This window comes from Desmodus rotundus, chromosome 3 (genome assembly GCF_022682495.2).
Source record: "Desmodus rotundus isolate HL8 chromosome 3, HLdesRot8A.1, whole genome shotgun sequence".
Taxonomy (NCBI): domain Eukaryota; kingdom Metazoa; phylum Chordata; class Mammalia; order Chiroptera; family Phyllostomidae; genus Desmodus; species Desmodus rotundus.
In genome coordinates this window covers 1,988,840-2,129,508 of record NC_071389.1, presented here as the reverse complement: position 1 = coordinate 2,129,508, position 140,669 = coordinate 1,988,840, and the positions used below count along the sequence as shown (strand labels likewise).

Sequence of the window (140,669 nt, the reverse complement as noted above, 5' to 3'; positions counted from 1 at the left end):
CTGCCGGGGGTCCTGCAGCACCCATGGGTCCTCTGAGTTTCCTGCTGTCCTCTGTGTTCTACACGCTGCCGGCCGGGTTCTCCCTTCTTGAGCGGCTGAGTCTGAAAATGCTGGCCTTCGTGCCTCTCGGCCTCCAAAACAATACAACCACTTCCTTTCCTGCTCATGTTACAAGACGCTTCCACGGACTCTCCTTTCTCGTAAGACGCAGGCAGGCCGGGCGCGTGAGTGTGGCTGCGTCCTCGCTGACACCTGCGACCGGAAATCCTAGATGCTGTTCCCCAGCGTGTTACTCCCCTGCGCTGCCTCCCAGCTGTCATTGTCGTGAGTACACTGGAGACTGTCAGTCTCAAAGTCACCGTGTGAGCGTGCGTTCCGGCTCCTTCACAGACACGGAGCAAAACAGTAAGTCACACCGGGCACGCAGGGACGACAGCACGTCTTGGCCTCGAATTCTGGGTCTGCCCCTTAGTAGCTGCCTATCCTTGGTCCAGTTCCCTAAACTCTTTTTCTCCCTGTGTTCCTCCGCCCAGAAGATGGGGGTGAAGCGCGTAGGACACGTGCCACACAGTCACTGACGGGTACGCATGCCAGTGTTTCCCCCGTTCTCAGAGTGCGACCTGATGTCTGGTAAGTGTTCGCTGCCATCACCTCCACAAGACTTTATAAATCTTGTACAAACCCTGCCCCCAAATCAGTGTGTGTGGTCACCATGATGACTCAGACCCCGTTTCACTCGCTGGTTGCTAGAGGTGTGGTCACGTCTAGTTTGAGAGGCGCGCGCGCACACACATTCCACGGCATCGTCTCGCTGGTGTTTGTGAGTGTCGAGGACGAGGACATGTTCCACCCGCTCGCTTCCTACTGGGAGGTTGGTGTTTGTGAATTGCCGGCTTCTGTCTTTGGCCCATGTATGTTTTGGGTCCTCTGTCCTACCCACTGGCCGGCATGACGTCACTGATGTCTCACACCGTGATAGGAAGAAGACTTTTCTGCTGGAAGAACATTTCCATCAGACAGTCAAACATCTGGGGGGGCAGCGCGGACACCAGTGTCCCCCAGCAGGTTGCAGGGACCTCTCGGGGGGGGGGGTGCTCTGTGGGCTGCTGGTGGCATTGAGAGCTGTTTGTGGGCAGCATGCTTGGGGAAGTCTGCAGGCAGCCAGGGACTGGGCGCAGGCGCCCCGATTTACATAATCGGACTCCTGCCAGCTCGATAAGCCTCTTTCCACCCTGCGAGTCTCCAGCAGATTGTCTCGCTGAGATGCCAGGCGCTCGGCTGCCAAATGCTCTGAGCTGTTCTTGCGGACGGGAAACGCACCAGGCTGGGGAAGCAGAACCGATATTCAGGGGAGAGCTGTCTTTCTTTTTGACAATGGTGGCAGAGACATGAAGGCAGCAGCTCTTGTCGTTTGCTTGGGGGAACGGGCGAAGCTCAGCCTCGACAATGGATGCAGGCAGGTGTCCCAGACGGGGTGCAGAGGCCCAGCAGAAAGGCAGAAACGCCGCAGCGGTGACAGGTCGCATCTGGCCGGCGCGAGGTAATGACTTTGTGGGTTCTGTTTGCCCAGACGCAGAGTCAGAGGAGGGCCGAGGAGACGGGTAGGTTATTTTACCCTCCGCTGCCGTCTGTGAGGAAAGGAAGGCTGGTATTCCTGTTATTCTGTGTTTTTTCTTAGGTGCAAGTTGCTACTCAGTCTTGTGTAATTAGCAGATCAGAGAGAATGTCACTGCGGGAAACATTTCCCAGCAGTTTGCCTTTGGAGGCCTCTGAAGAGACGATCCCAGAAAAATAACACTTTGGCCAAATGCGCCAGGAGCCCTGCCCCCGACGGCCCCTCCCGGCACGCCTTCGCTTTGCAGACGGGCAGCCGCAGTCCGGAAGGCTTTGCTCAGTCCAGCACTCGCCCCCAACAGTGGGTCTCACATCCCTGCTCACCTGCAGGTGCCCCAGGACGCTCTGAGCCACGGTCCTCGGATCATGGGGGAGCTCCGAACACTGGCCTCTCCTCAACCAGGTCACACAGAAGGAGCTGCTCGGCCACCTGATTTTCCAGGACAAGACCTGCGGTGTGGAGCGTCTCGGCCCTGGGTTCTTTCTAACGCTCACGGACCACCCCAGACCTGAGATTCCGCCACAGCACTTACCGCCCAGGGCTCCTCGAGCGGCGAACAGCTCACGAGTGTGAGCAGGGTGAGCTCAGGGCCAGCAACCGGGAGTCACTGCTTACACCAAACTCTGCCCGCTGAGGCAGAGTAAGCACTCTGCGACCCCGCCACCGGGGGCCATTCCTGTTGCCTGCAACTCCCTGCCCCCCCCGCTGGCCCCTCTGCCCACGGCCTCCGCTCTGGGACCTCCGCCTCTGGTCTCCCTGGTCTCAGCAAGAACCCCATCAGTCCCTGCAGCCAGACCCCCACCTGTGACATCGGACCACGTGCCTCCCCCACCAGGGGCATCGGGTCACCTGGCCCACCATCAGCAGGACTCCCGTCAGGCCCATTTGGAGAGGCGTCACCTCCCCTCTCGGTCATTTTCCATCTGCTGACCCCCAGCACACTCCCCGCTTCTTGGCTCTGAATCCCTGTATTCTCACTATTGTAAGAGCTGAGCTCACCCCCACCGCCCCTCCCCCCTCCACTGCAAAGCCCTCCCCTGTGCCTCTCAGTCTCAGAGCCCCATCGAGGCCCTGAGCCCGGGGCCGGCCCCCTGGCCCCAGCCCCGGGCCGGCCCCCTGGCCCCAGCCCCAGGCCCTGCTCCTGGCTTCTTGTGTGAGCCCTGGGCCCTGCAATGGGCCCTGCGGGGCTGGGGGAAGGCGGGAGAACCCCAGACCCAGTCGCAGCCTTTGGCCCTGAGGATGGGACAGTCCAGCAGTTGCATTCGAGGGGCCTGGCAGAGGCTCGGCCAGCCCAGCACGCGGTGTCACTGCGTTGAGTGTGAGTGAACGAAGGAACGAAGGAGCAAAGGCTGCTTTCTGTCCCCCTCAGTGGCTGACTCACGCCCCACCCCCACCCATCCCACGAGCCGCGAGCGAGGCCTCCGTGGGGGATGCGGAGCGGAGCTCTGGGAACAGTGAGTTAATTTTAGCTCAGTCTAATTACTAATCAGTCATGTAATGAGTGTGGGGACAAAGCCGTTGGCATGGACTTCAGCGACACGTGGATGCGGCTGGCGTAGGACAGGAGGGCTGAGGAGCAGTGGGAGCTGGAGCAGATAGGTGTCCGCCAGGCGTCCTGTTTTAAAGAAGACATTTCTCCTGGCTTAGCCCCAGGGACCCACGCGTCCGGGACCCACGCAGAGAACACTCTGCTTCGTGAGCCGGCTCCACCTTGTCGTGGCTCTGACGCCCGGAACCAGTTCCTGCACCTTCCTGCGTATTGGCTTCTCCCCCGGGAAAGCAGAAGTGACGTCTGCCTCGGTGCTGACGGGGACCCGGGTAGGTAAGGTCGTGGACACCGTCCAGATGGAAGGACTGGCTCTGAGACCCAGCACCTCCACGGGGCTGCTGGCCGCTTGCCCAGCTGGGGGCACGTTTTGAGGTGGAAACCGCCTATTGTCCCAACTTCAACCTGAAAATGACTCTGTGCCAGAGAGGGTGCCGAGCTGCCACATGGCATCACCCAGTGGGGCCAGGTTTCATCTGCAAACAGGGGCCTCTGGGGAGCTTGGCCGATGGGTCCTGCAGAGGGGCCAGCGCCTGGTCCCCGGGGTCACAGGTGCCGGGGGAGGGATGGTGGACGCTGTTTCCTCCTGTGATCACGGACTGAGGGCCTGGATCAGACTCGTAAAGAAATTGGTGAGTCCCCCACACAAGGACCATGGGCCACAGGGTCCATCTGGGTGGCCTTGCAGCTCGGTGCGGCGGCTCAGGGACTGAAGGACACCTTCCTGAGCCCTGCTGGCCTCTAGCTGGGGTCTTAAATCCTCTGTGAAATGGAATCCGCAAAGCTGGGAACGTTTCCGAGAACCGTGCTCGGGAACAAGCTGCAATACGACTCTAATAAAGAGAACAGTCTATAAAACATTATCAGTTCTAATTGATAATTAGATTTTTCGTGTTGCCATACCTAAGGCTAAAAGCTTCAGATATTGTATCTGAATTTCGACTTTGAACATCCAGGGAAGCCCGGCCAGACTCTTCCATTAGAGAGCGGGGAGCGGGGAGGGGAGGGTGATGTTCGCCATTTGCATAACACGCATCGGAGACCAGACTGTGTAGACCGCGCGGGCCGAGGCTTGGGTCCACAGCCCTTACAAACCATTCTCACCCGAGTTTACTCCTTGACTCCCTCTTGCACCATGAGCTGACATGGGCTCAGCACTGTTCCCTGAACATGCGACAGCCACCCCTGACCACTTTGGGAGCCCTGGCCCCAGAGGACCGAGTGAACAGAGCGGGTGCAGCCCAGAGTGAAAGGAGAGGCTACGAAGGAGGGGTGGGTGTGTGTGCACAGGCGGATGTGGGCTGTGCATGGTGTGTGTGTGCGTGTGTGCACACAGGCCGAGGCAGCAGGCGGGATGAGAAACAAACCCTGGGTCTTCAGTGTCTCTGTGTCTGCGGCCCCCGCAGTCTTGGGTCTGAGCTTTAGAGCATCGCCCTTCACAGTGGGATCTTGAACTTGGGGCAGAGCGCCCTCCGGGGACCCAGCCCTATCACCAAGGTGGTCCTGGCGTGGCCCCACGTCTGTGATGAGCAGGCAGAAACCCCTGGGCCAGCTGACGCGGCAGCAGAATGGCGCAGTCCTTAAATTTGCCAAATTGCTACAAATTAGTTGATAATCACTTCTGTTTGCATTTCCAATTATGGAGGAAGTGAAATTCACCTACTAAGCAATTCACCCATTGAGCTTCCCCTGGAGAAGTATTCCCCTCCCCTTCAACAGGAGACCCCCGTTCCCAGGGCCCTGAGGCGCTAGGGGTGCGGCTCCTGGAAGCTGGCCTTCGCTGTGCCCCTGCTGGGCACGTGGCCCTCGAGGTCCTCGTTCAAACACGTGCTTCGTCTTCCTCGCCACGTTGTCACGAGAACTGGAGGAGATAATCTGGGCCAGAGCATGTGCCCCATGCAGACACACCCCGTGAACACGGTGTCCTCTATCTTCCTGGCACCCAGAGCGGGGCGTCTGGCTGCCAGCGGATTCCTCCCCCTCCAGGTCATGGCCATCTCTGCCACCCCTGACAACCACCCTAGTCCACATACAGCTGTCCCAGAGCCACGGGGGTCCCCGCCACCCCTGTGAGGGCCGGAGCTCGGGGCTGGTCTGCCCCGTGCCAGCCTCCTGACCGCCACACGCCCCCCGGCGACTGGTAGCTTCAATAACAGCAACCGCTCCTCTCCCGGTTCCAGAGCCGCGGTCTGAGGTCCCCATGTTACAGGGCTGGTCAAGGCCAGGAGGGAGAACCCGCCCCAGGCCGCCCCCAGCTCCTGGTGGCTGCTGGCCTCCTGGGCATCCCCTGGCTTGTAGACCCCTCAGTCCACCTCTACTTCGTCTTCATGTGGCGTTCTCCCCGTGTGTGTGTCTGCATCCAAATGTCCCCTTTTATAAGGACCCAGTCGTATGGGGTCAGGGTCACCTGACTCCAGGTTGACTTCTTCATCTTAATCAATTATGTTTGCAAAGACCTTATTTTGTATTAAGGTCACATTCTGATGTCCTGGGTGTTAGGACTCCAACATACAAATTTGGAGGGGCACTCAGCTGACCTCCCCACATGACCCAGCTCTCCCATCTGTGTGTTCCAGCCCAGAGAAGGGCCGGGAGAGGGTCAGCGCTGGATGCGAATCTGAGAGCCTCAACCCCCTCCAGTCTCGCCGACTGGCTCCCAAGGGCCGCGCCTCTCCGTTCCCAGACACCAGCTCGCCCGAGTTCTGCCTCAGGGAGTCTATGGGGAGGCTGGGCTGATGGTGCCCAGTGGGGTGGCACTGCGGACGGGTCCCTCCCACCCAGAGGAGCATCAGTGTACAGAGGAAACAGGGCCACGGGACTGCTGGTACCTGCTTCCCCACCTCCGGGGAGGCGGGTCCCCTCCTGGCACCCCTCGAGGTCTCCGTGCCATCAACCCCGAGCCTCACTTTTACCACCTGTCTGTCTGTCTGTCTCCCTCCTGCTCAGTCTCAGCCTCCAGCTACGCTCTCACATTCTGCTCACCCCTCTGTGGACGCGGGACCTCCAAGGCGAGCTTGAGGAGCCCAGGGCATATGGGCGTGCTTCTGGAAGGTTCCTCGCCAGGGCAGCCTCCCCCTGCAGGCAGGCTCCCAATGCTTCTCCACCGATGCCATTCTCTCAGCCGATCCTCCACCCCATCCCCTCACCTTCTCCCCCTTTACTGGCCTCCTCCCCGCAGGGCAGTGACAACCTCCCGTGAGCTGCACCAACCTGGGAATGTCTTCTCTGTCCCCTCAGAATCTGTGTGGGCTGAGGACCCAAGCTCCCGTCCCCGTCTCCCTTTGAGAACAGGAAGTTGGTGAGCACCATGGTGGTCTCAGACGGCTGACCAGGAGAGCACCTCAAGTTAACATGGGGGCCCCTGTCACACTGTCATTCATTAGAGCAGCCCCCGCCCCGTGGTGGCCTTGCAGCAGCCGTGTCCCTGTCACACTGTTAAGGCCAATTGGAGTAAGACCGTGCGCAGCGAGGGCCGCACTGATGGGCACGCAGAGCGGCCCGCTCCGGACCACTGACTCTCCCCTTCTGAGCCTATTGACTGAAAAAAAGGATTCCCTCTAACAAATTAAGAGTTGAAGGTAATTTGTCAAAAGGCCATTACCGGCAGACACATCTACCAGCACCTAATTAATGAGTGGGCGCAGCTCTCACGGGTCCCACATAAACGTTAAAACCCATTTGACCGAGCTCCACGTTTTCTGCTCAGCGTCACTGTCAGGCAGATTTCAAGCGAGACAGGTATTTGCATACAGTGCCAAGCTGGAGTTTCCATAGCAACAGGCTTCCTCAGAAAAGTTGAGGGTGGGCTTCACCCTCACTTTCAGGTCCCAGCCAACACACTGTGGGTGACAGATGCCTGTGAGGTGGCGCTGCATCCCTGTGCCCGTTCAGATGGGACACGGTGAGCCGCCCATCAAAAAAGAACAGGTGTTTTGTAGTTACACCTGGGGACTAAGCAAGACAAGAGAAAAGAGGAGGAGCAGGAGGAGGAGCAGATGGAGGAGCAGGAGGAGGAGCGGGAGGAGGAGCAGATGGAGGAGAAGGAGCAGGAGGAGGAGGAGCAGACAACCTGGGTTGCCTTATCCTGGAAGGGAAGGGGCTGAAGACTTTGACCCAAACCGTGGGCATGGATGCACCATGACCAGGAGGAGGAAACCCATGTGTGGTGGGCTCCCTAAGGTGTGGCAGGGACAAGACCCCCATGACAGGTGCCTGGGGAGGGTCAGACTTGGAACATGGGGTCTCAGGAGCTTCTGCAAGATGCCTGGGCCTGAGCTCGGGCAGAGGAGACGCCTAGGAATGGGGCTCTGAGCCAGGACAAGGAGTGACAAGCGACAATGGAGGCTTCCAGGCTCTACCCCAAAGTCTCTCGGAGTGCGCCCCCAATTCTAGCAGATCCCAAGATGGGGAAAAGACAACCAGAAAAGGCAAATGGCGGTGGTGGGCTTCTCTCCCCTCTTGGTTCTACAGGAGCTGGAAGAGCACGCGTTCAGAGACGGCATCTTTTCATTGCACCCCTGAGTCACGGAGCTCTTCCTGCCTATGACACGGGGCAACGCATCAAGCAAAGCTGGACGCACGTGTAGGAGTAGAATTGTGCACGTGAGAAATAGAGGGGAAGGCATTCCTCCCATGTGCCCTGTGCACAGTTTACGGAAACATACCCACACCCTGTACAGCTTCCGAACCCTCCAGCAAGCCAGCACTTCGGGGCCAGCCTGAAATGGGGCATCGGCCCGTTTTCCACGCGGTGACACGGAGGCCCAGGGAGGCAGAATGACTGTCAAAAGCTTGCCACGCATTGTCAGTGCTGAGTCCCACTCGCCTCTCGAGAGCACCCCAAGACTGGCTCCGAGTACAAAGATCATCGGGAGGTCTTGTAAAATGGGAGAAAAATTCAGGTGCCAGCGTCCTGGGCTCGGGTCCTGGCTGTGCCGTGAGCCAGCTGCACGTGGTGCCCCCACCTCACCTGCGGGAAGTGGGGATGGACCTGGGGTCTGCCCCCGAGGGTTGTGGGAGGTTCAGAAAGGCAGATACAGAGCTATGATATAGAGGTGTGGATGCAGATATAGAAATACGATGTATTGATCTAGACATGTCTATATTTCTGTATCCGCATAGCTCTTTATATCTGTATCATAAAATACAGACATACAAGATACACCTTATAAACACACAGATCTTACGACACAGGTAACACAGGTGTCTCTGTGTGCGTATCTATGTCTCTGTACCTCCGTCTCTATCTGTACGGATCATGGGCTGTGGGGACTGAATGAACTGAATGGGCCCCCAAGTTCATATGTTGAAATCCTAACCCCAACAGGATGGTACAGGGGCAGGGGGTGGCTCTGGGAGGTGATGATGTCACAGGCTGGAGCCCCCATGAGTAGGATGCGCGCCCTCCAAAAGGGACCCCAGAGGGCTGTCTTGCGTCTGCCTCCAAGGGAGAAGACAGAAGGCGGCGGCAGTCTGAAACCTGGAGGAGTGCTGTCCCCAGACCTTGGCCCCCAGCCCCCAGACACGGGAGAAACGCGTGTATGTCACGCAGAAGCCCCGAGACTCTGGTTTCTTGCTGTAGCAGCTGGAACAGACTCACACTCACCCCTCTTCGCTCTCGTGCCCGGAGATGCCTTTTGCTGGCTGAAGGGGAGACTCAGCCTCCTCGGAGCCAGCAGTAATGGCGGCCCGGCGGGCGATGCCCAGGATCACCGCGTTTGTCGCGGTTTTCCCGTCGCTGGTCTGGTGGCAATGTTACAACAGACCCTCCTGAGCCGAGGGAGTGACGAGCCTTCTCGCAGGCGACTGGGTGGCTTTGATTAGGAGGATCGAGCCTGCGTGTGCAGGCAGTGTCGCCAGAACTGCGTCCCTGTTTCCTGCAGTGGCCCAGTCGGCCGGAACTGGGTGTTTATAAACATGTGTGGATGGGGGCATGGGGCGCCCCAACTGCCACCCATCTTCGAAAGCCCACCACGAGCACTGTTTTCTTCCCCACGCCTGTTCGTCTGAAAAGGCATGTGAGGCCCCGTGTCGTGTGGTGAGGCAGGCAGAAAGGCAGAAAGGGCGGAAACGCAGGGCAGTTACTGTGAATTATCGTCTCACGCACACGGTGCTATGAAATATGCAATAGTGAGAACCAGGTGAGCATCTCGTGTACCTGGGCGGCGGTTGGGCCGTCCCAGGAATGACAAAGCCCACGTGAGGAACAGTTATGGAGAGCGCCTTCACCAGGTCCTGTGCTGTTGGCTGGTGGGAGGGCAAGATGACCCTAAGCCCAAGCTCAGACCCGTGCCGGGACCCTACACATGTACCACGTCCCGAGCCCACTGCGCACCAAGCCCCTTCGGTTCCCCATCAACTCAGTGAGGTGGGGGGTCTTTTCCCCGTTTACGGAGGAGGAAACTGAGGCTCAGAGATGAACATAACTTGCCTCCAAGAGTCGCCAGTTATGAGTCTCAGAGCCCGTGCCCTGCCCCCAGCCCCACTCCCACCCCCCATCCTGACCCCGTGTCGTTAGGGTGGCCATGCTCCATGAGTCACTGTCACGCCCCCACTCGGGCAGAGCAGGGAGCTGGCTGCCAGCTTCCTGTTGGGGGAAGGTGTTTCACATCCTGAGCTCCAAAACTCCGAGCTGGCGGGTGGAAGCCCTTATTCTGAACAGATTCCCACTGACAGAGCAGACTGCGTGGAAGCCAAGCACAGCCGATGCTCTTGAGCTAGGAGAGTTCTGAGCGCAAAGCTGTGTTTGTAAGTGGGTCACACGGTGGTGAGTTTGACCTTGCAGTGCCCTCGGCGCAGTTCTAACACACGGACGGGAGCGTCTTCATCTGCCTCTTAACCCGGCGCAAGGGCACGGGGAACGGCGTGAAGCTCAAGCCTCTGAAGCCCTTAGTTACGGTTAACCCGGCTGGCACTCTTCCACAGTGTGCACCACCCGGGAGCATCCACGGGGCACGAAGGAGGGGACACGAGCATTCCCCCGATCACTGTCTCTGGCCTGAGATAGAGTCAGAGGGCATAACTGCAGCAGCTGACATTCGCTGGGCTCCTGCTGTGTGACATAGGCTGCCCCGAGGAGTCAGTGTGTGCAAACCCAGCTGAGCCCCATATCTACCCTACGCAGTAGGTACCACCCCCTTTTACAGATGTAGCTCAGAGAGGCTTAGCAGTCTGCCCGAGGCCACAGAGTAGGGACGTGATCCCAAGAAGTCACTGAGAGCTTGAGTTCTTGACCTTGTACTCTCATGTGTGTCCCCGAGGCCCACTGAAGGACTGGCTGGCAAGACGGCGGGAGCCACAGAAACAGCACTGGGTGCTACGGTTCATCTCCAGGGGACAGGCCGTGGTGCTGGAGCGGGCCCAACCGTCCTGCCGCCACCAGGAGCCCTGGAGCTCCCTGGCTGGAGCGGACGGAGGACGTCGGGCTGAGAGAGAAAATTCCCAAGAGCTTTGTTTGTGTCTTGGTTATAATTCCGCCTTAAGCTAAGTAAGTTCCAAGATTTTTGGCTGCACAAGCCAGTGAATTCCATTTTTGCTTAAAACAGTTTTTATCTAGTTTTGTCACTTGTAATAGAAAGGACCTTAACTGATCCAATATTCTCTCATTTTTCACAACTTTAATGAAATGTGAAATCTAAAGATAAAGTTGTCTTTTCATCAAGAGAGAAGCTGAAAACAAAGAAAAGCAGAACAAGATGTTCAGCATCTTGTGGCCCCCTCCATGCTTACCGCCAGACTGGGCTGCCCTGCCTGCGGCCCAGGACTTGTGCTATGCCTCTGCCTCTGATGTCAGCTTTGGCTCACCCCCAGCTCTCAACTAAGACAGGAAGGGGACCGCGCCTGCTCCCGTTCTCCGCCTTGTTAAAACCTACTTTCTCCCTCGTGACCACAGAATCAGACCTCAGAGAGCATTTACTTTCTACATCTTAAGACGTTAGACTTGGATGCCAGCAGGAGCCTAGACAAGAAAAAAAGTGGGATAAGTGAGAAACGGGCACCGAAAATAAATGCCAAGCTGTGCTCTTTAAGACTGTGGGCATAGTGCTTGAAGACCAGCACTCTCAACTGCACGAGAGAATGAGGTGCTGGGCGGGGAGGGAGCCCTACAGGCAGGGACCGAAGGTCAGCACTGTTTCTCACTGAGCTGCCATTGCTTTTTTATGCTCCTGACCCCATGAGGCTGCCTCCGAACAGTCCCATCCACAGCTGAATGTTTCAATGATGAATGTGTCTCAGAGTTTCCTCCTGGCTGGCAGCACGGACGAGGTGCTCAGCGTATTAAAATTGTTCATCTCCTTTCAGCCTCCACCAAATCACATTTGTTTTAATTCATTGATTTAAATTAGAGATGGTTGCCCTCCAACAAGTCCCAATTTTACAGGGAAGAAGTAATTTGAAAAATTATTTATCTTGATGTCAATTAAGACTAGCTAATTAGACATGACTTCAGTGGTTTGGACTTCCTGAACTCCAGTCACTTGAGCCCAGCGACTGTGTTTACGATTTGGGGAGAGTGCTGAGGAAGAAGAGGAAAGGGGTAGGAACGGTGTGTCCTGAGACCCTCCCTCCCATCCAGGTCTGTCTCTCTGTGACAGGGTCGTTTTGTCCCCTCCTCTGCTCCCTGCTAGTGAGGTGACACAGTCTTACCATGGGGTAATATTAGCAGTCGTGACAGTAAAATAGTATGAAGTAACGGTCACCAGAACCTGTCCTACCTGCTAACTGCACGCCAGGAAGCTCCTGGGCATTTCACACATTGAACCGCATTTGACCAGCACGGCGCATCTGTGCTCTTCCCTGCGGAGGAAACGGGAGCGTGGGTGATGCTGTCACTCAGTCCGAGTCTCATGACCAGCAAGCCACCAGCCAGGATTCCAGCCTGCCCTTGCTTCCTTACATCCGTGCTATTGGTGTCTCCCCCCATGGACCCAGGTTGGAGTTCAAGGCCAACCACAGATGTAGAACCTGGCTCTGGCTCCACACACGAGTCACGTGACCCTGGGTGTCAGCCACTTTGTCTGTGAAACAAGGACAATGGTGTCCGGTGCGCTGGGCTATTGTGAAGCCCAGGGTCGTTAGCAAGGGTCTGGTGTGAGAAAAGTGCTCCACATGTGTGCACGCATGTACACATGAGTGGGACAGAAGCCCGCTCAGGGAGGGGGCTGCCTCGGGCTGCAAAGGTCAGGGGGCACTGCAGACGCAGTTACGGCCCCTGATCTGCTGGTTTCGAGTTGATCAAAAGGGGGATTGTGCTGGGGGGTCTGGTTATGCTGACCCGGAAGCACGAGCACGCAGGGAGACTCGTCACGTGAAGCCGCTTCTCAAGCTGTGGCGCATGGTGGAGCGGGTCTGGTTAACCCCAGAGGGTGTGAGGAGAGGTCGTCCAGGCACGCCACACTCTGCCAGCCGTACGCTTGCCCCCGGCCAGCTGTGTTCAGCCCCCACTTCCCATCAAGTCTGGGCTTGTGTTCTCAGCCGTGTGACACGTAACCACCCTCTGGCTGAACCACATCCGCTGACGATGTCAGGGTTTCCACAGGCAGGAGCCTGGACGCGGGGGTCTGCCAAGACCCCCCAGGGCTCACCCTGAGGGTGTCACAGGGCGGCAGCCATGGGGTCAGCCGGACTGCATCCCTCTGGGGCTCGGGGTCCTCTTCTAAGTTCACAGGCTGCTGACAGAATTCAGCTGCTTGCAGTGTGGGGACTGAGGCCCTTGCTTTCTTGCTGGTGCATGGCCAGGGGCCACTCTCGTGTGCTGGAGGCACCCGCAGTCCCTTGCTGTCGGCTCACACATGGCAGCCGCCTCTGTCAAGGGCAACAGGACAGCATCTCTGGGGCTCTGACTCCCTTTGACTCCTTCCTCCAAGCCACTGACCCTGCTGTCAAAGTCTCACCTGATTAGGGCAGGCCCACCCTCATTGAGCAGGAGGCATTTCTACAAGGTGTGAGACCCAGGGCCCAGGAATCCTGAAGGCCATCTTCAAATCCTCCCTACCACCAAGTCCACCCTCTGGTGAAGGAACGCTGGACATTGATTGGCCATTGCTTGTTAAAGGAGCAACTTTCTGGAGGTGATGTCGGTGCACAGCAATAAAACAGCAGATGCTTGAAGCCACACGGGTCCACTCTCAACAGCATGATTACCGGGGAGGAGGGGGCGGGATCCAGAGACCCCCATGCTTTGGCTGAGGACAGCTCCACACTGCCTTGCTGGGTCTGAGTGTCCACACTCCCTGCCCCCAAGCTTAGCACCTTCTGCGAGTTCACAAAAAGCCTAGGGTCACCCCCTGGGACCCAGCTGGCACCTCCCCTCCCCTGAGGGGAGGCATGAGTGGCCCAGGGCTCTGGCTGCTGATTTAGAAGGGCAGAGCCTGGCGCTGAGCTGGCTCAGGGCCCCGTGGAAGCCCTGCGAGGTCGGGAGGCGCCACCGCCGGGAATGAACGCCCGGCACCCTGGAGGCCGAGTTCAGGAGATAACGGGCTGTTGAGATTGAAAACACTAATGAGCCCCACTCAGCCACCGACCTGGGTAATTTCCACGCACCTTTCTCTGCTGCAGCCTGTTAAGAGAGGCTCTCATTTGTGGGGACGGGCGGGGACGGGCCAGCGGACTGAAGGTGTCCTCCCCTGCCTTCATTAAAAAGACACCTCTCGTTCATTATGGAGGGAATGGGGGCTGATGGGGGGGTTCCTTCCTGCCGCTGGCGATTTTGCTCTCTGTTAAGAATGTGGAAAATATGCAAATGCCCCGCAGAGAACTGGGCACGCTTTTTTTTTCAGGGTCGGATCTGATGAAAATGGATCTTGCGCGACAGTAACTGGCTTTCTGGAGCTCTGGGTCTGTTATTCTCCTGCTGCCAATGACTTGCTGTCCTCGTTGGACCCTGGCTGAGGGACTCGGCCGGTGGAAAGGCTCACGACGACGCGCTGCCTCAACACCAGCGTCTTTATGACATTAGCCCCTTACGGAGCCCACCTCCGCGCCAGGTGGGCCACCCCAGGGCCCGAGTGGGAGGAGGGGGAGGTCTCAGACTCAGTGTCTCCAATTCAGCGGCTTCGCACTCAGTCGAACTAATGCAACTCTGTCCCACGAGCACATGACGGTGGTCAGCTTTCAAATAGGGCTTTCAGAGGGACCTCTTCAACCATCACATGCACACCCGTGCTACATACATGCACATGTACACATGCCGCGGGTACACGCATGCTCAGTCTGAACCACCAGAATCAGGGGCTGAAATTAATAGGCACATCTGGCAGCCACGTGGAAGCCCAGGTTGCAGCTTTTCTAGGAGGGAAGCCAATCGCCCTCCAGCAAGCATCCTCCCCACCTCCTTTCTTTCTGCTCCGCATGCATCAGCCAGAATAGACTCAGTTATGCTGCTGTAACAAGTAGCTCCCAAATCGCAGTGGCTCAACATAGCAGAAGTTGCTCCTTACTCACTGTGGGTCCGTCGCAGGCTGGTGGAAGGCACCTGGTCCCAGTCATCCTTCAGGGGTGCTGCTGACCAGGCTTTGCCCCAGCCCAGCTCCCATGACCCAGAGGCAGATTAGGGGATGTGGTGAAACACCCGTGATAGGGGAGTGTCTACCCATAGTTCCCCCACACTTCTGTGCCCACAGGGCTCGGCCAAAGCCAGTCCCAAGGCCACCCTAACTCGAAGAGACTGGGAACCGTGGGCCTGCCCTACGTGGGAAGAAGACCCAGCAATTCTGGTGCAGAGCTGCACGTCCACGTGAGCCAGCTCAGGCTGAGGTCCCGAAGCCACACAGTGGGCAGCTGGAGCAATGGACTTCATCCGCCCCCCCGTTCTGGAGGCTGGCTGTCCACAACTGGATGCACGGCCTCCACCCCTGCTTTGTCCTCGCGTGGCCTCTCCCCCCTGAACGTGTCTGTGTCCGAGTTTCCCCCTTTCATAAGGACCCCAGTCGTCTTGGGTCTCAGGGCCACCCTGTGGACCTCATCTGAACTTGACTTTCTGCGCAGATCCCATTTCTTCCTCAGGCCACATTCATGGGCACTGGGAGTCAGGACGGCCACATCTTCCAGACAGACAGAATTCACCCGTCACACCCCCTGGCTCTGCTGGCCTTTGGCTGGCGTGCACCGCACCTCCAGGGCCAGACCTGTCCAGATCTTGGGATGGGAGAGACGAAACGACACAGTCAGCTCTGCCCGCACAGAATGGAGTCTGCGGGCCGTGCGTGTAGGACACACATGACGAGAATGCAGCCGGATGAATCTTTACTCAGGACCTTCCCTGAACCTTGTCTGTGACCCACTGGGCGGCACCGCAGAGCGGGTGCTGAGGGGCCACCTTTGGGTCTGATATGTGGCCCATGTCATAGGCAGGTGTGGCCAGAGCCTGGGCCTTCACACCACTGAGACAAGGGACAGGCCATTGAAATGTCCTCTGCTCTCTGAGGGTCCTGGGCGGAAACGGAACCGTGGGACACACAGTGTGTGGACAGTGTGGGGGGTGTCGTACAGAACATACGCACCTGTGGGGACAAAGGGCTCCATCCTCGGGGGAGCGCTCTGTAGGCTGGGACACAGAGAAGGTCTGCTGGAGGACAGACACACGCCTCCGCATGACTCCAGGCATCGGGTAGGGCGCCCCCCGTCTCTGTCACCCAGTCACTTCCTCACTCCACAGTTCCTGTTCGAGTGTCTGCTGGGCTCTGTTCCAGGGGCCGGGTCACAGCAGCGAGCACAGCGCACGGAACTCCCGCCCATGTGAGCCGGGCCGCAAGCAGGGACCGGGCCGCGAGCGGGGGCCGGTTAGTCAGGGCTCCCCGGGAAGCAGAACCAGGGGGCTGTGTGTGCCCTGACCTGTCCCACCCAACGGTAGGTAGATGGATGGCGGAGAGAGAGACAACAGGGGGATGACAGGTGGAGGGGCAGAGGGATTGATAGGCAGGTAGGTGATTGATTGATAGACAGATGATCAATAGGTGACAGGTAGGCAGATATGGGCAGATGGGAGACAGCTGATATATAGACAGATGGATAGATAGACAGAAATAAGAGGCATTTTTTTTTACAGGAACTGGCTCCCGAGACCCCGGAGGCCAGAAGGTCCCTCCAGCGCAGTGAGACCCGGAGAGCATGCGCTTTGCAGCCCCGTGTCCCTGGGAAATCGCTCAACCTTGGGGGGGTGGTGACAAGAATACCCACCTTTGGGTATCTTGAGTGAAATGAGGTGAAGCACATAGCGGGTCCCGTATGGTCTGTCACAAGCAGGACAGGGGGCGGGCGTCCCTTCTCCTCGGGCGTGGTGTCATGGCGTGTTCCCTCACAGCCTGCCAAGGCCCTGGGCTTAGAAGGGTGGGGGTTGCTTTGCAAAGGAGAAGAGGCCCCACATTTCCCTTTGCCCTGGACCCTGCCTCCTCCTCCCCACACCACAGAGCGGGCTTCCTCAGGGCAGGCACGGGCCGCCGGCTCGTCCTGTGTGAGGACGGCCCTGACGAAGGAAGTGCCTGTGCCGCCAGCCCCGTCCCCCGCAGTCCCCAAGGGTAGATTTCTGATGACTGGAGGCCAGAGGCCACTGGCAGGCGCCCAGAGGAAGGGACCGCTCCGTTCTCTTGTTATTGTGCCTCATCGTCGAACGGACTGCTCACCCCTGTGGGGCTGAGCTTCGGGAGTGACGCCCTGGACCCATCGCATCCCCAGGGCAGCCCTGTTGGCTCCCAGGATGACCCCCAGGCTACAGACGGGGAAACTGAGGCTCAGCAGAGCACCCGCAGCCCAAGGTCCAGCAGCTGGCCGCTGGATCTGGGCACAGTCCCCTGGGCTGCAGGGCCCCTTCTCTGCCCTCAAGGCCCAGGTGCCACTTGTCCCCACACTGCAGCAGGCTGGTGATCAAGGAGGCCCGCCTTCACACTTAGTAGGAGGCCTGCTAAGCCTACTGCTCTCGGGTGGTGGCGGGCAGGGTGTTTCCGAGTAACCATAACGGAAAAGTTAGGAGAAGCAGAAGGTTCCAGAGTCCTGAACAATAATAAGAGGGACTCGCAAGAGCAAATTATACCAGACATTCTTTCTTGCTTATTTCTTCCCAATAGGATTTCAAGGAAAAAGCTGATTAGACCTAGCTGGCGCTCTACATTGTAACTCATATGTGTTTGATGGCGTGTCATGGAATTCCTACCGGCAGAACGGTTGAAACTGGCTGGGACTGGAATTTTGTCGCGAAGGTTGAAGGCTGGCTCACCGCCTGTGCACGCAGGGTCCTTGTAAGCAGCAAGGACAGTGTTTGAAGACTGGTGCTCTGGGGCAGCAGAGCTCCAGGGTTCAAGGAACTTCGCTGTCAATAATTAAAATAAATACATTGTTCTACGGGGTAAGAACCCCATAGGCCTGCCCGGGCCTCAGGGGAGGCCAGCCCACGCCCTGATCACCTGCCACGTCCCCTCTGAGAGCTCACCAGGAGGCCCAGCCCAGCTCATAGCGGCCGCTCCTGCCATGTGTTCCGGCCCCTCTAACTTCTCCGCATAACTCATGGCTTTCACGAGAGTCACATCATGGGACGTTTTCGCACAATGCATTGTTAATGACAACGGTTCGGCCCCTGCGCTGTCTGCTCTGTCATCCTCCCTAGCATTCCTCGTCCTGTGGGGGCCGCTGGAATGTGGCTCAGGGGAGCTGAGCTGGGGACGCTCTGGGGATGGTGTGGTGTAGTTCTGCGAATAGGACTTTTCCAGCAGCCTGGAGTAGGAGTAGCTTCTAGAAACCCTCCTGGACCCCCGTGTGCCCGCTGCCCGGGAGCTGTGACCTAAAGGCGCAGGAGTGGGGATAAGGTCGTGATACGAACATGCCTTCCCGTGCCCGCCCTGGAATTCGGTCGGCAGAGGAGACTCATGGTTTGCCACACGCAGAGCCCAAACCTGCGTGCGGGAAGCTCCTCCAAACACGGGTGCCAAGCCATTCACGGGAGGGTGGGTTCCGTGCACCCCCTTGGGAAACAGAGGTGCTCAGGCACGTCCCCTAGGGCCGTGGGTGTGGTGACAAACACACCACGTGGTTTTCTCTGTGAAAATCCCAAAATGGACTTCCCCGGAATCGTGTTTGTGAGACCCAAACCGGCAACCCAGCCGCCATCGGTGACACCCATGGGCCACAGCCCAAGTGCCCCACCGTCCAGGCACCAGCATGAGCCTCGGGGGAGCCCGTGTCTCCTGCCACGACCCAGCCTAGAGTCCCGCACCGAAACCACCTGCTGTCACCAGGGAGACAGATGAGGAGGTAAATACGTCGACGACAAAACACGCAAACTCATCGTGCGGCACCACCCCCGTCACGCGGGATAAGCGATTATAGTGATGCAGCTCAATATAACACAGCAGCGGCCGAAAAACGCATCGATTCCTGATTAATTTTTAAAATTCTTTCAGAATTATGGATCACACCCAAATTTCAAAGTATGAGAGGAAGCAGATCCTCGTGGGGCCGACAACACAATCCAAAAGAAAATACACTGTCAGCCTTTTAAGATTTCAAAAGGCTGGCGGTTCCTATGATTTTTTTCTCATTTTAAATACGGATTCCCTCCAGAATGTAAGTTTGCATATACATATATTTGTGTTTTAAATACGGGAGGGCCCTAAAATCACACGTTTCCTGCCCAGCAGCGTGGATCGGCCTCCGTGGGGAAGATCCCGCAAGTTCCCTGCACCAGAAGCGGCCACAGCTGTGCTCAGCCTGGGCGGTGCTCTCCGCCGCTCTGGCCTGAGTCCCGGGCCGCAGGGGCCAGCAGGGCCCCCCCACCCCCATGCCATGCACACCTGTGGGGGTGTTGCTGTGTGATGTCTTTGAGGACTAGCTCTGGGGGATGCGGCTTCCTGTTAGGATTGGACGTGGGTAGGGTTTGCAGGCAAAGCCTGTGTTCTACTTTGCACACCGGTTCTCTCCAAGTCCTGTGGGCTCCGTCTTTCCCCGGCCCCAGTAGGGACTCTCGTGACAGACATGCGGAGGCCTCACGCTTCCATCCCACGGTCTGTGATCCAGAGCAGTTGACTTTCTCGAGCCCACAGGTCCTGGGTTCCTGAACACTGTGTCTGCTTGGTACGCGGCCTCAGCTCAAGCGCTCCTGGTCATAGCCCTGCACACGCACGCTCTGCCACATCCATGTCCCGGCAGTAGCAGGCACATGCCCACGCGCCCCCAACCCCCGCACAGCCAACAGGCACTCGGCGCGCCCTCTGGGGCTCACGGGGCACCTACCTTTGCAGACCCCCTTTGCCTCCATCGCTCAGGGGCACCCCAAACAGCAACTGTGTTCTCGGGAAGGAGCAGGAAGCGTCCTGCCCAATGGAGTGGCTGCGGGGTCGCCTCTGCCCAGCAGGGGTCACACAGATATTATCTGCTCCTTTGAAGGCCCCTTCCCTCCAGTCCTCAGAGGGGAGAGGCGGCTGTTGTCCAGGAGAAAAGGAAGCAGGAGGAAGGCAGCCTTGTCAGGGCCCTGGGCTGGTTCCTACGTGGTGGTGGGCGGAGCCTGTGTTACCTGGGCTCTTCTGGGCTCTTGAATGACTAGGGGAAACACCTGTGGACAGGTTGTGGGGCTGGGCCCCGTGAGGCTGGGAAAGCCTACCCACCTTTCCACAAGGGTGCAACCCCATCCACTGTGGGAGCACGCGGACTGTCCAGGGGTCAGCTCAAGGTGACAGCCAGCCTGCATGTGGGCCCAGGCCTCTGGTCCTCTGGGGCATGCCTCGGGGTCCCCTGGAGCAGCACCCTGGTCCACACTGCGTGTCAAACACAAAGGGCTTGCCGCTGGCCTCGGGTCAGAGCACACGGGAGGGAAGCGGGGCTGAGCGGCAGGGTCACCTGCCTATTTCCAAAGATATCACTCTGCCTGCTGGGGCCCCGCCTGCAGCTGCAGAACCCTGCTTCCCTGTTTTCAAAGTGATACGTTGTAGCGCTTAAAATACCCCAGACGTCCCTCTGGGCCTTAATAACAGGAGTGGGTCTCGGAGGGTGGCTGCCGCCAGCCGGTGGGGCCTTGTCCGAGGGGGGTTGTTTCCGGCTCAGATGTTATAATAAGCGGTGGCTCCACCCGTGTGGGCGAGACACCCTGTGGCCAAGGCCCCTTCCTGACCCAGGACTCTGCTTCTCATGCCACAGCATGTGACGGGGCCCGATGGGCCTGGGTGGCCACAGAGAGCCCTCGGGCGACTCTGGCCTGAATCCCTAACTGGACTGAGCTGTCCCCTGCGAAGTGCTTAGTGCAGCACTGCCCCGAGGTAGCAGCTCCTGGGCGTTTGTCTACACCAGCGTGCGTAGGGAGAGATGCACCTGCTACGGGACGCGGTGTCCTGGGAATCGGGCTCTTTCACTCGACGTCACGCTGTGAGATTCACCACGGGGGCAGGTGTCGTTTGCTCTTCCTCGTCACTGCTGACGTGTTTCCTTGTAAGAGTGCATCTCAGCTTGTGTCTGTCCAGCGTGGATGGAAGGCGGGCGTGTCTCTGGTTTGGGGCCGTTGTAATCAGAGTCACGTGGACAACCCCGTGCACACGTCCAGGTGTGTTTCTGCGTCAGGGTGTATACCTGGGGGAAATCAGTAGGTCCTGGCACTGTGTGCTGACGCCCAACCGTGTCCCGGCGTAGCTGGAACAACTAACGTGAGTTTGTTTCGTCCTGGATACACCCTCACGCCGACACAGCTAACGCCAGACTCACAGAACCTGCCAGTCACATCGGGCCAAGGGGGATGTTCTTGTAGATTCCACTTGCTTTCCTCTGACGATCAATGACGTGGAGCTTTTCAGGAGTTCATCGCCCATTCGTAGAGCCCCCTTCAGGAGGTGTCTGTCGGTTCAATTGCCCTGTTTGGTGGGGCGATCTGTCTATAAAAACTCTTACTTGGAGACTTTTTTTGAGTCTTGTTTCTGCCTCATCGCCCCAGCATATCAGTTCCCAAAGCCTCCCGGTTCTATCGCAAAATGATTTTTCTCAGCTGTCCTCACGTCCACACCGTCTACGCATCTAACTTCATCCCCAAGTCACCCGAACTCGTCCACCCAAGTGCCAGGGGCGAGCATGCAGATCCAGTCTCCGTGTGTCAGTCCCTGGCGAGAACGCCCACCAACCAGCGTACAGTCTGACTCACGCCAAGCTCCTCACCCGCCTCTCCAGGTGCCCCGTCGTTGCTTCCCGCGTCTTTGTACCCAACTACTTGTCCCTGGAATATCCCTCACGCTCCAAACAAAAACAACTTTGTGGAGGGATAATTGGCAAAGTATAGAAAGTACCCATTTTAAGTGCAGGCTCTGATGAGCCTGGACGAATGTGTGGACATGTGTCACCCCCACCACACAATGTGGCATCTTTTCGTGCTGCAGCATTCCCTCGTAGCCCTTGGCCGGGAACCCCCGCCCCCACCCTGGGCCTCAGGCCCACCCTGATCAGCTTTGTGACGGGTCTTGAATTCCCTGTGCGCTGGGTCCTAGAGTTTGTGCTTTTTATCTTGTTTGCCTCACTTTGCTCACCCACACTTCTGTGTTGCTGGGGAGGAAGGCTTTCCCTCTACCCTTCTAGGGGCTCTTTCAGCTGGTCCGATCATCACATGCACATTAGAGAGAGTAACAAGAGAAAATAACCAAACTTAATTACATACATTCACACGGGAATCCCACATCCACGAGAGGTTCAGAGAGAGACAGAAGGGTACGAGGCTCAGCTTGCAGTGAGGCCCCTGGGGCTTCAGAGCAGAGGATGCTGACGGCAGGACCGCGGGGAGAGCCGATGTTCAGCAATGAGAAGTTTGCTCTGCCCTGGAGATAGGTCCTAAGATGTTATTTCAGGTGATAATGCTTATTGTGGGCAGAGCCCCAATTTTGATTCTTTTTTATTATTATTTTTAAAATTTTTTTATTAATTTTTTTCCAATTTTGATTCTTAAAGGGAGAGGGACAAGTTGCTCCTGAGCCCACAGGGTCTTGCTTGAGCTGCAAACCCTCCACGTGCCAAAGTGGGAGGTACACTCTGGGGAGTCCCACTCTGAACCCCTCAGTGACTGCCGGCACTCGGGTCCTGTGGAGTGCTGGCGAATGTCCCTTTGTGTGGCAATGCCACCGTTTTTCTCCCGGTCACCTGCCGATGGCCACCAGGGTATTTCCCAATCAGGCTGTGATGGCAAAGCTGCCGTGAACGTCTGTGAGTCCCCTTGCGGGTGTTTCCATTTCCCCCGGGTACGTGCCGAGGGGCGGATGGCTGGGTTCTGTGGGACATGCAGGCTCGTCTTCCTGGGAAACTGGCAAGCCGTATTCCTCCGGGCCCAGTTATGGACGGCCTTGTGAGCGTGTTTCGGCTGATCCGCACATCCTCTCTGAATCCTATGGAGTCTTTGCTCACCTGAGAATCACGAGGATTTTCCTTACATTGTATTCCAAACATTTAGACTTCGCGCTTTTACATGGAAGGCTGTGGCCCATCTGAAGGTAGCTGAGTTAGTTTTTCGGTATGATGCGCGGTAAGAGTCAAAGCTGACGGCTTCGCCTCGGGATGCTCAGCGGCTTGAGCCCCAGAAAGGGTGGCCATTGCTCCGTTAAATCACCGGACGCTCTCATGGGAAGTCGACTGGCCACCTAAGTGTGAGCCTGTTTCCTGGGCCTCTGTCCTATTCCCTTGACATGGGTGTCTGTCGTGTGGCTCTGCTATGCTGTCCTGGGTACTGTGGTTTATAGCGAGCACTTGGACCACCCAGGAAGTGGTCAGCCTCCCAGTGGGCTGTGTGTTATGGATTCATGTTTGCGTATGCCCCCCCCATTCATGTGCTGGGACCCTAGCCCAGTGCAATGACAGTCCCGAGGGCGTGGCCTTCGGGGGCAGCGGGGGCGGGGGGGGGCACATTTAGATGAGGCTGTGAATGTGGGTGAGCTTTGTTCCCTTCCTCTCTCTCTCTCTCTCAGTCTCTCTCCTGCCCTCTCCCCAACACCCACACCCCCTGCCTCAGGTGCCCTTAAACTTCCCTGTCCCCAAAACTAGTAAACACATTTCTGTTGTTTAAACAGCCCGAATGGACTAAGATTTTCCTTCTAGGTGTGTTTTTTTTCCCTATCCACGTAAAGTTTAGAATCAATTGTCCATTAAAAAAAACAAAAGATCTCCTGCGTTGCGACCTGGGATGCACGGAATGCAGACATCAGTTTGGGGACGATCAGCATCTCGACGGCGAGTCTCTCCACCTTTAAACAGGCGTTTCTCTCCATCGATGTGGGTTTTCGATTTCTCTTAACAGTGCTGGCGGTGTTTGGTGCACACTCCTTACCTGGATATATGTGTGCACAGGCCCCCAAACATCCACAGATTTTACAGAGCGCGTTAGGTGCCTTAACTATCCTGGATGCAAGCCCCTCACTGTTTCCTCTCTGATGCTCTAAGTGATGTTATTTTTACGTTGCCATTTGTCTGTTGCTATAACACAGTGATAAAATTGATTTTGTACATTGATTTTGTATTCAGAGAACTTGATACATTTAATAATGCTTTGGGAGATTCTTCCCGATATGTTACATCCAGAATCGTGTCATCTGTGAATAGCACAGATTTGCTGCTTTCTGTCCAATTTCTGTGCCTTTTATTTCGTTCTCTGCGTCATTGTTCTGGCTGAGGCCTCAGTAAAACAGTGAATAGACACGGTGAGAACAGATGCCTGTGACTTTTTGGGCTCCCACCTCTGCCACCTCTATGGGGTTTTGGCAAGAAATTCGGACTTGGTTTTGGCTTTGTGGGGTTTTGCTTTCAGGTGCCCTTGACAGCGAGGACTACTTCTGCTCTGCTCACAGTTGTTCACAGGGTGTCCGATGCTTCCCTTCCTCCCCCGGAGGGATAGGGCTTCTCCCTCTAACACTGAACTACGCGACGTTCCAGCTGGCATTGGCCTCTTGTGTGTGCCTGGATTTTATTTGGTGAAATTATATTAAGGATTTTCAGCTCTGTGTTAATGAGGGATATTGGTGTGTTGTATTTTTGTTTGTGGGTTGTGTTTTTATTTTGTTCGGTTTGGTATTAGCTTCTTTGCTTGGTTCCCAGCTCACCGGCGAGCTGGGGAGCGCTCACCGTCCCGGGCGGGTGGAAGAGGTGGTGTCGTTCCTGCGGGATCGCTGCACGTCCGGCGCCGCCCCCTCTGGCGCCGCCCCCTCTGGCGCCGCCCCCTCTGGCACGAGGCGGTCTGGTGCCAGAGTCCCCGTTGCAGAATGTGCTTAGCGTGAGCTGAATCGCTTTAACAGGCAGAGACCCGCCGAAATTTCTTCTTCTCTCGGTTTTAGTCATTTGTATCTGTTACGCAGCGTGTTCAGTTGCTCTCAGTTGGGGAGCTTATTCACAGAAAGTGGTTCCTACTACTCCTCATTGCCCTGTGTTATCTGAAGGACCGGTGCCCCACCTTCCTTTCCATTCTGATCGGATGGCTTGTTTGTTCTTGGTTTCGGTTTTGGTTTCGGTTTTGGTTTTGGTTTTTGGTCGAGCTGGAGTTTATGATTTTTGAGGATGCTTTCAAAGCACCAGTTTTTCATTTTGTTGACTTTTTCTACCGTTTGTTAATATTTCAGCGCCACTTTCCTTTTTACATCCTCATTCTTATTTTTGGTTTAACTTTCTCTTTTTTCCTCAACTCTTAACGTGGGATAATTAGATCGCTGGTCTTACGACTTGTTTCGTTTCTCACGTTAAATTCGAAGACGTAACTCCCCTGTAAGCACCGGCTCAGCTGCGCCACGCCAAGCGTCACATTTTCATCATCATTCAGTTCCAAACCTTCTAAGGTTTTGTGATTTCTTCTTCATATTTTTATTATATTCAGCTCAAAATATTTTCTGTATCTCTTTTAACTTCCTTTTTAAAGAATAATGTTTTTTTTTTCTGTTCTAATGGTTTGGATATAATTCAGATTTTTGTTTTGTATCTTTAATAAATTTTTTGAGATGAGAGCATAGGCCGCATATGATTTCAATATTCCAAATTGATTGAAACTTGTTATATGACCCAGCATATGGCTTAAATTGATTCACATTAAGCATGCACTTATTTAGCATGCTCAATATTCAGCATGTCGTGTGACACAATTTTCTGTGTCAATCGAGCAAAGTGACCGGCAGCACTGTTGAAGTCCACCAGGTGGGGCCGGTGTTTGACCTGAGTGACCAATCAGCACTCAGAGAGGCCACCGACACTGTCACCGGGGAGACGCCCCGTCCTTCAGCCTGCGAGTGTCTGCTTACTGTGTGTGAGGCTGTGTTATCCATTACTTACAGACTTAGACTCGTTATGCTTTCTGGATAAATGTGCATCTTTACATTCACAAACATTCTCTCGCTTGTTCCCGGTCATACTTCTGGTCCTACAACGTACTGTGTCAGAAATTCATGCAGACAGTCAAGCTTCCTTATCATCATTTTTAGTGTGGCGTGTCCTTCCTTTTCCCGTTTAAGCTGCCAGTGCTCACATACACAGTGCTCCTGGCGTCGTGAGCACGTGGGTCTTTGTTTTCTTCTTTCCCTTCATCAGGGACGAGCTACAGCCAGACCATACCGGCCCCTAAAAGGTAACGCAACTTCCCAGAAATTGTGCAGGCTGATGGGGGTCGAGTTGTAGCTTGAAACCGGTCAGGCTGGGAGTCGTGACCTCACACCACTCAGCAACGGACGCAAATTAGGGCCTTTCTGCCTGCGGGCCGCCCCTCGGGAAACCTCTGCCAGGAGGCCACTGGGTTTCTGTCTTCCCATCTGATGGTGTCTGCTTGCATCTGATGTTTTGACAGTTACACTTAATATAATTATCGATACAGTTAACATTAAGTGTGACATCTATTTGCGTCTTTTTTTTTTTTTTTTCCTTCTTCTTTCCCTGTGTCTCCTGCCTTACTTTAGATGGGGACTTTTTTTGCTCTTTTCCTTTATTCCCATCTCTGGCTATACCCCTTTGTCTTAACTTTTAGTGACTGATGCAGGGCCTGCCTGCCACAGGCATTTTGACTGGTCGAAGTCTGACCGGACCTGACGTTGCACCGTGTCATGTAAAACGTGGCGACTTTACTATCACAGACTTCCCTTCCCCCTTCCCTTCCTCGTGTTAACATTCTCACACACACTTCCGGATCTGTTTAAACTCCACACCACACTACAGTGTTTTTGCTTTAAACAGGACGTTGTCTTACTCAAAGTCAAGGTAAAAAGAGCTTGTTTTAAATTTAACCACGTAATTACCGTGTCTGGTGTCCATGGCTTTGTGTTGATCTGAACTACCTTCACTATTACTTCCTTTCAGCCACAAAAACATAACCATTTCTTAGCACGAGTCGGTAGCCGCAAGTCCCCTCCGCTGTGGTTACCTCCACAGCCTTTCATTTCTCCCTTTAGCGGTGCCGTCTTATGGGCTTCTGCGTCGCATTTTTTTGATGAGACATCTATAGTAAGTCTTACCTTCGTTCCCCTGAAGAAGTCTCCTTTTTGTTGTGAATCTTTTAAAGATTTTTCTTTATCGCTGTTTTTTAGGAACACAGTAACAATGTGCCTTAGTGTGATTTTCTGTGTTTATCTTTTAAGAGTCTATTTAGTTTGCAGTGTCTGTGGGTTATAGTTTTATTAAATTGGAAAAGTTTCAGTCAGTATTTTTTCAAGTGTTTTTCTGACCCCGTTCATCTTCTTCTTCTGGGACCCCAATTACACATAAGTTACCCTCCTAGATTTTCGTCCTGCAGGTCACTGAAATTTTGTTTCTTTTCGTTCAGCATTTGTTAAATGTTTGAATTGGATGATTTCTGCTTCTATGTCTTCAACTTCACTTCTTCTTTCTTCTTCAGCATTTAATCTGATACTAAGCTGGTTCAGGGGAATTTTTGATTTCAAACATTTTATTCTTCAACTTTAGAAGTTCCATTTGGAATTTTTGTTTTTTATGTTTCTCATTAGTTTTGGATTTCCCTTTCATATCATTGAGAATGTTCATAGTTGCTCTTCTCAAGATTTTGGCTGTTCACACCATCCTCTCTGTGATTTCTGGGTCTGCTTCTATTAAACGCATTTTCTCCTTGGAATTGGTCGCATTATCCTGTGTCTTCACATGTCTAGTAATTGTTTATTGGATGCTAGACATTTGGGATGTGTCTGCTTTTTGTTGCCCTTTAGAATACATTGAGCTTTGTTCTGGCTACAGTTATTTGTCAATCAGTGTGATCCATTTGAAACGTTTTAAAACAGTTTTACAGGACCAGCCTAGAGGAGCCTTCAGTCTGTGGCAGGGGAGCCCTGCTCGAAGGCTTAACTCTTGGGGTCCATGCTGGGGGTGCCACGGGTGCTGTGCAGGACTCTCCACTCCGGCGGAGAAGAGCTCAGAGCTCCGGAGTGCTGTGCAGATTTCGGGAGCTGTTTGCCTCCCAGCTCCTTGCTCCTTCTTTACCACCCTGCGCGGCGCCACCTGGTGCTGCTTAGCAGTTAGCAACAGACCTCCCCGAGCGCTTCTCTCTTTCCTGCGGGACTCTCCCTCTCCAGGGCTGGGCTCTGCCGGTTGTAACCCCTGTAGCCTCAAGCTCCACTCTCTCTCCACCCCAAGGAGACTGCTGTTGTCTCCTTTGGCTCCTCCCTCTCATGCCACCCATGGAAAGTGCCACCGAGAAAGCAATCGCCCCATTTGTTCTTTCTCTCGCCGACCGCAGTTCCACGTGGCAGTTCCCCTGTGTTTCATATTCTCTGTGCAGGTCCCTGGTTGCTTGTGAGGGGCCTATAGGTCTAGCGCTGTTTACTTCACATTTGTGGAAGCAGAGATCTACCGTTTGGTCGACTTTCGAGCCAGTAAACCCAGCTCAACCTTCCCCTGGGTGTTTGGCCTCTCCTCTCTAATTGCCCCCAGGACATTTCCTCCCTGCCCTTTATCTCGGAGTCACCCTGTTCCAGAGTAAACTCCTTATCTCTCCCTTCAGTTTCCCCCGGGTCCGCAAAGCTCAAAATCTTGGTAATCTTTAAACATTAACGTAATCATCCATCTCCTTTTAAAAAATCAATTCCAATTTCAAGGCATGCCAGTTATTACTCAAAGATCTTTTAAATCTACTCCTTTCTCTCCATGTCTCCTGCAACCTCACTAGGAGAAGCCTCCCCCGGCTCAGTCCTGCCTTTCCGATGAGAGACTGGGGGAGACCGCTGGCAACGGGGTGCACACAAGAATACCTCCGATGAGCAACAGGGCTGTTCACACAGGTCCCATCCATTCCATGCCCTGTGCGCTGGTGTGTAAAGAGCCTTGCCCACCCCCCTGTGCTTGTTCCTCTCATGGCCACTCCCTCCTCCTGGCCAGCCCACTCTTCTTTCCCACCTCACCCCCTCCGCCACCGCCACCCACCTTGTCCCAAACTTCTACTCACCCTCCAGCTCTCACATTAAGTAGCCATTCGTTCAGAGGAGCTTCCACGGATGAGGTTCAGTGGCCTCTCCCCGGGCTTCTTTCCCCACAGGCCCTTCTCCTGCAGCCTGGTTCTGGACCGTCTGCACCTGCACTGGATTCCAAGGGGAGGCTCACGTACCCGGCGCACCGATCGTGTGGCTGCCATCAGCCCGACGTCAGCGCTGAGCTCAGGACCTGGGACTTGCTGGATGCTCGACGAATATCTGTTAAAGAGGTACATGAGTGGCCGAAGAAAGGACTCCCGGTGAAGTTCATGTTGCCTGTTCTCGGTCCCGTGCTGGACACAAAATGGAATCGGAAAGGGATAGCAAGTCAGAGTCGGAAAAGCCCCAGAAGTCACTCGGTCTAGGCTTCCACTCGGAGCAGGTGCACCCTTGCCACTCCCCAGGAAATGGCCGGCCCGTCTGTGTTGAACCTGCTCAGTACGGGGGAACTTCCTCTTTGTCCTGGCAGCCTATGCCGTTTCTGAAATTGCACTAGAACCTTCATCCACATCACTTCCGCCCACCGGCCTTCATTTTCCCCGGGAGCCTGGGTAGGCAGCGTCGCCCGCCACTCCAGTGGGAGCTGCTGAGTGTCTGACCTCCTGCAGCTGCCAGGTCCCCTCGAGGATGATAACAGCTGTCACTGTGTCAGCTGATGTTTGTCGAGTACGCACCTGCTTGTTTGAGTTGAACGGCAACCCCACGAGGTGGTTCATTCTATCAGTACCATTTTGAACGAGGAAACTGAAGCTGGAAGGAGGACCACAGAGGCGGGGAGAAAGAGAGAGAGAGAGAGAGAGAGAGGGAGAGAGAGAGAGAGAGAGAACGGCCCAGGGAGCCTTAGCTGTGTGACTCGTCCAGCTCGGGCTGCAGGCACATGAGTGATGGAACCTCCGAGGACTCCGACCCCAGCCACTGTCTGACTGCCACCAGGTGAGCGACCTGGAGAGAGAACCGCCCAGCTGAGCCCAGTCGACTCAGAGAAGAGTTAGGAATAAAAAACGAAATGCTGTTTTATTTTTGGCCACTAGGTGTCGAGTGGTTTCTTGTGCAGCTATAGACAGTCCAGCTATGACAGTGCACCGTCCTCTCCCTCAGGGGACGTCCTCAAAGACTCGGAGTGACCCCGCACGTGGAAATCGAGCTATGGGCACCATGGTAGTGACAGCTACTGTTTATTTTACAACTTCATAGACCTATGAAAAAGGAGAAAAAGAAGATGGGACCTCCTCTTACTCTGGCCATTCAGGCCGGGGTCAGGGCCGACTGTGGTCCAGGTGTGTAGCAGGTACCTGCTCAGCAGATGCCACCTGTGGCCACTACCTCTGCCTCCAGTCCCGCTGTGACGGACCGCTGCAGATGTGACCCAGTGCTGAGGGACCACGGGGCGAGGCGGGGTGGACGGACCCTGCGCCAGGGCATCCTGGAGGAGGAGAAGTGAGAGCTGAGTTGTACCTTAGAGAGTCTGTCACCTCTTTCCTGGGAGAAGGGCAGTTTAAAATGAGCAAGCAGCTTAACGTGGAACCCAAAGAGGAAGCCACAGTGGGGGACTGCTGCTTTGGCCCGTGCAGAAAGGGGGGTCAGGGACTGAGAAGGCTGGAAGAGCTTATCAGCCAAGGTGCCGAGTGAGGGGCGAGGGGCCTCCCACGGGCAGGACACATCTGAGCTTTGGGGACTCCCCGTTTGACTGCCCCGTGAGCATGGTCTTCCCCGGGTGTCAGAACAAGAGGAACGGCGTCACCACCCTATCTCGAGCTCACAGGGATTTATTTATGAGAGGCTGACAAAAGGGCAACGGCAGGGAATGTACAGCCCTGATTTGGCCATCGTCACCCCCATATTTCCAGAAACTGACATTGTGAGGTCTCCCTCTGGCAGGGGCAGGTGCTCCTTCCACTCCCTCCCTGCTCGGCCCAGGACCCGACTGCAGGCGGATGTGGCAGAGGGCACCTCTGGCCTCAGGGACACAGCAGAGGCCGCCACCTCCCCCCGGACCCCAGCAAAGGCGTCCCGATGCCCCTGTGGCTGGACAGGTGTGCTTTGTGGCGTGTTTAACGTCCTTACGCCCATCGCCAGCCAGAGCCCAAACCTCAAGGAGAGGGAATAAACCCCCTGAGGGTGGTGGGGCTCACCTCGGTCACGTGTCACACCGGGCACAGGTGACAGATGACACCCAGACAACAGCTTTGGGAGCGAGCCGCTGGTCTGTTTCTGAGTCAAGTCCCCCCGGTGGTCTGGAGGCCACCGAGCAGTGAGACCCACCACCAAGGACAAGGAAACGCGTGGCAGGACGAGGGGTATGTTTCACCGGAGGGACACGCCTCCCCGGGTTGTCAGTGTTCCAAGCACTGCTCCTTTCTGGGCCGAAGGTGAGCCCCAGGACGCCCATTCCCTGGGGAGCAGGTGGACCAGACACAAGGCCCTCGCCCAGGACTGTCACAGACCGTGGACACCTTCAAAGGATCTGGGAGGCGTTTGGGACATTGGAGGTTTCTGGGCTGAAATACCTACGGTCGGACTTGGGATGGGTGTGAGAAGAGGCGGGCAGCAGGTGGGCGGACTAGCAGGACAGTGAGGCAAATGGGCCAGGCGGCAGGTGCCCGGCTGGGAAGGATGGAGAGGCGGGAGAGGCAGAGGCAGGTCTGGGTGGGGAATGGTGCTGTGGGCTCCTGGACGGGCCCTGGGGTCAGTTTCCTCTGAAGTCACACTGGGAGACCTTCACGCCACTCGGCCCCACCACACAGGACGAGCAGCCCCCACTGGTGGTTGTGGGCACAGCTCCACTGTGCTGTTCCTCCTGCCGGTCAACCCCTAGGCTGCCGAGGCAGCCAGTGGCCTCTTCCGGCTGACAGGTGTCATGTCTGTTCTCCGACCCCTGGCTCTGGTCTCGTGTCCTCCGGTCCGCTGCTCACACCCTTTTTCACACTCTGCTTCTCTCATGTCCCCCGGCGGGCAACACCTGCTCCACCAGGGACATCTTTCAAAACCAGAACCATTTAGCCTGAGTGTGAGCCCGCTGTCTGGGTGACCCAGTGTGTGACAATGGGGTGTGTTCCCCACAGCTGGTCCACAGAATGAGGGCTAGGGTCAGACCTGCCATCGAGGCCCTGACCTGCAGCTGCACCGAAACCGTGCCCTGGACAAACCCTGGCTCAGCCTGCTCTCCATCAGTTTCCCGGACGCTGCCACCAAGCTGCCTGGACACCTTCCCAGCCGGCTGTGCACACGGAAGCCACGCTTTCCTCCAAGACCCAGCTCTGTCTTCTTTTGGGCTCCCCACAAACCACAGCCTTGGGGGAGATTTCTGCCCTGGTGCTCCAGCAGAAGGGGTGAAGTTCTGGGAGTGCCACAGCTGGGTGGGGCGGAAGGTGAAGCACAGAAGGGGACCCCGCTGGCCCCGGCCTTCCCAGACACACAGAGGCCTTGTGTGACCCGGCAGGGCTTCTCCGGAAAGGCCACGGGGCACACTATGTTTGGAGTGGCGCCCAAGGGGAGGAGAGGAGAACTTACCATCTGGCCATGTCCTTCCTGCCTTCCCCCATCGGCTCCTGTGCGTGTCCAAGTGTAAATACCCCCACCTGGAGGGGCCACCTCTGAGGAAGCCAGGTCCTGGGTCATCAGAGGGGCACCCGGGCACTGCGGGCTGGGAGACACAGGCCGCCAGCTCCCTGCGCGCAGCCCGAGTGGCCACTGACGTCCCTGCAGCTGAGAGCCTGGTGTGTGTGCCCCTGCTCAGCAGGTCTCCCAGAGCCGTGGGGGCAGGAGGTCAGAGGGGGCAGGGGAGAGGGCAGCCTTGCCTGGATGTGGGGGTGAGCATGGCTGTGGCCCTGGCTTGGCTGCTCAACTCAGCTACTGGCTGGGTGACCTCCACCGTGGAGGTGTGGATGGATGCGAGGAAAATCGCTCTTCGGTGGAGCCGGGCCTCCTCCTGGGCAGGGCTGAATCTGGCGTCCAGTGAGTGTGAGCTTAGGCCATCTTGGACTTGGCGTTTCCTGATGCGGTTCCCCTCCCCCACCTCACGGTGCATCTTCCTCCCTGAGCTGGCAAGTCCCCCGGGAAAGGCTGGTTGAAGACTTCGTCTCCCGAGGGCTTTGCCAGCCAGACCCGCTCAGCCACCACCAGCGGGTGGCATTCTGGAGTGCCACTCCCAGTGGGTGGCTGAGCAGGGTGGCGAGTGGGCAGGTACTGGAGGAGGACCCCCTGCATCTGCTGGTCTTGGGAGAGCCCCTCAACCTCTGTCCACCTCAGTGTCCTTGTCTGCTGAGTGGGGATGGCACTGCCACCTGCTTTCTACCATGGCCATGCCTGGTGCTGGGTCTGTGGTTGGGAGGGACCCCGCCTGCCCTGTTGGGAAAGTGTGGGAGGAGGAGCAAGAAGCCCAGGTCTCCCTGGAGGGCTCCTCCGTCTTGCCCTCCTCACCTCCAACAAGCCGGCCCACGGGGCATATTGCACTTTCTTGGTGAATTTTGGGGGCAGGGGAGGAGGAAGGTGAAGCCCAAGTTGGGTTTGAGGCTTCCGCTTCCTCCGTGCTGGCAGTGGGGGAGGTGGTGGGGTGGAGGGAAGGGAGAGCAGGGAACACAGCAGGAAGTGGGCACAGCGGGGCTCCAGGCCCAGGGTGGGCCACATGGCTGAGGCGGGAGCCGCCCTTGGTCTTGGCTCACGCCATGGCTGGCTGGCACTGGCTGCCCCTGTGGTGGTGCCTCCGCCCCCCTCCCTTCCATTTCTACAGAACTGGAGCCCAACCTGAGTCTCCCTCGTGAGCGGTTCACCCACTTACATTGCCAATCAATATTCATGTCCAGGAAAGTTAAAAATAATCACGGAAACTGGGTTAGAGCACAGCTCTCTCAGCCGCCTCTCTGGGGTCCTGGGCTGAAGCCCCGGGGGAGGCTGGGATGCTCCCGGGGCTGGCGGGCCACGGCAGGGCCAGGAGGGTGGGGCCACGGCGGGCGTCCTCGGGTGCATGCTGTGTGCGGTGGCGCGACGCAGCAGGGGAATGTCAGCCATGGGGAGGGCGAGCACACCAGGGAGCCACACCCTTGTTGGGGGCACAGAAGCCTGGCCTTAAAGTCAACAAGCTCTGAAGGAGGCCTGAAACATTGCCACCTCTGACCACCTTTGGGGAGAAAAAGTGGACAGTTAGGGTTTGTAAGTGAAGCATCCACCCCCTGGGAGGACTGTCAGGGACAGGAGGTGGCCTGTGTCCACCCCTGAACTGGTCAGGGGCCAATGGGCAGGGAAGGCTGGGCCTTGAGTCGGACGGGTATCTCCCATATTTCCCAGGCTGGTTCACCTCTGCCCCCGGCCCCGAGTACATGTACCCACATGCACCGACCTTGGGTGACAAGCCTAATGCCTGTCGATGTTCAGAGGAAAAGCCCCAGATGTCGAGCTTCCCTGCCCGTCCACACGCCCCTCCAGCCCCCCATGGGCTGGGGTCTTCCCTGCCTGTCCACATGCCCCTCCAGCCCACCGCGGCTGGGGCTTCAGCGGGGAAGACAGCAGAGGTCCTTGTCACTTCCCCTGCTCTCCCCAGCGTCACATTCCTCAAGCCCATTTCCCGTGTCATCAGTTCCAGAATGAGATGTTCATCTGCTTTTGGAAAGAACATTCTGAACGATTCACACAAGCCTCTTCAGCTCAGAGAAACCCCAGAGGCTGGAATGGAGCTCAGATGTCATTTAGGGGGGGCCCCTCCCCTGGAAGGCCCCCAGGGCTCCCCATTGAAATTCAGCTAGACCTAATCTCATTCTACCCCCTGCCCACGCCACTTGGATTTAAGTGGTAATTCAATCCCAAAGTGAGCAGCATGCCTCAGAGCTTCTCATTGTTTCTCTGCACAGTGTTATCAAACAAGGACCTGGGGAGGGACACTCACACCCCCCCTCGCTCACACCCAGTGCCAGCTGCCCAAGCCCAGCAGGGCCTGGTCTGGGGGGCCAGGTGTCTGCCTCACTCTGGAGCGACCGTGGCATGACTCCTTTTCCCACGGAAGACAGAGCTCAGCCAGACGCCCACGTCAGGGCTTCATCATTATTTTCCCCATGACCCAAAGTGACCTGGGCTAATGTTCGGGTCCCCTGTGGACGTGGGGTGGGCATGAGAGAACGCAGGTCACAGAGTGAGCCACCCTCATGCAGGACTTTACCGGAACGAAGGGAACGCATTCCTGGACCCTGGGGAGCGCTCCGTGCCCAGTGGCTTTGGTGAGGAGTGCGCCACCCAGGCTGCCAGTTTACGGGAGACCAGCCCGCGGTGGCCCATGGGCCTTGGGACGTCTGGGCTGTGTGCGCGGCTCCTTCCGTGTCATTAGCGAGAACGCACTACCCGGTTGTTTTCCAGAAGCTCTTGTTTGTGCAGAAGTGTCTCAGGGGCCACAGCCTGGGTGGTGGGCGCAAACACGGTCAGCAGCGTGTCGGGACACTGGTTCTTCTAGAGCAAGAACAGCAGTGGATGGAGTCCAGGGAGACAGAGCACTGGGCCCAGCGCCTCCAGCCCCACGGAGAGCTCCCCGGGGCCCTCGGAGCAGAGCTGCGAGCCCCACGGCAGGGTGCCCAGACTTGGCTGCACCTCCGGGAAGGGCAGCTTCCAGCATCATCAACCCCCCACCCCCACTCCCCCACTGCCTCCTGCCTCCCTCCTAGAGACACCGTGAGCCTGCACAGCCCCAGCCTCGAAGGCTGGAGATTTTCTGCACGGTGCAGCCCTGGTGTGGACAGCTCTTCCCTTTGTCCACGCAGCCGCCCAATGGGGACACGAGGTGGGTGCGGGAGGGGGTGCCGGAGCTGGACGGGAAGCTCAGGGCTTCGGGGCAGAGGTGAGACAGAATGAAGGGGTCCCAGGAGCAGAAAAGGAAAAGAAGAGGTGCGTGTCTGCACCCACAGCTGCTGTCGGGACACCTGCCCCCAGCCCCCCACTTTTCCCTGGGGTACACACAAAAGAAGGAAAAGAGGGCGGGTTTTAATACTAGTGATGGCATCTCTGATTCCCCGTGTTCTGTGAATCTGTCCTTCACATTTGCATGTTGAAACCCTCACTTCCTGGACCACAGAATGGGACCTTACTTGGAAACAGGGTCGTCGCAGATGTAATAAGTGAAGACGAGGTCGCGCTGGAGCAGGGTGGTCCCCAACCCCATAGGACTGGCGTCCTAATAACCAGGGAGGGACAAATAACTGAAGTTTGGATGCAGACACGCACACAGGAGGATGTCATGTGAGGATCGGAGTGAGGCTGTCACGGGCCAAGGACCCAGCAGGCACCGGAGAGAGGCGGGGGCGGGTCCTGCCCAGAGTCTTCAGACGGAGCGGGGTCCCACGGCACCTTGACCTTGGCTGCTAGCCTCCGGAGCGGGAGACTATAAATGTCTGTCGTTCCAGGCCACCCAGGTTGTGATACTTTATTCCAGCAGCCACGCAAACCAATAACTCAGGGTGAAAAGCAAAAACGGATAAAAAGCCAAACAAGGCAGGGAGCCCACCCTTCCTTCCCTTCCCGGAGCCCCACTGTGCCTGGATGGAGCAGCTGACCTAGGGAATGCTCCGGGGTCAGCCCTGGGAGCCAGCCCGTGGCAGAGCCGGTGTCCTGGGTGGGCAACACCTGGCCTACCTGCAAGCTCCCTCTGCAGAAAGCAGGTCCATTTCAAGGCCCCCAGAATAGGCTTCCTCCCGTGTGGGGCCCCATGGACGCCCCTGCTCGGCCCGGGCACACACTCGTGAGCTATGGGTGCGTCTCCCACCCAGGGTGCGAGCCCCTCAGCAGGGTCTCTGCAGACACTCCATCTGCCCATGAAAGTGCCCCGGGAGTCCCCCAAGCCGTCGGGGACAGTTCTGGTCTCAAGTACGCATTGCAGGGCCGCCCCAGCTAGCGCAGACTCAGTGACGACCAACCCGGGACCCGCCCACAGAGACCTGGAAGTGTTTCCTGAGCTGTGAACCCGGGGAAGCCTTGGCTTGGAGACCACGGAGCCGCGGGGTGTACATGGCAGGCTCTGGGGCCGTGGCACAGAAACACGAACGCCGTGTCCTTCCGGTCGGTCTCGGGCACCCTTGTTTAAAAAATAAGGAAGCGGCAGCTGAAAAATGAAGTCCACTGGAGGCCGCGGCTGCACTCATGGCGATTCTTTTCTCCTTTTTTTCACATTATGCTGTTTTTAACGCCGACATCAGAGTACTAACGATACATAGCAAAGTTAATGTAGGCGCCGCAGTTACAATGTTCTCCAAGTACACAGTTTCGAAGTACAGAATCACCTTTAAAAAACCAAGAATAAAGGTTCAGCTCTGCAGAAATCCCAGCCAGCCCCCACCCCCGCCCCCATATGCTGTGTCACCTGCCTTAATTAGACGTGACCCTGGCGTGCGTGTAGAGAACACACACAGTCAAGCGCGGTAGTTCGACTCTTCGGAGAAGGTCATCTCTACATATGTCCGCACGGACAGCTGTGGGAGAGATTCCGGTCTAACCCCGAAAGAGAGCTCTTCACTCTTCTGCTGAAAAATATCAGGTGCTCCTTGTAAACATGTAAACAGTCAACAGTTGACTGTGTCAGAAAATAATTTAGGGAGATAAGAATATGCCCAGTTTCTCTACGTAGACGTAAGAGAGGAAAAGTAAAACCCAGCTCACAACCGTGAGAACAGGCCCCCCTGCGGCCCTGCTGGCCCTTTACCCACGGGCACCACGCTTCAGGGCCGTGGTCTGGGCGTGTCCGGGGTCCGTGGGTGCACTGGTGGGGGGGCGTGGGGCGGAGGGAGAAGTGGGCTCCTCCAGGCACAGAGTGACAGCTGGTGAGCTCAGTGTGGCTTTACTGCACTAGGAACATCAAGCAGGCAACGTGTCCTTCCACTGCTGAGGTCCGTGGCTCTCGGATAGGGCCCCCCTGTGAAAAATTCAGCCGGTCATTTGGATGCTTATACCGGTCATGCCACCGCAGTGCCCAGATGTGCCCAACGGGCTGTGCTTGGTGGTGGCCAAGCAGCATGCTCCGATGGCCGGCCGCCTTCCCCAGCACATCAGAGAGACAGGCTAACGACCCATGACGAGTGTGGTGGATGACAAGCCGAGCTGGCAAAGATGCATTCAGACGCTAATGGGATTTCTTTGTAATAAAGCACACGTAGCAGCCAGATTCATCAGTGGTGCCAACCACAGGGCCACATGTCCTCACTGGGTCGGCACTTAATGAGCAGTTTCCACTGAATTAAACAATAATTGAAGGGTTGCTGATGTTTCCTTTTTGTTTGGTTATTGGTATTTTCTACATGTTTTTCAGTAAACACTTATTCCCTAAAAAAAGTGGGAAATTACCGAAAGAACCAAATGCACGGCCTTACCCTTCCTCCGAGTCCAGCGTGGCCCTGTGTGGGTCTCACTCGCGTTCAAGGGGACTGCCGCTCACACGTCAGTCCAGAGTTACGCAAACCGAGGCAGCGAGGTCCTTCGAGTCCACGCGAGGCGTCGCCGCTGCTCTGAGTCCCAACTAAAGGGTTTTAACGGAAGGGGAACCGGGTCTGCGCTCTGGCAGCACCACCGTGATTCTCCGGGGAGGGGCAGAGGAGGAAGTGACTCCAATGGACTTGCCAGCAAAAGAGGGGAGGGGGGGTCCTCTGCTTTTTAAGAAAACATTTTCTGAAGCCCCGGACTGGTCACACGTTCCCCTCAAATCACAAGTTTCACTCCCAGATGCTACAAGTCCCCAGGCCTCCCTCTCCCCAGCTGGGTGGGTGCCGGCCTGGGGCTGCGTTCCCACCGAGCTCACAGATCCGCCCAGAGGCTCCGAAATGTTGGCTGAGCCTCACGCCCTTCCGTGTCCTCCTGGGCTGGAAATTCATCTTGCAGGGCGAAATGTGTGGTCAGTTGACCGGCGACCAGCTTTGCTCAGGGCCGTTCACCCTCCAGGTTCAGAGGAGACGACCCGGATGCGAGTGGCAACCCACCGACAGACAGAATGTGCCTGTGGGTCCCGGCGGGTCAGATCCAGGAGCCCGTGGCCTGCGGACCTCTCGCAGCTGATACGTGGGAGCAGCACGAGACTGTTAGAACCTTCGAGGACCCCGCCCTTCAGAATTCACGTGGGCTCATGTTTACGCATGAGACCGTCAAGAAGAAGTTCTCGTGTTGCTTTGACCTTGAATTTGTAGGCAGTCGCAGAAGCTAGTGTCAGGAATCCATATGCATAAGCAAGAGGTCGTCCCAGTGGATGCCCAGCCCCAGAAAGACCTTGGAGGCAGAAGGGGAGGGGTCCTCTCAGGGGCAGCAGCTGCTACACAAAACCTCGTCAGGAACAGTGGTCTTGGCTGGCTGCTACCCCTGCGTGGGTTTCAGCAGCCTAAGACTTCAGCAGACCCCTTCCCTCCTCCTCCACTCAGTCCCCTGAAGGTTGGAAATCAGGTTTGGGTGTCCCCATGGGTCTGGAATTGTCGCTTTTGGCTTGGGATGATTGAAGAGTAGAGAGGGATGGGACAGTTCCCTCGGGACACGGTAGGGGGGGGCGGGAGGTTGGTACAGGGCTGTTGGCCTGTGCAGGGTTCTGAGGAACGACTTGAGGTGGTTACTGGGGGCCCCACCCTGGGCTTGCAGTGGCTCCAAGTCGTGATGGCACGCGAGGGGCCAAGGCACAGAACTTTGGACCGCCCTGTGTTCGTGCTGCCCCTCCTATGGCCGGCGTTCTCCCCAGCCCTCTGGCAGCAATACCTTGCCGAATTCAAGAGGGCCGGCACTTACTGACAGTCCGCCAAACCCCAACACCAGCGACTTTATTGCAGACTTTCAGTAATCCTACCAAAGCCAACCCGGCCACTCAGCTGGGTTTCCGTCCACAGAGGAATGAAGCTATTTGGTGTTGCAAATATTTGGGTATGGATTTATGCCTGAAGACCCAGGTCCCTACAGGATTCCACTTTAAGAGGGAGACCACCTGGGACAAAACTAATTAACTTCGACCAGGGAGATTTTCCCACGATCCGAACCTCTCTGTGGTGGCTCCTGCCGCATGTCTCTCAGCAGATGTTTTACTGGGAGACTGAAGACACTGGCCAGAGCTGAGTCGGCCCCGGGGGTGTCTCAGCCGCTCTCTTGGCTCACAGTCGGGCCCCATCGAATTGATGCTATCCGTGGTACCTGTGTGTTCTGGCTCCCACGCACGCCAAAGAGAGAACAGGGCCATCGACAGACTCCCTGATCCTCCCCCCAGGGCTACTAGCTGTCCAAACTGCCCCTGCCCTCGGTGCCTTCCAACCTGGGAGTCCCAGACGGCCCGGGCAGCCCAGGCGACACCAGGCCTCACACGCGGAGGCTAGTCCCTGGACGACTCAGTCACGGATTCACTCAAAGCTGCCTTCTCCCTTCTCCGCACCGCTGCTCTGGGTGCGTCGTGCAGGGAGCCCATCCAGCGGGGGTGCTGTGGAGCTCTGGGGCGGGGGCGGAGGCTTAGGTGTTTCAGCTGCGGTGGACACGAGATAACCGAGCCAGCCAATCTCTTCACTTGTCCTTACAGTCGGGCGTGGGTGGTAGGTTTGCGAGGGCGGAGTGTGGTCCTGTGGCTGCGGGTGCCGTGTCTGGGAGTCCGTGGGGACGAGCCCCACACTCGCAGCGCTGCCTTCAACAACCTCCACTCCCGCGTCATCTGTCCCCCGGTGCCATGTGCTCACTGCCTTCCCTCTCGCGGCAGCCCTCGGTTTGAGCCCCACCCCCCAGCCAAAGTGAGACCCGATGCGATGCGGGGCACAGGGAGCAGGTCAGGGCTGGCTCGCCCCCTCCAGAGGGGCGGGGTCAAAGGCTGTGACCGGCCGTTTGGCGTAAAGGGAGATTGTGCACGGAGTTAAATTCCTCACCCGGGGACCTGCTGTTCATAGGGCGACCCACTTGAACTCCGGAGATTGGCTGGGGTGTGCCTGCTGGCTGAGATCTTTCTAGAATCATTTGAGGTCAGTGGTTCTCTCTGGTTGGTGGTTGGGGAGATCGCAAATATGATGATCCTCTGCCTATGCCTCAGTTTACCCAATCCTCACATTCAAATGCAAAATGCACACCATGCTCCTCCCCGTTTGGGAGGAAGGGCTGGTGGCACGTTTGACAGCATTGCTCGTTGCTCGTTTGAGACCTGGCTGGAAACCATCCCCCCAATAACGCGGAGGGTCGCTGCCACCCATGTCTTGGCTCGGAGCGGGGGAGGGAGGGAGCCGATAGCAGGAAACACAGCGAGGAGGATCAGAGACCCTCAGGTGGCGAGTGTGGCTCATTTACCTGGGCCGTGCTTTCACGTCGGAAACAGACAGACGACCCAAAATAATGCGGCAGGGCAAGCTGACCGACGGCCACCCCGCTCCCAGAGCACGGGAGTCTCAGCCTGCTTCGGAAGGGCTGCTCACTTATAGGCTCGGGGTGTCGACGATGCACGGGAAGAGTGTGGAGGGTGACTTCTGAGAGGCAGCTGCCTTTGTTACGAGGAAGGAGTGCTCTCCGGGGCGGGGGGCGGGGGGGCTGCATCTCTGTCCTCGAATTCCTTTGTCCTGCTGGAGTCCTGAGTGACCTCAGGGCGACTCGACTGTGGCATGTGCCTGGGGCGGCCCGGGGGCAGAGACAGCACTCCTCCCTAGACCCACAGGCGGACTCTGTGGAAAACCAGGCAGGACTGTGCAATGACCAGGACGCCCCCCCTTTGGCACCAGACCGCACTTAACCCAGGAGGCGGGAGTAAGGCTGTCTTGCTCCCTTCAGCCCCAGGCAAACCCTTGGTAGACAAGAGATGTCCCAACAGGAGATGACAGGAGACCAGGACCTGAAGATGACTCCCCACCCCCCCCCCGCCCTCTCTCCTACCACCGAGCCCTCAGAGAGTTGTTTCGTTTGCTTCTGTGTTGATTGCCGCCTCCCACAGAGCAGGGTCGCCATATCACCAACATGTGGGCATTCATCACGGCTACGGAATGGGCTGTGGATGGATGACCAGCGAGTGACAGGGACCCAGAGTTGTGGCTCTTCTACCCGCACACGAGTGACGTGTTCTCACAGGACTCACGCGGTGGAACGAGGCTGGCTCCAGAATGTCCACAGAACTCCAGGGTCTCAGCATCTTTTCCCATCATGACTTGTGGGCTGATGGTGGAAATCGGGAAAAGACAGCCCCGGGGACGCTGAGACTCGCGAATGAAGGAGGGAGACGGTGTTGAAATGCGGACACCGCACAGGTCTACAGTGATGCGGCTGCGTCCTGGAGGCCGGGGGAAGGCCTGGCCCAGCCCGGCTGTGCAAGGGTGAAGGTCCCGGCCTGAGCCTCAGCCCTGGCTGCTCCTCTCAGCTTCCTGGAGACGGGTCAGCCCAGCTTCCTGAGCGACAGAGGAGAGCAGACTGTGTGGGGCGAGAAGCAAAAACAATGGAATGTCGCCGTGGGCCGCTGAAGCAAGTAGAGACAGGAGGAGGCAAAAGGGTCAGATCTCTCACTGTGCGACCACGTGGGAGTGGCATCCAGGCTCGGAGTCCCGGAGGCCAAGCTGGGAGGAAGGCCCACGGGGCGAGGACCTGTGGCGAGAGGGTGGTAGAGCTGTGAGGAGGAGGTGGAGGGCCCGGAAACCACGAGATCACTGCCTGGTTGCAGCTGTGTTCCCGCTGGCTGGATCCAGACAGCTGGCGAGGGTGCCGAGTCCAGGTGTCTAGGCTGAAAGTGCTCGTGAAGGACCCAGAGGACTATCTGGGAGCCCCCCACCCGAAACTTGGGATTGGGAAGGACCAGAGGCATGTGGAAGAAAACAGCTTCCTAAGTGGCCTCTCCTTTCCATGCAAGGAAGACACTAATGGTGAATCGTCACAACCCCGGCCATCCCACAGGGGCCCTGCCCTCCCCCCACGGGGTGTGAGCAAGGGATGGTGGAAGAGCGGCTGGTGGGCACTCAGCTGGCATCGGGCCCAGGGGGAGGGGTCGGGAAGCTGGCCTGCCTGCCCCAAACCTTTCCCTGAGGCCTTCGGAATTTGTAAACAACAGTGATTACACCCATTACGACAGCCAAGTAAGAACGACCTCAAGTTCCTGAAGATGAGACAGGATTGAGCCTAGATGTGGACTTGACCTCCTGGTACAGAATTCCCAAAGCCAAGCCCAGGCGTTCAGAAAGCTTTGGGGGTCCCCGGGTGGGCTGGGAACGCTACCCGGGGGCCCGAGATGGGGAGGCTTCAGAGTCGCTGCCGGAGGGGACAGAGCTGGACAAAAATGGGGGGATCTCACCAAACCACACCGCCCTTCCTTCGGGTGCCTTCCTGAGGGGAGAAGGCAGCTAAAGCGAGTGGAAGGGCAGGGCGCTGGACGCGGGGACTGGGACACGCGGGGACATGCTATGGGACTCTCAACTCCAGAGAGCCGGGCAGAGGGGACCTGACGACCCAGGGCGTTGCCTGGGGCCGAGGAAGCTCAGGTTCCTCAGGCCCTGAAGCGGGTTTGGGAACAGATTTGGGCTTGTGACTCAGCACCTGGTTTCAGATTTCCCAAGCTTTCGTTTTATAGACTTCACTGCGGTGGGCCGTGGTGTGTGAGCCTGCTCCCTTCACTTACTCTCCCCTTGTCCAGAGGTGACGTTTCCAGATGTTTCCAGGAAACCATTAAAAGAATGAAACATCTCTACCTGCACGCCCTCGATCACCGTGCATTGAAATGGTAGCCTTCCCCCAACTGACCGGTTCTGACAGACGTCATACAGAACGGGCCTTCCCAGTGGGGAGTGTGCCGGCGTGGCGTGGCGTGGCGTGGCATGGCGTGGCCGCTGCTTGCTTGTTTGTGTGTCCCAGGCCGTGCCCTGAGCATGGGCCTGAGGGGCTGTGTGTGGGGTGGGGGGTCGGGGGGCTGTTATCTTAGGCTGGCCCCTACAGTGTGTGGGCAGGGGGATGGTGGAAGAGCTTCTCTCCATGGCTCGGTGTCAATGGCACTCCAGAAAGAGTTCAGGCATCCAGAGAGTGAGTGGCCCGCGGCCTGGAGTTGGAGGTGAGTGGTGGATACTGAACGGAGGCACCTTCGGAATCCCGGGTTCCCGCTGTCGAGGGACAAGGGTCCCCAAGCTGCCACCTCCTTCCCGCCTGGGCTCCCTGCAGCTCAGGGCCAAAGAGCAGAGCGGCGGGCTCCACGGCCTGGGGATGCAGCCGGCCCTGGCCTCGTGCTCGCGCCAAGCCGGGCTCACCTGGGTCAGGGAGGCCTGGTGCTGACTTCCAAAAAGAGCTTTGTGAGGGCTGGCCCTCCGGGGGGTCCCAGAAGCCTGCAGACCACCCGGTCAGTGACGGACATTTGTGTTATCTCCACATGTGCCAAAGCTTCCGGGAAAACGGGAAAACCAAAAGCAGAAAAACAAAACAAAAGCAAACCGACTTTCCAACTTCGTGAGCCACGCCACGAGGACAGAGCTTGGCCCCGTGGGCCACACACATTCCTTTCCCTCCGTGGGCATCGCTCGCCCTCCCCATTTCAAGAGCTGCAAACACAAACTTTTCTAGCACATTCCAAGGTGTTTCAGAGGGAGACTGAGCCCAGCCAAGAAGTGGGTGCAGGGTTAGCCGTCTGCCCGACCTTTCACCTTTGCACTGGATTGGTCCGAGAGCCCCACCAGTGAGATCGCTGTTGCAGGAGGGCCGTTTATAGGAGACCAGCCAAGCACAGGGGACCTGGGGCCCCAGAGGGGGGCATGTTCTCTGACAAGGCCGAGGCCCTCAGGTGGCGCCCCCATCTCACACGGTGGCCCCTCCGGCAACACGTTTATAAGGGGGGCTCATAGGGGGGTCGCCCACCTGGGGGAGGGCAGTGTTTCAAATGCACTGTGTGTGGGTGGGATTTTCAGGAATGAGGCTGCAGCCTACAGTGCCGTCTCCACGGGGAAGCTCCCCAGGGGAGTTGTGGGGGCAAGACCCAGACTCTGGCCAGCGGGAACCCACAGGAGACACTGTGTTTGCCACAGTCTCCCCGAGACTCAAAGTCACCCTTGGGCTCAAGAAAAAGCAGGAGACCTCTGTCCACAGATGCGTGGGAAAGGAGCGCAGGCCACACCCAGGGGGCCGCCCGGCTGGGCTCGCACACCAGCTTTTCGTTTCCAGACCCCCGGGGACCTCGTCCGTCGGTTCCCGAGCTCCGCACTTACAGACGCACACACGTGGTAGGGATACATCCCTTTAATTTCTGGAACTGGAAAATGTCTTTAATTCGATCTACGCTTATATAACACAAAGATGGCCAAGACCCCGCCGCCCACCCGATCGGAGCTCAGGCCCGTGCGTGTGCAGCCGGCTACATAAGTACGCACACGGCTCTTAGGTAGCATCCTCAGACAACCAATCCAGAAAAGATAGTATTTATGTGTGTGTATATATATCTATGTATATAAGTATGTATACAAAACCACGACATTCTTCACCGTGGCCCAAGACACTAGACCGCGCGTCTGGCGCCATCACCAGACGGCTAGCGAAGGCAGGGCGTGTCCCTTGCGGGCCTGTTTGGGTGGGTCGAGGCTGTCCCCCGGACGGATGGCGACGAGATGCCGGGTCACCAGAAGGAGTGTGCTCACTCATGGGGCTGCATTTCCAGTATATACGCTCGAACACGCCTGCGGGTTTGGGTGTGTGCCTGCGTGTGAGACGGTGTGTGGCGTGTGCGTGAGTTTGCACAGTAGAAAACACCGGTTGATTCCATTCATACTAAGCATGTTAAATAAGTCGGGTTTGTCACCGATAACACTTATTTTTAAAAAGGAACATTGAAGATATTCAAAAATTGCTACAGTACAAAAAAGTGTGTGTGTGTGTGTGTGTGTGTATCTTTATAGATTTATATACATCGAGATTAACCAGAAATAGCGACTCTACCGGAAGAGACTCCCACCCCTGTTTTCTGGGAGACGTCTACGCGTGGCTCTCTCGGCTTCGGCGTGAAGCCACGTCTTCCGGGTCCGTACATGGCACATGTGGTATTATTGGCACAGGTTCAGAATCGCGGCACAAATCCCAGGCGTCCCTGTCGCGGCGTCCGCGTCCCTCGCCGTCTCCAGGTCCTCGCTTGCGTCCCTCGCTGCCGTTCTCCCGAGCGCACGGAGGAGGCAGGCCCCCATAGGCGCGAGCATCTTTATAAAAATATATTTGGCCTATAGCGTCCTGCTCCGAGTTCCCCACCGGCAAAGAGAAGTGGTAGGTGCGGGGACCTCCCCCTTAGAGAGTTTAGTTTTAGGTTTTTGTAATTGAGTTGAATTTTGTACAGGTTCACCAACGGAATCCTGTTCGGAAAGAAAACAAGAAGAGATTACGTGGCAGCAAACCGAGGGCAGGGTGAGTCTGTGAGGCCACTCAGAGCCTCCGCAACCAAAGCCCAGCCACTGGGCTCCCAGCTAACTGACACCAACATGTCCTCAGCACGGAAGGGTGTCCCACGGTGCCCAGACACACACCCCGGGGACCCCAGGGCAGGCAGCAGGCCCAGGACCTGGTGTCAGTCACGGTCATTGATGGAGAAGCCGTTTCCGCCCCTGCACCGGGAGCGGGGGCTGGGGTCGCCAGGCCCACAGGGACCCCTGCCCATCTGGGGTCTCGGGGACGGAGGTGGCGCCCCCGTCACTGCCTCACCTTGCCTTCTCCCTCCAAATGTCACCTGTCACCTGTGTGGTGGCCCTGCAGGATCACCCTCTCTGCTGGGACACCCGGTCAGACCGCCCTGGGGACTGTGCTCTAACTGTGACCCACTCCTACCCACCTCCTCCAATTTCTAGGATTTGAGGGGAGTGGTGGTTGGAAAAGTGAAGTAATTAAAACAGAGAGAAAGGTCCGTTTGGCATGTCTACCTTCACTCAGATTTTCTGAGCGTTAAAATGTGTGGAGACCATCGCTGCCGAGTCCCACTTCGGCAAGGTCCCTGAGGAGTCCGACCCACAGGGACAGAGAGTAGATGGGGAGCCAGGGGTTGGGGGTGGGGACGGGAGGTTGGTGTGCAATGGGGCAGAGTTCCAGTCCGGGGAGGTGGAAAGTTCCAGAGGGGACGGTGGTGACGCCACTGAGCTGGGCACTTAAAACTGGTCAGGAGGGTCAGTTTTATGTTTCCTACATCTTACCACAACCTTAACACATTAAAAAAAATTAAAAGCTGGTCCTGATGAGCATCCAGCCAGTTCCGGTGACCGGGGCTGCCTCTGGTTTTAGCTGTTGTCCATGGTCCCAGCAGGGTGACCAGCGGCACCCTGTCCTTGCATGGCCACTGCCCTAAGAAGGGAGCTTCCCAAGGGAGCCACTGCCCAGGCTCACTTCCGACCTTGACCAGGTGACAGGGGCTGCTCCCGCACGTCCCCTCGGCTAGCTGTCCCTTGGGGGTTTTCCGTGCCAATGTCGCTGTGCACTTTCCTGCTTAAAAATCCTCATTGCTTTTCAGATGCCAGCTCCTGGGTCCTTCCAGACATGACTGACCCCACCCCTCCCCTCACCTCTCCATCGTCTGCCGCCTCCCACATGCCCGACGGCACCCAGACTGCAGACCTCACGTGGCTGTGGACAGTCCTTCGTGGACATAGCCCCTTCCCTACACACAGGCTCCATTTCATTTCGGTCTGTTAGTGAGTCCGGTTCTACGACTTCTTGGCTATAGGAGGAGCGGCAGTGGTTTCTATCTGGGTGTGTGTCACCCATGCGTCACCCCAGGCGTCACGGGGTGCCTGCCGGGCCCACCTTTGGGTCGTCCGGTTCCAGCTGTGTGCCTGGCTCAGAGAGGGAGATCCGTGCCAGGTGAGAGTGGCCTTGGCCACAGCCCCTGCCTGCAGGTGGGTGCTGGAGGGGGGTGGGCAGGTGTCAAGGATCGATGGACAGAGGGCCTCCCAGGGGGATGACCGATGGCAATGGGGGACGGGAGCCTCTTGCTAACCCACAGGAGTCTGCCTCTACCCAGCGTCTCAGAGACAAAGAGAGAGGCGGAGCCCCATGCCTGAGCCTTGACCTGCCATTCTGAGAGCAGTGCTGGGAAGCCGTGCTGTGGCACAGCACATGCGAGTGGCCGCTGCCCGGACCACCCGCCCAGCCAGCTGTGGGCAGAGGGAGAGGAAGGGAGAGAAAGAGAGAGAAACATCGGTCAGCCACCTCCCACATGCACCCTGACTGGGGACCAAACCCGCAACCCAGGAAAATGCTAAATTTCAGTCAGAAATTAGTGAAAATCTTCAGTTAGAAGATAGCTTGAGGGCCCATGGACTTCGAGGAAAGAACACCTCACTTAGGCTGTATACAGGCTTCCTGGAGGCGGCCTTGGGTGTCTGAGAAACACCTGCTTCGATTGTCCATTACTGTGCTCTTCTTGCTTTGGGGGGACAGCCATCTGTCTCCTTGAACCCACCGATGCCGGATTAAGAGACTTCCGGCCAAGACGGAGGCGTAGGGAAACACTCTTTGCCTCTGTGCACAAGTACAGCAAAAATTACAACTGGACTACAAAACAAGCACCATCCGGATTCATCGGAAAATCGAGCTGTGTGGAAGTCGGACAAGCAAGGAGTCCGAGAAGCCACAGTCATCCAGCCAGGTGCCTTTTCTGCAATAGGCCACGCTGCTAAGACAGGAAGTCAAAGCAGCTCTACCTAATACACAGAAACAAACACATGGGGAGGCTGCCAAGTTGAGGAGACAAAGAAACATGGCCCAAATAAAAGAACAAGACTCCAGGAAGAGAACTAAATGCAATGGAGATAAGCAGCCTATCAGATACAGAGCTCAAGACACTGGCGATCAGGATGCTCGCAGAACTCACTGGGTACGGCAACAGCACAAAAAAGACCCAGGCAGAAATGAAGGTTGCATTAAGTGGAATAAAGAAAAACCCACAAGCAACCAACAATAGAGGGGATGAAGCCAAGATTCCAACAACAGTTTGGAACATAAGGGAGAAATACGCATTCAACCAGAACAGCAGGAAGACATAAGAATTCAAAAAAACGAGAATAGAATAAGGAGCCTCTCGGACATTTCCAAATGTACCAGCCTCTGAATCACAAGGGTGCTGGAAGGAAAAGAGGAAGAGCAAGAAATTGAAAAGTTATTTGAAAAAATAATGAAAGAAATCTCCCCTAATTTGGTGAAGGAAACAGACATACACGTCCAGGAAGCACAGAGAGTCCCAAACAATTTGGACCCAAAGAGGACCACACCAGGACACGTCATAATTAAACTGACAAAGTTTCAAGATAAAGAGAGAATCTTAGAAACAGCAAGAGAAAAGGAGACAGTTACCTACAAAGGAGTGTTCATACGACTGTCAGCTGATTTCTCAAAAGAAACCTTGCAGGCAAGAAGGGGCTGGAAAGAAGTATTCAAAGTCATGAAAAGCGAGGACCTACAGCCAAGATTGCTCCACCCAGCAAAGCTGTCATTTAGAATGGAAGGGCAGATAAAGACCTTCCCAGGCAAGGTAAAGCTAAAGGAGTTCATCATCACCAAACCCTTATTATATGAAATGTTAAAGGGACTTATTTAAGAAAAAGAAGAAGATCAAAACTATGTACAGTAAAATGGTAACAAACTATCAACAACTGAATCTAAAAAACAAACTAGGCAAACAACCGGAACGGGAACAGAATCACAGAAATGGAGATCACGTGGAGGGTGATCAGTGGGGAGAGGGAGAATGGGGGGAAGTGCAGGGTTTAAGAGGCATAACTGGTAGGTGTGAAATAGACAGGGGGAGTTAAGAATAGTATGGGAGATGGAGAAGCCAAAGAACTTACATGCACGACCCATGGGCGTACACTAAGGGGGGACTGCTGCAAGGAATGGGGGTACCAGGTGGAGGGAAGCAAAGGGGGAAAAATTGGAACAACTGTAATAGCAAAATCAATAAAATACATTTTTTTTTAAAAAAAAGAGCAACGCTGGATTCCTGCAGAGATGGATGGGTTCCCCGAGTCACCCCAACAGGGAGGAAGGGGCCGAGGCTGCCTCCCATCCAGGCCCGCCCTACATTTCTGCCCAAACCCTGCTGCTTGTCTTCGGCTCCTGGGGGGAGTCTGATTTTTCTGCTCTGAAGGCTGTCAGCTGGGCACAGACCTCAGGAGGGTGGGAGAGGGACGTGCACCTGCCCAGTGGGAGAGAGACGCCGAGAGCCCGGGAAGGCCTGGCTGGGGGACACCCAGGAAGGCGTCCACACACGGCTCCTGGTCAGAAAAGGAGGCCATGTGTTGCCTGCTGGTCTGAGCTGGGGATCCAGGTCAATTCTGACTTTGGGGAAACTAGTGGCCCCTGCTGCCTGGAAGGGGGTCTTGGCTCGCCGGGCCCCACTGGCTGCAAGCCACACGGTGGGTTGTGAGCTTCATGAGCAGAGTCTGCTTTTGCAAAACCAAGAGCCCAGAGTCACCCTGGAGCACTGTGGCCACCGGCTAGCCTCTCCCCACCCGAGAGGGCCGCTGTCCCGAGGACTCCCCTTGTGCCAGGTAGTTTTCCTTGGTTCTCAGCTCAGACTGATGGTTTCCAGAAGCGTCTGCATGTTGCTTTGGAAAAAGCGTCCCTTCGAATGACAAAAGCTGGTGATTCTGTTTGTGTGGTTTTTTAGAACAAAGCGGTGAGGCTCAGGTGCTTTTCCTGTTTTCTTATTATTCTGTCCTCAGCGTGCTGTTGAAAATAGTAATTCCGCATGATGGATGCCTTCATTACGTCTCCGGCTCCGTTTGGGATGAAGTGGCCTTGGCCAGCGGAAAGATCTGGGCGCTGGTGAGCTTTTTTGAAGTTTACTTGTACAAAAAATGACAGGCAATTAGCCCACCAGCCAGCGGCAGGCGTGTCTGAGGTCACTCCGCTGGCAGGGGGAAGGCCACCGACTTCACTGTGCCTTGTCCTGGGCATTCGGTGGGCTACACCATGGAGGCAGCTATGCGGCCAGGCTCTGCTGGAATCCACCTCAGAGGCTCAGTCCAGGGGCCCAGCGAACGCTGCTCCGGCTGGGACGCCCGCCCGCCCGCCCGCCTGCGGGGGAGGCAAACTTGGCCGCGTCTGGGTCCCAGACGGGCACACGGGTTAGCGCGAGCAGACCAGGCGGCGTGGTGACAAACGGATACAGCGTCATCAGAAACACATTTGCAGAGGCTTAGCAGCTATGCCACAGATAAATGTCACCGCCGGCTCTCAGGCCTTAATTAAATGTTTCAGTGTTAATTGCTATTTATTTAAGGGGTAATAAGGACCCTGGTGAATGGGAGAGATCTTCCTGGTTATCCTCTGCTCGCGCTCATGTCCAGGCATTAATTACGAGACTCGGGGACACGGAGCCTCCTCGTGTTTTCCTCCCCACGAGTGATAAATGGTCTGCCCGACACACGGCCACAGAATCTTTAAACGTCTATCAGGGGCTAACAAGGCGGTGCGTGGAGCCCTCCCGGTCTTCGCCCTCTGCCTGGCGTCCACAGGCGCGGTGGCTAGGCGTGGCCGGGTGCCAGCAAGTCCCAAGGGCTCTTCTCACCTCCCCAGCCATCCACCTGGATCCTCTGTCTACCTGGATCTGCCACGAGCCAGTCCAGGTCTTCAGACATGGAGGGACCCCTCCCTCTGTAAGCAGGTTCCCAAGACGGCTCTCCGGGCACAGCAGGAGGAGGCTGGGGCACAGCTCGAAGGTGGGGCCTAGATGCCTTGCCCTCTGGGAGCCTGATGGCCTGGGGCTGATCAGCTCCACCTCTTACAGCTGGATGGGCCTTGGGCACACAGCCTAACCCCTCCAGGTCTCCCTTTCTCATCTGCAGATGGGGTTGCTGGGAGGACTGAACTTGAACGAGTTCCTAGACGTCGGAGTCCTCCCACGTGATGCCATTTGAACGTCTGCATTAGGGAAGTGTCCTGTGGTGGGGCTACCCGAGGCCAAAGTCATGTCTGCCAAAGGTGGGCCCTCAGGCCTTGGAGGAGGAAGGGAGCAGAGGTCTTGGACGCACGGGCCGGCATCGCCCAGGTGTGATGTTCTCATTGCCCTTCAGGAATCCTAACAGAAGATGCCGGCCATCGCGGGGCCGGCCTACGGAGGCTTCACGCAGAGACAGGTGCAACCTCCTCTGCTAATGAGTAAGGTCCCCTTTGCCAGTCTGGCTGCAGCAAAGGGAGTGCCCTGTGGCCTTGATGAGGTGTCTCCTCGAGGGGGACAAAGGCACAGGCTTCTGACGGCCGGGTCATGCCCGGCGCACCTGGCCCTTGACTATGGGGACAGAATGCACCTTGCCTGCCTTCTGCACAATCTCGGCGAAGGTGCTGGGAGGGGGCTCGCCTTCCATTCTAACCTAATTACATGTCTTCGCCCGTTGGCTGAACATAACGCTAAGCAGGTCGTTTTGGCTTCGGGACAGGAAGGGAGGGCTGGAGATTTAATTTGGAGCAAACACGCTATTCATTAGGACCTGGACCAGGAACTGACCAATCCATTCCTACTTCTGAGGGCAGCTGGCCGCTCGGGCCCCAGCTAAGGGCTGTGAGCTGAGTCCTCAGCATCCCGTGAGGGCCCGAGAAGACCCCTCCCTGCCTCGGGCCCTGTCCCCCACTCTGACAATGGCTTTGCCCGTTCAGTCCCCATAGCAGAAGGTGAGCAGAGAGAGAAAACACACTATTGACAACCATCCTAGAAATCGGGGTCCCTGCTCAAGGAAGGGATCTGACCTCACGTCCAGAAGGAGTATATGGGGGGAAGCTGCTTTCTCTGGATGAGCAAAATGGGGATCCTTAGAAAAACAAGCACCCCAAAGAAAAGCAAATTTAAAAGACCCTGAGCCCGGGGTTGCCTACACTGGCTGTGCCCGGCAAGTGCAGCCAGGGGGCCGAGACGCTGAGCTGTCGGGGCGCTCTGCACGAGAAAGGAGGCAATTTGACATCAGCGCTGAAGTTAATACCCTTGAAAGGAAGGCGAATGTTCCTGACCAGCAGAGCGTGGGAAGTCCGTCCTGCTCTGGTACCGGGCCCACTTCAAATTAGTTGATGTCTTCTTTCTTTGTCATTTTCCTTCTTATCTCCTATTTTAATATTTCAAATTTTTATTACAATTCCGCCCAGCCGCCGCCTGGACCGCTGGCTTCCGGGACTGGTTTTTCCTGCCCTTCAGGCCTGCTAACAGTGGCCTTCCCTGGGGACGGAGACACGCTGACAGACACGACCCCAGGTCCAAGTCAGGGTGCCTGAGTACCGGTCACTCCCTGCACTGGGATGTGGGGGCATTTCTAACAGGTGCGGCAGAGAGTGCATCAGCCCACCCCCCACCCCAGCTTTGCTCAGAAAGGTGATGACGCTGGAATTCCACCCCGGGTGTGGCCACGCAGGAAGGGCCCCTCGCTCTCCCAGAGGGAGAACAGGGCAGGGGGATAGAGGCGACAGGGGAGGAGAGTCAAGTTCGCAAGGAGGGGTACGTACCATGAAACAGACACGTGGCGTCTGGCCTGCCCCCAGGAGGTAAAAAGACTTCGGCCAGTCAGCAGGAGATCTCAAACCACTTCTCAGACACGAAGGCCACGGGGATGAGGTGCCGGTCGGAAGAGGAGGGCCTGCAGGGGGCGGGAGGGCGGGCTGGCACGGCCACTCCAGACCAGCGGCTGGCCACACGGGCCTGCCGCAGGAACCGGCTTCTCCAGACACAAAGAAGCCGCCCCCCAACCCCGCCCAGGAAGGTGGTGCTTAGCTAGGACCCACCAGCCTTGGGCAAAAAGAGACCCTCGCCCTCCCTGTGGCTGGCTAATCCCCTGTCCACCCTGGGCGGCCTTGGAGGACACAGAGCCTGAGGGACCAGTCACAGGAGGGCTCGGGGTGGAGGCCGGGAGGCCAGTGTCCCAGCACTGCTGGGCCACCTCTGGATTTTAGTATTTCAATCACAGGGCCAGCACAAAGCTCAGGGTCTCTGCCGGAGAGCACAGGGACGCAACCTGCATTGTCACACTTTATAAGAGGGCAGGGCCTGACTCCAAAATGCTGTCCCCATATTTTGTCACCGTTGAGAATAAGCTCGCAATCCTCAAGGCCAATGAGGGCCGGCAGAGCGCTACCTTTGGCCGAAAGCAAGAGCCTTTTCCATCCCATACTTCCTCGCCAGGGCGTAAGAATGCCAGCTATGGCCCGCCGCCCCCCCAGCCATGCACAGGGCTGGCACAGGACACAGGGGCAGGGCATGGGACAAGGTGACATGGTGACCAACCCACAGCCACCTCCTCTCCCCCCAAGGCTGATGCGTGGCTTGGCCAGGATTCACATCCACACCACACACACACACGTGGCAGCAGGGAGGAAGAATCCCCCCGCCAGTCCCGCTGCGAGGCGGGGGTGGTGCAGCCTCCAGCACGGTCCCCCAGCGGCCTCGAGTGAAGGCAAAGCGGCATTTGGGAGGATGGTCCTGAGCGTTCCCCTCTCCACCCTCCTCCCCTGGGAAGGGGGCGCCTTGCACACAACAGGGAAGGTGGTCCCACGTGGGGACACCGGGTGCTTCAGGGACGGCCCTGTTCTCACGGACCAGACGAGGTTGTGCTAACTACGGGCCCTGCGGCGGAAAGTCACCCCGAGTCTCCCCAACCTGGTTCTGGGGGGAGCCACTCACAGCGCCTCGGCCAGTATCCCCGCTGCCTGGCCTTTCCTGACAGCGGCCTGCAAACCGTCCTACCTGTTTCCTCTGAAGATGAAGTTGTTGCGGGGTTTTTTTTTTAATTTCTAAAATGAGGCATGAGTGTAGGCCCGTTTAAAAAAAAATAGCTTATTGATGCTTTAATCTAATTCTGGATAAACCTTCCAAAGCTGACTCAGGGTTTCTGGAGTATTCCCAGGCTTCAGGGCTGTGTCCTCTTTAAAGGATTGCACGTGATTAATAAAAAGAAAAAAAAAGCATTTAATAACCAGGAGTCTGGTTGATGTTTGATAGTTTTGCTCGATGCGCTGCGGACATGTTATCGGTGGGGTTCAGAGATTCTGGCCGGGGAGGGCTGATCGGGGCCACTGGCCTCCGGGAGGACGGGCTACAGAACGGGCTTTGAGCTCCAGGTGAGGACGCCCGCCATGGGGCATCCGGGCAGGAAGGCGTCTTAGGTGCAGGTCTGGATGGGGGTCCTGGCTGCCACCGTGTCCTCTGTCTGTGCGCCTGTCTACCCGAGCACCTGCCGGACCCTCAGACACCCGTGCAGGGTGCTTCCCACCTGTCCCCAGCCCCGCACCCTTGCCGAGCCCCCAGTGCTGGCAGCCCAGGGGTGGCCCATGCCCCGCCCGAGCTCACCGGTTCCCGTTGAACGTGGACTTGTACTCCCCCACGGAGCGCAGCGTCTCGTCGGCGTACGTGGGTATGGACGCCCGGACGCACTCGTGCGAGCACTGCAGGGTCTCGTTGTAGGCCGTGAAGATGTCCAGGCTGCTGGGCACCCGCGCGGGGGTGAAGTCCGTCAGGTTCTGGCAGCTCTCTTCCTGCTGGTTGATCTTCCGCTGGTGGCTATTCCTCCGGGGGTTCCCGCTTTGGGCGCAGCTGGAAGAGAGGGACGTTGGGTGGGGTGGGGGCAGGCCGAGGCCGGCATGGCAAACAGCGGCCAAGCCGCACGGCCTTGTCTCCAGGCATCCGTCACATGCCGTTCAGTGTTAGAGGGCAACTCCCGGCCTCTTCAGAACGATCAACCGCAGTCAAGCTCCCAGCACCTTTTTTTAAGTAAAATTTGGGTTTTCAATGTGTCCATTTTGCAGGGAGGGTCGTCAGGGGTGTGGCCGGGCTCTCCTACCCAGAGCTGAGGCTTTGTTTGGCTAAAGAACATCAGTCAGCCAGCAGGACCCTGGTGTTACTTGGTCCTCCCCCCAACCCCCCCGAATGCCTCGACAGGATGAAAACAGGTGGGTCCCCAAGGGGGGACCTTTGTGTGCAGTCTGGGGCGGCCCGATCATCCATTTCCAGAGCGACCACACAATTATCTCTGAGGACCTTTCTGAGGTCGGAGCCCCTCCCCCGCCTTCCTTCACCCCAATGGGGTTTGTGGAGAGAACTGTGCCCTGCTGGGATCTGCCTCATTTCCCTGTTCCCCTGAGCCACACAGGCTTCCGGGTGGCCCTAGTCCTTGTGGGCCAACAGGTCAGATGAAGTAGCGATCAGAGAGACCTCCCATTCCTGGGTGTCACTCTGGCAATTTCCAAGCGGGGGGTGGTGGGGTGGGGGTGGAAGTCCCCACCCCCTGGAGAAGGGCGGCTATGAGGAAATTTGGGGAGCCCCTACTTTGGGGGACTAGCTCCCCTTCTGTACTCCTCCCCTCTATGCTCAGAGCTGATGACCCCCGAGGGGCTGCAGGGGGGGCTTTGTGAACCCGCCCCCTGTAAGTGGTGGCACACCCCTGCTGCTTGGAGCCCAGCCCCGCCCCCCGCCCCCAGTCACAGAACCCCCTCTCCCAGTGCTGGGCTATCTCCACAAAAGGGCTATAGTAGGGTTTGCCGCTAACCCAACCCTGTGGGGAAACCGAGAGGGAGCTGGCAGCCTGTCTGCCACATAGCGGGTCACAAGTCCATGGCCTCCTCGGGAGAGGGGTTTTTCCTTCCACAGGATGCTCAGCCAATGTGGGGGCCCCACATCCACGCACGGGGTCTGGCCCTACCCAGGAAGCCTGCTGTAGGCTGAGGGCCATCCGTCCTCCTCATCTGTCTAGAAAACACCCAGGGTCCCGGACTTGCTGGCCGTCAGAGGCGGCTGCAGGCACCGAGAGCCTATGTGAGCTCAGCACGGAGCCTCCCTGTCCGCCTTGGCTGACCCCGGCTTTCCACCCGTTCTGCTGGCGGGTGCTCGGGCAGCTCCGGCCCGTCAGCCCTGGCGGATTTCCTACCGGTGTCTGCAGGCAGCAGGGCACTGCTGGGGCAAGCTCCTCTGCCAAGGAGTTCAGGCTTTGATGCCGAAAGGAGCTACACTGGCTGGAGGAGGGGCTGCAGGCAGGTGGGGGTCACCCAGCAGCTCCCCGCTTTCCCAGGGGTGTAGCAGGTGTGTACACCCGGCAAGGCCGACCTCAAAATAGGCCAATTTCCAGGAGGAAATAGGCAAAGACAGGCCGCCTGGAGCACAGCAGTAACCTAATTCAGCAGACACAGGGCAGCTTATTGAGGGAGGAAGGCGGGGTGAGGGGAGGCGGGGCCAGCACCGGCTCCGGGACAGCCCAGAACAGCCCAGGACAGCAAGGGGCGTGAGGGACCATGAGGGGCAGGCATGGCCCCCGCCCGGGCTGCTGCTAGGAAATAAAGACGAAGGGGTCGAGGGGTCGGGCCCTGGGTCCAAAGGCACCTGGATATGAGAAAAAGGAGGCACCTGCCGCCAAAGTCACGATGCCGGGCTCCTTGGCCTTCTGTGGAGAGCGCCTGCTGAGCGGCCATGCTCGCGGGCGCCCATGGCCGGACGGCAGAGAAACAATCCCTTGGGCGGGGGCCGGGGGACCCCATCACCTCCGTGTGCAGACCAGAGGGCCGAGGATCCTTACCAGTTTTTTAAGACAAGCGTTGTAATCAGAGCAGCTATGACCATGATGAGGGACACGGTGATGGTGACAATCTGATGGACGGCCAGGCCTGCGAATAGAGAGGGGGCTCGGTGTGAGGGGCGGAGCAGGGGCCCAGCAACCCGGCCCTGTCTGTGAACAGCCTGCACATGCCCCGGCTGGCGTAGCTGTGGACAGCGGCGTGGGGACAGCCCAGGCCCCAAGGCCCTGCCTTCGCCACATACGGTGTGGGCAGGTGCTAGAGTCCAGGGAAGGACACCCCAGCCCCGGCTCCCTCCTTCTCAGAGCTTTCTCGGTCCCTGAGCCGTGACCTGGCTTATGGGCCGCTGCATCCTTTCTTGCACCTGCAGAGCCCCTCACCTGGCACAGGTAAGCCCTGGACGCTCTGTCTCCTGACACCCTGGGTAAGCTCTGTTCCCCAGCTCTGCACACCCAGGTGGCCTGCACGGGGGCAGGTTGGGGGAGGGGGACCTGGCCTGGCCCGGGAGGAGCCGGGACAGCCCAGGACTAACTGGGAAGGCTGGGAAGGTGGGAGACAGACTTGCGGGCTCAGGGGCTCTCGGGTCCTCGGAAAAGTTCTTCTGCTCTCCGGCATTCTCCAACAAGGTCGCTGCCAGTTGAGGTTCCAGGGGGTAGAAGGCCAGGCCCAGCGGAAGCTCTGTGGTCTGGCCCTGCTCCGTGTGAGTTTGCATAGTGGCAGGGGGACAGCAGCACAGGGACAGGACTGGCCACTGCAGAACCCAGCCTAGAGCTGTCTGCATGCCTACCTGCAGAAGATGGGCATCCTCTCCAGGCTCTCCCTCTGCCCCCACCCCACCCCTGCCCATCTCCAGCTTCCACTCCCGCCCCACCTCCACCAGGCTCTACTCCTCCTGATGACACACCTGTAACATCCCTCCTGGGACACCCCTGGCGGTGTCCACTGGTCAGTATGGCCACCTGGAAGGTCCAGGGCTCTGGCCACATATCCTGCTGTGAGCAAGAACAGTAACTGGGAGAAAGGCCAGGTAAGAAAGGCCGTGATGGGCCCTGCAGGCCTCTGCAGTTGTGGGCGCTCTCCCCCCGCCCCCCGGCCGTGCTGAAACCCTGCACCATCTCACCTGAGACAGCTGAGCACCTGTCATTCCCCACGCCTGGCGTCCAATCCTGACGTCCATTAGCATAGGCCCACCCATCCCACCCAAGGTCCCCGGCGGGTCCTACAGTGAAAACAACACGTGTAGGGTCCCAGTGTGGCGAGTTTCAGAGTGTGACATTTCTGAAAGACGCAGTCTCCAAACGGCTGTTAGCTCTCTGCTGAATGTGACCTGGTGGGGAGGGGGTGGGCAAGCATTGCTAATGAGCGATGCAAAGCTGGCGTGACCAGAGAACAAGCCTTCTCTTCCTGTCGGCCCCTCTGTGTGTGTCGGGAGCAATTCCCATCCCACACACACAGCACAGCACCACTAGGAAGACTTGGGAAGAGACGTGGATGTCACGGGCCTCCCTCATTCTTTCATCTGTTACCCAGCTCAGTGGATTAAGCGCGGGCCTGCGAAGCAAAGGGTCACCAGTTTGGTTCCCAGTCAGGGCACACATCTGGGTTGTGGCCAGCTCCCCAGTAGGAGGTGTGCAAGAGGCAACCACACATTGATGTTTCTCTTCCTCTCTTTCTCCTTCCCTTCCCCTCTCTCAAAAAATAAACAAATAAAATCTTAAAAAAAAAAAAAAACAGGTTTGAGCGCCGACGGTGTTCGAGGCAGTGCCAGGTATTGCCCTCAGGCAGTGCCCTCAGGAAGGGCCATGCTGGTGCCCAGTATTTATAGTGGCAGCGTTCACAGCTGGTTCTGGCCAGTGGCTTCCCAGACACCTGTGCACAGTCTGTGGCAGCTGCGGTAAGCCTCTGAGACAGCCTGGCTTCTCCTCCAGGACCGCCCAACCTGCTGGCCAATCAGGCTTAACTTTATGCCATAGGGCCCACCCTCAACCTCAGCAATGATGGAGTGTCCACTAGCCTCAGTCATCCCTATCTATTCCCCAGCTTACTTGAGACTCAACTTTGACATTGTGGACAGAGGGGCTGAAGCAGGCGACCCTGTCAATGGACAACCAGAGGAAAGGGCTGCTCAGTCTCCCCTCCCCCTCCATCCACATATGCCCTCTGGCCTCCTCCGGAGACCACCATGCTGCCTTGAAAACTGTGAGCTCATGCTGTGCCTGTGCTTCCTGTGATGGGAAGCGAGCTGGTGATGGTGATGATGGTGATGATGGTGATGATGGTGGTGATGATGGTGGTGGTGATGGTGGTGGTGATGATGATGATGATGGTGATGATGATGTGATGATGGTGATGGTGATGATGATGGTGATGGTGGTGATGGTGGTCGTGGTAATGGTGGTGGTGATGATAGTGGTGGTGGTGATGGTGGTGGTGGTGGTGATGATGGTGGTGATGATGGTGATGGTGGTGGTGGTGGTGATGATGATAGTGGTGATGATGGTGGTGATGGTGGTGGTAGTGGTGATGATGATAGTGGTGATGATGGTGGTGGTGGTGATAGTGGTGATAATGTTGATATCATTGATGGTGGTGATGGTGGTAGTATTGATAATATGAAAATGGTGATCACTGGAGGCTATGACAATGATCACAGGCTTGCTCAACAAGTGGCGGCAGTCATCAGGTGCGTATAATCCCACTTAATCTTGGCAGCAACTCCCAAAGGCAGATAGTGCCATCATGGATGGAAGGGAAACGTAAATGGGAAAGGCTGTGCAGATTCCCTGGATCACATAGGGTCTGCCAGCCCGAGTCCATCCTAAGGACTAATGTACGATTCCAAGCTCAGGCTGTGTTAATCTCGGTGCTGGCTCTGGCCTGGCAGCCTAACTCATTCCGTGGAGGAACTGGCGCCCCCACCTTGTACCACCTGGGTGGTACAAGCTTCTAAATCCTGAGGAGGCGCTTTGGCCTCACCACCTCCCCCGACAGGCCGCTTGGGAGCGTTCCAGGCTCAGGCCAAAAGCCTTTCAGCCATTGCTTGGCAGGTCGCACCCCAGTCCCCAAGGCAAGAACTGAGTCTTTGTTGCTTTGGCTAAACCTCCTTGGTTCTGTCCTCTTTCGGGTGAGCAGAACTCGATGCCAATGAGGTGGGTGACACCTGAGTGGGAGTAGGCGACAGGAGCTGTGGGTGCTGGTTCAAGTGCAAGGCCAGCCCAGCTGGAGGTACTGAGGGTCCCCTATCAAGAACGGGGCCAGAGCAGGCCCAGGCCACTGCCAGACCTTGACCCCCTCATCTCGTTACCAAGGCGATACTTGTGCAGGTAAAGCATCTGTAATGGCCACAGCCCTTGGAGAGAAGACTTCCGTGAGTGCCTGAATCCCAGTTGTTGGACCCGCTCCCGTACCCCTGGGGGTGAGGACAGACCATTCAATCTCCTCTTCTGGGGGATGGAAGATACTGAGGTCCAGAGGGAAACTGTTGGCTCAAGAGACCCCCCCAATGCATGACTCTCTCTAACACCAACAGTCCTCCCCTTTGCCTGAGGTCCTCACGAGTCTCTGAGCCCGCTAAGAAAAGGACCAAGTCACTGTCATCTTTACACCTGCCCTGGCCCCACACTGCCTGTGACTCTATAACCGAGATGCAGGGGGTGAAATTTCCCTAGAGGACAAGCCGAATTACAGTTCAGAGGAAATGGCACGTGTGTTCGTAACCAACTAAGATGGTCCGGGTGGAAATACCACAATAATGAAACAGCTGTGCTTTCTAGAAAGATGTCTCTCCACCTGTCTTCACGCACTGGATCTGTGGGATCCATCACCCATCCTGCTTTCACGCCCCGCCTGGCTGGAGGGGAGAAGCCCTTCCTGGGGCCGCCGATGGAGCAGGGATGGAAGGCGCGTCTCCATTCTGGAGTCCCAGTGAAAATCCAACGCCTAACTTCAAACCTAACACAGACGCAACCACGTTCTGGTACTACAATCAGTTAGGGGCAAACTCCTCACTGTTCCTCACTGATGCTACAGCCGTCCCTGCTTATCCGCTGGGGATGTGCGCCCAGACCCCCAGGGACGCCCGAAGCTGGGGACAGTGCTGAAGCCTCTCTGTACTACGGTGTCTCCTGCACACACAGACACGTGATGGAGTTGGATTTGCAAGGTAGGCACAGCAAGAAATTAATAACAACAGCTGCTAATACAATAGAGCAGTGATTACAATATAAGGTAATACGTTATGTGCGTGGCTTTGGGGCCCTTCCTAAGTGACATACTTAGGGTCACTTAAACAACGAGCACTGTGGCAGCTGACCATCAGTGTGATACGCAAGACGGGTACCTGGTGCCGGTGGGCGTGGCGTGTCTACAGCGTGGACTTGCCGGACAAAGGGGTGGTCCTCTCCCAGGCGGGACACAGCAGGGTGGCTCGAGGCTTCGTGACGCTGCTCGGAGTTGTACCAGTTTAAGACTTGGGAGCTGTTACTTTTCCGATTTTCATGGAATATTCTGGAGCTGCCATTGACCCTTCACAGGAAACTCAGAAAGCGAAACTGTGGGGAAGGAAGGACCCCGCTGCTGCCAGACAGCTCCTTGTATCCGCGCCCGCCACGGGCTCCGCTGGGCCATGGGGCTCATGAATACGGAATCAAGGGCTACAGGGGAGTCCACAGACCCTGCGGTCACGGTGGCTGACCGAGGACCTGGCCCTGGACGTGTGGAACGAATGACGTTGCACGAAGCGGTCTGGAAGATGGAAAGCCCCAAGCGTGGGTCATCACCTCCCGTCTGCGGGAGGTCAGCTGGGAGGAGGATGGAGCAGCGTGCGGGCAGTTGTGTGTTGTATCAGGCAGAAGCAGCTGTCTGGTCGCTTAGTCCTCCCAGACACCACCTGCCTCCATCCCTCAAGTCTCTGCGTGGATCCTGGGTAGGCAAACCTTGCCGAAAAAGGCCGGAGGGTAGACACGTTAGGCTTTGAGGGCAGAGCGGTCCCCACCGCAGCTCCTCAGCCCTGCCGCGAGCAGGGAGAGCCAGCGTGGACAGCATACACACAGCCGTGGGACCCGATGGATAAAAACAGGCGGCAGCCAGGGTGGGCGCCTGGGCTCTCATTTTGCCGAGCCCGGGTTTCAGGGAGGGGGTGTGGCTCACACACAAATAGAGGTTTCCATCTAGGTTGGATGCTTCGTCAGAGCTGGGCCCCAAAGCAAGCCTGCAGTCCTGAAGTCTACAGCCTTCCCTCTCCGTCGTCACAGGCTGGCTTTCCCCTGAGGTTTCCATGGCCACTGTCAAAGTCATTTTGAGACAGCCACAGCCTCTGTCTTATCAAGCAGGGCCGTAACTACTAGCACCGGGCAGCTTCGCCCACCTGGGCTTGTCCCCGTGAAGCCGGCTGAGGGACCCATTGCTTGGTGTGACAGCTTCCTGTGACAACTCGATTAGGCAGGACTCTGGGTGTTTGGGGACTGAACCTCAGGGGGAATTTTACCCACGTGGTCCAGCCAGTGACTCAGAAACATTGCAGCCACATGTTTCTCCGTTTTCCTCCATTAAGGTTAAAAAAATAAAACGGCATCTTTCAAAAGACAAGACTGTTCAGATCACGAGACCGCTGTCCACAGGGGCCTTACCCCCGGCCAGCGCTCAGGGCCTCCCCGCCCCGCGTGTGCTGCCACTCTCAGTCCAGCCTGCCCGCTCTCTCTGTCCCCTGTCCTCACCCGATTCGCTCCATGCTCACACCTCGGAACGTCCCCCCAGGGCAGGTCTCTGGTCGTCGTCATTAAAGAACGCAGGCGGGGACATCTGTCCCACAGACCCTCTGACCCTGGGTGGGGCAATCCTTGAACAGACCAGTGGCACCCGCCAGGAGGGCTCTGCCTGGGTTGACAATGGTGCCGCCTTGAGAGCAGGTAAATGCTATACCCCCAGGAAAGGAGAAACACACCGACTTTGTCCTCCCCACTGCCAAGGTCAATCCATCTTCAAACTGGTTGCCATTCGGGCCTGGTCCTGAGCGTGGAGCATGCTGTGTGGGGCTCCCCGCTTCTCTCTCCTGACAGGTGTTATTGTTCTTGCTAATTTAGGGGCTCTCTCTGCTCCTGGTAATTGCCACTGTATACTAATGTGCTGGAATCAGCTGCCACCCAAATAATAAAAAATTAGACCCAGAATAATGGATGGGGACAGATGGATTACCCAGCTCTGCATCAATCAATAGGGCTTTTATGGCTATATTTGTGCAGGTTTGTAATTAGACCAGACCCCGAAGATGGGCGGGGAGTTGGTGATCCATCTCTGGTCCGGACAAGGAGGGATCACATAAGGGCCACTGTCCCCGACAGAAGCAAACCCATCCAGCTCCTTCTTTCTTAGCACTGGGGGCGGGTGGCGCTTCTGACTGGCACGCTTAGGGAAGGAGGGGACAGTGGCCCCAGAACTCGCCGAGGCAAAGGGGTGGCATGTCTGTGCGTCTTGAGGCTCACATTCCAAAGCAGGAGTATCACGTGCCTGCGCTAGGGGAGCAAAGGCCCAGTGGCTGATGGGTCAAGGATGTCCTCACGGGTTTGACAGTTGGGGGGTGACACTGGGCATCGAAAGTGCCACTTCCACCGCAAAGAAACCACTCCTCTTCCGCAAAGACTGCAGCGTGTTGGCTCCACAGCCTGCCCTTGACCGACGGTCTCCGGGAACCCGGCGAAGCTCGCAGCGGCCTCACAGGCAAGAGGCAGCCCTGCTTCCCGGGGCTGGGGCTCTCCCAGGCCGACATCCATTCTGAGGTGCTTGGCCCCTTCCCAGAGTAGAGAACATGCCTTCTAAAACCAGGGCGTTTGCAGAAAAACAAGGCCACCAGCTTTTGTGGTGGGGACCCAAAGGAATGCGCCCTTTTCTGAGTGACCTGCAGAGCCGTCCGTCCACGGGGTGAGTGATGGAAGAGCTTTGAGTCAAGGCAGTCGAGATGAAGTCTCCCTCACCAGGAGGCCCTCCGGCTTACGGCAGAGACAACAGAGCCCTCACCAGGAAAACTGCCCGGCTGACCTCACACTGGGCATGGCTTCATCCGACAAGGAGGTGAAAGCCAGTCCGAGGTCTCTCAGAGCCAGGGTGCGGCAGCGGCCTCCGAGGGGGACACTGGGCCATGTCTGGAGACAGGCTTGGCTGTCATATGGGTGGGGGTGTGTCTCCCGCCACTGGGTGAGAGAGGCAGAGACACTGGCAGACGCCCTATGGTGCCCAGTATGGCCCGGGGAGAAAGGTCGGCCCACACCACCCATGGTGCTAAGGCTGTGCACTCGCAGGATTGCAGGAATGATGTTAAGGAACAGCGTCCACCTTTCAGACCCACGCCACGCCCCAGAAACCGGTCACGGAGATTCCATCCATGGGGCACCGCGGGCTTGCAGGCCCTGGCCATTGCGTGCAGGTCTGACCACACACACCCCCTCCCCCCCCAGCTGCTGTGCAGTGAAACCACGCAAGGAAGCAGCGTGTTTTATACGGTACCCGGTGTCGTGCGTGGGTCCAGCAGAATCAGGTCACCCTTAGCCACGCCCAGCTCACTGCCACCCTGAGGTGGGTGCAGACACACTCTGCATTTCTACAAGGAGGTTAAGGGGTGTCCGCAAGGTCACACGGAGCAATGAGGAGTCCCCAAGACCACCCACAGGCTCAATAACTCACGTCAAGGACCCACAGAGCTGAACACACGGTCACCCTCTAGTCAGGCTGCACGGCGCAGAGCCCAGGAGACACCAGGCAGACTTGCGACTGTCCCCGCCCCGTGAAGGGATGTCACAGCGCTGACTTCCCCCAGCGACGATGGTGACAACGCAGAGTATCACTCCCCCAGTGTGGGGACCCAGTCTTTGGTCGGGCCCAGCAGGTCACGCAGTCATAGCCCACCTGCATGTGGCTGGTCTGGACTCCAGCCCGTCCACAGGGGACGCTGCCACTGGAGCCCAAGCCCCCAGGTTAACAAAGGTACTAATCAGGCAGGACACTCCTGGGGCGTAGAGCAACCCTCCCCAAGCGGGGTTCAAGGACCTGTCCCTGAGCAAGGCCACGCCTCACTGCACACTGGCAAACATGTGACTCACACCCGGCATGCGCTCCGGAGCCCCTGCCTGCACGGCCTGCGGAGACCGCTGTCTCCAGGGGAGCGCCGGTGCCGTGGTCCAGAGAGCCCCTGGTATTGTCCGACACGCCACACTGGCTGGGGGCTCCAACAGGGACTTGAAGTTGGACACATGTCCCTGACATTAGGCTCAAGTAAAGCTGTCCCGTCCCCAGTTGTCCACGTCGAGGAGAAATTTCCTCAAACACGGACAACTTTTCTCGAAGATTCCCTGAGCTTCCGAGCTCAGTGCCAGTCCAGACCCCACCAAACGCACCAGCCTGCGAGCACCCAGCACCGTCCCTGGGCCAAGTGTCAGCCCTTCAAGAGACTCAGCCCTAGGGTGGTGCTGTGCTTTCAGGCCTGGGATCCGGGGGGGTGGGGCAGAGGGGGGCGCAGATGGAACAGGTTGGGGGCTGGAAAAGCCCCTTCGCAGACAGCACCGTTTCCCAGGAGAAAGGCCTGCCCTGGGGGAAACGCAAAACTGCTCGGACAGAGGATGGAACTTTCAGAGCCCAGCACAGACGACTTCCGCAGGTCACTGTCCCCACCTCTCCTTGTGCTGTTTGCCGAGTCCTCCCGGGACTCTCAGGCACACACATGCCCACAGGCACCCCCCACCTGGGTGCGCACACATGTGCACACACACACTGACTTTACTGCTCATCTCATTTAAGAACAGAAGGAGCTGGCACCAGGCTGCTTTTGTTCAATACGGAAATGACCCACTTCCTTCACTTAACCCCCCACAGCTCGAATATGTCAACAAAGGGTGACAGGCTGGCAGACAGCTGGCCTGCTGGGTGCTCGCAGGGCCCAGGGGCCTTGGGGAGGGACGCCTGCCTGGCACCCGTCAGCCCGGGCTTCAGGGAACAGGGGGCTTGGGCGGTGAAAGCTGCCCCGGCCAGGGCCTGGCAGCCAGGGCTCTGGTCCTGTGACAGCTTGGAGTCTGTGGCCTCATCGCTCCCCTCCAGGGAGGGGTTTGTGCTCAGCCCAGAAAACGGTGGCTGGGTCAAGCCCCTAAGCAAATGCATTGCTCTGCCCCACGGAGCTGGGTTCTCCCGTGTCTGCGCTCCCAATCGAGGCTGGCGCACAGTGCATGCATGCGTGGAGGGCGGAGGCCCTCACCTCGGTTGTCATCCCAGGGGATCTGGGCGGAAGCTCCCGCCCCTCCTGGGACAGGCCTGGTGGGTGTGGGGACTTGGAGTGAGGCAGGAGCAGACTCAAAACAGACCACCTGAGGCACCACCTGGAGGCCCCCTGCTTCCCTGAGACCCTCCTCAGAGTTGCAGTCTCGGAGTGCTCAAATCGGAACGGGGCTGGGCTCCTAGGGACTCAGGATGCGCGGGTTTGAGAGTCTTCCAGAAAAGACACCCGTTCAGAAAACTGGTGACTTTAACGTGCATTCCCCGACCACGTGACGTCCGCTCCGTCCTTCCACAGGACAGACTTGTCTGGACCCCTGGCCACGCCCAGTCTCCGTGGAACTCAGCCGAGGTCAGGGCGGGGGCAAGCCACGTCCTGAGGTCTTGCCGCTTCTGCTCCCCCCAGCCCAGCCCCTCCGGGTCACAGCCAGGCCCTCGGGACACATCTGTGAGATCAGAGGAGGACTCCACTTGGGAATCTCTGAGCTGGGAGGGACGCCCCGGGCGCCTCGTCGTGGCTGGGACCAGCCCTGCCTTGGAGCCGAGGGCCAGAGCAGGGCTGTCCACGGGGCGCGTCCACCCGCAACGTCGCCCAGAGCGTTTGGAGTGCTGGTCCTGGGCTGTGGCCCGGTGCCACGCCGTGTGGGGACAGGCATCCCTTGGCCTCACCGAGTGGCTCCCTGCTGCTCCGAGCTCCCACCGGGGCTGACTTCCCCTGGCTGGGGGCCTGTGGAGGCCTCCACTTCTCCCACAGGGAGAGAGGCTCCCACATGGACGTGGGCACAGAACCCTTCAGCGGCGCCCCCTCCAGCGAGTCCCGAGTCAAACCTTTAAGGATCAGTGGGGTCCGAGAGGCAGGTGGGGGAGGGCCTGGCCCCATCTCCTGGGAGCACCGTGCAAAGCTGGCAAACAGCCCTGAGGCCTGCCTGGCAGGAGGACCTGGCTATGCCCCTCCCCCAATAACCCGCTCCCCTGAAACCCGGGGCAGGGGGAGAGCCATGCGGCGCTGAAGGGGGAGGGGGAGGGGTGCAGGTGCTCCCCACCCCCGCCCCCACAGGGGTTCTCAGCACCTTTTCAGGGCTTCCTGATGGGGAGCACCGTTCAACCGAACAGCAGCTGCTGTGCTGGTGCTGCTAGCTGCCGTTTCATTCAGAACAAGGCACAGACAAATAAACGCATTTAAAGACCCCAGTACCCCCAGCCCCCAGCCAGTGACCCTGTTGGCCCTCCTGTTGCCCTCGGGGATCCCCCTTCACCCACCAGGATGGGGCCCTTGATGAGAATTTCTGCCCCCCCCAACCACCCCAATGCGAGGCAGAGCTGCCTGGTGGGCCACCTGGGAGGGAGAGTAGGACTGGGCCTCTCTCTGCATCTGGCCCCCGCTGCGAGGTCAGAACAAGCAAGGCCCGGGTCATGGTGGCCTTGGGCCCTGTCCCCATGTTACCACGAGAGCAGGAGGAAGCCCTGAGGGGTGGGGGGCCGGGGCAGGGGGCCCATGGTGGGAGAGGCAAGCCGACAGGAGGACAGCTGCCCTGCGCTTTGCTGTGGGGTCCCTGAAACGTTTGGACCCATGTCTGCAAGATGGCCTTTCAAAGCACGGGGCGGAGACCTCTTCAGAGAGAACAAGCAGACGCGAACAGAGGAATGTTCAAGTTCATTCTGGGAAATGAGAAGCCAGGAAGGAACTCTCTGAGAGCTGGGAGAACAGAAAGGCATTGTTCGCCCACCCCCGGAATGACAGCTCTTCAGAGGCATGGAGGCGTCCGTGGGCTGCAGAGACAGAAGCCGGGGCTGCCACCCTCCCAGGAGCACGCTCCCCCCACCCCCAAACATGGAAACCCTGCTTCCCGTCTGCCTGATCCCGGCCAGCTGCCCACAGAACAGCCTGCAGTGGAGTCTGCAGGCCGCTCCAGTAAAGGGCCAGACAGTTCAAGTTCAGGCCTGGTGCCCCACGGTCTCCGTGGCAACCCCCGGCCTTGGCCGCTGGAGCCACAGGGGCGAACAGGAGGGGGTGGCTCTGTCCCAGCCAGACTCCGCCTGCGGACGCTGACGCCCACATTTCAAGTAACGTCTGCATGTTAGGAAATTGTATCCTTTTGACTGTTTTCAACCACTTAAAAGTGTCAAAAAGCCACTGTTAGCTCCTGGAATGTACGAAGCTGAGCGGCTTACAGGGTGCGGCCCACGGGCCGCAGTTCACCTCGCTGTGACCAGGAGCCTGAAAGCCCCCCTGGAGCTTTCCCCGCAGTGCCCGCCACCCGGCACAGGACTGCCCGGCACAGCAGGGGTCAGGGCCAGGCGGGCGAGAACCCGGAGGAAAAACAAACGAGAGAAGTAGTCTTGTCCGACACTCGGGGAGGGGGTGTCAGGCACCAGCCTTCACACAATGGTGACTTGGGTGCTGTAAAGGAAACAGGTTACGAGATTAAGAATTTCAAGAGCAAACCGGGACTCTATATAAACCCTGCACGTGAAGCACGTTTGTACATAAATAACACGCGTGCGTATTTTTGGAAGAAGCCGAACTGTTTCTGCTGATTCCTGTGTGACTAGCCTTGGGCAGTCCTCGCTGCCTTTCTGGGTCCCGGTTTCCCCATCCGTGCATTGGGGAATGGGGCCTACACCGGTGGCCCTCAAACTGTTCCCCTGAGGGCCACCATCGTAGCTTCCAGGCCTAGAGAAGAGTTCAGGAGGACGCCCCAGGGTCCCCCTCCCTGTCCTCATCATGTGGTCCCCCTTCCACCTGTCGCCCACCCGGGAGACACAGCATGTCCCTTTGGAACCCTTTGCCCCCATCAGTGCACGAGGCCCTTGCAGCCCCGACACACGCCATTCTGAAGGGGTCGTCCTGTCCCCGGGAGCCTGCCCGGGAGGGGGCCGGTGCCGATGCATGCGCACGCCTGCGGTCCCCGTGCGGAGCTCCACGTCTGGGAAGTCAGGGGTTTCCTGCCTTCACCGTGGCAGAGGCCCACGGGTGGTGACCTCAGGGTACACAGGAGAAGACCAAGGACCCAGGGACAAGGTGGCTTCTCCAAGGCAACACGGCAGCGGGAGGCAGGGAGCCACCGCAGGTGGAGCCAACTGCAGCCCACGCAAGGCCCTGCAGGGGGTGCATCCTGAGAGGCTGCCTCCGTCCCATGGGACCTGGAGGGGTCCCATCAGCCTTGGAAGCCCCCCAAGGGCACCTGCCAATCAAACAGGAAATGCAAACTTCATGGGACTGAAATGACAAGAGGCCTTGAGGCCGATCTGTGGGCGGGGGTGGGGGCACCTAGCATGAGACAGGAGTCTGGAAGCGTCCCTGCTGGTTGGTCACGTCCTCCTAAAAGGCGGGATGAAGCCCTAACCCCCAGGACCTCAGAGTGTGACCCTATTTGGACATAGGGTCAAGGCAGATGTCATTTGGTACAAGGTCACCCAGGAGGGAGGGGGCTCCAACCATACGTGACGGGGAAGGAGGCTGTGCCGGCGGCCTGGGGTCCCGCAGGCAGCAGAGCCCTTGGTCCCACAGCACAGCTGACTCAGCACACTCCCCTCGCATCCACAAGGCCCCGCCAGACACCGGAGCAGCCTGCTGGCCCTGGCCACGGAGCGGCCTGCGGTGCGGACATTCTCCAGGAGAACGTGTTTCCCAGGACCCACCTAAGATCCCCGAATGACCCGCCTTCTCTGGACTCGAAGCCAAGTGCAAAAGGGATGCCTCCCACCTTCCGGAGCTGGCCTTTCATCTCGGGTCCTCTGCCCACACCTAGGGCTCAGATTCCGGAGTCACCTTCCTCGAAGAGGAAGCAGGAGGGGGTGGTCCGGCAGGAGGAGGCGCAACCCCCAGGAAGGACCTCTCGGACCCCTTCTGAAGGGTGCGCTGCGCTTTATCATTTCCTGCCGCCAGGGCTGAAGGTGGGGATGTCAGGGAGAGGAGCCAGAGGCTCGAAGTGGAGAAGCAACAGAGGAACCGGCACACCGGTCCCCCTCAGGAGAAGGGACCGGGAATGGGTGCACAGCCCCCACTACTGCTTCTCACCGGGGCAGCCAGCTATCGATTTGGGGCACTGTCCTCCCAGACTCTCCAACAGACTCCAGGTCTGGACGGAGTCTCCGACGGCCATTCGTTACTGTTATACGTTGTGATTTACATGATTGCATTTGATCGTCTTGATCATTTCAATTCTGGCTGTTCCACTGGGATTGCCTCCTGCCTCCCTTCCTTCCAGGTGCCTCATCCAAGGGGCTGTTGCTTTGGTGCAATGATCTCAGCCCCGGGGGCTGGACCACTGGGCAGCTCAAGCGCCGTGCAGCCCAGCATTCGGGCCCTGTCACTCTGCCTCTCTCCTGGCGTCCCTGTAACCCAGGTGGTCCTGCTCCCTCTGCTCCTGCCCCACTGCACGGTGCCGCCCCCGCCCTTGGGCAAACCGTCCTGCCTGGCCTGAAACTGGACCTTGTCTTTGTGTGAGCAGGGTGTGTGCCTGCGTGTGCCGCGTGCGTATGTCTGGGCCTGCATTAGCGTGCACACGTGTGCAGGGGTTTGTGTGTGCATGGGGGTGTATGTGGCTGTGCGTGCTGCAGGCCAGGTATGAGGAGGTGCATGCATGTGTTTGCGTGTGCATGGGATTCCAAGTGGCTTGTGCACTGCAGGCACGTGGCTGGGTATGCGGTGTGCGCGGGCGAATGAGCCCACACGCGTCTGCATCGGCACACAGACCAGGCCCTTCTCCTTTCCCACGGGGCCTCCCCTGCGGCTCCCAGCACCAGGCTCCCCGATAGAGCTCAATAATTGCTCCGCTGATTGATTCATTGACCTTGGACAAATCTCTTAAATTCTCTGCCTGCTCATCTGCCAGAGGGAAAAGTACATGAGAGTCCTTTACGAATCACGAAGCAGGAAGCGTTGCACAAATGTGAGGACTGAGTCTCAGGCCAGGACGCGAGGCACGCCTCAGCCCGGCTCGGGAGCCAAGGCTCCGTCTGGCTCCGAGCCCACGGCAAGTGCCGCAGCCCGCGCCCGGACGCTCCGGCCGGCTTCGCTGCCCCTGACAAAATGACTCAGACCCTCAAAGGGCCAGTTTGGTCCGCACACTCAGATGTCCCCGGAGGTCACGGTGACATTGACTGTAGGTCTGTGTACCTCTGCAGGTCCTCTCTCCACTGTCTGCTCTTCCTTTGTAACTACCCCAGTCCGTCCACACAGATCTCAGGCTCCCCCAACCAGAAACGCCCCGTCGCGTCGTCCCCCGCCATCCTGGGCTGCTGACCTGGTGGTCCCAGGAGCTCTGGCGGTGTGTGATCACTGGGGCCCGCCTTCCCCTGCAATTACATCATCAAGGCTGAATCAGCAGGAGGGCCTCAGGGAAGTCCGGAGGCCGACGCTCCCCAAGCCAATCCTGAGTCGGTAAGTCAGCGATTGTTCTTGGCAAGACCTCCCACAGTCGGGGTTGAGCCAACCTGACCTTCACTTTGCAAATCCGCCCCAGTGGCACAGAGCGCTTAAAGGGTTCATGTCAGGTGGAACAGACAGACCCGTGGCGGGGGTGCGGGGAGGGAGACAAATTAGAAAACCATTCATGCCAATCTGGCTGTAAGCTCCTGGTAGTGGAGCCTCAGCGTTTCTTTGATGGCTGCCTGTTGATGAATGAATGAGGGAATGAGTCAGCAAGTGAGTGAATGAATGAGTGACTAGGGAAATGAATGAATAAGTGAGTAAATAAATGAATGTGTGAATGAATGAATGAGTGAATAAGTGAGTGAATGAATGAATGAGTGGTTGAGTGAGTGAGCAAGTGAGTGAATGAATGGATGGATGGATGGATGGATGGATGGATGGATGAATGAGTCCACAGACACCTGGACCAATGGGTGTGGGAAGAGCAGGCACAGGTGCATCTACAGCTGCCACCAAGTATATTTCCGGTGTTTCTCCTCCCTTGCTGAGCCCTTTCCCCTCTAATTACCTACAACCTGTTTGGTGGCCCCTTCACTGCCCACCTTCCCCAGCCCACCACGCAGGTGTTCAGATCTTTGCTGTCACAACTTCTGCCCCGTATCCTGTTCCCTCGGGGACTCTGATGGAGTTCTGATCACCGGTTGATAAGGAGGAGCCAAAATGACCTCATGGGGTCCCCCCACCCCCAGATGAGGACACATTTCCACTTTGGCAAGAGCCTTTCACCCCTCCCCCCGAGTTAAGCATGGCAGAGAGGGCACTGCAGCCATCTCGGGGCAAATGGGTGGACTCAGGCCAAGCTTCCGTGTCCCAAGTCACACCCCGGGGCAGCTGTGGAGTGAGCACAGGGTCTGCGGGCACAGGCGGCCTGAGGCCACCGCCCAGAGCAAGCCGGCCACCTGGATCTACCTTTCCGGGCACCGGGAATTCGAAATGTGGCCCTGAGTGTGGGTCAGTCGTTTCCCACAGTCACCAAAAGAGGGGGCCTAGAGCCCATGCATGGCGGCGGTGGCCCCATGGAAGACAGGGGTCAAGGGAGGGAAGCAGACCTGTTGTCCCTGAGCTCGATCTCTGCCTGCGAGCTGGGACGCCGTCCCATCAGGGCGGACGCTTTTCCTTGTGTGTGTGCAGGCCGAGGCCGAGGGGGGACCGACAGGGGTGGTCGGCTTTCACATCCGGTTATTTCATTTCCTTTGCTCTGGATCTGAAAACAACTTCAAACTTAGGGGGGGCGGGCAAACACCCACGTTATCTGTCCTGAGAGTCCCCACCCGGGCTTCACGCACAGTCCCAGCACTTTCCGAGTCTGACCCGTGTAACAGGGAGCTTTGGCTTGTCGCTAATCCCCTGACGCCCGGATTCACTCCCCAGTCTCTCCGAGACTTTTGTGACCTTGACGGTTTCAACGATCACAGAGTGACCAGTCATTTTGTAGCACGTCCCTCGATTTTGATGCGCCCACTGTGTGCTCACGGGGGCGGGTCTGGGGAGGAAAGGCATGAATCTGTCAGCCGTGCCGGGGGGGCATGAGGTCACCCCCTCCCCTCCCTGTTGGGGCAGCTCAGACCCCTGGGCCCCGATGGTGGCTGCCAAGTGTCCCCACGGCACAGTCACTTCACCCCCTTTGTGGGAGCCGGTACTTTCCGGGAGACAACCGGGGGTGTGGGGTCCCCAGTCCTCACTCCACTTGCAGCCCCTTTTTATCACCTGCTGCTGTCGCTGGCCTGACCTTCGGCTGTGACGGTGGCAACGGTGCGACTTCCACCACTTTTCTGTGTCTATTAGCTGTCATTCTACCAGCAGCGAATGTGTCCCCCTTCACTCAGGGAACCCCGGCTTCCGTCAGTGGGCTCTACAAGCGATGTTCAACCGGCGTGCCACCAGAATTCTCAAAGCACGCGACCCCTGACTGTTCAGTCAGGGGCACTGACCTCTTTCCCTTCAGATTGTCACCTAAAACAGTGACAACAGCCAACCTGGCAATAGGCATCCCGTGTGAAGGAACCAAAATTATTCCTATTTTTGGTCAGATCGGCAGAATACATATATTTCGGTGTGCCGCCGAGTTTTAGTAATTAGTTTATGTGCCGCGAGACGACAACGGTTGAAATCGCGGGGTTATGCCGTTGTTTCTCACGTTGTATCTGAATCTGTCTCAGGGTTGGCCAGCGGGAGCCCCTTCCAGCTGGCTGCCCCGTTTTTCTGGCAGGTCCCCGGGGTTCTCTGACCACTTCCTAGGACAACAAGTTGTCCCAGGACGAGCTCCCCCTTCCTAGGCTCAGCCCCGGCATCAGCCGTCTCTCCAAGGAGCCCTGTCCCTTTCATGGAGAATGCTGGAAACCACGGCCCCAGCGCCGGGCACACTCCCTGCTCTCGGGCACTGCTGCTCCCAGGCCTCTCAGCTGGAGAGCCGGGAAATGCCTTCATGGCCACTCACGCACAAAACCGTGCGTTCCTCTGCGCGGGCTGCATTGCATCTCCCCGAGATCCCCACCCCCCAAAACCTCAGAGTGTGGCCTTATTTGGAACAAGGTTTCTGAAGTTGTGACTAAGATGAGGTCGTACTGGGTGGGCCCTAAATCCAAGAATGTGCCCTTCCACACAGAGGGGAGGCCCCGCGACACCCGCAGGGACAAGCGAACACAGCGGCTAGAGCAATGTGGCCACAAGACCAGCGCTGCCGGCAGCCACCAGGGGCTGGGGGAGGCAGGAAAGACCCTCCCCCCATAGTCTCCAGTGGGGCTCGGCTCTGCCCACGCCTCCATTTGGGACTGCTGGCCTCCAGAGCTGAGAGAGAATACATTTGTGGGGTTTTTTTGGGGGGGTTGTTTTTGAGAGAGAGAGTACTATTGATCTGTTCTTCCACTTTTTTATGCACTCACTGGCTGCTTCCTGTATGTGCCCCGACTGGAGATCGAACCTGCAACCTCGGCATCTGGGGGTGATGCTGTACCCAACTGAGCTACCTGGCCAGGGCCATTTCCGTTGTTTTAAGCCCCCACCTCCAGTTTGTGATACATTTCCATAGACCACCCCCTGGAGACCAATACAACCTCCATGGAGACCAAAGCCAACCTACCCCCCTGGATCTTGCTAGCCTCCCCCCCACCCCCACCTGTGCCTCCTCCTCCCGGAGAAGCCAGCTCTCGTGTGTGTCCGCTTACCTACTCGCTCAGCCCCCTGTACAAGGTTGATCTCTCGACCCCACCGGCCACTGCCCTGCTGCAATGCCCTCCCAGAATGGCCACCGTGCACCCCGCTTTTGGCCAGGATGACCCTGTCTCTGCAGGTGCGAAGTCTGCCAGCTCCTCTGAGGGCAGAACCTCCAGAAAGCGTCCCCGCCTTCGACGCTTCCTGAGGACAGAGGCCGAAGCCATCAGCAAGATACCCGGGTCTCATCCTGTCCGAAGCTCGGTCAGATCCTGGGCTTGTTTAAATTTTAAAAGACTTGGGTGAAACACGCACAGAGCACAGAAGGTAACCGTGTCAGCGGGCAGGGCAGCAGGGGCAAGGAGTTCCCACTGCTGCGCCTCCCTCTCCAGAGTCCGTCCTACAGAGCCGGACCCGACCCCATCAAACAGTGACTCCCACTCCTAGGGCCCGACACCCTCCCCCAGAGCCCCTCTGTCGCTGTGCATCTGAGGACTCTGGTCCCGTGGCGGTGGGACCCAGCAGGACTTGTCCTTTGGGACTGACTTATTTCACTGCGCAGAGTACCGTCAATGTTCACCCGTGTTGTGGCAGGTGACTGAGCCTCCTTCCTCTTTAAGGCTGAATAATATTCCTGTGTATGGACAGACCAGGTTTTGTTTATTCCGGAACCCATCGGCGGACACCTGGGTGGCTTCCACCTTCTGGTGGGACAATGCTGGTGTGAAGGTGGGGATGCAGCCGTCTCTTTGTGTCCCTGCTTCTGTGCTTTTGGGGATTAACCCGGTCGCATCCTTTCACCTTCCAAGATGAGAGGATTTCTGAGTTGCAAGGGGACGCCCAACCAGGGAGGGAGCCGTCTTGAATACTCTCTTAGGAGACAGTGGGGGCGGGCCCAGGAGGTAGTGGGCACAGGGGCCCCTACCGGCCGTCAGACACTCAGATGCCACGGACACGAGAAGAGACTAACATGCCCTTGACCTAACACACAACTCAAAGTCAGAGGTCAGCGCACCCCGGCCGCGCCGGGCCCCGAGGAATGGAAGCCCGTGGACAAAGGAGAAGGGAGCAGCCACAAGCTGCTGCCTCCACCCCTTCCTCAGACGGCTCCCTTTGTTGAAACGCAGGCTCTGAGGGTCACTTCTGCACAGTGAGAGAACATGAAAAATACCAGCCGCTCGGGCGAAACACCAGCCAAGATGACTAAGGAGGGATAGCGGAAATGCAAATTGATCCCTGCCTCCCGGGAACGGATTTAAGAATATGCTCAAAATCAAATTAACTTTTTGACTGTTTCCCCCGAAAGCTCGGAAGGCAGCAACGAGAGAGCTCGGGTTAACTCTCTCATCAGGGAAAGACCGGGGTGCTGGGGGGAGGGGGTCATGTCACAGATGACGGGTCCCCAGAGCCCATGCCTAGGCATTGGGGTCGACAGAGGGACCCTGTCTGTACTGGACGGGCCAGCTCCCTACAGCTGGCAGACCTCGAGGGCCGTGCCCAAGAGGCCCTGGCTCACTCCCCAGGCCTCACCCCAGAGATAATGCATAACCCAGTCTCCCGGGGGGCAGAAAGAACAGCTATGCCCCACCACACCCCACCTCTCCACCTGGAGGCGTCCAAAGGCCCTGGTGACCTCACCAACTCCCACCCTGTCTGGCAACCTCCTCCTCCTTGGCTGTGAGAGAGCCCGGCCGTGGTCACCTGGCGTTTCCAGGGCCTGTGCGGAGCAGGGGCCCAGGGCGCTGGGAGTGTCCGGCCTCAGGGGCCAGGCTGCCCGGGGGCCACAGTCTCCGGTTCTCTCCTGCCACAGTGTGCGGCCACACACACAGACCCCCTGGTGCCTGTTAGTCTCCATTGCCCGAGCTGTAACGTAATTTTTGAAGAATACCCTCTACCCCAAGAGTGGCTGAGAGGATTAAAGGACAGAAGGCCTGGGGTGGGGCAGGGCATTACCATAACTTCCCTAAAGGCGGTTCAAATCCCAGCTCCAACCGCTCTGTGCTGTGCGACTTTGGCCAAGACCCTTAACCTCTCTGTGCTTCTGTTTCTGCCTCCGCTGCATAAAGGTCAGGCAAGTGTCTGCCCCTGGACCTGCTGTGCATTTCCTAGGGTTTAATCAAGCCAAGCAGTCCGAGCTGGCTCACAGCGAGTGTGAGACACATGCAGTGGACACTACGAAGGCCAGAGTGGGAATCGGACGCCCCCCTTCGCATCTGGGGCTCAGCTGGTGTGTTGCCTTCTCCCGAGAGGCAGCACCTGAGTTGGGGCCCTTCATCATCCTTCCACTCCAGGTGCTCGGGGTTCAACCGATTTCCAGGTCGGCATCTGGACCTGACTTGCCGTGACTGAAGGGGCCTTTGGTCATTCGCCCCAGTTTTTTCCCTGGATGGCCCAGGTTAGTACCTGGGACGCGGTGGCTTCTGAAGGCAGCTGACTGGGGCTCCGGCAAGGCCCCGTGGAGGGCGCGCAGCCCTCGCGTGAGCCGCTCCGCTTGGCTCGTTCCCTCTCCCCCCAGCTCCTTTGATCCACATTCCATAGGGCATCTTGCCCTAGAATCGTGAGCACAGAAATCAGAGCAAGAATCTCGCGCGTTCTATTTCTGGCTCTGACACAGACGATGCGTGTGGGCAGATCAAACTCCAGAAGCTTCTCCGGTCTCTGGGAGACAGCACAAGTCACAGTGGCCTTCTCCTGCCCCTGCCTCTGCCCCCGAGCTAGATGGAAACTCAACCCAGCCACCCACACACCGGACATCCCCCGAAGCCGTGTGCATTGGGGTTTCCTGTGCTGGGGGGTGGGATCTGTTCTCCATGCCCTGTTCTTCCAGAACAGCAACCTGGGAGTGCCGGGACCGGGCAGGGCGCTGCCCCTGCCTGGTTCCTGCGGGGCCACTGCCTTCAGAGGGCCAACCCAGACGGCCCCTCTGAGTGACTGTTCGGGCCCCAGCCCCTTGCACACACACACAGGGGCCGTGAATGAAGGAATGAACAAATGAATGAATGAGCAAACGATGTCCATCTGGGCAGCCTCCCCTACTGTACAACCCGCTTTACAAACCAGGACTTGGAAATGATGGTTCTCAGGGCAGCTGAGGCCCTGGGCAGGGACAGGCCTGCCTGTCCCCTGAGTCTCAGGACAGACAGGCCTTCTGGAAGGAGCGTTGCATTTCCATAAAAATACATCAAGTGAAACCCTGAGCCAAGCCCAGGGGGCCGCAGCTGGCCAGCCCGGGCTCAGTTCTGCAAGAGCAGAAGGGAAGAGACCAGCGGCTGCAGCCCACAGCCCCAGGGCCAGGAAATCCCAGAAGGGTTCCAAGGTGAAAATAAGTGTTTCAACAGTTTTTTAATTGTTCTTTGCGTTAGCAAGCTCTGAGAGACCTGGCTGGGCTGAGAAGAGCCCGAATCCTATTTTAGTGCCTCTTCAGGGATCTGGGCTGGAAGCGCCACAGGTAGGTGTCCAGGCCAAGATCTCGATTTGGGGGGAAGGAGGGCCTCCTGGGGATGGCAGGGAAAGAAGGAGGCGAATGCTCACACTCACCCATTGCCATGTGCGAAGGGACGCCCAGACGGAGGGTCACCCCACGGCACGAATGTGCACACTGAGGTCTCAGGGAGGGGCGGCCCACCGGCCCACCCCTGTGCTCCCGCTAAGCTGCTCTGCCCCAGCGGCACCGGGCAGCCTAGGACACCAGGACGGGGTGACACGTTCGCTCACGGTGAGCGCTAGCATCGATGAGGCCGTGAGTGCGGGAGCACACAATTCTGGGAGCCCCATTCTTCTTGGCTCAGAAGAATGCTCACACTCACCCTTGCCATTTGCCGGGTTGGCCCATGTGATGCCCCAGCAATGAAAGGTCCCAGGAAGAGAAGGCATTGGGGTCCCATGGGCCTGCAGGGCCCCCTCAGTATGCCCAGAGCCCAAAGGTCCTCCTGCCACCAGCTTTCTTCCCAGGCCATCTGGGGAGAAGAGGGGGACGCAGTTGGGGCTCAGTACTGGGGGGTCTGGCTGAAAGGCTGGTCTGTGTACCCTCAGAGACCTGTGGAAGTATGTGACATTGGCCCCCAGGGGAAAGGCACGCTTTCATCTGTCCCCCTTGGAGCCACGCTGCCCAGAGGGCACCCCCCAACCCCACAGCCATCCAGAGGGCTCACAGACACCCAGGACAGCGACAGGGACCCTTCCCCCATCGCTGTCACAGTGCAGATTAGGAGGGGGCACCCTGGCCTCCAAGGAGGGGTCTTGGAGGATGGGCAGCATGGACAAGAGCAGGCTGGTGACCATCCCTGAGGCCCCTCCAGATGGATGTTGGAGGGAGAGCCCCGGCCTCCCAGGACGGAACAGGGAGGAGGGTGGGCTCCCAGGAGCCTGGTGCAGCTCCAGCTTGTCTTTAGAAACTACCAGGCAAAGAGGGGACCCTGTGAGTGTCTCGGCCTTTGCCGTGGGCAGGCTGGGCGCCGCCGGAGCTGGCCCCTCCGAGCACCACGCTCCCACATCACAGCGAGCTTGCTCTGCCCAGCCTCCTACGCCACTCACTAAGTCTTCGGGCCACAGGCCCTTCACGCACCTGCTTCCTCCTCCCTCTCCAGCTGTCCCTGCACTCTGACCTGAGACTGTGGCGGTGTGGGGGGGGGGGGCACCCTGCCTGGTGGCCGACCATGCCCCATGGCCCCGCGGCCTGCCTGTCCTGTTCCGACTTTTCTCTCCCCCTCAACTTTATAGGATCATCAACAAATAAAAATGTACATATTTAAAGTGTACAATGGTATGCTTTGATATCCTGAGTTTTTCTTAGCTCTCGGGGGCATTTAGAGATGAAAGAGGAGGGCCGCGGTCTGCAGAGATGGCACCGTTTTGAAGGCATCTGAGTGAGTGTCACTTGAAAAGAACAACAATAAAGTGTTCTCACTGTAAAAAGCATTTGCGTTCTCTGGTTAATTTGGGGAGTTGAATCGAGGAGGTGACACTCAAGGGAAAAGAGACATGTTCCCTGCTTTGAAGCAAAAAGGGGGAGTGCAGGTGAGGTTCGATCCAGCGGGCCATGATGAGAACTCTCGAGCACCGAGCATGGGAGGGAGCTGTGGGGGCGTCCAGTGTCGCTCGGAGTGTCTGCTCTTTCTTGTGCACCTTTGAGTGGCCCAGTCCAAGCTGCACCTGATAGGTACTCCAGAAATGCTTGTCCCTACAGCGGAAGGGGCTGTCCCCATTCAGCAGGTGTGGGCACAGTGCCGGAGGACAGAAGTGGCTGTGTTTTCCTCCTTGGGGAGACGTGTGCCCCAGCTTGCAAGCGACCTCAAGTCCTGTGGTGCCATGGGGAGGCCCCGCAAGGCTCCCGTTATCTGGGTTAGTGGGGGATGCCACAACCCTTCCCAAATCGGTGCACATGGCCGACGAGTCCAGCAGAAGACACAGCAGCTTGTGTTTCTGCTTTTCTTCCAACTTTGAAAAATGGGGTGAGGTCAAGAGGAAGGTACAGGTTTCCCCACCCACTTCTTTGCAGGCTCCAGGCCGGGGGCGTGGGGGGGCACACTCATCCGGAAGTGAGAGCCCTGTCCACCCCCAAAGCCGAGGGCAACAGTGAAGTCCAGTGGCACGGCGACTCCACTGCCACTCGCAGCAGAAGGTTGCTTCTCTCCCTGCCCGCCTCCTTCTCCAATAGGGCGTGAAAACCCCACATGTGGTTGAGGGAAGGTTCCAGAATCATCTGTTCTTTTGGGTAAAGAGCTCCTTCCCTTCCCGAGGCCTTGCTGATGTGGGGCCACACAGGCCCTCTGCAGACACCAGGCCCCCCCCCCCAGAGAAAAGGGAGAAGAGCTGTATTTGGCTGGCGATACCAATACCATGGGGGTCCTGTTATGGGTGGAACTCTGTCGTCCCCCAAAAGACGCCGAGGCCCTAACCCCTGCCCTGTACCTTCGAAGGTGACCTTTTAGAACTATGTCTTTACAGAGGTAATCGAGTTACAATGGGGCCACTGGGGAGGACCCTGATCTAGTATGTCCCCTGTCCTTATAAAAAGAGGGATTCTCACACATGGGACTGACACAGCCCCTGATATACCCCCCGGCAGATCAAGGGAGAGGCTGGGGCAGACGCTCCCTCTCCGCCTTCCTGCCGGCATCTGGACCTTGAGCTTCCAGCCTCCAGCGCTGAGGCCATGAACGTCAGCTGTGTAAGCCGTGTGGTCTACAGCAACCCAGGGCAGAGAGAGCCCCCGCACCTCCATCCTGCGTGGAACTTGTATTTGGCTCCTGCTGACCCGGCGTGATGGTTCGTCAGCACCGAGTGGAACCCAGCAATCAGGTGAGTGGACAGGGCAGCTGAGGCACCGTAACCAAGGGCCTCAGAAGCCAGGAGCCAAAACCATGGCCCCCAGGAGGCACCTGAGCTCAGAGTGAGCAGGCAGGGGCTTTCCTGCCCCGCAGCTGGACCCCCGAGCATCGGGACTGACGCAGTGTCTCGCGGCACACCTGTGCTGACCTGCCCCCCACCACAGGGTGAGGCAGAACTTATCGGGGCCTTGGCCGGAAGCCGGGCCACTTATTCATTCACTGTAGCTGCTATTTACGGGCAGGAAGTTGAGTTGGCCAAGTTTATTAATTAATGACCCATCTCCTGGCGTTGATGTCGAATTCATTTCACTGATTTTTTTTCTCCTGGACGTGGAAGAACAATGAGCTTGGTTGGTACCAGCCAGGGCCGGAAGGGAGGGAGCAGGGACAGTGCCCTCCAGTCCGTAGGCCCCATGAGTGACAAGAGCCAGTTGGGGGGGGCAGCAGGGGAGGGGCCTTCAGTGGGGCGGGGGCTGCCAGACAGCCTTGAGGTCTCATGTGTCTTGGGCCACAGGCCCAGTGTGGCAGGGTCCCCTGGGGGGCCGGTGACAGAGAGGAGGCGTGGGTTTTGGGCCTGAGGTGAAGACAAAATCTCAACCAGGAGACGGAGCCCAGCATCTACAGCCGCAGATGGACGTTTCCAGGGCTTGATGCTGCGTCCCAGACCTGGAAACATGCCCGGGGCCACGGTGCCCAGCAGCGCACCTGGACCCCCCATCACCCGTGGCTGCCGTGAGCTCACTCAGTCCGACTCCTCCCCACACTGCAGTCGCCTGTCAAGCTTGGCATCACACTGGTTTGTGCACACTCTGGGTGACCTCCTCTGCTCCAGCACGGAAGCTTCCTGAAGGTCGGCGGGTTCTTCACGATAGTCCCAAGTGATTCCCACGGCTGCCTCAGGACAAGCTTTGGGGCGGGCGGAGGAAGGAGGCAAGCAGGGAACCTTGAGAAACAAACCTCCCTACCTGCCCTGCGCCCGGTCCTGGTCCTGCGCCCACGGCAGGGCGGCGAGGGTCGCGGCGCCTGCTCTCTCCTGGGAAGCAGCCCGCACGGCCCAGCTGGGAGCTTCAACTCTCCTGACCATGAACGACGCCCTGGCCGGTCTCGACTGCCAGCGGAGACACCGAAGGCAGCGGGGCCATGGCCGGCCTTGCCTCACAGGCGGGCAGCTCCTCAGCCGTCGGAAGCAGATGCCGGCCTCGTCTCAGCGGTATGTCAGCCGCCTCAGACCAGAGACTGACCGCTGGGCCTGGCTCGGCTGCAGGGGCTGGGGTCCGCATACCCGGAGCGTCTGCGCTTCCAGGGCTAGCCCTAATTCCTTGGGGGAGGACACTGAAGAGACAAAGCATGTTCCTGGCCCGAGCCGTGCCATTGCCCCAACACAGCCACCAGGTGAGGTGTGCCGTCCCAGTCCATCAGTGCTGCCCGGCACGCCGTGGGCTCAGCTCTCCAGCCGGGCTCACAGGCAAGCCCAGAATGACCTTCCAAGGTGGAAAGCATTACCCAGGCCTGCAGGCGAAGAAGCCAGAGCCCCTGAGGCCCCGTGGCAGAGCCGAGGCCACTGCAAGGGTCAGCGCAGTGGGAGGTCAGGGCCTGGGCCAGGTCTGGGTCAAGGCAGGCGCTCTGCTCGCAGACATCAGCTCTTGGACCACGTGTCTCTGTGTCACCTGAGTGGGGAGACGCTGAGCCCTCCTGCTGAAAGAAACTTCTGGAAAGGGAAACTCACTCCTCTGTTACTGCTGATCGTCGGCTCCTAGTAACAGACTTGAAGGCGGAGACTCACTGAACCACGTCGAAAGCAAAGCCCAGGGGCCTGTCCGACCATATGGCAGCTGAGTCACGAGTCTGCCTGCCGTGGTCTTGGCTGAGCCTCCAGGACCACGCAGGACCGCCGGGTGGCGCTGGAGCTTCACGTGGAACCCACCTGCTGCAGAGGTGAGGCTGGTGCTTCTTCTACCAGGTGTATTCGCCTGGCACCCTTTCCAGGTAGACTCTTGGGCAGGGTGGGAGAGGGGTTCACCCCGCGCAGGGAAAGGGTGACTTCTCACCCCAAATGGCAGCTGTGGAGTCCAGTTGTCTCCCCCACAGCCGTCTCCCCCACTGACCCCCAGGCCTCACGGCTTCCCTCACCCAGCCCCCGTTCCAATGGCACGCAGACCGAGTCCAGGGACGTGGTCCACCAGCTCCCTCTGCCCTCTGGGCGTCCAGGCTTACCAGAGCTCGGTCCTCCACACCTACTGCCGTCCGTCCTCTGTCCCTCGGGGCCACTGCACACCTCCCCATTCTCGGGACTTAGGCACGTCCATCCTTCAAGGAAACCTGGCCGCCCTTCCCGCCTGGACCGGCCCCTCCTCCCATCCACTTCCAGAGTAAGAACGATGCACTTGCCTGGTCTGTGCTTCTGTGACGTTTCCCTCCAGTATGTAACTGCCATTTCTCCCTCGTGTGAGCTGCGTCCTTACCTGTCTCCCTCCCCTAACAGATTCCTCACACAGCGGGTGGCATTTAATGCCAACCAAGGAGAGGTGGTGGTTCGCTGCGCAGTGGATCCAGCAGCCAGGAGCTCTCAACGGGCCTCCTAACAGAGTCAAGTTCGAACTCTAACCCGGGTGGTCCAACATCTAATCCCGCACTCGGAGTCATCCCCGGGAGTGAGCAAAAACCATAAATCCAGAGCACTATTCTTCCAACGCAGAGTTCGGGGTGTGGGGCAGACACGCTCTGCAGGGGGCTGTCTCCTGCTACCCCTCCCACCAGCCTGGGAGGAGACCCATTTCCAGGTAGTGACAGTGTCGATCCAGCCTCTTCCTGCAGCTCTGGAGGTCCAGGCGGGGGCGGGGGAAAGGGACGAGCAGGGACTGGGATTGTTGAGCAAGGCAGCTCCCCGGTAGAAAGCGCCTTAGGATAAACACCGAGGATGTGTAGGAATTAAAGAACCTTCAGGTCCCTCACTGCTCTTAGAAGGAGAATGGGGCCCTGGGGGAAACCACGGAGCTTAAGAAGCACTAAATGCAATAAGCTGGAGCAGGCAGCCTGTGAAAGGGAAATGAAAGGAAGCCAGGACAGAACCATCAGCAGAGGCACCAGGCTGCTTTAATGAGTTGGAGCTCATTTATCCGTTTGCTGGGAACGCGGCTTTGCTCAGCAGAAGCAGAAAGGCACTCCGGGAGGCTGGGCGGGGCCCGTGGGCTGTTGGCCACCCCCCTGCGACAAGCACAGGTCCCCCACTGCAGCCACAGCCGGCGGGAGGTGCCGCATGGCGTCCATTCAGAAAGTCCCAGTTCAGACCCTGCAGGGCAGCCGGGCCACCGCCGGAGTTCAGGGCATCTCATGGAGCTCTGGCGGCTCATCTGTGCGTGGATACTTTTATCCTAATTAAGCCACTCGAAACTTTTGAAGTTCATGAGTCATTTGCTTCAAATATCTTTAAATCAAGGATGGATTCACTTCCCTGGTAGCAAACACCCAGCAAGTTAATTAAAAGGGGCTCAGCATTGCAAGCACCGCCTTAGCTTGGAACCCAGCAAGAGGGAGCCTGCTCTCCCTCCTGGCCCAACCCCAGTGCTTGAAAAACTGTTCCGTCATCATGAGACCTGCCCCTGAGGTTGTCCCCCTGTTGAGGCCAAGTGACCTTCGGGGCGAGAGGAGGTGACACCAGCGCATCGCTCATACTCACAGAGGGATGCGACTGAAGGACACTGAAGGCCTCTTGGTGACAAGGACAAAGTGACTTGGAAATCACCCTTGGCGATGCACGAGTGAATTCCAATGTAGAAATGACCAGGCAGGATGGAGGTGACATCTGAGCATGGCATCCTGGAGCTGCTCCGTGTCACATGTCCATGAGGATCCTTAATGGAGCGAACCCTGAATGGCAGTGGAGACCTGCGAGGCTTTGTGGCCCTGCCGGGTGTGACCAGGGACAGCTCAGTTAAGTGCCATAAGTGGCTGAGCAGGCAGGACAGTCTCAGGGCCCAGGTGCCAGCAGGCAGGTCCGAACTCAGGGCTGGGAGAGCACTACCAAGCACCTGCCACAGGCCAACACCCACGGCCAGGAGCTCCTGCTGCGGCAAAGGCAGGGACGGAAGTCAGCGGGCTCGAATCCCCCACAGCTCCCTTTAGGAGTTTCGAGATGAAAGCCCAGGAAATGACTTTCTGTTTTCCTCCCAGGAGACTGTGTGATTCCAGACTCAGAACATGACCAGCAAAAGCCTTTTCACAGGAGGAGGCACGTCCCTCCGGGGGCCCTCCGCCCTCAACCTCGAGTGAACTTCTAACTGTCTGATGCGCACCCTCTGCCAGCACCGTGTGAGGCCGGAGCTCAGCGCCTCGGAGAGCCCGAACTGGGCGGTTTGCCATCCCAAGTGGGTCCTCACTGGTGCCATCTCCACCTCTCCATGAAGCCCCCAGGCCACACGTGAGAACATGGGACCTCATCAGAGGACTTTGTCAAGAAACTCCATGATGAAGCAGCAAGCTGGCAGCTGCAAATCATCACACAAAGATGACAATAGTCACCATCATCACCTCCATCATCACCTTCCCCACCACCATCATCATCACCATCATCACCGCCATCCTCACCTTCCCCATCATCATCATCATCACCTTCCCCATCATCATCACCATCTCCATCATCATCTCCATCAACGTCCCCATCATCACCTTCCCCATCATCATCATCATCTTCATCACCACCATCACCTTCCCCATCATCACCATCATCACCACCACCATCTTCATCATCACCATCTTCATCACCATCACCATCACCTCCATCAGCATCACCATCATCACCTTCCCCATCATCATCATCATCATCTTCATCTCCATCATCATCACCATCACCACCATCATCATCTCCAACAACACCATCATCACAATTACCAGCATCACCACCATCATACCCATCATCTTCATCACCACCGTTGTCTTGTCACTGGTGCCACCTGCACCATCACCGCCACCATCACCACTGTCACATTAACAGCAGCAAGCGTGTACTGAGCAGCTATGTGGGCCAAGCTCTGAGCACCAGGCGTGAACGTCTCGCTTGATCTTTGCAACATTATGAGACGGTTGACTCTGTCATTTCCACTGAGACATAGAGAGGACAAGCAAGGTGCCCCCGTTCACACAGCTCATGCCAGATGATGCCAGAAGTGTGAAGGCAGGTGGCGGCCCTTTCAACCACTACACTAGGGGAGATTCCCCCCACCTCACTTACGGGGCAGTCGGCGAGGGGGGCCCTGACAATTCCAATCGGTGTTCCACGTAATGCTGGCTCTGGAGGGATCACGGAGCGTCCCAAATCACCAGCCCCCTGCCCTTTCTACACCCACTGTGCCTAGGCTATGGACAGACCATAAAACCTAGCGTGCCCCTCCTCAACATGTCTCTACAGACGGAAAACCAAAATTCACGACTCCCCAAGTCTGACTCCAAACGCTGGTCTTTGGACAGCAGCAGACCTGACTGCATGAACTCAGCGTTTAAATCCCCGTCTTGGCTTGGAGCACAGCCGGGGGTGGGGGGCCCTCTCTCCCTCCCATCGTCTCCAGAAACCCGAATTCCAGACCTTGGGGAGCGTCTGGTGGTGAGCGAGCATAGACGGGCGTGGGAGCATGACGAGACTCCCGTGTCCCTGGCAGCCTGGCTGCCCTTGACGAAGGCAACACCCCTCCCTGAGTCACTCTTGCTGGGTATAAAAACAGCAGGCGTGCACCGCGGTCCTAGGTGCCAGGCACAGCACTTTATATTTGGTTCGCTCACTGAACCCTCACAGCTGGCACTTAGGAGAGGCACTTCTTTAATGTTGCTGATGCTGACGGAGGAAATGAAGCAGACAGAGATGAACCTTCTTGGGGTCACACAGCTTCCACACAGTGGAGCCCAGGGTTACAGGTATGACTAATCACACACACACAGCTCTGGGATCCCCCCGAGACCCTGTCCCCCTACCACCTTAAATTCTGCCGAGATGTGTGAGTAGCGGTCACGTTCCACAAAGAGTGAGGGGCCCAGAGCTACGTGGCCCAAAGGCCATGGGGATCCCCAGGATGTCCTGGGGGCTTGTGTCCCTTATGGGAGACCAGCTGGCCTTCGGTGGCTCCCCGGTGGGTGGAATCGTCCCGGCATTTCCTGTCTTCCCTCACCTGGGCCCGGAAGCTGGCTGTCCCTTCTGGGCTCCCAGCATCACCTCCCAGAGTTAACATCTCTCTGCATTAGAACACACTTATTTACCCCCCTTTAAATCTGTTTTGCTAAACACATTAATCCAGCACCAGGTTATAGTATGAAGAACCATAACTCTTTTCCAAGACAAGCGTCTGTCGCGTTGGGTTAGAGACATCCAATGCACTGTGAATTAATTTGCGGAGCTTACAGCGCTGTCCCTGGCGTTTAACTTAGTAGTAACGAATGTGATTGGGAATAAATGGGCGCTTGTTTCCTCATCCGCGTCTCCACAGTGAGTGACGTGTGCAGAGGCAGTGACAGTACCTGAAGGCTCCATTCCACTATCACAGTGGCTTAGGAGTTTACTGAGGCAACGACAAGCACCTTGTGAACTGCCCTTGGGCGCCTGGCACAGAGCTCACGCACCGCGGGCCCCTGTGGCCGTGGCTTCCAGACCGGGGTCGGGCTACGCAGACTCGGCCCCACAGACTCACCCCGCTCCCGTGGCGCACGCGAGCTCCCAGCCACGGAGCCGGGGCTCTCTTTCATTGATGTGCTGCTCTCTAGGGAAGAGGTGCCCAGGACGAGGACACACTCCTCCTGCCCTGGTAAAAGGACAAAGTAGGCCATGGGACCAAGCCCCCGCTCCATGGAAACCTACCCGACTCCTGGCCACGCCTGCCTGCCAGCCAGGAAGTCGAGACCCGGCCAGCGGTCCAGGCAGAGGAAACTGTGGCCAGAACACTGTGGGCGGACCCTGAGGAGCCACCCTCTCCTTCCCCTGGGGTGTGAAAAGGACCACCCGGGGCCCATGGAGCCCAAACCTCTGGACGGGCCGAAGCAAGTTGGGGGTTGCAGAGGCTGCTTGGTTCCCCCAGCTCTGGGGGCTGATGCTCTGGAAATGGCATCACTCTCCCCGCCCCCCACCCCCGTGCCTGTCCTCAGTCAGCAAGTAGGGCTGCTTCTCCATGGTGCTAGAGCCTCAGTGGCCGGCTCAGAGACAAAGGAAGCTGGGGGCAGGTGGGCACCCAGAGGCCCCCTGCGCTGGGCTCTCCTTGGCCCCTCATGGCATGGGGTGCAGGCTGGGGGCTCCAGGGGAGGAGGCAGGCCCTGGCCCGGGGGAGGTCTCAGAGCCCCTCCTCCTGAAGTGGGGGGGGGGGACGCGGTGCAGGGACGCTGCAGGAGACGGTCCAGAGCCAAGGAGTGGAAATGTCCACGCACACCTAAGCGACCGGGGCAGAAGGACCGGAGCCATTTGTTCTGACCTCCCTCCTCCAAACCCCCCATGGAAACGACACCCCCAGGCCTGCAAATCTCCTCGAAGCCCCAGCGAGCAGCACAGGCGACTCTCCCTCCGGCCTCGGCCTCGGCCTCCCCGTCTGTCTGAAGTGATTCCTGTCCCTGGGCCCACCGGGCAGCGGCCATCTGCAGGGCCACACCCTTGAGGGCACCCGAAGACTCCACACGCTCCTGACGTCATTAGCTGCGCCCACATCTGCCCCTGCACTGGCCCAGGACATGGAGCTCCAGCATTCTAGAAGACAGAGCTCTGTGTCCGGCGGGGCTCAGTAGCCCCCACACCGCAGGGTGGGCACAGCGTCCTCCTCTAGGGCTTGCCTGTCCACCAGCCGCAGTGGCCTGGCTCTGCCTCCTGGGGCGCCAGCTCACCAGCACACAGCGCCCGTCCCTCCCTCCGAGAGGTCCCACACCCGACTCCCGGCCCTTCGCCTGGTTTAGGTTCTGCCACCGGGAAGCACAATGCCACTGAGAAGCACCTCCCGGACAAAGCTCAGCATCCGTCCACAACCAGGCCCCCAGAAAAGCCCTCTCTCTGAGCGAACCCCAAACAGAAAGGAGGGCACGTACCTGAGGTCTCCCCAAGGATCCGTGGGGGCTTGGGGTCTGTGCCTCGGTCTCTGCTGGGGCTGGTGGAAGGCTGCGTTGTGCTAACCCCGACCGGGACCCTGTTCCCAGGGGCCAGGGGCGCAGTGACCCCCTTAGTCTGCAGCGTCACAGAGGTGGCCGTGGTGGCTGTGGTGGTGGCGGCCACAGTTGTTTTCCACGTTTGGAAGCTGGAGACAGTGGTGGGGCCGTGGGGGACGGTGTGGGACTGCAGGACCTCCTCCTCACCCGTGGGCCCCCAGGCGATGAACTCGGTCTCCGTGGTGGGTCTGCTGCCTCGGAAGTCGAAGCTGTTGAAACTGGCTGCCTGCAGCTGCCTCTTCCCCCGCCTCAGGAGGGCCTGCTGGTCCGTGGGGGCCCCGACGCCCACCGTGGGGGACGAGGAGGAAGGGGAGGCACCCAGGGAAGGGCTGGGTTTGGCAGCAGCTGGGGGCTTGGCAAGCCCCCCTTTGGGCACCAGGGCGGCCACCTGGTCCCGGGGTCTGTGAGCCCGTTTGGCACGGGGACTTTGCATCTGCCCGTGACTGCGCTCCACGCGGGCTGGGCGTGGGCTCCACACGGGTGCGGGGATACGGGCCGGCTGTCCGCTCTTGAAACTCCACAAGCGGGGTGGCCGGTGCGAGGGCCGAGGCAGCAGCCGGAACTCAGGGCTGGGGCCCAGGGCCTCACAGGCGGGCAGGTTGACGGCGAGCTGACACATAGCTATCAGAATCCAAGCCTGGCTTCCCAGGGAGCGGCCCGGCCAGCGGATGGACAGGGAGCTGTGTGGGAGAGACGGAGGCGCGTCAGTGGGGGGGCCTGCGGGGGCGCCTCCCCCCACCCCCATGCAGAGGGCCTGCTCTTCTCCGTGACAGGCGCTCATCCCACCTTCAAAAGGGAAACCGAAACCCTTCGTCAGCTGACTTCAAAGGCCCATCCAGTGATCTATTAATCAGCATTTAAAAGAACTGTTGGGACCACACGTGTGCCTGACAGCTGGCTCCCTCGTGCTCATCATGTGTCTCATCTCTCCCAGCAGCCAGCCATGCAGGGTGTGCGGAACCCCGCCCAATGCACGAGCGGAAACCGAGTCCCAAGCCCCCAGCTGTTGGCCCACAAGCTGACCTCTCAGACCCCGCTTTGCTAAAAACGCCCGGAATAAAATAGGCAGAAAGGACACGGGAGGGCAGGGCAGGGCCATCGGGACTGACAAGTTCCCCCCGGGGTCACACTGGTCACCCACCCAAGATGGGCAACCCTCAGCCCACAGCCACCTCTGCTGGGGTCCGGAGGGACAGGTGTCCACTCTCAGTGCAGATGGACCCGCTGGACTTTGCATGGGGCCCAAAAGCCAGCACGTCCTGACCTCGCCCCCACCCCATGCTGTGTGCCTTGCAAACCCCCTCTCCGCCTCTTTGTGTTAGTTCAATATGCACATTTCAAAGCAGCTGTGACCCCCAAGGTCTTCGTGGGGAACCTTCTCGGTTTGGGCCTCCTCGGGGATTTCGCCCTGCTGTGGATCCGTGGGAAGTTTGCGGACGTGCCAGCTCTGCCCAGGTGTGCCGCCAGTGGGCACTTGCGCTTCCCTGTCCACCTGCCTGCGGGTGGCCGGAAACCCTCCCACCCGCCCCTCCGCTCCCGGGGGCCTGGAGAAAGGCAGGTGGCAGGCCACCTCTCTCAGGGACACAAGCTTCCAGGTGCGCTCACAGAGTGCCACGTGACATGCAGATCTCAGGGACAGCCACGCGGAAGGGTGTGGGGACCCGGCCCACGCACCCTCTCCCACCAGCTCAGATAGCTGAGAACCGGCTCCAGGCGCACCATTCAGCGTCAGCGCTCGTCAGGGGCGACACCCCAGGGGGGCTGGCAGGAACTCAGCACTTAGGTGGCTGTGGTGGGTGGGGGTGGGCAGGGGCTCCTCGTGGGCGGGGCCAGTCTGCAGAGCTGCTCAGAGCCACCTGAGCAAGGCGGGTGCGGCTTTAAAAGGAAATCCACCAGGGGCTGAGCGTGAGTCACTGAGTGAGAGCATGCACAGGAATGTGTCGGGACTGCATGTCTGTGTGAGTGTGTGAGACTGTGCGGCTGTGTGTGTCAGAGTACGAGCCTGAGCGTCCACGTGCCCGAGTGTGTGCATGCAGACAGCGTGGGTCCGTGGGGTGTGTCAGGGAGTCGGGGTGAGTCCATGTGCAGCTGGGCATGGGCTGCATCCGTGTGTGAATGCACCTGCGTGTCTGTGAGGTGAGATGCCGGTGAGTGTGTCGGGGAGTGTTTCTCTGTCAGTGTGTGTGAGTGTGCACCTGTGTGCGAAGGTGGCTGTGTGTGTGCGTGAGTGTGGCCAAGTGTGGCCCCCTCCTCATGCCACACAGACGCCCCTCGGGGCTGACCTGGTCGCCGCAGATGTTCAAAGGAATGAACTGCGTGCAGGAGTGCTAACTACTGAAAAGGACTGGCCCCCAGATACCAAAGCCCCAGTTTTTCCATCGGGATGAAAGTGCTTTGCTGCAGAAATCAGGAGCTGCTCATTAGGCTAATGGCCCCTCACGCAGCTCTGCCGGTGCGCAGCTTCCCGGCACGGCCGGCCAAGGCCACCGTCACCGAGTGCAGGAATTCAGGTCACTGTGAGACTCCCCCCCCCCCCCCCCCCGTGCACACTCAGGGCAGCTCCCTGTGGCTGCAAGGAGGTCGACAGCTGAGGGCCTCTGGCGCTCCCAGCGTCTGCGCACCTGGGCAGATCTGGACCTCCGAGGGAGGAGATGCTGCCTCAGCCCAGAGGGCAGCCCCGTTGTGGCAGGCCTAGGCCTCCTCATCCCCCCCACTCTGCCAGCCCTGCCAGCCCCACCAGGAGCTGCGAGGCCCCGTGGGGCAGCTGAGTGAGAGCAGCCGCCTCCAGCCCGCCAGCCGGCCCCCATCACGCTTGGGGAAATATCGCCCCAGGAAAAGCAGCAGCAGCACCTGAGCCTGAGCCTGGGCCTGCCAGCCCTGCATAACTTCACAGGCAGGATATTTCCCTCCGTTTTCACCAATCATGAGCTGTAATTGGTTGCCATAGAAACCCCCTCATTTCCAAGCCACCCAGCCCTTATGCAGAAAAAACAACCAATTGCAAGGGCTGGGAAGCATGGTTTGTTTTCCTCTTCAAGTCCAGTGTCATCCTTTTTCAAGTTGGTGGACTTGCTCAGAAGGGCAGGTCACGAGGGCAGGTGAGCAAGTCCGCACAGAGGCGGCGCCCCTCCCCCAGCAGCCAGCCAACAGGGACCCGCAGGGCAGAAAGCCCCTCCCACAGCGAGGTCAGGGGCCAGTGCTGCGGCCTGCAGGGGCCACTGCTGGCCTCTTTACGGGCCGAGGCCCCACACCCTCTGCTCTGCAGCTGGGCCCGGCAGCCTGTGTTTTCGAGCTGGTCCTTCCTGGTCCTGAGACTCAGGCGGGAGGACTTTCTGGGCTGAGGCTGCCTCCTAGCGTGGGGCATTCACCCACACCTGACAGGACCATGTGCTTGGGGGCACAAGTGACCTCTGTCCTCTGGCGTCCCTCCAGGCCCCCAGCCCTGTTCTCTCCGACCCTACTCAGCACAGTGCTGGGAGGCCCTGGTCCACATTCATTTCACGATGAAGAGGTTCCTCGGCCCCGGGGGCAGGCAGCCATCCCTCGAGAGGGCAGAGAAGTTCACAGCCTCTTGGAGGCCCCGCAGCTGTGGCTGGGACAGCGACGCCACTAACCGCCACGGCCAGTGAGCGACGCACCAAGCGGGCCGGGCCACAGTGCAGAGACAGGGCCCGCCCCCCCAGATTCCAGGCACGCATGGACCCCTTAATAGCAGGCCCCTACTTCACACCCACGGGATGGCTGTAGACACAAAGACAGGCACTTCCACGTGGTGACGTGGTGGGGGGTGGGGACCCAGGAACCCCCACACGTTGGGGGTGGACATAGAATGTCACAGCCGCTACGGAAGACAGTCAGTTGGTGGCTCCTCAGACACTCGGTGACCAGCTGGCCCAGCAACTCCGCTCTTGGGTGTCAGCACTGCCCATGCAGAAATGAGTCTCTGAGGGTCCACAGCAGCACGCCGCCCAGTGGGAGAAGTGGGAAGGACCCCAGCACCCATGAGCTGCGGTGTGGATAGAGAGGGGGCCCGTCCCGGCCGTGGGACAGGTGCTGACACCTGGGAAACAGTAGTGAGGGGACCGAAGCCGGTCACAGAGCCCCCCTGCCCTGTGACCCCACGTTCACAAAATGTCCGGAACCGGTGAAGCCACAGAGACAGGAAGTGGATTAGACATGGCCGGGGGCTGAGGGTGGGAAGGGACAGGGGTGTCTCTAGGGTGATAGATTGTTCTGGAATTAGAAGTGGGGATGGCTGCCCAACCTTTCAGACACATAAAACCATGGCAGGTACATGTTTAAGAGGCGAATTTCGGGGTAAGTTATATCTCAAGAAGTGGGTGTGTGCGAAGGTCACGGGGAGGCCGGCCTGGGGGTCATTGCCAAGGACGCCAGGCCCACGGCGGCCCCTCAGAGCCGCGGCGATCTGGGCAGGCCATGCAGCCGGGACCACAGATTCGTCCCCGCATGACCCGCTCCCGGCTGTCCAGGCCCCCACCGAGACGTTCGGGCCTATGTGGCCCCCACTCTGTAGGGTCCCAGCCCGCACTCTGGAATGAAGAACAAGCACCCCCAGCACCCCCTCCTCCGACTATTTCCAGATGGAGAACTATCGCTCCGTCTCACCTTAGTTTCTACTTTGTCGCTTTCCTGCACCGCTCCCTTTGAATTTTTACTGAAATCTTATTTTTCCCCAAGAACACTTTAATAAGATTCAGTGAACTGAGATTCAATTTAATTCCTTCTGTGTATTTTCTTCACAAAAAAATCACTGTCAAGGAGGGGAGACAAAGACCCCTCTTCCACCCCAGGCAGCACTTTTCCCCCAAGGGGGCAGCGGTGTGCAGGTGCCGGGGACCAGGGCGGTGAGAACCCTGGCCGGGCCGGAGGCCATGCGGGAGTCTGGGGTCTGCATCCCGGAGTCTCCAGGATGACCCGGGACCTCAGAGGTGTCCTGAGGTGGCCAGTTCGTCCCAGCCCTGCTGGGGCAGTGACAAGCACCCCACACACAGCCCTAGCACCAGACCACTGTGGACAACCTGTCTCCCGAGCATCTGCTCTTGGGACAGGCCACCGGGGGGAAGATTCTGGGCGGTGGCGAAGCTGCCCTGGGCACGGGCTGGTTGCTTTTACTCTGCTGGCCTGGTTTCCATCCTTCCCACTAGACGGCACTAGCAAGCGGGCCCTGAGGCCGTCCCGCCTTTTCAGATGGTGCATGCCTCTGTGACACTAATGTCACACAGGGGTCTCTCAGTCACGCCCGGTGGGATGTGACTTTGGGGGCACAGGTGGCAGAGAGAGAGACTCTTCCCTGGCACACAGCTGGCTCTTGTGACCCATGCTTCTTTGTGGGTACCCTTCCCCCCACAGACAGGAACATCCCTTCACCTGTGGCTCAGGGACCCGGGAGCCCCTGCTACGTCTGCCGGCACCCCCTGGGCATGACCTGGGTCCAGAGGCTGCCTGTCCCACCTTCTGTTGGTTCGTTTGCCTAAATAAAGGTGCTACGTAGGAACTTGAGATTTGCAGAGACCGGAAAAGAGCAGAATGGCCACGCTGTCCTCCCGGTCACCACGCTGCGCTTGTCCCCACCACGCAGGAATGCCGCTGCGTCGTCCCTAACGCAGCTCCACGCTGCACCTGCATCTCACTGGGGTTGCCCTGCCTGCCAAGACCCCACCCGGGTGACCCCTGACATCTCGCCACGTCTCCTTCGCCCCCTCTTGATAGCGTCCGATAGATAGAACCCTCCAGAACAACGAGAAGTCTCCGGCTACTGCTCTTCCCTGGAACGAGGGGGTCCTCTCACACCCACGAGAGCAGGTCTCACTCCTGGGGCTGAGCCTGGGAGGGGCTGAAGCCCAAGTGGACCAGGCACCATGGCTCCGGTCCACTCCGGGGCAGGCGGGCCGGCACCTGCAGAGAGGAGAGAGGCTGCTCTCCTGTGCTGTGTCCCCCCACCCCCACGGCCGGGTCACCACAGGCTGTGTGGGCAGGACCTGAGCACACCCCAAATGTGTATGCGCCTCGCTGCCCCTTGGGGCTTCACCAGCCCCGCCGGGAGTCTCAGGGTGTCCAGGCTGGACAGCACAGCTGTCCGGCCCAGCCCACCCCAAAGCGGGCTCCGCAACCCGTTGGGGCCGGAGCGGGCTTAGCCGCTTAGCCCTGACAGGAGCTGCGGTCAGGCTCGCAGGAGAAGCAGTGGGCGCAGCAAAGCAAAGCCAGCCTCTGGACTGGCCCTTCCCCTGTGTCGTCTGTGGGCTGTGGTCTCACCCCGTACCCGCATGGCCTGGGTGATGCCAATGTGAGGCCCACAAGGGCAGGGGCCTGGCTGGGTGCCCAGTGAGCTGGCATCAGACCTGGACCACAAGCTAGGGCTCAGGGGCTAACGGTCTCTGGGCTGACAAGGGGACTAATAGTACTAGACCCGTGGGACCAGGGACGTACGAGAAGAGCTAAAACAAGACCGTCCTAGCCCGTAACGGGGTGACTCCACTGCCCGGACAATCCACAGTGGACCCCTGCACAGGGCCTGGTGGGTGCTCGCCCACGCCCCTGCCCCACCTTGCACAGCGGTCGGGGCCCTGCAGTCCAGGCCTGGAGAGGACAATGACCCCACGTCTCAGCGAGGCCTCACGACAACGCATTGAGACGCCAGCGCTCCTCGCCCGGGGGCACGGAGCAACATCTGGAGACATTTTTAACGATGGAGAGCCAAGGAAGGGAGTGCAGCTGCTGGCCAGGGACCCTGCAGAGCATCCGCCAGGGCACAGGACGGCTCCTGCAACGACTTACCCAGCCCCAGACGTCCCCAGGGCTGCACTCCAGAGGCCCTCGTGCACTCGTAGGATCTGCGCCTCCCAGGGCCTGGGGAGGTGGGAACCACCCCCTTTATCCCTAAGAAAGAGAGGCTCAGAGAAGCCGCACAGTGGGGTGGTGGCCCCGGGGCTCGGGGACGGCTGTCTGCCTTCCAGTCTTGGTGCTGTGTGAGCCTGGGCAGTCTACGTAGCCTCCCTGAGCCTCAGCTTCCCCACCTGCAAAACGGGGTGAGCACAGGCACCCACGCCACGGGGCCTACCTCCTTCCCCTGGGAGCTCGGAGCCTGCGAGGCATGAGGCTGCTGCTCCTCAGGCGTCTCAGGTGCTGGGAGGAGCCGGAGCATGGCAACGACGCGCTGGCGCTGGCGTCTGGTTGCCTGGGCAACAGGCCTCAGCAAGTATTCCGGAGGAGTGAGGTGCTGACAAGTGGAGGGTGGGCAGCCCGTGGGCGGAAACGTTCTCTCCCTGGGAGTGGGGTGTCGGCCACGCTTCTGTGTGTCTGACGCTATTACACCCGCTGCTGCGCCTGGGTCTCCGCGTCCTCCGGCAGCCCTTCTGCAGCGGCACAGGACCCACGAAGTGCCCTCGGCCCGGCTACTGTCCCTCCGACGTCACATCTGTGCCCTCTCTGGGCAGTGCCCAAGGTGTGACCAGCAGCTGTCCCATGGCCAGTCAGCCTCCTTGGGTTGGCCAGCTGCCCCGCCGGGTACCCTGGACCATATCTCCCATGCCTCATCTGCACATGGGACAAAAGTCTGAGATGGGCCACCAGCATGAGCTGACCGGTCCTGGGGCCACGCCCTGTCCCTTCCCCACATCTCCTGGAGCCAAGGAGCAGACTTGGCAAAACCCGGCATTAACAGGGTCTAGACGAGACTCCTGCCGTCCGATACCCTCCCCCAACCGGAGTCTCCCGACAAAGACACTCCGAGGGGCCTGGAGAGGCAGCCTCGGTTCTGCAGCCCTGCGGGGACTCAGCCTGGGCCTCACGTGAGAGTCGCCTGGTGTGGGAGCAGGTGGCGAGATGCAGGCCCCGCCATGACCGGGCCCCGCTGGCACCAGGTCCGGCAGGAATCACTTCGGAAGCTTCTGCAGGGTTAAGAGTGGAAGAACACTGCCTGTTCTCACCGAGACGCGGTTTAATCCGAATCTATGTCCATTTGGGTTCTTTTTTTTTTTTTAAGATTTTATTTATTTACTTTTAGAGAGAGGATAAGGGAGGGAGAAAGAGAGTGAGAGAAACATCAATATGTGGGATGTGGCCCCTCACATGCCCCCTACTGGGGACCTGGCCTGCAACCCAGGCATGTACCCTGACTGGGAATCGAACTGGCTACCCTTTGATTCGCAGGCTGGCACTCAGTCCACTGAGCCACATCAGCCAGGGTTCTACATCTGTTTTTAACCAGAGATAAAGGATTGGGGTGGTGGGGAGAGAAGCAGGCCTGCAGGCAGACACGGTGCCGGGGGACCCTTGAGAATAGGGGTGCAGGGCTCACATGAGCCCGGCCACCACAGTGGCGGCTGCTTGAGGACCTCAGCTGCGCTCGGCCAGGGCTGACCGGCTGGGAAGATGCCCACGAGGAAGCCCTCCTGCAGTCACCTGAGACGGCCAGAGCCACTGCAGGAGTGCAAGTCTGTAGGGAAGCGGGGAGTGGGCACACACATGCTGCCCGGGTGGGGGTGCGGCGAGCACGGTCCCCACGCAGGTGGCTCATGGGGAGCGCAGCTCCGAGTCTCTCACATGGCGTCCCATGCTGTTTGCACGGTTCCCCTCCGAGAGGAGCGGCTGTTACTCGCACCGAGCAGAAGAAAGAAAAGCACAAAAATAGTAGCTGTGCTTTGCTCTGGAAAGAGGTCTCAAAAATACAACTGAAGCGGGCGGAGCTGGCGGAGGTGAGGCTGCAGCCATGGGGAGAAGCTGGCTCCGGGTGGCAGCACCCCTCCCGGGCGTCGAGTGCTGCACGCTGTCCCGCCACCCCTCCGACGCTGAGAAACGTGCGTTCCTCCTGGAGGCCGTCCGGAGCGCCTTGGACTCTGGGCCTCCCTGGTCAGATATAGCCCATTATGGGCCATCTCGTCCCTGAAAAGTGGACTCGGAGAATGAATGTCATCAGCTTCCAAAGCGCCCACTGAAATCCCTGTATCTTCACGGGCAACGTCTATGTTGGTTTTGTTGCCATTGTTTTGTTGGTATTTATGAAGCTCGGTCTGCGTGCCAGGCGTTTGTAAGCCAACCAAGAAGGGCGGAGAGAGCCACGAGGCAGGGGCTGCCTCTGGGAATGACAAGCTGGGCCACCGCAGGCTCCGCGGGTTGCCAGGTCTGCAGAGATGGCAGGGGTGACGGGGGTGGAGGGAGAGGGTGAGGTGGCCAAGAACCCCAGGGTCATCCCTCAGGAAAAGTGGGGGGACATGTTTCTTCCTGGGGGTGACTGTTCAGAGGGTCTCTGTGTGGATGAAGCACCGTGGGCCCTCACACATCAGAAGGTAAACTGAGGCAGGGCTAACTGGCAGTGTGCACACTCAGAGCAGGCGTCACGGAGGAGGAGAAATTACGGAGGGGTGTGGCAGACACACTGGTGTTGGTCCGGGGGCACCAGCACAAAGGGCACTCAGACAAAGGGCACCGGGCCACTGGGCGTGAGCAGAAGGAAAGCAGATCTCAGGTCACAGGAGGCGGGAGGGGCGGGCCCAGCCCACCTCAGGGCACCTGGGGAGCTGGAGGTCCTCAAGCAGTGTCCACTCCCTGCCCAGAACACGTCCTCGGTCCTGGATCCCTGAGAATGCACGAGGCTGGGATGGAAGGGGGCCTTTGCAGGGGACCCAGGGACTCACTCGGCGGGCTGCACGCGGTGTGGGGTGCTGAGAATAAGCACAGTGGGGCGGGGAGGGCGGGGCCCCCTAACATCCCCCATTCACAGATGGGGAGAAGAAAGCGGGACTCAGACACAAGCAGCCATTGCCAGAAGCCCATGAGATCATCCGCGCAAACCCCATGATGTAGGTCAAGTTCAATGTCACCTCCAGGGAAAGAGCGTTCCTGTGTTCCCAGCAGGAGAGGACTGGCAGGGGGACAGGTTCTTCGGCCTCCCTGACCTGCCCCTGCCCATGCCCAACCCCCACTGTAGGGGAAGAGAAGCAGACCCACGTCCCAGTGGTGTGTGTTGGGGGGTGGCCGGGAGGGGGAACAGAGATGCTGCACGGGGAGGGGCCAGGGAGTGACAACTCACCCCAGCGTGACAGCGGCCACGGGGACCGTCCTGTGTCCAGCACTCACTGGCCAGCCCCCTTCTAGGTCCTTGTATGGCCATCCGCTGACCTGCGCATGGCCTCAGAGAGGCACCCCCACTCTGTTACCACAGGGGCTTGGACGGTCCGCACACATCAGCGCCCTTGCCCGAGGCCACCAGCTAGTGGGCAGTGCGGGAGGACCCGGCCCCTCCCCAGGGGACGTGGGCGCAGTGAGGGGGGCAGGCTGCCAGCCAGCTCTGCAGCAAGAGTGGGCCAGGGAATGTCTGCCTGATGCAGACGTTTCCACTCTGATCACTGAAGGTTTCCCAGCCTCGGCTTGGACACCAGTGGTGGCGGGGAACTCACTACCTCAAATGAATGATAAGCAAACGTGAGGCCGCAGCTCAGTTAGAAAAGGCTTCTGGTGCGAACGGCACGTGGCTTCCCGCAGTTCCCAGCTGTGGGGGGCTCAGGGCCGCCCCCACACAGGCCCACATAGACACACATGGGCAGACACACACACTCACACGCACACACAGGCACATGTGCATAAGGACACACATCCACACACGTTTGCACATTTGCACGCACACACAAGTCCCCTTCTGGTGGCACAGCTACGAAGCCCCACCCTTCCAGCCCCTCCATCAGGCACAGGGCCGCTTGCCGGCGTCTCTGAGTGGAGTGTCCAGAGCTGGGCCACCAACACAGCATCCCATAAAGCTGGCGTGACGGCGGCTGGCACGGGGACAAAACGCTGTCGTTGGGGAGTTCTTCCCCAAAGGACCCAGTGGAGTCAGGCCAGCCAGGCGGCCCAGGCAGGGGCCTTCCCAGGGGCCGGAACCTGACCGCTCCCTGGTGAGATCTGGGTGTCCTGACCACGTCCAGGGTGGCTCAGGTCACAGGGCTCTGGCCGGAGTGTCTGGGTGAATGACGGCACTTCCAGGAAGCCCCAGTGAGGCTGTGACTTCAAGAGGGAGAAATCCTTTGTTTTCTGGGAAACCCAAGTCCCCAGACGCTGGGCTCTGATGACCAGGAGACAAGGAGGCCCCCAGCTTCTGCCACCCCCCCAAACACCTGGCTCCCCGCTGGGGCTGGTTCTGTGTGCAAGTCCCTGACTGGCAGCTGGTTGCCACCGAGATGAGCTGGGCTATAGACGTGCTCACAGCCTTTGTCACTCAAGAGGGGTGTGGATGATTCTCTGGAAACTTCCCCACCTGCCACCTTCCCACCCAAACCCGGGGGTCAGGCCTGGCTGTCACCAGGATCCCGCACGTATTTGCTGAGGGAATGAGTGACTGAGTAAATACAGTTAAGTCCTATACTTGACTCACTAGGCCTCAGCTCCCTTCCTCTGTCAGAGACAGGAAGCGGAGGGTCGTGGGCGGTCCCCGCTCTGCTCACACCGCCAACCCTGAGGGGGCCCGATCATCAAGGGCTCTGACGGGTTAGGACCCTGCCACCCCCACGGGTGGAGGGCACTGCAGCCCCCGGTGTGTGGAGCCTGCACTGCCGCCCAGCCTGGGAGGACTGTGAGGGGATCACCTGTCCCCAGACTTAGGGCGGAGGGTCACCTGGAGACAGAGGAGCCGCTCCAGGGAGGAGCGTCTGGAGGCCCGCATAGGGGACCCTTTCTCCTGACTGTCCCACTCCCCTCTACCCTCTGCCCCCACCCTCCACGTCGGGGAACGAGGCTCATTCTCCTCTGGCAAGAATCACTGCTGATGACTTGGCAACTCTCTCTTGCTCTCTCTCTCTCTCTCTCTCTCTCTGAATCCCTGGACAAAGGAAAAGCCATGGCAGCTTTCGGGAGTTGGGGCTCCTATTCCCACCTTCACCACCTCCAGGAAGTCCTCCTTGTCCTTCCTTGGGTGTCCTCAAACCCCTCCCCCCTCCCCACACCACCTCCCAGAAGCCCTCCATGACTACCCATCCCCACCTTCCTCTATCCCGTATAGGATTTCCTCTGAAGGTCAGAACCCACCTCCACTAGCTCCTACCTGTGACATCCTGCCAACACTGGTGGGTGCCACGCCCTGCCATGAGCCGAGTCTGGCACCCCACCGGCACCACGTTTCTGGGAAGCTTTCTCCACCGAAAATGGGGGAGGGGCCCGGCCCAACGACCTCCAGGGCTGGGGTGGGGGAGGCACGGTACACAGAATACAGAACTAAAGCCTGAGGTGGGCACTTAGTGAGCTTAATCCTTGTTTAATATTAATCCCGCCTTAATACGAACATTAACTATGCATCTTAACTTTTATTTTCATCCAATTATTCCACACCCATTAGCGGCCACAGGGATGGGGGCCGCAGATCTCAGGATGAGCTGACAACGCCCCCCCCTTCTCCTACCCAGCCCCCGGCTCGGACATGCACCCCGCCGTCACTGACCAAGCGAATGGGTGAGCCAGGAGCTCGCAGCCACGTCGGGAGACAGGAGCTCCTGGTCCTGGACGCCATGGTGCCATCGAGAGCCTCCGGGTCACTCCGGCTGTCACTCACCCACACGCAGGACACCGCCCAATGGCTCTTGGCCATCACCACCTCGTCCAGAGAGGCCCTGAGAGAGGGAACCCCGCAGCAGGAGGATGGCTCTGCCGTGGGTCTCTCCCCTCCCACCACGATGCCTTACGATGACAAAAGGCAGAAGAGAATCGGGCGGACCAGGTCTGACTCTGTGCCACCAGGGCCGCGAGGGCGCCCAGGGGCCTGCAGTCCAAACGGAGGAGGAGGCAGGGTGGTGGGCTCACCAGACCCTCTGGTCCAGTCGCTGAAGCTGCCCGTGAACTACTCGGTGGGCCCGAGCCTCAGCATTCCGGTCCCCGAAACGGAGACGCTACCGCCATCTCTGACGGGTCACACGCAGCTGTCCGTGGAGGCAAGCGATGAGCCAGAGGCCCCCAGAAACCCATCTCGGCCTAGGATTCTGCCCGGGGAGGGCGCCGGACCGGGAGGGCCGGGGTGTCTCAGGGGCACACGAGAGGGGGGCAGGGGTCCTCGGAATCCCCTTGTGTTGCTCCCCTTCCATCCCCTCCCATCCATCCCCACCTGGGTACTCCTGCCCTGCAGCCTGGCAGGCCCGAGTGGACCTGGCTCTGGCTCCCTGCACCCCCCGCCACTAAGCTGCTGGCTAAGAAAGCAGGGGCTCGGCTGGTAAAGGTGGTCTGTCGCTCCCTTGTCCCAGGCTCCCCCTTCCCGCCTGCCCCAAGAACTCAAACCTGCAGGACGGACGGACGGAGACCTGGGGAAATGAACAGGGAACGCTTTGGAGAACGCTTTCCGCAGAGGAATATTATCAGCTAGTGAGCAGCTGCCCGCCCCCCGCCCCCAACCCCCCAAACAGCTGGGACTTGTTCCGCCCACACATAGGCAGGGAGCAGCCCACTGGCCGGCCTGTGAGCCCTGGAGCTTGTGTTCAGCAAGAAGTGAAATCCGCGGGGGGAGCCCTGGCACAGCCCGGCCTTCCCAGCCTGCTGCGGGCTGTTCCGCTGGTTCCACCTACCCCCTCCTGCACCTCCTTCCTCTGCCTTCAGGCCCCGCTTGCCCCCCGCCTGCCCCCCGCCTGCCCCAGCCCCTGTCTCCCACTGGTCCTGTGTGGCGTGGGGAACTCGCATACCCTCTCTGTGCCTCAGTTTCCTCGTCTGTGAAACGGGAACCACAGCGTGGTTGCTGAGGATGTGCCACGGTGCCACGGCGCCATGTCCAGCCAAGAGGAGCTGTCGCCAGGCTGCTGCTGACCCCTTCGTGTGTGGATGGGAAACTGAGGCAGGGAACCTGACTCGCCCGGCAAGGTCACAGGGCTAACTGGCAGTCCCCACTTGGGGATGCCAGAGCATGTGGCCTTCCTGCGTGGCCTGTGACTCCTCTGCAAATTCAGGACCTGCCATTTAGAAAGGTCGGGCTCTCTCTGCCCCGGCACACAGCTCGGGGCTGTGTCGAAATGAGGGAGAACTCTTCTGCCCCAGCCTCTGTCTAAGCACATCCCTCTGCCCCTGCCGGACAGACGAGGCTGCCCCAGTCAGGCCTGAACAGAGGCCATTCCCCCACGCTGTGGCCCCTCAAGGGTCTCCCAGACCCTGCCCCAGGGCGGAGTGTGGCAGGCAGCCCAACCCTGCTCCGGCAGACGCTTGGCCTCCTTTCCTTGGCTTGCGGCTGGCAGCCGGGGACGCCGACGGCGTGGCCCAGGGGACGCCCCTCTCCGCGGCAGTCTGTGGCAATTCTGCGCCCTGCCCGTGCGGGAGAAAACACGGGCTTCCAGAGGGCTCGGTCGAACAGTGCACGCATTTAGCGGGCGGCGGGCTAACAGTGGGGCGTTTCACCGCGCCGTCTGAGACCACACTCGGCGTTTGTCCGGTCTAGACAAAGGGATTTTGTGTGCGCCTGGCCGTCTCATCGAAAAACTGCACCTGTCTCTTTGATTTTACTTAACCCTTCCCTTCAGGATTTCAAGCCAGTAATGGGTGCCAAAAAACACACCATTTCAAGCAGAGCTTGCTCAGAAGTTTATCTTCGCAATATTTCCAAATCCACCCCAATTCTGAAGTCAAAGACCTATTCTTTAGCTCATATATCCCATAGGTTACAAGACACTAAACTGCAGCCCTGCAGAGAAATGGCCCATTTCTGCTCCCCTTCAGCCCACAGACTGTGTAACCCCGCCCCCCCCCCCCCCACCCCGGGACGCTGGTGCTGCAGCCCCAGCTCCTGAGTGGCGACGCCGCTTTGGACCCTCACGTCCCTGCAGGGCTGGGAACCGCGTCCTGGGCCCACTACACAGGAGCACCCCGCACACCCGAAACTACAGCTGCCCTTCTCCCAGCCCACAGCTGTCTCCGCCCGGCGTCTGTGCCAGCTCCAGGGTGGCTTTGCAAGGCGGCAAAATGGACAGCCGTGGCCTGGACAGCGGCCAGCGATGGGGCCAGCAGGCCCGTACCGAGGTCCCAGGACAGTCATTCACTCGCAAGTGAGTACTGGGGGGAGCGGCGAGGTGCTGAGGAGGGCAACACCCACTGACCGACGACCCAGCCCTTCCCAGCCTCCGACTCCCACAGGAGGGTCCAGTGGTGTGAGTAGTGTCCCCCAAATTCACGTCCAGAGTGTGGCCGTGTTTGGAAATAGGGTCTCTGAGGACGGAATTAAGAGGAATGAGGTCATTTGGGTTGTGGTGGTGTGACGGGCGATTCGTGTGTCCACCTGACTGGGCCTCAGGGTGCCCGGGTGTCCAGTCCCATGAGGGTGTGTGAGAGGGACCCACGACTCCGAAGGCAGAGTAGGGCACCAGCCCCCCACCGTGGGCGGCCCTCGCCCCAGCCGCTGCCGATCTGAACAGAACAAAAGGTCGAGGAGGGAACTTTCCCACCAAACTCTGAGCTGGGACACGGGTCTTCTCTGGCCTTCAGGACCCCACTGAGACGTCAGCTCTGCTTGGCGCACAAGCCCGCCAGCTTCTGGACTGGAGCTCACCCACCCCGCTGCTCTCCTGGGCCTCCGGCCTGCTGACCACAGACCCCGGGACTCATCACCTCCGCAATCCCACGATCCAGGTCCTTACCACAAATCTCCTTTTAGGTGTTTACACGTCAGTGCATCATATATGCCCAAATACGCATACACATGTAGGCTCACACACGTGTGTGCATGGATGCCGAGACATAGCTTCTCCAAAGTTTGGAGTGTGTTGCCAATCCAGGAGCACATTGGCGCCGGCAGATGGTGGGGTCAGCCAGGCTGCTCAGGTCGATCCCGGCCCCGCACCGCCTGACTGTGTGGTCACACGTGTGCACGTGCAGGCACACACGTGCACACACATGTACGTATGTACATCTGACTGGTTCCGCTTCCCTGGAGAACCCTAATCCAACCGGTGCCTCCGTAAGAAGAGGAGAGGACATTCAGACACGAGGACAGAACGTGGCCGCCCCACGACACAGGCAGGGAGCGACGCAGCCGCAAGCCAACGATGCGAAGACTGCTGGCAGCCACCGGGAGCTGGAGGGAGCGAGCACAGACACTTCCCAGAGCCTTCAGAGCCAGCCCAGCCCGGCGGACACCTTGATCTTTGACATCCGGCCTCCAGAGCTGCGGGAATCGATTCCCCCCGTTCTCCGCCCCCCGTTTGTGGCAGCCCCAGGAAACTGACCGGCAGGGTTTTTTATGACCGGAGGCCCTGCCCACGGGGTTCGAGACACGAGGATCATTCACTCATTCAGTTCTTCATTCGTTGTCCATCAAATATTTATTGAGTGCCTACTATTTGAGGGTCTACAATTGGCTGCCCTCACGGAGCTTATGTTCTATGGGGAGGAGACAGGCAAGGCACGCATCAGGGACAAGGCAGAGCATGTCAGCCGGCCAGCAGCGCCCTCCAGAGAAACGGTTGCACCAGGAAGTGGACGCACAGCCTGTGAGACGGGGCGGGCCTAGACGACCTGGGAGAGCCGGGCCGAGGGTGTGCGGCCGGCACAGAGCTGCCACCCAGGGCCCAGCACCCGGCCAGCAGCTTGCCCTGGGCCTTCAGGCCTGAAACATGCACGCCTGGTTGTGGGTCCAGATACCTGCTGTGTGGCCTTGGGTGAGTTACCGAACCTCTCTGAGAATAGGTATCCTCCGCTGTCACGTGGGGGTGATGACAGGGTCGGGTTCACAGGACAGTTGTGAGGACCGGAGGAAAGGGTTCGAGGTAGGTACACCTGGCCCGCATTCCTGCCGGGTCCACAAAAGTGAGCAATTATTCAAACCCCCCGATGGAGCGACTTGCCACGGGGGGTGGGCAGTCGCCACAGTCCCTGCCTGCCGGTGCTCACGTCTCGTGCAGTCCCCTTCCCCGGAGCAGAAGCAGCCAGGACACACTTCCAACCAACGGGAGCAGCATAGGGGCCGCGGCGGCACTTCCAGGGTAGTATTACGTAAGACTCTAACGCCCCTCTTGTTAGGGGACGCTCTGTGCGGCCGCCTCGTCGTGGGCTACCATTTGGAGAGGGAGGCAGGACGGGGAGCTGACAGCCAGCAGGGACCGAGCCCTCGGTCAGGCAGCCTCCAAGGGACTGCGTGCTGGAATGGCCGGAGCTCAGCGGTAGGTCCTTTGCCAGGCCAGCCCCAGGTGGGACGCAGCCTGGCCACATCCTGACTGTCACCGCGCACCGTGCCCAGGTGAGCCGGGCCTGGGCTCCCCATCCATAGAAAGTGTGAGATCACAAATGTGTGGTTTTAAGCCCCTGAGTGTGGCAATTTGTTACACAGCAATAGCTCACTAATACAGACACTGTTCATCTTTCTACACAGGCCAGACTCACCCATGTCTGTGATAGGCTTTCTGGGCAAGACGCTCAGGAGTACATGTTCCCCCTCAGCTGGGCCCACAGGAATCCTAGGAGTCTCAGGCCCCAGGAAAGATTTAGCAGGGACTTGTCCCTCAACACGACCCCCAGCGCCACCGAAAGGGACAGCCCGTCAGATTTGCTGGCAGGGCTGTCCCTACGGCAAGCGGGTGTCTCAGTCTGCCCCGCTGGGGGCTGCTGGGCCCGCCACACACCCACCACCAGGCTGATCCATGCCCACCCAGCCACTGTGGGGAGAAAACGTCTTACTCCAGAGAATAACAAGTTCTCCGTGCCGTGTGCATTTATATTTCTTATAAAGTGGATGAATCTGCATTCCAACCGGAGCCAGCCATCAGCTCCGGTCCACTGTGGACACAGAAAAGCCGCATCTCGTCTTCATCGTTTATGGGATGTACTGAGCGGCTCTGAACGACCTGGACATGCACGCGCACACCTGTTCATTTTCTGGAGCTTCAAGTCATCAGCATTCGGAGCATCTAGCTGGTTCCCTCTGACGAGGCAAACCCCCTCCTGTGAGCAGCCCTGGACTCACTTCCACGGAGTCCCGCCTGCGTGCCCCGCTTCACGCCCACGGCGCTGCAAGCTCCAGGCTCCAGAGAGCAGGTGTCAGCTGCTGCTGCTGCTGCTGCATCTCTAACCCTTTGCTCCCTCCTCAGTCCCCTCTCCGTCCTCTGCTCCGCCCAGCAGAGGGGCCGAGAGAGGGTGGGACCCCCTCTGGCAAGACCCCAAAGAGGCTCGTCAGTTTGAACCCTCCATTTACTACAAGTGAAAACGATTAATCTCAGCGGCACATGCGGCGTGGTGGCAGCTGGACACGCTGGCGGCGTCTCTGGTGGTGGGCACAGGGGCGTGGGGGTCGGAGTCCGAAACCTCCAGGAGCCCGACACGCCGGGACATCTGTGGGACCATCAGGGCCCACCCTGTCAGCGAGGGTGCCCCTCCGCAGCGTCCTGCCACCTGTCACTCAACTCAGCCTGACACATCGCCCTGGCAGGAAACCCACTCTCACCACGGGTGGCTCATGTCACCTGCTTACCTTGAGCCAACCCCAGCCAGCCAGTGACTCCTACCCACGGGCCCTCCTGCCTCTCCTGGGCCTTCTCCCCTCCTGGACAAACGAAGAGCTCGCACGTGTCTGTACGTTGGCCCCGCCCGTGCGCAGGGTCCACACAAGCTGTCTAGACACCCACTGGGGAGGAGCCGGTGGGGGCCGGGGTCACACAGGTCAGGCCGGGGAAGCCAGGAGGACTTCCGGACACAGGCGCGAGCGTGCACGGCTGCCAGTTGGAGAGGTCTTCTTCGCCTGGCCCGCCCCGCTCCGGGCCTGGGGGAGGCCCGGGCGTCTGCCCACACCCACTGGCCAACGTCTCATCGGGGTGCCCGCGCTGCTGGTTTTGACATCTGGAGCCAGGGCCACTGCATCTGTTGTTCCTGCTCTTCGCAGAGTCGGGGATACAGGGCCTCTCGGCATCCAGAGGCTGACATCCTCACATCACCCTTTTTTGTTGCCTGCCCCCTCTGGTGCCACATCAGCCCCGAAGCCTAAGGACAGGTGGGTAGGGGACCCAGTGGTCCTTGGTCCCATCTGCTCCGGCCCCCCAATACACGTCCAGGGGCGTCGTGGACTAGAGTTCCCGAGGGCCCCCCTTTCTTCTCTCCTACGTGTGTGTTATTTGAAAGCTGACCTGACAGTGTCCCTCAGGCAGCGCTGGCTTCCTGGTCTCTGAGGACGGGTGGTGTGGACATCAGGGACTCAGGGGACGGGGGCGGGGTGGGCTCTGAACTGGCCAGCTGGGCTGGCACTCCTCACAAGGTGACGCAACCAGACACCTCTCAGAGGCCAGCGGCCTCATTTAGAATTCTTTGCCAAAGTTTGGATCCGTCGTAAATAAACTCAATTTTCACTCCCTTCACACAAATTGTCTTTTTTTGGAACTGGTTTTAAAAAAAAAGAAGAAGGAAAACAAGCAAGTGCATAGAAGATGAGGAAATCGGAGGAGCGTGACTAATGCACAGGCTCCAAAAATGAAACGAGGAGCCAGCACCCGGGCCCGCTGAGCTCAGCGGCCATGACAGTGAACTGGAAAAGGACCTTTTGAAACACGTCGAGTGCCACGAGGAGGGGCAGCAGCAAGTGATCTGCAGAGCCGGCTGTCCCTGCACATGAACACGGGGCCGAAACCCCTGGGCCGGGCTTCCTCTCCGGCCAGGTGTCTGAGTCCCCCTAGGAAACTCGGTGGCTTTGATCTGGCTCCTGGCAGCAACGTCCAGTCTGCAGGGCAGAAGCCACTGTCCGTCACCCCCGCCCTTCTGCCCGGAATGCCTCCGGGGCACGTTAAAAGCTTCGGCTGCACCGCAAACACCTAGACGCAGGTGTGAAGCCCCTTGGTCGCTGGGTCGCTGGGTCGTAAAGGATTTCACCTGAGAGAGGGGGCTGGCCTTTGCCCTTGGCTCCTGGGAAGTGTCTCCAGGACGTGGGAGCGTCCTGCCTGACAACAGTGTTGTTTGTGTGTCCCTAGGGGTCTGGCCACCAAACAGTGTAACAGCGTAATGTAAGGTGGCAGCTTTGGGTCATGTGCTTGACCTCCTATGGAGCTGGCAGCTGAGGTCAACCATGTGGGTGGTCAGCCCAGTCTCTGTGACCGAGCCCCAGTGAAAACCTAGGGCGCCGAGACTCGGGGGAGCTCCCCTGGTGGGCCACACTACACGTGCACGGCCGAACACTGTTCTCAAGAGGGAAGGGCGTCCTGGCTCCAAGCGGAGCGGACGGCGGGGTCTGTGCCCAGTCCCTCCCCGCACTCCGCCCCACCAGCCCCACTCTGGTGGACTTTAATCCACACTTTTCCATGTAACAAACCCTAACTAAGAGTCTGAGGGCTTTTCTGGGTGCTGTGAGTCCTTCGGCAGGTCACCGAACCTCAAGGTGGTCCTGGACCTTCAAAAGCTGCCGCTGGTCTCAGAAGTGGGAGACCCCACATGCCACAACTGGTGTCAGAAGGAAGGGGACTTCTCGGGAACCCCAAAGGGTAGAGTTGGTGTCAGAGGTGGGAGTGGCCCTTGGACCCCCAAAGGCTGCACTTGGCATCGGGCGTGAGGGTGGCCCTGGGGACAGCTCCCGCCCAATTCACACAAGCATACTCTCATGGCTGGCCCTTGAGGGGGCTCAGGAGGGGTCTGGTGGCCCAGCAGAGGAGGGGACAGGTTGGGCCGCAGGGCGAAGGGACAGCCTTCTGCCGCCTTCAGGAAGATGCTGGAGTCAGTGCCCAAGGCGTCTCCACGGCCACATGGCAGCGTGATCCACGCCCTGAGAAGAATCTGTGTTGGAAAATGCTGAATGCGGAGAAGGAAGCGCAGAAGTAGGCGAGGCGACAGAAATAGGCGCGTGCAGATGAAAGGAGGCCTTTGTACGCACAGAACTTTCCGGCAGAGCCCCCAAACTATGGAGGTGGGGAGGCAGAGCAGGGTGCAGCCTTCTTACTTCACCCTGCCCCCAGGCGATCAGAATCGGAGCTCGCCGAGCCAGAGTCCCGGGAGGGAGGGCCCGATACCAGCGGCCCAGGGCCTGCGCACCCGAAGGCCTGGCCCACAGCTCCTGGTCAGGAAGCCCCACATGTGGCTGACGTCAGCCCCTCACTCCACTGCTGGAGCTCTGCTTTCCCGTGGCCTCTGAATGCAGGGCAGGGTCAGCAATCTTTCTGGAAAGTTCCAGAGAGCAGTGTTTCAGGCTCTGCAGACTGGGTGGCAGAGCTGTTCTGGTAGCACGAAAGCAGTCGCTGGTGATATGCAAATGAGTGGGTGTGGCCATGTGCCAATAAAACTTTATTTACAGAATCAGGCAGCTGCAGGACTTGGCCCTCAAACTATATATAGTTTGCAGACCCCCAGTCTACAGAGCAGCTCTGTAGGAAGCATTGCTCAGTGCGCCCTCCACCCCCCCTCCCGCCCCTGCTGCCCTCTGATCTGGTGACCTCTCAGTCTGCTACAGTCTGGGACTGGGGCAGCCAGGCTGAGCAATTAAAGTCCTGGGTACCCGGTTACCCCATCACTGCAGAGACACAATGGAATTTTTTAAGTATAAGTGTATCCTGCGCAAAACATGGGGTGTACTTACACCCCGAAGTGTTTGTTGTTAGTCTAAAATGAAAACACAGCTGGGCTCCCTGCATTCCCGCTGCAGCGCCATCTGGGGGCAGCGAGGCTCATCGCGTTCCACAGAGCCCCCGAGTCCTCTGCTCCTGGCTCCTCCCCAGAGCCAGTGATGGTGCTAAAGCCTTGGGAGAGGGAAGAAGGACGAGGGAGGTAAGAGAGAGGAGAAAAGAGAGGAAAAGAGAGAAAGGGAGGGAGACAGCGAGGCAGATGGAGAGAGAAGAGACAGAAAGGGGGACAATCGGACCGTCGGGGACACCTTGTGAACGAATTTGTATCAGTCACCCACCACTGCGTAACAAATGACCACAACAGCTAACACAACACCTACTCATTGGCTCGCCGTTCTGGGGGACCCGCTCAGGGTCACACAACCTCGCTTCAAGACGCCACCAGGCCACACCCCATTCTGGAGACAGCGGGGAAGGGCCCGGCCCGCTCCTGAGCTCACAAAGGCAGTGGGCAGAGTCCAGGCCCTCACGGCTGCAGGACTGAGGTCCCCACCTCCTTGGCGCATGGCCCTCTCCACCTTCAAGCCACATCGGATTGTGTGTGGGTTTCTGGTCCCCCACCTGCACCCCCCACTTTCTGTGTCTCTGTTTAAAGGCTCCCGTGGTCGCCCCGGGTCCACCGGGCTAATCCAGGGTGACCTTCCTGTTTCAGGATCAACTCAATGTGTCAGGCGATGTGTTCAGAGCATGGCACCACGTCACAGGGGGCCCCGGCTCTCCCCCATTGCCACCCACACGACAGGGACGCATGCCACTGGGGACCCAGCGGTGCCCTGGACAGACACGCGCCATCCCTGGATGTGACTTGGGAGAAGGCTGGCATTTGCCCTGGAAATGCTTGTGCCGTGGGCTCTGGGCCCATGGAGGGGTGCAGGGCAGACATTCGGCTCCCAGACCCCGAGGCCAGAGGCTCACCATCACCTGAAAGCACAGCGCAGGGTCCTGAACAGAAACTCACTGCACCCCGAGGTCAGAGGGCGGAGCCCGTGCAAAACCAGCCCTCATCCCCGCAGGGCCCCCGGACTAAGCCCCCCAGGCTCTAGGTGGTGGCTGTTTTCTCTGGATATGCCTGGAGCTCTTTTCCATCGCAGTGACTTGGGTTCCAATAACCTGAGTGGCATTTGGCAGCCATAAGGTCCAGCCATGGGAGGCCTATGTGACCCCGACGCCCTTCCACCCAGTATGGCCGTCACATGCTCCACAACCCCCAATAATAATCTGCACCCCCTGAGATGCCCCAGCTCCTTAGCCTGAATGTACACACCATAACACGGCCCACAAGCAGCTCCATGGGTCTCAACCAGCTGCGTGAACCAGGAATGGAGGGTGAGGACTCCGCCCCCCGGGAAGCACAGAGATGGTGACAGAGCTGTCCCCGTGGGGCGCGAGCGGATGTGGGGTACCATTCCCGGGAAATCAGGCACCAACAGCTTCCCTGGGAAACCCCGTGTCCCACTCTTCCCGTCTCCTGGTGACCCAGGGATCCCGGCTTGTTCATGCTCTAGATTTGCCCGAGCAGAACAAATAACGGCCGATATCTTTTAGACAAGAAGAAGCACAGCTAACGAGGTTTCCACATCATCAGTCCATGTCCTTTGGTGATGGGCGGAACGGCGGCGGCACAGGTTGGGAGGGGCGTTTGCAGAAGGACGGGAGGACTGGAGAGGCCGCTCTCTTCCACCTCCCTGGGTGCCCGGAAAGCCCGCAGCTGTGCGGAGCCCGCAGCCCAGGGAGCACCTGCCGCCCACACCTGCTGGGTGGGACAACCCAGGCTCCCAGCCTCTGGGGCAGGGGGGTGGGTGGAGGATGCTGTACCCACCCCCCACAGTGACACGTCTAAGTTCTTCCTAATGGGGAGCTGCTGTGGTTACTTTATGCGGACCGTCGTCCTGTCGATAGAGCCATTTCTCTACCTGGACCGCAGCTTTTCCTGTAAAAGGAGCCAAATCACCCTTGTCTCCGCACGGCCGCAAAGCACAGAGGAGGCAGTGCGGGGGACAGGGCGTGACGAAGTCCACGTCTCCAGCAACTGCCAGCTCCACAGGGAAGGGACCGAGGACAAGGCCCGGGATATTTTCTCAAATGACCCGCACGCTGGGACACCCCTTAAACGTTGTTTCCCAAAACTTAAGTCCCCAGTACCGACTTGGTTCATCGTTGGGTTTGGCCTCTTCTCCAAAAAAGAGAGGACCCAAGAACATTCCGGAAAGCCGTGCCAGCTCACTGGGGCGTGTGCCGGTGCTCCCACGCTTTCCTGCTACCTTGCCGGGTGGGTTCCGGGGGAGGAAAGCTCAGCTGGGTGAGGCTGGGCCGTGCAGCTTCTGCCTGGTGGCAGCTCGGGAACACATGCGGGGACAGCAGTGTCCCGGGAGCCAGCAGTCACCGTGCTTCTGTGCCAACAAGACGCAGCTCTCAGGGAACAGCGCCGGGCTCAACAAGCAGGTTGTTGCCGGGGGAGCTCCCAGGTCACGGCACATGGCTGGGTCCCAGGTTATCATGGGGTCCAGGCTAGAATCTCAGTAAAAGGACACTTGTCAGCACAGGCGTCTTCCCACAGACCTCGCTGCCCCGCTCCAAGGGCCAGGGGGAGGGGACACATAGGTCTCTGAGAGCATGGTCCCTCCCAGGGCCAGTGTTTTAATCCACTGCGCAAAAGGCTTGTAATCCCTCTTTGCAGAGCTTGTGCAGAGTGCTGGCCCTCCGTCGGGCCTCCTCTCTGGGGACGTGCTGGGTGCAGAGACGAGACAGCTGGTCTGCGCCCAGCGCTCCAGCCCTCTGCCCACCGGCAGCACAGGCCAGCCCACTGGGACAGGAGGGGCAGGGTGGTTGTCACCGCACTGCCTGGCACACGCTGGCCACCTTGGCGGTGCTTTTGAATGCAGTCACCCTCCTCCCGGCCAATGCCGGGTGACATCACCACCCCTCAAACGAGGAAACTGAGGCTCAGAGGGACCATGGGCACTGCGGAGGTCACACAGGTGGTGCCCCCGTGTCCGACCCAGGAAGCTGCAGAGGAAGCCCAGGTTCCAGAAGTGTGGGCACCGAGGCCTGCCCCCCAAAGACACGAAAGTGGGGACTGAAAGAGACACCGTGGGGCCACGCACAACAGCTGAAAGCTAAAACAACCTCGATGACCGCCCATGGGGGAGCGGTGGGACACTGCTGGGCCATAGAAAGGGACAGAGCACCGACACGGGCCACGACATGGAGGAGCCCTGGCACGGGAGGCCGCGGAGGGACGCCGCCCGCAGAGGCCCCACACTGTGGGGCTGCGCTTGTGGGAACGACTGTGCAGAATGGGCGAGTCCACAGAGCTGACAGAGGAGTGGCCGTTGTGGGTGGTGGCAGGGAGGGGAGGGGCACGGCTGCTGCTGCTGCGAGAAGAAAACGTGACGGAGACACTGGGGGGACAGCTGCACAGTGCCCAGGTGCCAAAGGCCACGGAGGCGCACCCTGGAGAAAGGATGACTTCACGTTGTGGAAATTCCACCTCAATAAGATCACTTCTAAAGTGTTTGCGAAGTCGGGGGTCCCTCTTATGAAACCCAAACATACCCTGTGGCCACTGACATGAGTGCCACCAGCTTGGGACTCAGTGGGACTCGGGGTTCTTGCACAAGAGAGGGCTCAGGATGGCGGGGGAGGCTGAGGGAGGAGGGGCAGGTGTGAAGCCCACCCTAGCCAGCAGTCTCGGGCTGCCGTGACCTGCAGTCTCTCACTGGAGACAAGCGAGGGGCCTCAGAGAGGCCTGGCCACCGTCCCAGCGAGGCTGCTGGCACAGGAGGGAAGGAAAGGGCGGCCCCCACACTCTCTGGGCGCCCCCCCTCCACGGGCTGGGGCTGGGCGGTCGAGCCGCCCGAGTCTGGGCAGGTCCCGCTGGGAGTCTGAGGGCGGCACCCCTCTGCTGACCTTGCATCACCTTAGACAGATTGCTTAAATTGCCCTGCCTCAGTTTACCCACCTGTGAAATAAGGCTAATGATATTTCCTGACCTTGAAAGGCTGTCGAGAGAGTGTTAATTAAGTTTCTGAACTGCTTGACAGGTGATGGATGGAAGGGCCAAATTTATTAGTTGGTGATTTCCAAGCCCACTGATGCCTTACGCCCGCCCCCATGAGACACACACACCGTGCACTCACACACACTCACACGCACCCCCACACATGCGGACACGTGCACACACAAGGGGCGGGTTCTAGGCAACTTTAGGAAAGGGGCTTCTAGCTTCACTGCCACAGGGACACAGGAGGCAGCGACCTCAGTGACAGATGGTATCTGGAGAGAGGAGAGCCACCCCCCCAGGCCCCCCCCCAACCACTCCTCCCTGACATTTCCACGAAGGCTCGGTGCTGCTGGGTCACCACCGCGCACCTGGGGGGCTCTTCCCAAGAGGCAAACGGGTCACGTGGGCAGGTAAGGAGCATCGCTTGAGTGGGGGCAGGTTCCCCTCACAGGGAGGGTGGGGGGTCAGGGACCTGGGGGTGGAGCGGGGCGGGGCTCCGGGGTAGGGGAGGTGCAGAAAGGGGGCGGAGGCAAGGCGGAGGGTGGAGCAAGTTGTGTGCTATCCCCTGTGGTCCTGGGCCAGCATCTCCCAGGGGCCCTTGAGAGTGAGAGCAGAGCAGGCACCGGGCAGCTGGGGTTTCCTGGGTGGGGGCTCTGCCCAGAGCTCTGGCCTGGTTTTCTGATCACCCTCCTCTGGGCCCAGGGCCCGGAGCGAGACTGCCTGACCTGCCAGGTCACAGGCTCTGCCCGTGAGACACCCCAGGTCTACTGGGCGCCCTGACTCAGTGGCCCCTCTGCTCCCACCTCCACCCCAGGGCCTGTCTTCCTGGTTCCAGCTGCACACACGTGCAGGGGCTTCCCAGGATTCAGTGCTTCCCGGGCCGCACACAGAAGCCGGAGTCCGGCCGGGCGGTCCAGGCCCCCACTCTGGCCCTGCCCACCTTTCCAGGCCTCCCCCTCCCGCTGCCCCCCACACACCTTCCTCCCGTCTATGGAGAGATGGACCCCAATACACCTGCTCTGCCCATTCCTGGCACCCCGCTCCCCCTGCGGCAGGGGACCTGGGGGAGAGCCCTCAGCCAGTCATTTAAACGCAAGGTGCCTCCATGTCCCCTTCCTCCAGGAAGCCCTCCCAGCTCCACTAGGTAAAGCTACCTGCCCCTTCCTCTGGGTTCCTGCACCACCTCTCCTGCTCCCCTTAAAGGTTCCTGTAAGCGCCAGCGAGGGCCCCTCCATCCCCGAGCCCAGCACAGCACCCGCCCCCAGCGGGCACTCCGTCCATGCCTGCTGAATGAAGCCTTCGGTGGGAACCCTTCCTCGGCCCGAAGGCGTAGAGCCAGCCTGGGCTGTGGTCTCCCCTCGTGACGGTGAACGACTCCTTCCGAAGTGCCAGAGTGCGGCCGAGACCTTCGTCCCGGGCTGGCCCCGCGGTTCGGGGGGTCCGTCACAACATGCAGAATAGAAGGCCCCTGCCTGGCAGCTCCTTCTTTTACAGAAAAGTCCCTCTCAGCGGTAGTGGTTGCGTGTCACCGAAGGCTTCTCGCAACAATTCGGGGGCTTGACCCTGCGGTGGAATGTTCACAGTTGGTCCTGGCGGCCGTCAGTCCTGGCGGGCGAGCACGGGACTCGTGGCAAAGCCGAGAGATGACAGTTAGATGCTGAGCGGAAGCTCATTGGAGCCAAGTGGGGTGTCGCCTAAAGGGATGGACGCAGGCGTGGACTTGACCGGCCGTCTCCAAACCGCCAGCACCGCCCGGGCCACCGTTGATTGTGGGAGGACTTCCCGACCCACTGCAGCAGGGGGGCGTGGCAGCCACCCTTGGGAGCAATCCTGCCTCTGCAGCTGCCCTTCACCTGTCCTGAGACTGGGAACACCTGGAGGTAGGAATGCCCCCGTGGCCTCTGTGTCCTGGGCTCCTGTGTGCGCTCACACGGAGCCAGGCAGGAAGGAGGTCGGGCCCGAGTGCCAAGTCCCAATCCCATGTTGCGCTGCCTTCCCTGGCAGGTGGGCGTAGTGCCCCTCAAACACACCCAACTCCCACTTGTCTCTGGACTGGGAAGAGCAGGGTAAATGGACCAGAGGGCAGCCCCCGGGGCTGACGGGCTGGCTGCGCATCCCAGATCTGCCACCAACTGGCCGTGGGGCCCCTCCTCCTCTCCGTGCCTCCCTGGACCCATCAACCGCCTACATCAGAGCAACGGCTCAAGGATGAGTGAAGATGTGTGGAGGGCTCAGAACAGAGCCTGGTCCGTAGCCAGCACTAACGTTGCCTGTGGGCCTCCGCGGAAGTGCATGTGAGCCTCCCACAACTACCGCCAAGCCCGGCTCTCGGTTCTCCTGGGGGGAAGGGGCACCTGGGACACGTGGGTGGCCCCTCTCCCATGCCCAGAGCAGAGAGGATGAGCCACCTTCGGGCACTCGTCCCTCTCTGAGCCTCAAGGAGATCTCAGGGCCCTTCTCAACATAGAGCTCGACCACCGAAGAAGCAGCCACGGGCTCCAGGCTGGAGACCTATTTCCCATCCCTGGTCCAGGGAGTGCCTGCTCCTGACACCAGCTGATGTGTTGGCATCTGAGGCCAAGACCCTCCAGGGCCCGGTGGGCAGGGACTCAAGGTCCACAGGCACGGGGCCCACCCGGAAGGGTGCACCAGCTTCCTGAGTGTCCCCAACTCCCTGTGGAACAGTCCCCACCTTGGAGTGCCTTGGCAGGTGGAGGAATCCACGGCTGAGCTACGGTGTCCATGACACAGCACAACCTCTTCCCCGGGGAAGCTTCCGGTGAGCACTGTCCTGCGCTCCTGGACTCGGCACGGCCTCCTCGAAATCGACGCCCTAAAGCCCTTTGCTATGATTTGCTCCAGGAAGGTGGCCATCCCTGACCACTGTCCCATGGAAGGGAACACTCGACCTGGGATCGGCACGGCTGCCCAGCCATGGCACGTCCAGAAAGGGGAGCGGCTCAGGGAGAAAGAAACTTGGGGCAACACCAGCAGCCCTCGAGGCCAGGGCGCCCAGCAAGGCAACCCGGACAAAAACGACAGCACCGTGCTCGAGGACCCAAGTCTATGACACAGGAGCCAGCCCAGCAGCTGCAGAACGCTGGGGGCAGCAACAAGGCCTGGCTGCCGGTCGGTTGGTAGCACGAGGGGTCTCACCGGGGTGGTGGGGACATTCCACACCTGGGCTACGGGATGGCCACACACAGGGCGAACTCACTGAAGGTCCCTGAAGGCACCCTGGAAATGGGTGGGCGTTATGGGCGCAGAGTACGTCTCAGTGAACACGCACGGCAGGCGGCCCGTCACCCAGAGGTTGGACCCCCTCCCTGCCCCCGGGCTCTGCACGGGGGCCCTCGTTCATGCCCACGGCTTGACATCGCAAAGCTCCCAAGAGGGCCTGCTTGGAATCAGTGACATATTTATTTTTAATTACTAGCTGGGTTGAATAACAGTATCTGTGTCACGGAGACGCTGTCATCCCTTGGTGACACTTCGTTCATTCTTGGCTGCAAAAGAATCTCTCGTTTCGACGACCGACCGCCTCTCACCTGAAACAGCAGGTGCCCGGCCCACACGGCACTGGCGTCACGGCGGCTGAGCCCGTGCGTGGGGCTGGGTTTGCTTTCGTTTTGCTCCGACTCTCCCCAAAGGGCAGTGTGCGACTAAAGGAGTAAGGAGCAAATCTCACAGAGAGGAAGGGAGCCCCACGGGACAGTGAAAACAGTATGAATGGACCTCGTGGTCCGTGCACATGGGGCTCAAACCCCAGCTCTCCCACTGGCTAGCTGTGTGACCTTGGACAAACCACCCAATCTCTCTGAGCCTCCCGTGCTCCTTTGTCACACAAGAGCACAACACCCGCCTCGCAGGGCTGCTGTGAGGGCCCCGAGGACAGACTGAGACAAGCGTGCGCCCGTCGGGTCACTCAGCGCAGAGCCCGGCTCCCGGGAAGGTCTGGCGCCTCTCGGCTGGAGGGGAAGGAAGAAGCAACAGGTCTCGTGCCCACGTTCCCAGACGCTCAGATGCTCAGAGCCGGTTCCAACACAGAGCTCCTCCCCTGCCTCCCCCAGCTTCAATCCACATGTGTCCCCACACACGACGTGCCCACACACGACACGCCCACGTGCACACTCCGCCATCACAAAGACCGAAGTGAGAACAGCAAAGCCACAAACTAGCCTCTGCCTCACAACCGCGAGGCCCCTGCCCTCGGGATCTGGAGATCAGAAACCTGCTGTGTCTCCCCGGGGTGTGGACTTGAGGCCCCTCGGCGCGGGGCAGGCAAGTGGATCTTTCCCCACGCCGGCTGCTCCACTTCCGGAGCTGACCTGGTTTACGTGCGGCCCTGGGCAGTCCTTCCTACCCAGCAATCACGCGCCGGTCGTTTATTTCTGTCCGCGGCCACGGGCCTCATGCCATCGGCCACCGCACGGGCCCCTGCTGCTGTTTGTCGCGTTCTGAAAACGGGCAGAATCCCCCCACGGCAAACTTTGTCACTGGACAACTGGGTTACCCCTCCCCCCGTTTCCACATCACTCGTAACTGCTCTGAAGTCCAAGGGCAGGGTCCCAAAGAGGTCACACACACGCCCCAGATAGACGGCCGGCTGCTGATCTCTGGCAGAGGACTACAAAGTATCCGTTCTTTTAATTAAACTGTTTGTGATCGGGTCATTGTGGATTCACAAGTGCTGTGAGGTGTAACAGAGCCGGGTCCCGTGGGAGAGTTCCCCCATCCCCTAGCGGCCACATCGCCGGAGAGAGTTTCTATAAATGCACCTCCCCCGCATCCCACCATCGACCCTGGTGGGCAGCCGGCGTGTCCCACCCGTGACCACTGTGAGCAAGGCTGCCCCGTGAACACGTGTGCAGGTCCATGTGAGGCCACACGCTTCTCATCTCTGGCCTCAGCGCCCACGAGGGGAATGCCCCCCTGTGGGGCAGTGGCCCTGCTCACGTGGGAAGACAACGCGCCAACCTGCTCTCCAGACAGGCTGTGACCTGTCCCCGCTGCCAGCCCCGTGGGGCCAGCTCCCCTACGGCCTTGTCGGCGCGGTGTCGCCGCCGTCTTTTATCTCAGCCCCTCCGACGGTGGGAGTGGGGGCTCTCTGCGGGCTGAAGTCGTGGTTCTCGAATAGTTAGTGGCGTTGAGCACCTTCCCACACGCTGTTTTTCCGTCTCAATATCCTCCTCCTTGGTGAAAGCTTCCTTCAAGGCTCTTGCCTGTTTCTAACTAGACTGTTTGATTTTTTCAAGCGGACATGCAGGGTTTATTTCCTACTTTTTTACTATTGAGGTTTGAGAGAGCTCGTGTAATCTGAATGCCCGTCCTTCGTCACACAGGTGGTCTGCGGGCACCCCGTGCCACCCTGTAACCTGTCTGCTCACCCTCCTAAGAAAACGGAGTCTCTCAAAGAGCAAAGCTTACAGTTTTGATGAAGTCCAGTTTATTGGATTTTTCCCTTTAAGGAAGTGGTTTTACTGCCAAGTGGAAGAACTCTGCCTACCCTCATATCTTGCACATGGTCTCCTTACTTTTCCCTAAAAAAAGTTTTATAGGGTTACGTTTTCCATTCACTTCTGTCACGCATTGCAAGTCCGTTTTGTGGAAGGGCGAGATCTGGGCGGGGACTGTCCGTTTATTTCTGGACTGGGAGAGTGCAGGGGCTCCCGCGCCTTTTGTTGAAAGGCCGTCTCTCTTCCGCTGAACTTGAATCTCCGTCAGAAACTGTCTGGGCGTGTTCGTGGGAGACTATTTCTGGGTGCTCCGCTCCGCCTCCTTGATCTGGGGCCTCGCGCTCGGACTGACTCCTCACATTTTATTCTCCTGTTTCCAGGCAGTTGTAGCCGCGCCAGTTTCTTCTCGTGTCGGTTTTAGAATAACCGTACCTGCAGGTACAAATATTTGGCTGAGACCTGAGGAACCGCGCCACACCTCTACCTCAGTTTGAGGGGACTGACCCCCTGGCGCCGTTGGGTCCTCTCGTCCGGGACCAGGACGGCCGCCCGCCCACGCGCGCATCCCCGCGCCTCCTGCAGCGGCGTGCCCGTCCTCCGCACACAAGTGGTGAGCATAACGTTTGGTTAAACTCACACCAAAACATTTCATTTCTGAGTCATTGTCTATGGCGCTGTATTTTTAATTTCGGCGTCTGTGTGTTCATTACAAGGAGAGACAGAGAATGAAACACAATTCATCTTTGTACATTTAGCTTGTGCCCCGCAACGCTGCCGAACTCGCTAGTTGCTTGGGGAGTTTTTTATAGATTACAAGAGATGTTCTTTGCAGACGGTATCATCTGTCTGCACCAGCAAACGCAGCTCCATTTCCTCCTGTCTGTGCGTCTTTATTTCCTCTCCTTCCTGTGCCACACGGGCCAGCACTTCCGGCACTACCGGAGCGGGGAGAGCAAATGCCCTTGACTCATCCCTGACCTCAGGGCAAAGCCACCAGGCTCCCAGCACTAAGCAGGAAGCTAGCCGAAGGCTTCTGTCGGTGTCTTTTCCCGCGCTGAGTGAGTGCCCCTCCATCCCGACATTCCTGAGAGTCCCGTCATGGACAGGTGTTGCGTCTATCAGGTGCAGACAATTGCGAGATTCTTCTCCGTGAGCCTTCCTGCACCCTAGCCACACTGATTGGTTTCCAATGTCGAACCATCCTTGCATCCCTGGAATAAACCCCATCTGGCCACGGCACCTACGTGTTACATACAGCTGACTTGTATTTGCTGATATTTTGTTAAGGACCTTTTGGGGTCCATTTTCCCGTGCGACATGGATTTCTAGTTTTCGTTTTGACAACTGCCTGCGTGTGCCTCTCACGGCAGGGCAATATCGGCGTCGTGAAGTGCCTGGAGAATGTCAGCTGCGGACAGCACTTTCTTGATGCCAGGACTGCCCCCTGGGGTCTTCTCATCCTCCCGCCTAAACCAGGGACTCCGTGAAATAGCAGGAAAATGCACTGCAGGCCCCCCGGCCCCCCCCCCCCCGACCCCGGCACTTGCACAGCACTGGAAAGCAGCCCAGCGGCCTTGGGGCCAGGCGCCCCCACCCCCTCACCCTCGCACCCGCCCACAGCCAGGTTCCAACGCGGCGTGTTTCGCGCTTTCGTGTTCCGACTCAGTCCTGCGAGCACAGCGAGGTGCCTCTGGAGGGGACGTTTGTCCTAAACAGCGGTCTCTTCTCCTGCAGTTGGAGCTCCTCACGCCCACGGGCCTCCACACTCCCCAACTCGCACGGTCACATGTACACACATCACGCGCACACCTGCACACACCCCTCCCCCACATCCACACACACCCCCTCCCCCACATCCACACACACCCCTACACACGCTCCAATACACACACACACACACACACACACCCCTATTTCTTTTAGTGTTCCTCAAAGTGTTCATTCAAACCAGGCCCTGGCGGTTCCCGGTCTCTCGTGCCCCATGGGGACTGAGGCGGCTGGGCTGTCGGCATGGGGGGCAGGTGCTGGGGTACAGGGGTGTAAGGGAGGGCCCTGCCCTCAGGCAGGTCCTGTGAATGCGTGCTCCAGTGGGGCCCCCGGGACGTGTGCCACCCAGGTGTGCTCACGTGAGCGTCGAGGACCACGCTGGACACCTTCGCCCAGGGCAGCCCTCCCTGCCGGCAGATGGCCCGGCCCCTCCTGCTCTCACACTTGCTGGTCTTCCTCCCCCCACCTGACGCCCTGCCTCTGACGCCTGTGTTAGAAGACAGAAGGCTCTGTCCCTCCGCCTCAGTCCCCAAACCACTGTGTGATGACCAGCATGGGACGTGCCCCCACAGGTCCACTTGTTGTACCTCCCTCGAGACTCCAGGCCCTTGAAAAGGCAGCAGCAGCCCCCACCTGGCTCCCCGTGCTGCCTCTGGCGGTGGCCGGGCCCTGGGTGGATGTCCACTGATGAATTAGGAGGGCTGGGGCCGGGCCGTCCTCCCGGGAACCCAGGCCAGCGGAGAGCGCTGCCGGAGGCAGGCCCCGGCAGGGGCACGGGCTTGACCACACTGACCACTCCCACGCGAGCGTCCACGGGAGAGTGCCTGGCACAGCAGGAACAAGCCCCAGGGGCTCCAGAGCACCCCAGGGTGGCCCTGAGAGAATAGATCATAGCCCTGATTTCAAGGACCTCGCAAGGGTAAGAACATACACTTAATACTCATCAATACTGCTTTATATTGATCCCACATTGAAATTGGGAACATTTTGTCTATATTGGGTTAAATTAAAAATCTCATTAAAGTTGATCTCACTTCCTTCTTTCTGTTAATGGGGCTACTGGAAATTGTCAAAATATAAATGTATCCAATTTGTATCAGACAACGCCGGTCTCCATCCTGACCAAAGGAGCCTTATCCCCCACGAGCTACCCCCCACATCGGTCAAAACCTGCCCATTTCAGAGTCTGCGTGGTGTCTGCTCACAGTCGGAAGCTCTCGAGAAAGGAAGTGAATTAAAAGTGCATGTGCAGCGAGTGACAGCCGAGATTGGGGCGTTTTCTCTGCCACCGACCTTCCTCAACATCTGCCCACCCGCCCACCCGTGGCCTCACGTACCAACCAGAACCTCCTCCTTCCAATACACCGGCTCTGTCTCTAGGTAAGCACTTCCTAGTCCCCATTAGCTGTCCAAACTGTCTCAGTCCCCGAGAGAGCCGAGGGGAAGGGACGACCTCGGCCTCACTGGAAGACTAGTACTTCTGCCCCCCGGGGCCCCCGCCAAGTCTCCCTGTTCTCCCTTGACGGTACCTTTGCCCCCCATCCCACTGCCAGACCTGTGCCACCTGCCTTCATGTTCTCTCCCCATCTGCACCCACCCTTCCTCCAAGACACTTAAAAATTGGATGTCTAGCTCCTACTGAACTGATAATGACTGAAAGAGTTCCATGGCATAATGCTTCCTGAACATGCCTGCCTTCCAATTATAACTCAAGTCAAGCCAAAGGAATGAATCTCTAATGGTGGATTGTGAGTACCCGTACACCAGGTTGAAGAAGAGGTGTATCTGTTTGTGTCAGGACAGGGCCTACTCTGAAGACCGGCCTTGGCTGGGCATTCCTTTCCCAGCTCTCAGTGTGACGTCAGGGATGAGTGACCACAAGGACAAGCCTCAGCACGCCAAGGGCACGGTGCCATACTCGTCCACAGACATCTCCTGAGTGTCCCCTGTGCACCCGGCACTCTTCCTAGGAGTCAGTGAAGAATGGGGCACAGGCCCCGCCCAGAGGCTGGCGCTCCAGTCCACTGCAAAGTGGACACACTGCCAGCTACGAGGTCCTGGCCCTGCTGCCACGCTGTCTGTCCCCTCCAGAAGCCCTTGAGGTCACACACAGCCAAGCATGGCTCTCCTCAGCAGCCGCACAGCCCAGGCAACTGCCCACTCGGGGCTGGAAACGACGGGAAGGCAGAGAGGCAGCGGCCTTGCCAGGACAGCCCTCCTTGGCCGGCCACCGAGAGAAAGTGCCACAATTGGCAGAAGTCCCAGTGAGTGGACCGAACAAGCAGAGGGAATGGCGGGCTGGGGAGGGCGCAGCACAGATGGATCCAGCATGGCTGCCACGAATCTTTCTCTGGGTGGGAGGGGATAAAACACGAAGGGACACAGTGCGGGCATTGAGTGCGGATGCAAACACAAGACCTGCCCTGCCCCTCCCCACCCGCTGTTGGTCCTTGTCCTTGGCTAACGCATCGGCCCTCCACTCCCAGTTCCCTGTGGGTCACAAAGGAAACATTTATCAACTATGAAGACCCCGCAGGTGAATAGTGGGCTTCTGGCCTCTCACGGTCCCCGGGGCACTTTCAAAAGCGAAAGAACCTGAAGCCAGGAACAGCCCCATTATCTTGGCCGGCCCAGAGGCTGCTGGGAGGCGACTGGACAGCTGCCCCGGCCCCCGGCCCCCGGCAGCAGCAGGGCAGAGCCCTCACTGCTCTCTCCTAGAAGGGGCTTTGGGGCTGACACGGAAGCACCACAGTGTTCCTGGTTGGTCGGTGGGGTGCAGAGAGTTGCCCCCAACCGGGGGCTGGAGCAGCCAGGCCTCAGGAGGCAGATCTGACCCAGCCCAGACGGATGGACACCCAGGTGGCCAGGGCCCCCCACCCGAGGGCCCCCAGGGCTCTGGCAGGCACCCTGTAGCCTCGGACTTTGCATGAACGGAGAGCCGGTCTGAGTTACGTAACTGCCACTCCCCACTCGGCCTCCTGACTCACCAGCTCTGTGATTCCTGGAAGGGGTCTCGGGGAGAAGGAGTCCACTGGCTGCATGGTCTGCGGGCTCCAGGGAGGCCCGCCCCTGCCTCTGTCCCCTCCCCACCCCCCGGGTCTGATTGGCATCGGGCAGGAGAAACCCTCTCGAGCCAGACTTCAAACACAAAAATCTAGATCAAGGATATATTTGGCTTTCCAAGCTAATCTGCACATCAGCTTGGTCTCCACTGACTTGTAACCCTTTGAAGAAAACTGGGCAACTACACATGGAAGGCAGGTGACTCTTACGTAACCCCAGACAGAAGCCCCGGAGTTCTGGAAGGCTCTGCAGTGCCATGCCGGTCGGTCGGGTCGGGGCCTGGCATTTACCCACTTCACCATGACCCGGGGTGCCGCCTCGCCCGCATTCCCCAGGCACCCTGGGGCCTGCCCACCAAGAGTCCGAAGACTCACCCCAGCCCACTTCTGCCAAACGCCTTGATGGTGCCCAGGTCAGTGGGTGGGGGCGACGAGGCCAGGATGGGGTGCTGCCGCTCCCACACCATCCAAGTGACCCCGGTCAGGAAGAAGCACCAGCAGCGGGAAAGCAAGCTGACCCCTCTCCAGGGACCAGAAGATGGACAGAAGTCTCAGGGAGGCCTGGGGCTGTCCAAGCTGCCGGCCCTGCTCCTTACTTATCATCTTCCTTGATGCGCAGAAGGAGAGAAAGCAGGTGATTAAAATAAATCAACAGAAGGGACAGACTGGGAGGAGCCTGCCGCCCCCTCCTGCACTTGGACAGCGGACCCCCGGGGAGGGTGGGGGGTGGTGCTTGAGGGTAAGGGGCGCGCCCAAGTGGTGGAAAGATTTGAGCTGCCTCCTAAAATGGCGATTCGTTCCAGCGTCATTGTCCCTGATAAGAATCCCAGCCACAACGCTCCACGGACCCCAGCTGGAAACACAGGCGTGGGCAGGATTCGCTGAAGGGCCGTGTCTGTGGACAGAGCGTCTGACCGTCCTCCAAAGCCGCTGGAGGACTCTACAGGCAGGGCTGGTGACAGCCGACCCACTGGGGCTCCCTGCGGAGAGGCTCAAAGGTGGCACCGTGTGCTCAGGGAACTGCGAAGTGCCCCGTGACAGAAAAGTGTGTGACATAATGTTGTCATAGCCCCCACCCCCACCGCAGCCGCATCCCAGGGCCTCCCAGGCAGAAGGGGTCACGGAGCCTGAGGGGAGAACAGACGGAGCGATTCCAGGGGACAGGAAGAAGCAGCCACTTTGGCTGGGCAGTGAACTCCCGAGGACAAGAGCCTGGCACAAGCCGGGCCCCTGACAAGCAGCGACGTGGTGGTCTGCAGCCCCCACCCCGCTCCCCCCACCTCCCCCGGCTGCTCCTGGTGCTCACGGAGGTCAGGCTCGTCCAGGGCGGCTGGGCACGCTGCTGGTCGCCTTCAGGGGCTACCCGGACCCATGCTGGGGCAGGCTCTTCAGAGCTTTGCTGCAACTTCCTCCCCCCACCCCGAAAAGGCATAAAAACAGCTCAGAAAGCCTCAGCCCGTTTCCCCTGCGAGAAAGGAGAGGCTCCCTGCAGAGCTCCCCTCAAAAGCAGAAGCAAAACACCAAGCCTAGACTGTGTCTTGGAAACCAGAGCTGAGAGCCCCTCACATGGCTGACCCCAGAATCATCCTGTTACCTGGGCTCCAGGTTCGACATTTGCCTGTCTCAGCCAGGCTCCAAGCCTGGCAGCAGGAGCCTGGTGCTCACCTGGGAGCCAGGGACCCAGCAAAGGTGACGGGCTGACTTCAAGGCACAAGTGCCTTTCGGGTCTGGAGCAAGCCACCCTTGGCTCTCAGGCAGCAAGACCGGCGGCCAGTGTGAGGCAGGACGCGCAGCCCCTCGGCAGGGCCGCCCGCCGGCCCAGGGACGGCTCTCACACATGACAGAGCTCTCTCCTGTCAGCCTCCCACATAGGTGACAGCTGGTCCTTGGAGACCCACTTACAGAAAATCTCTTGTGCTAACAGTGAAGGGAAAAAAACAAAAGGTCAAACTTCAAAATCAGCAACAGAACTATTTCCTAAAGCAAAACCCCAGGAAGAGCCCGCCTGGGGATGCTTCCGGGGAACCGTGCCCACGAATTCTGGACGGACAGAGAGCTTTCTTCCTGGTATTTCCTCTCCTCGCCCCTTATCAAAATGTACTAATCTCTCGAGCTAGCAACTTAGTAATAAAAAAAATGTCGGTTCAAATAACTCCCAGGCAGTCCAAGCAATCACGTGCCAGACGGCGGCTCGGGGTGCTCAGGGGTGGGGTAGGGGCACGGCGGGTCTTCCCAAGGCCCAGGGCTCTGGCTGAGCCCCGAAGGCAGAGGGCAGGGCGCGCGATGGGTCCCCGGCGAAGCCTGCTGCTCCATTTTGTCTGCGCCCAGCCCCTTGTCTAGTCCAAGCACACGACTGGATTCAGGCCGAGCCCGTGCCCATCACCAGCCGCCTCACCATTAACCTTTCCAAGCCCACGCGGGCCGACGAGACCCCGCCTCGCGGAGAAGGAAAGCCGCTTTCCAGAAAAAGGCCAATGATAACATCCGACAATTCTCACTGGCTGTCGTAAACAGTGGGGAACCGTCTCCCGGACCCAGGACAGCCAGACAGACGACGCGGGCGAGCTCCGTCCCCTTTCGATTTCTCAAAATCAGGACGCGCACTCGATCCTCCCGGGGGCTCATCCCCGCCCCCCTCGGACCGGCTGGCGGCGGGGGCGGCTCGGGCGGGCGGCCGGCCCCGGCTTCGTCCCCAACGCGGGAGCGCAGTGCATCCCAGTGGACGAACTCGGGAACCGCACGCTGCCTCTCGCCGCCTCCGCCTGCGTCCTCTCGGCTCTCGCTGGCAACCTGGGACCCAAACGCACCAGCTCCGCCGAGCCCCCAGCGGGAGGGTGAGGGCTTGGAGGCAGCCTGCCCCGCCAGGGGACGACTGTGCCTCGCTCCCCTCTCGGCGGCCCGCGGCAGGGGTTGAAGCCCGAGCGCCCGCACAGGCGGGCAAAGTTTGCGGGAAGGGGGCTTCCTGGGTACCCCCCACCGCGGGCTCGAAGCCCCATTCCAGCTCGCCCTGGAGTCCGAGACACAGACAAGCCCCGGGGCACTTCCACGGGTGTTTCGGTATGTGGGGGGGGGCGGGGGCGCCCGCTCGAGCTCCCCTAGAACCCCAGCCTCTCGCGCCCCCAGCTGCCCGCCAGCTGTGCGCTCCCATGGAGCCCAGAGGTCACCGACAAACAGCTGGGTCGGCAGCTGGAAGCCCAGGAGGCCCCTGCTCAGCCCTGGAGCCCAGAGAAACACGAGACACGGGCTTGGAGGCTGTTTGCTTTTGCTGTCCTCCAACTCCGCCTGCCGCGCTCTCGCCCGGAGCCGAGAGCTCTGGCTGTCCCCGGTAGCCCTAGCCCCCGCCATGGGTCCACAGCCCGCCGCTCCCAGCGGCCGGCGCCTCGCTCCGGGCCCCGGGGAGGAGGCGCGCCGGGGCTGCCGGCCAGGACGCTGCGCTGCTGACGCCGCGAGCCGCCGGCGCCCCTGCCCGGACCCCAGAGGCGCGGAGCCCAGGAGAGCGGGCCGCTCCCTGCGGAGCCGCTGGGCTCCGAGCTCCAGACCGGCGCCCCATCCCGGCGCCCGGTGCACCCCGTTGGCCGCTCGCGGGGAGCGGGAAGGAGTCCCTTCATTCGCAACACTGAGGAAAGCGCCCTTCCGCCCAGCCCGGCCCCCACGCACCCACCCGCACCAGGGCGCTGGCCGGGTCGCTCACCTGAGTCCTAAAAGCTGTTGAATCCACATGGTCACGTTTCGGGGAACGGAGCCTCAGACCTTGCTCGCCCCGGCCATCTGCGCGGCGCCCGATCCCGCTCGCTTTCGTCCCGCGGCGCCGGTCTCTGGCTCTCGGTCCGCCGCCCGCCGCCCGCCGGCCGCGGGGCGCAGAGCGAGTCAGAGCGCGGCCGCGCGGGGCTCCATGCCGGCCGGCGCGCCGCCGCTGTTGGGGCGCATGGCTCAGGCTGGGCGGCCCGCGGGGGCGCACATCCTCCGGCCGAGGTGTGGGGCTCGCGGCCCCCTCTGGGGGAGACCCAGCGAAGGCAGCGGCGAGCCCGGCGGGGAAGGGGGAGGCTGGCCCGGGAGAGGGACGCACTCCCGCGCTGCGTCCGTGCAGCGAGGGTCGCAGGACCAGCGGCTTCGCCCTCCGGGGCCTCGAGGAGGGAGGCTGGGCAGCGCCGCCGCGAACGGTGCGTGTCTCTAGCTTCCAGTCGGAGCCCCGCGCCGAGGGGGCGGCGCGGTCCGGGGATCGGGGGGAGGCGGTGACTCGAGAGGACGCGAGTCCTCTCCGCGCGCCGCCGGGCCGCGGGGCTCTGCCTGGGCTCCGTCGCCGGTCGGCACAGCCCAAGTTGGCCGGGGGCTCCGTCTGAGCTCTCGCTCTGCAGACGGCCGCGGCGCCGGAGGCGGGCAGGAGGCGGGCACGGGAGGCGCGCGGGGCGAGGGCGCCGTGGAGCGCGGGGCGTGGGGACGCGCGGCGGCGGCGCGGCGCCGAGGAGGCGCGCGGGGATCCCGGGGCCCCGCTGCCCGCGCCCACCGCGCCCGCCGCAGAGCAGCCTCCCTCCGCTCGTCTGCCTCTCCGCGCACTGGCCCCCGCCTCCCCGAGCGGGTCCCAACTCCGCCCGCCTGGCCCGGCTCACGTCACCCGCTTCCCCGCCCCTCGAACTGGAGCTCGAGCCCCCTGTCCGGCCCCGGCTGCCGTTCTCCGCCCCGCCTCGCGGGGGCCCGCCTCGCCGCTCAAGGCTCTGCCCGGCCCGGGCAACACCAAGCGGGCCCCGGCAGCCCCTTGCTTATCGCCAGCTGGTCCGGGTCCCCACCTTGGGAAAGGCCCGAGAGAGGCCGTGGGATCCGATTGGACAGCTGGGCGCCTCCGGATGGTGTTGCCACGGTAACCGGATGGCTTGCGAGGCAGTTCGAAGTTCCTACTCGGTTCCCGGTGCGTCCAGGGGACCCAGAGAGCTGCTTTGGGGAAGGGGCGTTTCCGCGGGAGCACTTCGGGGGCGCATGGAGAGGGGCTGAGCGAAAAGTTCCTCCAGACGGAGCTGCGCGAGGGGTCCACGCGGCAGTGCGTGGGAGGCGGGAGGATCCGCTACGAGGATTCCTTCTCTTCCCGCTGCCTGGGCCGCTGCCCGGGCCTCCGTCTCCGGCTCTGACGGAAGAAGTTCCTGGTCAGAGCGAAGCACCTTCTGCCCCAGCCCGGCTCCCCAAGCATCACCAGGCCCCTGCTGGGTGCCAGGCAACCCCCGCTCGCCCACTTGCTTCTGGGGCCAGGCCCTGACTCGGAAGGGGACAGCTGGAGAGTTCCAGGACTCGGCCTTCCAGATTCTTAGCCACCCGCCGCTGGCTGGCCCCACTTCTTCCCCGACCCAAGACCTCCCAGGGCCCCCCTGGTTAGGCCGCATTTGCAAGACACTGACCGAGGGAGGAAAGACGCCGAGGGGGACTGGGTTCCCTGGGAGAAGTGATACCCTCACGGTGCTGGGCCGACTGGCTGACGTCTGGGGAGACCTCAGACGAGCCCTGCTTCCCCCACTAGGCGCCCTGCCCTCGAGAGACAGACGTGCGAGTCGGGGCCTTAGAAATGGGTGGCGCGGTCCTTACCCAGCAAGTGTGGAGTGGGGCCCTGGGGGGGGCGGGCGGCAACTCACAGGAGGCCTGATCCCTGCAGGGCCCCCCCAGCTGAGCTCTGGAGTCACCACAGCACCCCCAGCTGGGAGGGGCAGCTGGCGCCTGGAGGGGTCAGCCCAGCAAGGCCGGACGGGGCAGGCCAGGTAGGCCCTTCCTCCCTGGGCCCCCCAGACTCTGAGGCCCAGGGCAGTGTCCGCTGCCAGCCAGGGGGACTGACCGCACCCGGCCTCCCCAGGACGCTGCCAGAGGAAGGGGCAGGAGCCAGGCAAGGGTGGGGGGCACGGCCCCAGCCTTCACTCTGGCAGACCAGAAGCCCCTGGTGGCTGAACTGTGGGGTCCTGGGCCGGTGATTGAATCTCTCCGACCCTCGGTTTCGCCTTCTGGGAAACGTTTTCCATGTTCCCTTCCACACAGGGATTCTTGCAGGGATTAAGAGAGGCGGCCCCAGCACCCGGCCGAGTCAGCCCTTTGCCTGATCTTCCCGGAGCCCCCTGCCCCGCCCCCCCGGGGGTGCAGATCCGCGGGAAGGAGAGAGGCAGGGTGGTCCTGGAACAACGCGCTGGGCCCTGGATAGTCCGGAGAGTGGGGTGGCCGCGTGGCTGCCCCCTAGCGGGACCAAGTGGGAGTGCTGCGCCCGGGAGACCCTCCCACAGCCAGAAGAACCCTGAAGGAGGCTGCAGGCGGCGAGGCTCCCCAGCCCCCAGCCGCTCGGCTCCTCGGACCCCTGGGGCAGCCTTGTGCCAGGCTGCGGACCCCGCCTCGGAACGTTTTTTAGTGCACACCCTAAAATGCACAGGAGGAGGAGGAGGAATGCATTGTGAACATGTTAATAAAACAACGATTTGAGGTAGCGGTATATGCTCTTTTTACCACCACATTAAGTAATTACTCAGCCACACTGAGAAGCACCGGAATGCGGGCGTTGAGACGTGCGAGGCGCTGAGATGTGCACCCCCTCGGCGACGTCGGACAGTGGCAGGCGCCGTCACTGTGGCGGTGAGCTGCGCACATGGCTAACGGCCAAGGGTGTGAGCCTGCAGCTCGAGTTCCAGACATGCCCCCCTACCCAAGTGTGAGGACCCTTTGAAGTCTATCCACGTAGCTGGGGGGCCCCACACCCCAGGGGTGAAACCAGGGCTACCGAGAGAGTCAAGGGGAGCGTCTCCTGAGAGCAGACCCAGGGCTGAGCTGTGACAGAGCCCCGAGGGGCCTCGGAAAGACGGCAGACCACCCAGACGCTCCCCAAGTGTGCGCAGGCCTCGGTTGTGTGCAGGGAGGGCAGAGCCCCGTCCCCACACCCGGCTGGCCCCGGTGGCCTCAGACCAGGCACCGGTGCGTTTGTCTCTGCCCCGAGCGCCGAACGCCGATAGCTCCAGGCCAGGCCCTACACAGAGAGCGCCTCCTGTGACTGCGTGTTATTTTTGGCCTTGACGAGAATGCTGTCACTTGCTACGTGCTGAAAAGAGACGAAACCACGGCTTATATTGCCCTGGTGCTGTAGCTGCTTTCCTGGACTCAGACAGCGTCTCAGGTTTGGGGCCGGTTCGCATTCCTTCTCTCGGGAATTAAGAGCGTGAGCGAGTTGCTTAGAAGCCAGCATGCACGCCGCTCACACACACGCACGCACGCACACCCACACACACATGCAGCTGCAGCAGGTGCCGGCGGGAAGCTTTCAGATGTCCCTGCTGCGGGAAGATCTCCGGGTCCCCAGCCACCTCCTGCCCTGCCCACCTGTTGCCCCCACTGGGAGAGAGCTGTGCTGCTCTGGGGCAGGGGTACCCCCGGCCTCCCCTAGCCCCTCCCCTTGCCCCGCTCTAGCTTCCCAACCTCGCAGTTCTCTGACCCCGCAGGAGACCCTCCCTCTTCGAAGCCCTCGCCCCAGTGGCCTCACAGACCCCACTCCGGTTAAGTCCCATCCCAAGTCACATGGACCTGCCATTGTTCATTTTCCTCCCAGGGAGGCAAACGTGTCGTGCGCGTGACATTGAATTAAGTAACTAAGTTTGTGACTTTCAGTGAATGGGAAAGTGCGGCTGAAAGCGATCACGTGTCCCTTTCAAGCAGTCACGGTACGACCTTCCCTGCCTGCCCACCCCCTGCCCTACTTTCCAGCACCCTCCCCCACCCCCAGTAAAACTTGCGGTGGTGTGGGGGGGGGGGGGGGCAGGGACTCAGGTCACTTTTCCTTCCTTCTCCCAGAAGGCTAAGGGCCAAGGGGTTGGAGTTTCTCCCCTGCACCTGAGTTGCTCCCAGGTGAGGCTGCCCAGGGCTGCAAACCGCGCCCCGCCCCCCGCCCCAGGCTGAATGCCAGGGTCAGGCTGCTGGGTCAGAGGTCAGAGGCCAGAGAGAGAAGCTGGAAAGCCCCCCCAAACACACAGAGGCAAATGACTCACAGGACACTCAGGCCCCCAGCCCGGGGCCGGCCAGAGACAGTGACGGGTCTCTCCTGCCGCTCAAGCACACGAGTGTTCAGAGAGAGAAAGGCGGTCCCGGCCTGCTTAGGGCAGTTGGCACGGGGGCTGCCCAAGCATTCAGCCGGCCTGGCGGCCTGGCGTGGAGGAAAACCCTCATTCCAAGGCTTTTCAGGAGTCTCTGTGCTGATAGGTCTTCCTCTTCTGTGCAGGTGGGAGGAGAGAGGGCTCATTTGCATTGCAAATTAGAGTGGCACTATTTGAACCCGCCCCTTGGCATGGCCAGTCAGGGGCTTGGGTGTGAAGCTGGAGAGAAGCTGGTGGGTGGGCAGACAGACCTGCACGAAGCGGGTCAGGGGCTGGGCCGGCTGGGGTGGGGCGGGGGGGGGGGGGTGCGTAGTGGGGGGCCACGGGCCCAGGCGAGTCCCTACATTTTGTCCTAACTGTGGCTGGGCCAGCCTGAGGCTGTGTCCTGTGCCGTGGTTCCACCCCAGGGTGGTGCTATTGTTAGAGGTGAGCTGGGGAGCGATGGATGGGTTAGTCTGCTGTGGGGCAGGTGGGGTGGGGGGCAACTGTGGAGGGGGTAGCCAGGGCAAAGAACAGAGACAAGGTGAGTAACTGGAAAAAGAGGTGAGAAAATCCCCTTCCTCCCTCAGCTTCCAGAAGACTCTGCCTGGGGGGAGGAGAGGGCAGGGCAAGGGGTACCTGTCTTCCCAGAGGTCTCGGCTTGGGGCTCTGGGCCGATTACTGGGGTACCAAGGACGGGGTGGGAGAATGGGGGCAGAGAAGGGCAGACCCTAGGCTGCACATAGGGACATGCAAGGGGCTCAGAGAGGAGGGTGACTGGCAGCCGAGGGTCTGACTCCGGCTGGTTGGAGAGGGGAGAGGGCACCCTCATCTTGCTGCTCAGCCCGGAGGGTGTGCAGAAAGTTCCAGTGAATGAGGCTGCAGGCACGAGTCACCCGCAGAATGAGCTCAGGGAAGGGGAACCCTGCCGGGAGGCTTGCTGCCGCTGGCTGGTCTGGAGACCCTTGGCTCCAGGCCGAAAAGACAAAGCTGGTCACAGTGAGTCTCGATGATTGGTGTTCCTTCCACCTCAACGTGGAAACCACGTGGGTCAGCTAAGGCGGAGTGTCTTATCAGCAGACAATGACGGGAGCTTGGCAGCCGGCCCAGCCACGCCTGAGTGCTCACTCGTGCTCACAAGCGCCAGGAGCTGCCTGCTGCCTGTCACCTTCATTCAGGACCCGACCCGAAGGAGCGGCTCCACCTGGACACCCCTGTCACATGGCCCAGGGCAGGGAGACCTGGCAGAGCCTCGCCGTGGCCCGTGGAGCTCTTCTGGGAAGGGGCCCATGTCACGACTGAGCACATTTCACCGGCCAAAGCAAGCGACAGGGCCAGGCTGACCATCGGGGGGTGGAAGGTGCAAACCTCACACGGGGAGGGGCACGGCACACTTTGGACACTCGTATCGTCTTCTGCGCTTACCAGTAGGTACCAGCAGTTCGGGAAGGTAATTCGTATCTGCTCCCTGAGCCCCTGAACTTGACGACACCGGATTTGTTCACGGGAGGGAAGCGGGTTCTCTGCCGAGAGTGCAGAGTTTGCGTGACTTTCTCTGTCTCCGAACTCTGGACAGGCCCTCAAATCCCAAGGTCGGGATGGCTCTGGACTCGACTTTGTCACTTGTCAACAATGACTGGGTGGTGGGGCTCATTGGCTCACCCCTGACTGAAAAGACAGTCGATGATGGTTCTTTGGGGGCTGCCCATCTATCTAGAGGGGAGAGCTGTGATTGGTCAAAAAAAAAGTACCACCAGCATCCTCACCCTCATCATCACCATCATCACCACCGTCATCACACTCTTCATAACCACCATCATCACCATCTTCATCATCACCATCACCACCACCACCACCACCATCATCACAATCTTCATCACCACCATCATCACCATCTTCATCATCACCATCATCACCATCACCACCATCATCACAATCTTCATCACCACCATCATCACCATCTTCATCATCACCATCATCACCATGAAGAGTTCTGCTGGAGCTCGGGTCCCCCGGAGAAATGCGTTCCGATCACAGCAGAGAGCAGCAGCCCGTCACCCCTCCCCTGGCCAGGCACAGGCAGACCCGTCGCCCCAGCAGCAGCTGTACAGCTCACAGCCCGTCTAGAGAGTAATTGAGCAGAAAAGCCACTTCCTCCAACCACATCTTCCTCGAGCTATTATCCTTGGGCTCAAAGAGGCTTGTGGAACGCATCAAGGGGGAGGGCATGAGGTGTCACTAATCAAGTACCCTGGTGCAGGGAACCCACCCAGTGGGGTCACAGTGTGGCCTGAAACTCGCCCCGGCCTGCCAGCGGCAGCCACCAAATGACTTTTATGTTCTCAGCCTCACCTGGGCTCTGCGGCGACGCAGAGCGGCGGGTAACACTGCCCGCCCTGGACCTAATGCTTCAAACACCACCCGGCAGCCCGGGCACGACAGTGGGGCCTGGCCGCAGCCTGGAGCCAGGCGGCCATTCTGGGCGAGGGCCTGAAGCCAGCCGGGGAAGGGATGCCTCGGGGATCCAGGCCGGGCCAGGCTGACACCAAGGCTTCACTCAGGATGACACAGGGAGGACACCAGAGAAAGCCACTTCTCGCCCCCTTCCACTCCTGCTTTCCGAATGTGTTAAGAACAGAACTCCTGGAAGGCAACCTGTGTTCATGGCAGCGACGTCCGAACTCTGCCGATGGCCGTCCTGGACCGCTGTGTCCACACGCAATACACCTTGTCCTTGTCTAATCAATGCTGGCCCTTCATTTTACCGTTGAAATTGTGCTTCTCTGACACGCTCGCCTTTGTTTAGTCCTCTAGGGGGCGTGGCTGTGGTTACACGCTGCCAGCTGGCTACCTACTGGCCAGTCTCCCTTTCCTCCTTACCAGCAGAGCTTTGGTGCTGGAGGGGGTGGTACCCATACCTGGCCCAAAGTTTATATAGTCCAGCCTCCATTGTCCCCAGCCTGTGACATAGTTGTGGCCAACAAGACGTGAGCAGAAATGGTTTCTAGCAAGTTCTTCAGGCAGGGTGAAGCCTTCAGCACATACCTTTTGCCTTCTTTTGTGCCCTTTTTCCTTGCCTGGAATGCAGGTGGGATGCAGGAGATGGAGCAGCCATGTTGTGACCATGAGGTGCTGGGTACGAGGGTGGAAGCTGTGTGCCAAGAATGCCAGAGCAGAGGGTAGTGGTCAGGCCCCTGAGGCATCATGGATGTCTCCATGGAGCACAGATTACCTACCTACCTGCAGACTCCCCATTAGGTGACAAAAATGCATCTCTCATTAGCACAAGCTACACTTTATTCCAGTTTTCCCCAACTCCCAGCAGAAGGTGAGCCTGGCTGGACAGAGGCGTCAACTGCTTACCTGCAAGACTGGTGCCACTCTGGTGCAGGCCTTCGTTCATTCCTGTGAGGGTCTCAGCCTCCTAGGGAGGAATTTTCCACCCCCAGGAAACGCTATAGTCAGAGGGAAGACTGAGAAAATCTTCAATCAAAGCCCTAAGTGGAAACGGAACACGTGGTTTCACTTGGAGTCTTTCTATTATCCCCTGTACATCCAGACCTGCGGCTATTTCACCCAAGTGCAACGTCACGTCTCGGGCTGTGTTCTGCCTTGGGGTGGGGGGGGCAGGCGGTGAGGCTAAGGATCTTGTGGGCCCTAGGGGGTTCCAGTGTTTCCGGAAATTCTACTGAGTGAGGAGGCAACAGTGGCTGCCGCTTTGGGTTTGATGTCTGATGCTCTGCGTTCCCTTTGTTGTCGGAGCCAACGGAAGGCTCCAGAGAGGGCAGCCTGGGTGTGTGGTGTCCGCGGCAGGTGTTCAGAAGCCGCAGCCAGCCCACGGCTCCACAGATGAGCTATACATAGCTCCCCAAGTTCCGCAACACAGCGGTCACTATCCGGGGTGTTTTCTGAGGAGTGGTGGACCTCCCTCCCTCCCCCACGCCACACCCCCGGGGAGAGAGCCCCCAGGTCAGCGAGGGCATTCGCAGCCAACAAAGGGAGGCAGAGGGCGGTTGGAGGGACACGGTTTCTGCCGGGTCCTTTTTGGAATTACACAAGTTTAAGTCCTGCCTGCCACATACCAGTGGTGGGTGGCCCGGTCCCAGAGCTGTCATACCTCCATGACCGTGGTCTCGCAGCTTGAACATGGAACAGTGTTGACCAGTGTGACCCCAATACACTCAATATAAAATAAATTAATTTTAAAAAGTTTCGAAGGGAAAGGAGGACGTGGGAGAGGGGGGGCGCGCCTCGGGGAGCATCGGGTGAGCTGCGCGGTGCTGCTGCCCTGTGAGGCACCCACGGGAGTCGCCGTGGTCACTGGGCAGGCACCCACTGACCGTGACACTGACCTACGTGTGAGGAGAGAGACCGACCCCTGACGTGCGCCTCACGCAGCAGGCCAGTACTGTGCACCATCCTAGGAGCCAGGTACGCTCAGGCAAGTCCCACGCACCTGACCACACCCCTCCACAGACTCACAGGTCGGAGGGCAGTGGAGGCAGTGGACAGACGCACAGGACACAAACGCGTGCCTGACTCTCAGGGGCTAGACACCCGGAGACTGCGTCCCAGCCTGCCTGCCCGCAGAGCCCACGACCTGTGACCTGCTGGGAGCTGGCCGTGTCTGGAGCCCAGGAGATGCTTAGCAGGGTGATACCACAGGGCAGCCAAAGCCGCATCCACCCATGTCCATGACAGCAACAGCTTATTCCGCAGGAGTGGAGGCCTGCTACGGCAGGCAAGGACCTGCGTAGTCCCTCGGGGGATGCGAGGCTGCCCGTGCCTCTGAGCCACTTGGCTGGAGGGTTATGAGGGGCCGTTTGGGCTCACGTGCATCAGCAGAGCGGTCTGGGGTCTGCCCCTTGGTCCCTCCCTTCACTCGGGGACTGCCACCTCAGTCCAGTGAGGTCGGTCCCGGCTCCTTCCAGTGAGAACTCCAGATGACACTGGTTAGACAGCATGATGAGCGGGAGGTGCAAACATCCCCAGGGATGCGGGGACACACAGCTGGAGGGCGGGGTCCTGGGGGAAGACCATGAGGCCACAGCCAGTGGGGCAGAGTGGGGCCGAGCCCAGGTCCGGCGGAGCAGCAGCCGGGCCGAGTGGCTGTCTGAGTCGGAATCAGGCTCTGCCGCTGTTCGTTCACTCACTCATTTGCTCCGCGACGCAGCAGCGCCCACCGTGCTGACGAGGAAGGCAAGACCCCGGATGGGCTGCCTGGACACAGGGTACGGCCGCCTGGACCCTGGCTCCTCCCCAGGGGCCCAAGCCCAGGTCCGGGCCCTGGAGGCACCCAGGCAGCCCCCCGCCACGATGTCGAGCCTTGGGCATCAGAACGGGAGGCGAGGGAAGGAAGCAGAGCGGCAGGACGGTGTCCCAGGGGCCGCAGCTGGCTTTGCCCTGACTCTGCAGGGTGGCTTCCTTCTTGTGTTTCCCTCTGGGCTGACGGAGTCCTGTCTGGGTGAGTCTCGGATGTGTCCATTTAGTAAGAAGCTCCACCCAGGTGCCACTTGTCCCCATATACTTCTTTTCCCGTGTCCAACAGGAGGGGTGGCTGTGGGCTCAGCCCCACCCCCGCCTGGCTGGCTACGTGTCCAGGACTCCAGCCTCCCCTCCCTGAGGAAAGCTGGGGTGGCGGTGACCCAGATGGCACAGGGGATCGGGCAGCTCGCCCCAAGTGGCAACCATGTCGCACCCAAACGCAGACTGTGTGACACTCGCAAGGACCCGCAGTGCCGTCCTGGGGCAGGGCGAGGCTGGCCTGGGGCAGGGCAGTGTCATCCTGGGGCAGGGCAAGGCGTCTCCAACAGCACTCAGCGCTCACACATGGAGAAGGCTGAGACGTGAGCCGTGGTGAAAGTTACGGACTCGATTCATCCAGAACTCCTTACCAACACCGGGACACGGTGCCTCCAACACCAGCCGCTCAGCAAGCTTCCATGTCAGCAACGTGTGTGCGTGTGAGACTGCTCACCAACGGTGCAAGGGTGAAGGACTGGTGGCAAGTGAACAACAACACAGGAAAAGACCCTCGGCAGAACGGAGACGCACGGGGCTAATAAATACCTGAAGGAACAACCCACCTCTTCAGGAATCGGGGTGTGCGGACCAAGGCCGACGCCCCCAGAGGACACACAGCGTGATGCTCTCCACGAGACTGAGGGCCACGCTTTCAGCGACGGACGCCGTAGTCTCAGGCGCACACACGAGACACGACTATTTTTAAAGAAGCAAAGGCACGCTGAGTAATTGTCCGTGAGTTCTAGTTCCTGGGTTGGTGGTGGGCTCATGGAGCGCCTTCTGTTAGTGAAGACAGAGAAATAATGAAAATAACCGGTAACAACGACCGCAGTGATGACGAAGGAAGGCCGTGGGTGGGTGTCGGGTCACGGAGGGACATGCAGGGTGAGCCCAGGAGTGGGCAGTGGCGGCGCGGCCCAGCAGAGCCCGGCCTGCAGAGAAGGTTCCTGGCCCCTTGATTGCGCTGAGCTGTCCAATGGGGCCCTGTCGACAAGGAGTTTCAGACGGGCTTTCTGCAATGCCGGGGATCCAGATGGGATATTTGCCTCATCCTCTGTTCACCGGAAGATTCCCGAGGCCCAGCCCCCTGCAGCCTCTAGCCACCCCCTCCACCAGAGGGACCACCTTGGTGCTCCCTTGCATCTTCAGACAGCAGGCACACCCCACCGCTGCCGCTCCGCCGGGGTCAAGATGGTCAGTGACCACACCCCCCACACACCCCCAGAGGCGGCTGGATCACCCCCATTGCAGAATCTGCCGTCTGCCCTGAAGAACCCTGTCTTTCCTTTCTCGTCTCAGCAGCTCTGGCTCGTGAGCATGTGTGGCAACCCCGGGATCATCGGTCTGGGGCCCGTGGGACAGTCCCAGCCTCCCCCGGCCCAGACCGTGAAGGGGTGACCACCAGGACACTTGACGTGGAAGTCCTGCTGTGTCAGACTTTCTCACGGAGAGCATGCGTAAACGTGTCTCCTGTCAGGGCCGCTCAGAGGCTCTGCGCCTTCTCTCTTCGCCCAGGCCACTCTCGTTTTCCTGCAGCCAACAAGGCGAGTTGCTGGTGCGCATCTTGTGATTTCACTCATGGGCACCGCCTGCCCGGCAGCACCGTCCCCCCTGCTCCCTGGAGCCCTGGAGGAGGAGTCAGCGACTGGGCCAAGACGTCCTACTTGACAGGTCAGTGATCCAACTCCCCCTCCCTCTGCTGGGATATTGCCGACACCATTGTCTGAGGCTCCGGGCCCTCGGTGAGGGATTTCCCTGTATTTGGGGCGGAACAGACATTGCGGCCTCCCAGGTGGGGAGCAGGAGGGACTTGTGGCCCCGAGCTGCTGAGGAATGTGTCCTGGATTCTAGCACATGGAGGTCCCTGGCTGTCCCAGGGGCCCCTGCTGTGTGGCACTAAAGCACCTTTTCTGGGTCTTCCAAAGGCCCGGGTCAGGAGGAGAAAGCCCAAGGAGAG

The 140,669-nt window shown here is 59.3% G+C and overlaps 1 protein-coding gene across 1 annotated transcript; it reads right to left on the bottom strand.

The window, feature by feature from the left end:
- Positions 1-44,735: 44,735 nt before the first annotated feature.
- AJAP1 (adherens junctions associated protein 1) lies at positions 44,736-129,653 on the bottom strand. Its single transcript, XM_053920612.2, has 6 exons — positions 128,806-129,653; positions 89,162-89,958; positions 56,953-57,040; positions 54,738-54,980; positions 52,901-53,031; positions 44,736-45,780 (listed from the first exon to the last, which is right to left on the bottom strand). The coding sequence occupies exons 1-5, from the start codon at positions 128,832-128,834 to the stop codon at positions 52,959-52,961; spliced, it is 1,230 nt and encodes a 409-aa protein (XP_053776587.1). The 5' UTR covers positions 128,835-129,653; the 3' UTR covers positions 44,736-45,780; positions 52,901-52,958.
- Between the last annotated feature and the right edge of the window lie 11,016 nt (positions 129,654-140,669).

Bases quoted from the DNA above. Each gene is read 5' to 3' on its own strand.
- AJAP1 (XM_053920612.2), bottom strand. From the start codon at position 128,834: ATGTGGATTCAACAGCTTTTAGGACTCAG. The intron at 89,959-128,805 runs GTGAGCGACCCG...TCTCCCACACAG, and splicing joins CAACAGCTTTTAGGACTCAG to CTCCCTGTCCATCCGCTGGC. The intron at 53,032-54,737 runs GTGAGCTCGGGC...CGCCCCCTGCAG, and splicing joins TCCACGTTCAACGGGAACCG to GCCCTCCTCTTCCGACCGGC.